This window comes from Lampetra planeri, chromosome 24 (assembly GCF_965212315.1).
Source record: "Lampetra planeri chromosome 24, kcLamPlan1.2.h2, whole genome shotgun sequence".
In the NCBI taxonomy this organism is placed as follows: Eukaryota; Metazoa; Chordata; class Hyperoartia; order Petromyzontiformes; family Petromyzontidae; genus Lampetra; species Lampetra planeri.
Window position 1 is genome coordinate 3,005,008 of NC_136130.1, and position 120,499 is coordinate 3,125,506.

The 120,499-nt window shown below is 48.9% G+C and overlaps 1 protein-coding gene across 1 annotated transcript; it reads left to right on the top strand.

Moving 5' to 3' along the window:
• The first annotated feature begins 25,153 nt into the window (after positions 1-25,153).
• On the top strand, positions 25,154-119,729 carry PRKCSH (PRKCSH beta subunit of glucosidase II). Its single transcript, XM_078605412.1, has 17 exons — positions 25,154-25,766; positions 27,301-27,417; positions 28,129-28,224; positions 29,174-29,231; positions 30,624-30,741; positions 37,865-37,994; positions 39,654-39,738; positions 41,662-41,740; positions 45,037-45,123; positions 47,452-47,673; positions 49,129-49,219; positions 85,218-85,287; positions 90,050-90,139; positions 96,391-96,465; positions 107,034-107,133; positions 115,774-115,934; positions 117,992-119,729. Exons 1-16 carry the CDS (start codon positions 25,682-25,684, stop codon positions 115,918-115,920), a joined length of 1,650 nt encoding a protein of 549 aa, XP_078461538.1. The 5' UTR covers positions 25,154-25,681; the 3' UTR covers positions 115,921-115,934; positions 117,992-119,729.
• Positions 119,730-120,499: the final 770 nt, after the last annotated feature.

Sequence of the window (120,499 nt, forward strand, 5' to 3'; positions counted from 1 at the left end):
TGCGTGTCGACAGTATATGGGGAGCGGTGGCAGTGTGGTTAGCGCGCTCCGCTACGACCTGTAACAGACTGTCGGGGCAAGGACTCTTGTTAGCGAACACTTATAAAGGCCGGGATGGCACACGTAGGGGCGGATGGCCACCACCACGCTCGGCCGCCTTTGTCTTCCCAGTGACGATGTTTACACCAGAGTTTTTATTCAAGGTTGAGTCGACCTAGGGGAGGCCAAGGACCGGTTCAAACATTCGCCACTCTTAATTGGTCGTAGGCGAGATGGAGCTCGGGTCGCCGGGTTCGTAGCGCAGAGCAGTGCTAACCACTGCGCCACCGCTCGCCACACGTACACAACATATTTGACATTCTATGTTGGGGAAAGCATACATACAAAGATAAAGATCGATAGTGTAGCCTTATAGACTGTTGGGGCAAGTGCTGTCACACCGAGCCCCGAATAATGCGAGGCACGGCGCACGAGATCGACAATGGTTTGACTCAACACTACCACCCCGGCCGCCTTTGTCTCCCCACTGCTGACGTGTAAACATCGAAGCAGCTATAGACCGAGGAGTCGGCAACGTGGGGCTCCGGATCCGAAGTGCGGCTCTTGAAGGAAGCAGCGTCTCGTACTCGCCGCGGTGCATTGCGGCTCTTGACACTTTGAGTTGGTTTGACCGAATTTGAAAAACAAAAATTGCCTCTTCTTATTTTGGTTGTCGAGCCCAGAGCTACGCAGTACTCATTTGAGGCCGAGTAAACCTAGGGGGAGCAATCGCAGCACATGTTATCCGTGACCGAGAATTGTACTCACAAGCACGCACACTGCTTTCTTTCGAACTGCAGTTCGTTGTGTTCCGTTTGTTGTCCTTTGCCCACACCTCCGATTAGCACGGTTGGCTACGTACGGTGCGAAAGAAGTTCAGCACACACACACACGCACGTGATGAGCTCTGCTACTCGTGAAGAGTCAATGACGGGTGAACAAAGAGGAGGTCGATTGGCCTCCACGAAGGGAGCTTATGCTGGGGGTGGTGTGGGAAGAACGACGCCGGGCCGCGTGTCTCCCCAGCGCTGATGTCGACGCACCAGCTACTCATTGAAGGCTGAGTCGACCTAGGGGAGAGCCCAGGAACTGATGTTGGCCGTGAGCGGGGCCTGACCCCGAGGCACACGAGCACGCGCATGCATGAAACAGCCAAAGCCGCCACTCGCCACTCGGTAGCGGTGACGTCTGCACCACGGCGCTTGTGCCAGGCTACGTGCACCTGGAGGTCACGCGAAGTGTCGAGGGCTCGCTGGTAGCAGGTCACGGAACAGACCCAGGTGCAATGGGTTGACAGAAATGACTGGCAGTTGCACCACCTGTGCCCCCGACTGTGCGCGAAAGTGATGCATTTTAGAAGCCAGCCGCTCCGCTCGTTGTTGTGAGCGTCGCTCCTCTGCTCTCCGCTGACTGCCTCCAATTACCGATCCTGACACCGCTGGTACCCAGCCATCGGCAAGTCCACTCAGCTCCACATCCCCCGTTAGCGCATCAGCTCCATCAATTCTCCAGCCAGTACCCCGCATCCCGTTTACCCCCCCCCCCTCTATCCGGCCAAACAGAAGCTGCCCGGCCACGCGGTAGCCGGGTATGCGTGCGTGCTGCGTAACCCGGCGCCTCGCCCCCCTCCAGGAGGAGCTCACACCAATGGGTGGGACACGAACAGTCTCAGACGCACGCGTACACACAATCAGTTACCACCGTACGCGCAGCGACGCAGACAAGCGCGTACGTACACAGGCTGGTGGTCGTGGCGGGCGATGTGTTGGTGTGTCCGTTGGGGGCGGGGCGGGGCGCTGTGCAATATGAAGCAAATAAACTCGAAAGAAAAAATAAACTATCCCCACATAAATAAATAAATATCCCCCCCCACCCCCACCCCATCCCCTCCCACCACTTGCGTGTGCTCCGCGCAATTAAAAGGGAATTAGCGGAGGCGAGAAGTCGTAATCTCTGGCGCGGTGTGTGCTGGGAGGTTATCTCCAATTTCCCGCAGATAAATCTTGCAATATGTATAATGTCACTCGAGCGTAAGCTCCTGCGAAGCGCTGACTTACACGAGCCCACCATCACCCGGCGGGCAGAACCCATGCGCCTGGTGAGCGCACGCGCGCTGTTCCGACCTCAAAAAAAGGGTGCTCGCTAACGGCAACACGGGGACCAACCTATACCTGTGTTTGTGCGTGTCGTGGATTGCGTGTGGGTGTGTGGGGGGAGCGGTAGTGTAGTGGTGAGCGCGCGCCGCGCTACGAACCTGGCGACCCGGGTTCAATTCCTGCTCACGGGCCAACACCGGTGGCGATTATTTGAACCGGTTCTGGGCCTCCCCTAGGTCGACTCAGCCTCAAATGAGTACAAGATGCGGTGTGTAAACATCGCCACTGGGAGACAAAGGCGGCCGGGGGAGGTGCTGGCCATCCACCCCTCGTGTGCCGTGCTGGCCTTCATAGGTGCTCGCTAACAGCACTTGCCCCAAGAGTCTGTACAGGCTATACGGGGGATCTTTGTCTTTGTGTCGGGGGGGGGGGGGGTGTGGGTGGGGAGCGCATTGCGCAACAAACCTGGCGACCCCAGTTCGATTCCCGCTCACGGCCAATAAAATATTAGTGGCGAGTTGATATCAGAACCAGCAATGGGCCTCCCCCGAGCAGTCAACTCGGCCTTACGTGATGAGCACGTGGTGCGGGGGTTTAAACATCAGACGTGGGGGAGACAAAGGCGGTCGGTTGTGGTTCTATCCACAACCGCATCCATTGTCGTGTGTGCTGCCCTTAATAGGGGCTCGCTAACAGCACTCGCCCCCTCCCCCATGGCCGGCAAGGCTAAACGGGAGACGTCTCGGATCTTCCCTGTGCATTATTTGTTCAGTCCGAGGAGTTAAAATGAAGGCGCGAGTCGCGGTGGCCCTGACGCGTGCGCGGATAAACTGGGGCTCAGCCGGCCAGCGGAGCAGGCGGGGTCATCTGAGGTTAAAGCGAAAATGCTGCCCCACACAGCCATTAGCTCCCCAGCCCCGCCTCTTGTACTCACAGCCCCCCCCCCCACCATACGAGCGGTGTGGCCAATTCTCCACCTACCAGCAGCACCGTCGCCACCACCAGTGCCGGATGAAGCGTATGCTACGAAGGGGCCCTAAATAAATAAGAACACGTAAATATTAAGACACATTTTTTTTACTTGCATAGTAAAGTCATTGTTTTTTTTCATTTTCTATACAGACAGATAATACGACAAATCGCTCACCTTAAACACCCAGTCGTTCATAATAGTTGAAGGCAGTATAGTACTATAGTAATAGAGCAAGTGCAGAATCACTGAATCGGAATTGATCGCTTGAAAGCATTTAACGCGGGGCACTTAGTTTTGCTACTCGGATAATCCGGCACTGACCACCACTACCACCTGCAGCACAACAACCACCACCACCACTACCACAAAGCAGCACAACAACCACTACCACCACCACCATTACCACCTGCAGCACAACCACCACCACCTGCAGCACAACAACCACCATCACCACCACCTGCAGCACAACAACCACCACCACCACCTGCAGCACAACAACCACCACCACCACCTGTAGCACAATCACCACCACCACCTGCAGCACAACCACCACCACCACCACCTGCAGCACAATCACCACCACCACCACCACCTGCAGCACAACAACCACCACCACCACCACCACCTGCAGCACAACCACCACCACTACCACCTGCAGCACAACCACCACCACCTGCAGCACAACAACCACCACCACCACCTGCAGCACAATCACCACCACCACCTGCAGCACAACCACCACCACCACCACCTGCAGCACAACTACCACCACCACCACCAGCAGGAAGGGGCGGCTAACGAACGCAAACGCTGGGCCGCCTTTGTCTCCCTAGAGGCAACGTTTACACATCGCACCAGCTACTCATTTGAGTCGACCTAGGGGCAGCCCCGCACCGGTTCAGATAATCACTGGTATTGGCCGTGAGCGTGGGAATTGAACTTGAATCGCCGGGTTCAGTAGCGTAGCGCGCTAACCACTGCGCCACCGCCCCCCCACCCCTTTATCACCACCACAATGACAACCACCACCACCATTATCACCACCACCACCACCATCATCACATTCACCCCCCCCCATCCTCTTCTTCCGCGCGCCCTACCTCCCACCGCGCCAGCGTCCCCACTGCGGGTGATTACTCCGCCAGATCGCTATCTCGTGCGGGCGAGAGGGACGTTAAATACCAAACAGCGCCGCGCGCGCCGCCGCGGTGTCGTCTGACACGGGCAGCCAACGCGGCGAGGGCCCCACAGATGCACGTGGCCCAGTCTCGCCGCTCACGTGGCGTGATGCGACCCAGTTTGACGAATTGGGGGCAACGGAATTCTCGATGCGTTACACTTGGTCGTCGCCCACCGTGTGTTTTCCGTGGAATTCCACGTTTTGTTATCTTGCTGTCATTATTGGCGACAAAAACACAGGCCCCGTCGAAGGGGCCCTCTCTTTTGTGTATGTCTGTGTGTTGAACTTCTTTCGCACCGTGCGTGGCCCACCGTGCTCATGGGAGGTGGGAGGCTCCGGTGCCAAATTCGACCCTCGCCCCGCCATCCTCTGGGCGACCCTGGGTGTGGAGCCAGAGCGATGATGATGATGGTGGTGGTGCTGCGGCTGATGATGTAACGACATCGGTTTGCGCGTTACTCGAGCCGCGTGACGCCGTTGCCCACGCTTATAGCGCAACGCGAGACGCTCGCGAGGTAAGGGAACTGTTTTTTGTAGACACCCGTGGCAATACGACAACACAAGACAGATTTGCAATTGTACCTCGTCCATGCGGGTGTATGGAAACAGCGGGCACATTTATTCTGCAGGAGCACTCAATTGTAAGGCAGAGGAGGAAAGGGAACGGTCTTGAAACCTGGAATCTCGCATGGGCAGGCTGCCGACACCCACGGACGACTAGGAGAGATTTAGACTATGAAGGCAGCAGAGGATAATGAGTGACCTTCAGTAGCGTAACTAGCGTAGGGGGCATGGGGTACCTTGGCTTCCACTGGTGGCCAAAGCTGCGAGTTGGGGCCTCCTTGACAACCACCATGTGACTTGAGTAAAAAGAACATTGGACATAGAACTCCGTTTCTGGGATGTTTATTTTATTAGATACGCGTCAATTATATTGCAAAGAGGTACCACGGAGCTGTAGGGGCTGTATTATGTGAAGAAGGAGCTCCCCTACACCGTTAAATCTTCGAGACCGTGAGCGTAACGGTGTGATTAGGGCAAGAGGAGCCGCGATATACGATAGCCTGGGTGCGACCGTGGGAGACAAATCAAATATTGGGCCTCACCTGACCGATTGCCGCACGCCCAGAGCTGATAATGTCGTTACTACGCCACTGGTGACCTCCCACTGAGCGAAAGGCCATCGATGGTGTGGGCAGAAAAGACGTTGATGAGGCATTGAGGACTCGGAGGTGACCGCACGGTTCAGAGGTCATAGCACCGAGCTGAAATCATTGAGTTCGAATCTTGGAAGCGGGTGGGTCAAATCCGTGGTTAAACTGGGTTCTCAAATGTAGCGAGCTGACGGTTTCAGCCCGGACTGCACGCCACACAAGTGAGTGCATTGCATATGTACTCTTAGGTTTTTTCGGTAAAGTCACGTAGGTAAAAAATTCAATAAAAATTTACTAAAAGTAATAATAGAAATAAAATTCGCAAGTTGGTGATTTATTATTTTATTTTATTTCTATTATTACTTTAAGTATTTTTAAATTGTATTTTTTACCTACGTGACTTTACCGAAAAAACCTAAGAGTATGAATCCTTGCAGTCACGAAAGCTTCAAATCTAGAATGCGTTGCATATGGTTTTGCGCGCAATCTGGATACCCTCCAACTATGATTAATAAAAAAAGGTTTGCAAATCAGAAAACAATCACCAGTGTGTGCTATGAAGAAGGGTCGCCAATTATGTAGATTTTTCCTGTTGAAGCCACACAGACAAATATTCCCCTATAGATTTTCAACTTTCGTGACTGCAGGAATTCATATTCTTGATTCTTTCGGTAAAGTCACGTAGATAGAAAACAAAAATCCAAATGAAAAGCAACAAACCCACGACGTTTCGATCGCAACACAAGCGGTCTTCTTCAGGTCTTCTTCAGGTGATGTTTCCACACGGCACCAGGTGCTCATTTGAGCCCGAGTTGACCTCGGGGAGAAGGCCCAGGACTCGTTCAGATAATCGTCAGTGGCATTGGTGGCCGTGAGCGGGCATCGAACTCAGATCGCCGGGTTCGTGTTGAGTCTTTTTGCACAGCGTGGAGTGCGATGGTGGGCGACCTCTGCCGGGTGACGGATGAACGCGACCACGAGGGGAGAGGCTTGGATGATGTCCCTTGCAACAACCATGGAACACGGGGGTCACGTGGCTCTGAGTCAGGGGGTCGGTAAGGGGCCGTCCATAAATGACGTCACGCACCTAGGGGGGGGGGGGGGTCAGACATTTGTGACGATGTGTGACGATGGGGGGGGGGGGGGGGGTTGAGAAATGTGACTTCACATCAAAATGCGCAACTTTAAATAAATATAGACAACACGTTCTACATAAATAAATAGACTTTTTAATAAATGTTTTCTCCTACAACATCAGAGTGCAGCGCCACATTAAATACGCACTACAATGGCAATAGTTTAAAGCGATTTGAAGCCTGTTTTATTTTATGGGGGGGGGGCAGAGCTTTGTGACGTCATATTTGAGGGGGGGTCTGACTTTTTGTGACGCTGTGTGACTAGGGGGGGGGGAGGGGGTCAAACATCGTCCAAAATCGCGTGACGTCATTTATGGACGGCCCCGAACCTGCGTCGCCGGATCCGTATACGGCTCTACAAGGACTGCTTCTTCTTAGGTTTTTTCGGTAAAGTCACGTAGAAAGTAAAATAAAATAAAAACAAAAATCACGACGTTTCGGAGGCAACACAAGTCTCCGTCATCAGGTGGGACCGTCACAGCCAGATTAGCTGTATCAAGTGAGGCAATGATTAAAGATGTAATCCCTTAAAAGCGAGTTGAGGGGGGAGGGAGAGGGAGGGGGGAACTCATCAGACTATGGTAGCCAATGAAAGGAACGTATCGGGAGGGAGGGGGGGCGAGGCCAAAAGGGTGGGCGATGGACGTGGAAGCGCTTGTGCGCAAGCGGCCAATTACTGCACACGCCAACACAATGGAGCGATTGTGCGCAAGCGGCCAGCCACTGCACCCGCCAACACAATGGGCAGAGAGGAGGAGGGGAGGTCTAATACACATGATAGACAAAAGAACGAAAATGATGATGAGCTCCCCCTAAGTTTGTACCCATCATCATTTTCGTTCTTTTGTCTATCATGTGTATTAGACCTCCCCTCCTCCTCTCTGCCCATTGTGTTGGCGGGTGCAGTGGCTGGCCGCTTGCGCACAATCGCTCCATTGTGTTGGCGTGTGCAGTAATTGGCCGCTTGCGCACAAGCGCTTCCACGTCCATCGCCCACCCTTTTGGCCTCGCCCCCCCTCCCTCCCGATACGTTCCTTTCATTGGCTACCATAGTCTGATGAGCTCCCCCCTCCCTCTCCCTCCCCCCTCAACTCGCTTTTAAGGGATTACATCCTGAATCATTGCCTCACTTGATACAGCTAATCTGGCTGTGACGGTCCCACCTGATGACGGAGACTTGTGTTGCCTCCGAAACGTCGTGATTTTTGTTTTCATTTTATTTTACTTTCTACGTGACTTTACCGAAAAAACCTAAGAAGATGATTCCTTGCAGTCACGAAAGCTTCAAATCTAGAATTAAGGACTGCTTCGTGACGTTACCCAGACTGCATTGCGGCTCTTGAAATTCGAAAAGATGGCGCGTCTTGTTATTGTGGTTGCCGAGATTTAGATTGGTTCACCTTCAGCAATGATGCGGTGGGCGAAATTGGAACAAGTTGAAGACGTAAAAAAGAAAGCCGCTTATAGGATTTAAACCATCCTCTGATTTAATCAGCTGATCACAGCATTCTAAATATGTACTATTTCAACAAACACAACTTCCTTATGCATACTCTTATCTTAAACACTTCCAAACTTTTTTTTACTAATTTAACTTTACTGTTTTTAGAAATCTGAACATCTCTCAAAATACGCAAATCCTAAGCTGAGCGATTTCAATAACTTCTCATTCGCAAGTTGGTGAGTGTGTTTAATGATTCGCGAGTGAAACGTATGATGGACGCAGGCAGAATACACGATGAAAACGAATAATACAAATCATGTAAATACATTTGTAAATACGATTATTTTTCCTTCTACTTATTAACGTTATAATTGCATCGACTTTCCATTAGCATGTGCAACTTTTCGAAGCAAAACACAAATTCTTGTTGGATGGATGCAAATTTAAAAAACACATTTATACCAATCACATACTTTTTGGGTCTTTCGATAAAGTCACGTAGGTAAAAAAATATAAAAAAAAAAATCACGACATTTCGATGGCAACACAAGCGGTCGTCCTCAGGCGGGAAAATATAATCCAGCAGTGGAACTGCTGAGCCAGCGACAGAGCTGTTACAACAAGAGGTTATTTATGTGGCGACAGAGTATGGAGTCCTGCGGTCACGAAAGCTTCAAATCAAGATTATACCAATCACGTTATTACAAAATTAATTGGTGGCTGTGCTGCACGTGACCTCTAATCCAGCAATGTCGAGGCGGCAGAGAGGGCTGGTGGATCACCACACACGAATGTTGCGAAAATTCCCTTCCCATTGGGAAGGCGGTCCAGTGAAGTGCGGACTAATCTCCATCTGTCCCTTCTGCTGCGATTTCCACGCACGTGAATAAGCACTAATGAATAGGCTTTAAACATCGTAACATGCAGAGGAGCCCAGAGCTTGGGCAATTGTTGGCAGTGGCTCAGCGCCTGGTTACTGCTGCCTTCGAGCTCTGTAGTTCCTCAGCGACTGCGAGATGCATTTTTTTTTCATGAATGACGCGATTTAAACTAAACGGTGGCGAGATTTTAACTACCGTGTCTGGTACGCAGGAGGTCGTAGGTTCGATCCGGACCCGGACGCCTGCTGTATATCCGGAGTTTGCATTTTTTTCCCGTGATCGCCTGGATTTTTATCCGGGTCCTCCGGTTTTTCCCTCTAAATGTATAAACACGAGAATACAGTATTTGGCTGCTGCTATAAAATTTCCTCAAGATGAGCCATCATCTTGTGCAAGTCATTTGTGGCCTGGTCACTTCTGAAAATAGCTTGAAAGCTCAGTGGCCTTTAGCTGGCCAAATAAAACAAAAATAGTAACATTACATTGCATGCGTTTTCTTGGTTATTTCGGTAAAGTCACGTAAAAGGGAAATGATAAAATAATAAAAATATAAAAATGTTACGATGTTTTTTATTGTTTTATATATTTTTAACTTTATTATTTCCCTTCTACGTGACTTTACCGAAAGAACCAAGAATATGAATCCCTGCAGTCACGAAAGTTTTAAAACGAAAAATTGCATGTGTTGTTAAAGGCGGATCGGGGGCCACATTTATTCAATCGAGGTGTCAAACGTGCGTAGGAAGGAGTTATTTTTTGTAACATATGAACTCGATTAAGTCAACATACCAACGTACCCACTGGCTAATCGCCATCGTCAGGTACGCCTGCAGAAAGCACCAATCAATGCACATCGTTCAACCAATGCATGTTAGCCGCCCTGAGGCATTGGCAATGATGAAAACAAATAACAATTGAGATCATATACAGTATAAGTGTGCAAAGGCGCACGGGAAAGGGGCACGCTTGGAATTACGCTGGGAATACGGCCTGGTCTCTTGTAGCGCTAACAGTTGCGTTCGTGAAGAACAACGCGTTATGGAAAAATCGCATCTTAATAAATAATATAGACTAAAGCACAGTCCGCGATAACACGTGAAATGCGTACGCAGGCTGAACAAAGACCGAGGCGCGTGGGTAGCATCTAGAAGCATCCAGCAGCATCCCACCGCCTCGTGTGATGCTACGCCGAGGCAGCCGTACAACCGCTTATTCCAACTCGCGCGACGTAGTTCCGTTCGCTCGATCGTGCTTTATACAATTCGTATCCCCGTTATAAAGAAAGATATTCCCTTATACATTCATCGCGTTATATCCAATGCGCGGGGGAATATATTGCATTGGAGCGTTACGGGAAGAGGGCGAACGGGCTTGGGTAGGACCAGACATGGACGAGATGGAGCGATGTGATTAATGAGATTTTAAGCAATTGTTTTTCTAATTACAAGTATATGTTATTTATCTCCTAATTGTGATTCTTGAATACGATATCGTGTAGTTTAAATGTCAGCTTATAAACTCTCAGTCTGTGCTGCTCACCAGATGTCTGGGTAAAAATCGTGCACGGTTTTTCTTCCCAATCGTGGCCAGCTGGCTTAACATCACTTCAAAAACTAAACGAACGGCAAGATCGGCTGTAGGGCAGCAGTGGCACCGTGGGGAGGGGGAGGAGGCCTTCGTCCATCAGTCGTGATGATGATGATGATCCATTGAAATGAACCGGGTCATTAATGCGAGGATTGAGATTTGACATTTTTATTGAAGGCATAGCGCCCTCTGCTGCTACCGCGCTTGTGTCGGTGCTGGTTGAGACCTCGAAGTCGCCGTTGACTCCGCTCAAACGACAACACAAACTCAACACATTCACCAATAACACAGAGGGCTTTAAAATAAATAAGTAATGGCCGGCGACGTTTCGGTCAATGGCCCTCTTTTAATAGCACATAATGAGCGTTCGGAAGTCCCGAGATAGTGCACAGCCCTTTTGTTGAAGCCACTGCTGGGTGAGGGCATCCCCACGCCGCGTGGTTCGTGGGTGCTATTTGACCATACTTCACCTCGCTGGTCCGTGCGGGCTGGTGGAGAGAGAGAGGTTGACTCGGGACCGGTTCAAAGGTCACTCGCCGGTGGCCTCAACGGCGGACATGTGGTGGTGGTGGCGACGATAGTGGTGGTCGCGATTATTACGACGATGAAGATTGCAGTGGGAATGTGGTAGTGATGATAATTGTTTGCGATGATGTTGAAATATGTGATGGTTATTATGAAGACGGTTGATAGTTGGAGTGCTGGTGGTCATGATGAATACGACAATGAATATGATGATCATTTTGGTGGTGATTTTGAAGATTGCAGAAGTGATGATGACGGATCCACGATGATGACAATGATGATGAAGCATTGATGGTATTGCTGGTGGTGATGTTTCTAGATTGCTGGCGATGCTAAACAGTGTGATAACGTTCAATCACATTTGGAGTGGCGTTCATCTTTGCTGTCGGCCTTCAGCCAGCGGTGTTGAGCGCACGCTCCCAAAGGACGCCCATCGTTGACTCTTGCACAAAGTGGTACTAATTTTATTCTCACCCCATAGGGATGATGAGGTGGATCGACACGGACGCAACCGTGCTTTGAGAGCGTAACATTCCCTCTACATCAGGGGTGGGGAAACTTTTTTTCTGCCAAGGGCTATTTGGATATTTATAACATCATTCGCGGGCCATACAAAATTATCAACTTAAAAATTAGCCCGTTATATTTGGTCAACCATTTAATTAACTCGCCCCTAATGCGATGGCTGGAACTGCTTCTCTTTGGCGAGGCGTGTGATGTTAGCTGGAATTGATGATGTTCATCTTCTTTGTTCTTTCGGTAAAGTCACGTAGAAGGGAAGTAATAAAATAATAAAAATAAAACATAATAAAACAATTCTCACGACGTTTCGGCTACAACGCAAGCAGCCGTCTTCAGGTGAAGAATGAGACACTGCCAAGCTAGGAGCTTATATATAAGCTGAGTTGGAGGTGGAAGAAGAAGAGAGCCTTAACAAAATAATGTGCATATCAAGAGGAATTTAGCATATTCATGGGAAATGCGTAGGAGGTGGGCGGGGGGGTTTTCAAAGTCATATTATGCCCATGCATTATGCAGGATCAGCAGCACCAAAGGGAGGGGGGGGTAGCATTAACAAAGGGAGGGCATGTTAATAGTATGTAGAAGCAATGACACATGTGAATGGGAAAACGGTGGCAGGAGATCCGCAGCGGAGCAAATAAAGCATTCCCTGTGGAGAACACAAGATACACAGTTAATGCCAGTGAGTGGACTGCGGTCTGAAAGGCACCATAAACGTGAACAACAATCAGTTAAGATCCGAAGTGGTTTATTACGTCCTTCCAATGATTGCTGAGCCAGAATCCATCTTCTCGGTTGAAATCGTCTCTGTGTTTGTATATGTGGATCGCCTCATGAAAGAAGATGGATTCTGGCTCAGCAATCATTGGAAGGACGTAATAAACCACTTCGGATCTTAACTGATTGTTGTTCACGTTTATGGTGACTTTCAGACCGCAGTCCACTCACTGGCATTAACTGTGTATCTTGTGTTCTCCACAGGGAATGCTTTATTTGCTCCGCTGCGGATCTCCTGCCACCGTTTTCCCATTCACATGTGTCATTGCTTCTACATACTATTAACATGCCCTCCCTTTGTTAATGCTACCCCCCCCCCTCCCTTTGGTGCTGCTGATCCTGCATAATGCATGGGCATAATATGACTTTGAAAACCCCCCCGCCCACCTTCTGCGCATTTCCCATGAATATGCTAAATTCCTCTTGATATGCACATTATTTTGTTAAGGCTCTCTTCTTCTTCCACCTCCAACTCAGCTTATATATAAGCTCCTAGCTTGGCAGTGTCTCATTCTTCGCCTGAAGACGGCTGCTTGCGTTGTAGCCGAAACGTCGTGAGAATTGTTTTATTATGTTTTATTTTTATTATTTTATTACTTCCCTTCTACGTGAATTTACCGAAAGAACAAAGAAGATGAATCCCTGCAGTCACGAAAGCTTTAAATCGAAAAATTGATGATGTTGCTACTCGCAACTGCTTTTCCAGGTTTGCTCCTAGATTTATTGAGTTTTGAGTCCCGCCTGCGGTTGCCTTGGCAGGGCCACACCAAATGATTTCGCGGGCCTTGTACGGCCCGCGGGTCGGACGTTCCCCACCCCTGCTCTACACAGAGATAGAGATCTTCCATGTAGCCTACACAGACTTTAGGACAAGTGCAGTTAGCGAGCATCTATTAAGGCCAGCGCATCTATTAAGGCCAGCACATCGCCCTTTGTCTCTGCAATGATCATGCTTAGAGCATCGCTCCCCACTTATTATGCACTCCAGACTGAGCCGACCTAGGGGTGGCCCAGGACACGTTTCAGATATCACTGGTCACTGATGATCGAAATGAGGGTCATCAGCTCGACTACAGACGCAAAGATCCCCCGTGTAGCCCTAACATACTGTTGTGGCAAGTGCTGTTAGCGAATAGAACCAATGAACGCGGGAACGGCACACGAGTGGGTGGATCGCCTGGGGCAGCACAACTCCCCACGAGGATAAAGATCCTCCCCGTAAAGCCGCCTTCAACAGCCTCTCGGCACAAGTGATGTCGGCGAGAAGCATCACTGAAGGCCGGCACAGCGCGCACACACACAGCCCTACACACACAGACACACCAACACACGGCACACGAGTGAAAACAACCGGCAAACTCCCTCCTGCAGCTACCAGTGGAGACATTACACCGGAGCGCGCGCACACACTCGACCTTATTTAAACTCATATATGCATGTGATATATGTATGTATGTGTGCTCTTCTTCCTCTCGCAGCCATTTGTCAATCCGTGTTATTTATCTCGCTTTGTGCGTCAAGGCGGGAGGCCGGGGTGGCCCCACGGCGCCCTGACCTTCATCTGGCGCGCGCGCGAGCAAACAGCGACGCGCGCGCGCGCGCACTTGAATTAGGTGCGAGCCATTGTCGAGCTCGGCATCCACCACAAACACGACGCTCAGCACGAGGCGGAGGCGGCGGTGGCGGTGTTGTCGTAGTCGTCGTCGGTGCTCAGGGTTAGCGAGGGGTGGGGGGGGGTACTGGTTCCAATAACCGTGGCGGAGACACGCCGCCGAATGTGGTCCACTCGCCGCGGTTATTATAGTCACGTGCTTATGAAGATGGCCCGTTGCCCGAAACGTCGCCTGTTATATATTTGTTTCGACTTTTAAGGACACGCACGCAGTGTTATTGACGAGTGTGTTGAGTTGTTTTTGTTGTTCTCTTACAAGCAACCCGCACGTACTTTGGCCGTGACTGTCTGTTCGTACGTCCCTCTGAACCTGACGTCCTACCAGCCAGCCAGACAGCAAAACTTGTTTTTAATGAAATATAAATGTTGTGCTTGTGCACCACTTGCCAGCGGACGGGTGGCACCACATAATTTGTGGTTGCTCATTGCGTTCGAAGCGGGCGTTGGTTCCTCAAAAGTATGAGATGAAAAAAAGTTTATTGAATAAAGCACGAGGCCACTACAGCGCCCCGCGAGACTCGATCCGACGACATCATTCGAATTGTACGGTGACGACGCAACCACACCATTTATTAGGAGGTGGCGGGGGGGGGTATGAGATTTCTTGAGTGCAATGCGAATTGCCCGGTTGGGATTTTGGATAAGGAAATTGAACAGAAACGGAAGAGGGCGCAAAGAATCGCGTGGAGGCGCGCACGCTCGGAACTGCGTTGCGAGACGGGAAGAAGAGGGACACGCGGGATAGTACAGTACAATATTTGGTGATGCCGCCGTCACTGCTGCTGTTGCTGATTTGTCAGCGGTGCACAATTAACCACTCAACACATTGCGTCAATGACACTCTGTGGCTTTAAAAAAAAAACGTAGATAACACTGTGTAACAATTATTTTTGTGTTCCTGGGTTGTAAGTGTTATTTCCTAAGTAACCTTTTGCCCGTCCAAGGACGGGTGTATTGCAGTAAATCTGAAACTTGCAAAGCGACAAGCGGACTGTGACGTGACATTCATTGCATCAATGCGTGTGCAATTTGTAAGGTCGCGGTGACACAGTACTATTTCATTTAAAGGTTATAATCCCTTGTTCATCAAGACGTCCTTTTTACTTTGATGTCTCAAAAGGGTTACAGAGATTGCGTGACGTGAGGGTTCTGCCTTTGTAGTGAGGGTTGTGAGTTGACGCCGAGGAGGGAGAGGAGGCGCCTCGCCCCCCCCCATGTGGAGTGACGTCACCCGCTAATTAATATTACTGGAGCGGGGGTGTCCATTTGGAAGACGTCACCTCTTCATGATTATTAATGAGGGGGGCTGTTCGATGTAGAGTGACGTCATGCGCGGGACACATTGACATTCTTGGCTCATTATAGTAGTAAATTGCTTATGCCTTAAAAGTACAGAAAATGGCTATTATTCCCCACAAACTTTGCTTTTGTGACCAGGAAAGTTATATTTTTTAATTTACCTATTTTCCAGAACATTCCAGATAGATTCAGTGCTGAGTAAACTTGGAGTAACTTCTAGAACATTCTACAATTTTCCAGTAATATAAATAGTAGTATAAATACAGAGGGGCCTTAAGCCCACCAGTTCAGTTTAGTGCCAGCTGCCTAAGTGGATACATTTCTGCATTTTTCTGAGATGGCATCAAGAGGCTGCAAGCATCGGGTAGACGCATTTTGCGATGTCTGTGGCCAATTTATAAAGACAAGAGCGAAAAAGTACTCTGTGGAAGCATCTGCTCAGATGTGTGAGGCCTACAAGGCATATTTCGTTATGCCTGTCGGGGATCAAGACAAACCCTGGGCACCTCATTTCACCTGCGAGCAATGCAAAAAAACTCCGATAGGTAATATGGACAATTGTTGTTCTGAATTTTATGTTGTACAATTTGTAAAAAAAATTATAAAAGTTTTTCTTTTTAAAATGTTTTTCAATTTTAAATGTTATTGAAAACATATATCACGTATGAAAACATGTTGGGAGAATCTCTTACATATTAGTCATGGGTGGAATAAATATATTCTTGGAGGATGGTACAGAGGGAAAAAAAGAGAGCCATGAAGTTCACTATTCCAAGAATTTGGCGGGAACCCACTAACCACTCAAGTTGGACCCTTCCAAACGTCGAAATGGCAAGAATGCACCTGCTGTCACGTATCCGGACCTTGCTTCATCCATCGCCCCGTTGCCACACTGCCATGAGCTCCCCGTACCCACTCCTCCGGAGAGAGAGCAGCCGTCTTTATAAGAGAACAGCAAGTCAGAGAGTGAGGAAAACGTTGTAGATCCAGATGACAATTTCGGAGGTAGAGCTGAGGAGAGAAACCCATACAACCCCAAACAAAATACCTTAGAAATCTTGATCTCACCAAGTCCAATGCCGAGCAAACAAAAAACGTACTCTGACCACAACATTCTGACCACAAGTATTGTGGTTAATGCAGACATAATTCCTTGTAAAAGGTTTAAGTTTGGTGTTTTAACATCTTATCACCTGTTTTGTTGCCAGAAAAAAGGGGAAAACCTATGATGAGTACGGTCATTGGAAACTTCAAAATGGTGGCATTCCTGATGGGTCTCCAATGCGGTTTTACCAAGTTTCCCTGCTATCTTTGCCTTTTGGATAGCAGGGACACCGAGGCGCACTACCACAGGCGGGACTGGCCACACCGGACCGAGTTCTCTGTGGGGAGGAAGAACGTCAAGTGGGAGCCACTGGTGGACCCCCAGAAGGCGATGATGCCACCACTGCACATCAAATTGGGCCTTGTGAAAAATGTGTCAGAGGTGAAGATAAGGAGTCGGAAGCCTTCAAGTACCTTCAAGACTTCTTCCCTAAGCTGTCTGAGGCAAAGGTCAAAGCCGGTGTCTTCGTCGGACCAGAGATAAAGAAGATCCTGGAGTGCAACGAATTCCCCAAGAAGCTCACTAGTAAGGAGAAAGCGGCTTGGAACAGCTTTGTCGCAGTGGTTCGTGGCTTCCTGGGCAATCACAAGGTCGAAAACTACATGGAGTTGGTTGAGACTCTGGTGAAGAACTACGGCACATTAGGCTGTAGGATGTCCCTCAAAGTCCATATCTTTGATGCTCATCTTGATCAATTCAAGAACATGGGAGCGTACTCGGAGGAGCAAGGCGAGCGCTTCCACCAGGATATACTGGACTTTGAATGCCGCTACCAAGGACAGTACAACGAAAACATGATGGGAGACTACATTTGGGGGCTGATTCGCGTCTCCTCGTACTCATTGACATGTAAATTTTGTCTCTAACCCCTCCCTCTCGCTGCCTCCGCCGCCCTCTGTCTATTTAAGGCCACCCCACAGAGACGATCACCCCTCTCTGTACCTGTGTTGCTCGCTCTATGTATCTTGGTGATATCTGTCTGCTTATATGTCTGTCTATAGTTTTCTGGTTAGATTTTATGTCGCTATTTCATTATACCTGATGATGATTGCTTGTGTTGCAATCGAAACGTCGTATGCTATTATTTAATTTATTATTTTATCTTTATACGTGACTTTACCGAAAGAACCAAAGAATAATTCCTGCAGTCACGAAAGCTCCAAAATTAAGAGTGATTTACAGTATAATCGTAAATCTCACTTCTAAATCTTTTGTAGTAATTTTGTATTACTTTAGTATAAATCCATGTTAATTTTGATTCATATGCTGTTTTTTTCTGACTTTATGTGAATGAAAAGACACAAATTCGCCCGTTTTCTCATTGAAAATAAGTACATTTCTAAATATCACTGTCCTGGTCACAAAAGCTTTGTGGGGAATAATAGCCATTTCTATACTTTTTAGGCATAAGCAATTACGAAATAACACTTACTACCCAGGAATAAAAAATTGTGTTACATAGTGTAATTATCAATGTAAAATGCTGTAAATAAGGGTCATTGCCCGAAACGTTGCCTCGTATATATATTTTTTATTTTTAAGTCCACAGTGTTGTGGACGAATCTGTTGAGTTCCCGATAAATTGATCATTATACATCTAGTTAAAATTTTCCTGTCATTAACTAATGTTGTGTGCACACACATACAAGGACAAAGCTCCCCCCGGTAGCCTTTAACATATTTTTGCGGCAAGTGATTAACAGACAAGAAACACAATGACAATCACCTAATCGGATGTTCTGTTAGCGAGCACCTATTAATTTCAGACCTCTGAGTAAGGTAGCCAGCACCACCATCGACCGGTTGGGCGCCTTTGTCTCCCCAGTGGCGAGGTTTACGACACACTGCACCAGTTACTCATTTGAGTCTGAGTCGACCTAGGGGATGCCCAGAACCGGTTTTAGATTTTGGTCACGTATTGGCAGTGAGCAGGAATCGAGCCCGGGTGGGACGGGTTCGTTGCGCAGTGCGCTAACCGCTGCTCCACCGCTCCTCACCTCTCCCCACCAACATACACACAAAGACGCTGTTGTTTTAGCCTATAGGCTGCACGGTAGCTATGAAAATCTCACATTACACGCTACCGTTAGAGTATGATGGGGTTCTTTAATTTATCTATAGGACCCACATACATGCACGGACAAAACTTGACACACACTAGACAAACATCCCCGTATAGACTTCACATACTGTTGGGGCGAGTGCTGTTAGCGAGCACCTACGAAGGCCGGCAATGATACACGAGGGGGTGGGTGGCCAGCATGATGCCCGGCCGCCTTTGTCTCCCTAGTAGCGATGTCGACTCATATACACACAAACAAAGACCCCCCCCGTATAGCATTAACAGACTGTTGGGGCAAGTTCTGTTAGCGAGCACCTATTAAGGCCAGTGTACGAGGGGGTGGGGTAGCCAGCACCACGCCCGGCTGCCTTTGTCTCCCCAGTGGAAATGCTTACACACCGCACCAGCTACTCATTTCAGGCTGAGTCGACCTAGGGGAGATCCAGGACTGGTTTAGATAATCGACACTGATTTTGGCCGTGAGCAGGAATCGAACTCGGGTCGCCAGGTTCGTAGCGCAGCGCGCTAACCACTACATTACCGCTCCCCACCCAGCACGGCACACAAAGACAAAGATCCCCCGTGTAGCCTTAATAGACTGTAGGTGCAAGTGCTGTTAGCGAGCACCTATGAAGGCCGGGCATGGCGCACGAGATCAGCGATGGTTTGCTCAACACGATACCCGCGCTCGCCTTTGTCGTCGCACTGCTGATGCTTACGCATCGACGCAGCTTTGAGACAACGTCAACCTCGTGCTGGACAGCGCAGAAGCTGTTCGGTTGTCACCGGCTGCCGATGTTATCCGTGACCGGGAATTGAACTCGCACGCTCCCACATCACTGGCATTGCAACGAACATTAGAACATCGGTGCACGTGAAGTCATTGTGATGGGCTACTCATGTCCTTTCTCGTAAAGAGTCGATGACAGGAGGGGGGGGGGGGGCAAAGATGAGTTTGAATGGCCCGCAAAGGGGAGGCCGTCGGCTTGTTATTTTATTTTAGAAAAAAAAAATGTTTTGCAATTTTTTTTTTAGCCGCGCGATGGCTACTCGATGTTTATAAAGTTCATCTTTCATTTCTGCATTCTGTAGTGTCAGGACACGGGGTCGCATTGTGTGCGTGTGCTCCTGGTGTGTTTATATTGCTTGATTGACGTCCTTTACTCGAGCAGGTGAGAGAGCCCATTGAGTTAAGAGATATATTGGGCAAAGGTGGATCCGAAAATGAATTCAGAGCAAGGAGAGAGAGATATTTGTAGGCGTGAGCAGTGTGCAGTTCAGGGAATTTTTCTGGCGCAATCTCTATCCATCTCGCCGTTATATCTTGTGATTATTATAATTGTGGCTATGCTTACTTAACTGTACTCTCGTTGTTCGTGCCGTATTCTGATTTTAAAAAAAAACATCCTCCAAGCCAGGCCTATTTCCAGCGGTCCGAGAAATATCGAGTGAGAATTTAAGTACTCGGGTTTGAGAATGAATACCAACGTGCTAAAATGACTGGAGTGTGAAGAAACGGCACACATTTTAATTCTGCTCAACTGAGATCGTTCGCAATCCTTCTCGTGCATCTGTTATTCGAATGCCCGCACGTCCATCTGACGAACATCACCGTATCGACTTAACAGACTGTTGGGGCAAGTGCTGTTAACAAGCACCTGTGAAAGCTGGCTCCTGTACACGAAAGGGGGGCTAGGCAGCACAACACCCAGCCGCCTTTGTCTCCCAAGTGACGATATGCACACATCGTCCCAGATACTCATTTGAGGCCGAGTCAACCTAGGGGAGGTCTAGGACCGGTTTAGATAATCGTCACTGGTGTTGACCGTGAGCGGGAATCGAACTCGTTTCGCTAGATTCGTAGCGCAGCGCTTTAAACGATGCACTCCGCTGACCCACACAGCAACACAGACATTAATCCGACCTCAGATGACTTGTAAAGAAAACTTGGCGTGATATGAATCGCTTGATGAAGGCGGCTCCCAAGAAGCTGTCTGGAGTGTGCATGTGCATGAGAGCATGTGTGTGTGTGTCTGTGTGGATGCGTGGTGCTGGCCACCCACCCGCTCGTGTGCCGTGCTGGCCTTCATAGGTGGTGCTCGCAAACAGCACTTGTCCCAACTGTCTGTTAAGGCTATACGGGGAATCTTTGTCTTGTGGACTTAAAGTGCACATAGCCTGGCACAAGCGCTGTTGTTGCAGTTGTTGTGTGTCTGCGGAGTGGTGGCTCAGTCGTTAGCGAGTTGCGCTACAAACTCGGCGATCCGAGTTTCATTCTCTATCATGGCCAACACCAGTGACGATAATCTGAACAGGTCGTGGGCCTCCCCGAGGTCGACTCAGCGTTAAAGGAGTACCTGGTGCGGTGTGTAAACATCGCCACTGGGGAAACGAAGGCGGTCGGGCCTTGTACTGGCCACCCACCCTCCTCGTGTACCATGCCAGACTTCATAGGTGCTCGCTAACAGCACTTGCCCTAAAAGTATGTGAAGGCTATATGGGGTATCTCTGTCTTTGTCTAAGTGTCTGTCTTCACGGACACAGTTATGATCTCGCTTCTCTTTGCTTGTGAAATGTCGGCTCCTCTATAGAGGAACATCTGCGCCGGCTTGAAAGCGTTTGGGGTGGCCCAGCCTATGATTCAACCTGGGTTCAACCAGGCCGGTTTGTGTGCGGAGTTCACAGATCCATGAAAGAACCAGACACTTCCCATCAGCGTGCTCCTCTGGCAGGTGAGGCTACGTCGGCTGGGTCATGTAGCCCACATGCCCAGCCACCGCAAAGCCAAGCAGCTTCTGTTTGCCTTAAACGTGCACGGCAGGGGCAGAGAACAGAAGAGATGGGCTGATTGCGAGGATTTGAAACTTACTGAACTCGCCGATGACTGGTACCAGCGCTGTCAAGATCGCCTCTGTGGCGCTGTGGAGGAAGCTCGTGAAGGACGCTACTGGGCGGTTGGAAGCAGCCACCCTTCAGCAACAACGGAGGGCGAAGGAGCGACGCTCACAACAACGAGCAGAGCTCTGGGTGCATAAAATGCAGCAAGTTGGCACAGGTGTTGCATCTGTCAGGAAACTCAGGGCAAGTGGTTCCGTTCCGTGGTATAAATGCTTTTGGCATTTAATCTGAACTTAACGTGCAGCTAGCCTGGCACAAATACCGCGTGGTTACATCACTTTCACTTAGAAGTGAATGGCGGTTGTGGTTTTTGTCCTTGCGCGTGTGTATTGGCGTATGCGTGCGAGGCCCTTCTAAAATAGCATTGCAATTTACATCACTCAACATAATTTAATACAAAAAGACCAATGAAGACCGGAACGGCACGCGAGGGCATGGGTGACCAGCACCATGCCCAGCCGACTTTAAATAAAAACAACTAAAACTATTTTTTATTTTACCAGGTAAGGCCCACTGAGCTATGTAGCTTTTTTTCAGAAGCGACCTGGCCACAAATGATAAATAGCTCTACCAAGTGGCTTATCACGTGGACATTTATAGTATCCAAAATACTCTAAACGGATGTTTCTAAATGTGGAGGAAAAAAAACAGAGGACCCGGAGAAAAATCCACGCGATCATTGTGAAAATTTACAAACTCCAAATATACAGCAGGCGTCAGGGGGGATCGAACGCACGACCTCCTGTATACCAAGGGAGGTAGTTAACATCTCGCCACCATGGCGCATTTTTCTCTCCAGTATCGATGATTGCACACCAGGTTATCATTTATAATGCAGCACAGGTACAACCATGTAATAAATGAGTAATATGCAGTGCATTAGAAATGGGGGAGAGGGGGGGATGATAAACAAGCAGAAGATGCGTCGAATAAAAGGAGAAACATACAGAGACGAGTACACTGAACACGATTGTATAGAGACACAGTAACGCCTCGATTCACGTCTCCCATTTAACGCCGTTTCGTACGCACGTCGTCACTGTATTGTTATTAACACCGCCACCGGATTTGTGTAGCCTCAACTTCCCCCACACTAACGTCGCTGGCAGCATCGTCCGCCTTTCTGTAAATCGCTTCGATTCACGCCGTTTCGATATTCGCCTTAATGCACCTTTCGGGAACGCATCCACGACGTGAACTACTTAAATGCGCGAAACGACGTTAATATGTTTGAACCAGATGAGAACTCTCAACGACCACGATGGCCTCGTTTGCCAGAGACATAGACCTGGGGCATTCGTCTGCCAGTAGAAGGGTCGATGATTCCCCTGTATAATCACCGAATGAGTACAACATTCATTTTCAAATGCATGTGGTACATGTGGACATTGACGCTGGCACACAAATGGCCTACTCTTGGCAAATGACGTCAGGGGGATCTTTAACGTCCACGGTCAAAAGCAGACGGCCGCGCATCGTGTACTGACCAGGGGCGTGCGGTCAGGGGAGGCAGGGGAGGCAGAGCCTCACCTATCATACTCCAATGAAAATAGCTGTTACTAAATGTAAAAAAAATAATTATAAAACAAGTATTAAGATTTTTCCACTTATCTGTGTTATAATTCATCTTCTTGGTTCTTTCGGTAAAGTCACGTAGAAGGGAAGTAATAAAATAATAAAAATAAAACATAATAAAACAATTCTCACGACGTTTCGGCCACAACGCAAGCAGCCATCCTCAGGCGAAGAATGAAACACCCCAAGCTTGGAGCGTATATTTAAGCTGGGTTAGAGGGGGGGGGAGGTGGGAAGAAGAGCGCCTAAACAAAATAATTTGCATATCAAGAGGAATTCAGCATATGGAAAATGCGTAGGAGGTGGGCGGGGGGGGTTCCAAATCAATACTATGCCCGTGCATTATGCAGGATTAGCAGCATCAAAGGGGGGGGGGGGAAGGGGGGGAGCATTAACAAAGGAAAGGAATGTTAATAGTATGTAGCTGTAGTTACTAAACAACCACGTAAAAAACTACAGTATAAACTGCATGACAAACTAAAGTATAAACTACATAGCATCATCAGTAAACTTACTATACTCTACAATAAGCTGAGTTACTAACAGTAAGTAATACATGAAAAATTCTACGTTGTAAAAAATTATATAATATGCTTCCATCTAAACTTTATTCTCTTACATCACACGCGTCTATACCGTACTATATACTTCCATAGGCAAAACCAACATTAAATTACATACTGTATTGCTATAAACCACCCTATACCTTATACATTTTTAATATAACACTATGTATTATTCTACCCACCCTAATGTGTATCAAAATGGTTTATTACGTCCTTCCAGTGATTGTTAGTGAGTGTTATAATTGTTAGTGAGTGTGTTATAATTGTCATTTCTGTACGATTCTAATCATTTTTATAGTCAAAATCGCCAAATTTGCGTAGCTCCACTGCAAATACAGGAAGAGACGAGAGGTGAGGCAGCGACGCGCTCAGCCTCCCCTCTGATTGCGCAACCCCTCAGCAACTGGATGTAGAGCGCGGGCAATAAGCGCGTGCCTGTTACTATCTCGGTATGTCACCAATGTAATGTTTGTAGACCCCTTCTTTCATTTTTTCGCCTTCCATACTCCAGGTAACTTATTTCACGTACGTGTAAAAAGATATTTAGGCTCGCTGGTCTCGTTATGAAACCGCAATGAAAAAGCACCAGGGGAGGCAGCTATCACATCTGCCTCAATGAGGGGGACGTGTCTAACACGCCCCCCTCAGTGAGGACACGCCCCTCAGTGTGTGAATCTGGCTCTGACACGAGCCAGTGCCTCCCCAGCCATTGACCTCACCCTGCACGTCACTGGTGCTACCTACGGTGAACATCTTTCGCTCCGCACGTCGCCAGCCGCTGGGAAATCGAACCGCGACACCTCTGCAAAATCAAGAAGCAGCGGTGGATGTCTCCTGCCAGGCCGCGTCACGGCCCACGGTGTGACTGACGGATGTCGAGATATTGTTGATTCAACTTTTAAATTGGTGGTATAGTCAGTTTGACACGTCGGCTTTCGCGACCAATATCATCCATAAAACAGGTTTTTGGGGGGTTATTTCTTTTGGCATGTTCTGTTTATGTGAGAAACATTACTAATTGACTGTGTCGGGTAGTGGCGGGTTTAACGACACATTTACGCGACCTAAAGGGCCGTCCATAAATGACGTCACGCGATTTTGGACGATTTTTGACTCCCCCCCCCATTGTCACACGGCGTCACAAACAGTCAGAACCCCCCTCAAATATGACGTCACAAAGCTCTGCCCCCCCCCAATATAAAACATGCTTCAAATCGCTTTAAACTATTGTCATTTTAGTGGGTATTTAATGTGGCGCTGCACTCTAATGTTGTAGGAGAAAACATGTATTAAAGAGTCTATTTAATTAAGTAGAACGTGTTGTCTATATTTATTTAAAGTTGCGCATTTTGATGTGACGTCACGTTTCTCAAACCCCCCCTTCTCGTCACACATCGTCACAAATGTCTGACCCCCCCCCCCCAGGTGCGTGACGTCATTTATGGACGGCCTCCCCTAGGTCGACTCAGCCTCAAATGAGTACCTGGTGCGGTGTGTAAACATCGTCACTAGGGAGACAAAGGCGGCCGGGCGTGGTTCTGGCCAACCCACCCCCTCGTGTGCCGTGCCGGCCTTCATAGGTGCTCGCAAGGAGCACTTGCCCCGACACTCTGTTAAGGCTTTATACAGCTAATCGGTACTTGATACAGCACGTGCTGTGACGGTTCCACCTGAAGACGGAAGCTTGTGTTGCCTCCGAAACGCCGTGATTTATTATTTAATTTCTATTATTTTATTATTATTTATCTTTTATTTTTTACCTACGTGACTTTACCGAAAAACCTAAGAGTATACTCTGTTAAGGCTATCCACTTCTGTCTGTGTGTGTGTGAGCGAGACCAGTTGTGTATAACCTCATTGATACTGGGCACAAGCTTGTGCGTCTTATAATCCGGGCGCGTCTTATAATCCGGTGCAACTCAAACACGTGGAATCCACATGGGGGAGGGGGGTAGAACGTGGGGGGTTGCGTGGACCAATCAGCGCACGGCTAACTTCGAGTTGGCGGCGTTATCAGCCAATAGGAGCTCGCCGCTTGGCACGTCCGTGTTGCAGTGCTGTCAACTCGGATTTTGGTTACTTTGAAATCTCTTCGTTTCTTTTCATGTAAAATCCCTTCCCGTGCCGTGTGTTTGTTGTTATCGTTTATTTCTTAACCGCCGACGTCGCTCGCGTGGAATTGAGAGAAAGATGCCGAGGTTCGCGCTCATCCTCGCTTTTATTTGCGCGGCGTCCGCGGCCGAAGTGAGACGACCCCGCGGCGTGTCCGTGACGAGTGAGTGGAGCAGGCCTCAACATCACCACTACCACCACCAACACAACCACCACCACCACCACTGGCTCTATCCACTGCTGGATGAAGGCCACCGCCACGCCGTGTTAGTCCTAGGGGTGTCATTCGGCGCCCCTGATGTTAGCCGCGGCCAATGTGGGCCGGTGGCGCAAACCGCGGTGCCCACCTCTAACTCGTGAAGTTAATTGAGGCTTTTGGAGTTAATTGGGGGGGGCGAGGTGGGGTGAGAGGATGGGGAAACCGGCGTCAGTGACGATACATTCGGCGCCCAGAGTTAAAATAATGTTATTGCATTTACATTCAATGAGGTTTACGTGAGTTAAATGCGGTTAAGTGTGTCCGTGGGCTAAGTGGGACCCCTCCCGCCCCCCGCGATGATCTCGAAAGCTAAGCGGGTGTTGAGCCTGGACAGGTGCTTTGTTGGGCGAACGCCATTCACAAAGCAGGTGTTATAGGCTGCGGCTACGCGTGTTTGGTGGTGGCAAGCAACGGAGTGCAGAAGAAGTTCCCATTGTTGTACTGTACGGCTATGCTCCCAATCCTCTGCTCCCTGGCTTCACCAACCCGCACTGACCGGCGTGGTGAAGTATGGTCACGTAACCCCCACCCCCCACGACCAACACGGCGTGAACGAGGTCCTCATCCACCGTGGGATTGACCCGTACAATTCTGTAATGTTGAATCCCATTACACTGATTCATTCCTTGAGTGTAGTTTTCTTCCATTACAATTAACAATGTACAGCTGTTTTGTCAAACCACTGTTAGATGAAGGCCCTCCCTATGCTGGGCCAGTCGTGATGGTTGTTGGGCCATACCTCACCTCGCTGGTCAGTGCGGGTGGGTGAAGAAGGGTGGTGAGTCCAGGACTGGTTCAGATGGCACTCGCCACTGATGTTAGACGTTGCCTTGAATCGAACTTGAGGTGCATTGTGTCGCAGCGCAATGCACGAACCACTGTGTCACCGCTCACTATTTTGTCATGTTTTAATTAGAAAAGTGAAAATGTTTCATTGCGTTGTTGTCACGCTAATAACCTCATCACGGTATTTTCGTCATTCATAAAAATCATTGTGTTTTATCGATCCGGGTGGAACTGTGACAGCGCTTGCCACAAAAAACGACAGCCGTGACTTCAGATTTTGTTTGGGGAGTCATCTCTGCTTCCGTTCCTCCATGGTGAACAAAACAACTACCATTTTGTTAGAAGTCAACATTAGTCCTGATTCATCGACTGGTCCCCGCCATAGCGATGTGGAATTTCCACCATGGTCTCAGGGCTACCAATGCTGAAGAGCATTACGACCAAGCAAACCTGAGCAGGTGGACACTTTTGGCATCCAGAGTTTTGCTCCGCTTGAATCAAACCACATTGTAGAACAATATTGTGACATACTGGCACTGATATTCATCTTTGAGTTCACGTTCTCTCACTTGATTGTGAATAATATTGGCCGCGAAAGGCTACGTTGTTAAACTGACTACTGTCACTTTACCTCCTCCTCCCTCGTTTCCAGAGCGTCCGCTTTATGATGAGACCAAGGATTTCACGTGCCTTGATGGCTCCAAGACCATGCCCTTCGACCGTGTGAACGATGACTACTGCGACTGCAAGGATGGCTCCGATGAACCAGGTGATTTGCACGGCTCGCGGTGCTGCCTAAAGCAAGGTGGGGGGAGGGGGGGGCCTAAAGCAAGGTGGGGGGAGGGGGGGGACCTTTTACTTACAAGAGCTGAGTGGAACTTTTAAATTATTTTTGACAGGCGACGTATTGGTCAATTGCCACGAAGCTTTGATCGCGCTGTTACTCCCGACTCACTGCGTGCTCAGAAATTACTTGAGAGACTGCAGGTAAACTGGGTGCACTGAAGTCACAAACACTGCTGTTGTAAGGTCTAAATTATCCCCCCCCCCCTCCGAATACTTGATTAGTGCAGCAGTTATGGATACAATGTGCTGTCTGTGTACAAGTGTAGGCCTCGCCGGGGGCTGACAAAACGCAGTTACAAGGGCGCGTGTGACCCATGGGCCTTAGGTTCTGCATCTCTGGCTTCAATGAAGATGCGACCCAACAGCTTCGGAAAAGTAGCTAGCGATCCCACACAAGGAAGGAATGGATGGACAGAACTAATTCATGAGCACTGTCAACTTTAGTTGGAGAGGCATCAAAATATATATATATAGGTGGGTCTTCAAGTTTTTCTAGGGCATCCCTCAAGTACGCTCTGTGCATGTGGTTGCTCAGAAAGGCTTACAAACAAGGATGTCTCCCTCTCTGTGCCTCCCTCTCTGTGCTGCTGTTGCGTTTCTCTGTCTCTCTGTCTCTCTCTCTGTCTCTCCACAGGGACGTCAGCGTGCCCCAATGGAAACTTCCACTGCACCAACGCGGGCTATCGTCCGCAGAACATCCCCTCCTCGCGCGTCAACGACGGCATCTGCGGTACGACGCCGCGCCAAGTGCCGGGAGGGAGACCTTTTGCGACGTGTTCCGTCCCTGAAAGTCTCATCGGCGCGTCAATTGGCAGTGTGCCGTTATTTAGGAGTCTTCTCCGTTTGTGTGGTGGGAGTCGGAGCAGGTTTTGGGTGATTGGCAGCGGATTTGTGTTTGCGTCGAGTTAAGCCAGTGCAGCGGCGATTTTGCGAATGTCCGTGATGTCACCCGTAAATGGTCGAATCGGGCAGAAGATGTGGTCCAGGGTTTGGCTGTGTTTATGATAAATGCATATTATGTAATAGTAGAATTTTACAGCCCTTTTACCAATCCACTCGTGGATGACGGGACCCTTGGCATCATACGGGTCATGGAGATGTTTTGCCCATGCTTGGTCCGTGTCGGGTTGGTGAAGGAGTAGCAGACACAGCATACACGTGCAGTACAACAGTTGATTGTGCGACTCTGCCCTCTGCTGCACACAACGTTGCCCCGCAGCCTACAGCAACTTTTACGCTTGGCAGTTGCCGGTGCATCGGGTTCATAGCGCAGTGTGCTTACCACTGCACCACCGCACCACCGCACGACCGCTCCACTCCTATAAAGGTCATTTTAGTTTACCCATGAAATATGAGCAAGTTCTGTTGGGTCAAGATTGACCGACCCTGTTGAGGCTTGGCGATAGGAAGAGGAAGTTCACTTGGGGCTTTGCTAGGAGAGACCTTCGTGGTTGGTGTGGAGGGTGAACCCATCCCAGATTTGAATTCATAATGTGGAACGTAAGCAGCCTTTGAGCACAATTGTGTGTGATCTGATTGGGAGTCCGTGGTTAACGAATTGCGGTTAATAATGATGCTACATGACGTATTTTTTTAAGTTTGACACAGCTCGTGTAAACAATAATTGTTATTTTTGCAAGGACGAGTTTATATTTCGCGTCTTTTCTGGACCCTTGCAGATTGCTGTGACACCACGGATGAATACAACAGTGGTGCTGTCTGTGAGAACACGTGCAAGTAAGGAAACTTTGTCTACTTAAGGTTACATGGGTTTGGGTTGTTTAATTAGATGGCTCAGAAGACTAATTGCCTATCGCAAAACATTGAACTTACACCACTAAGGTAACGCACGCATCTGTCCGCCTGCCCACGCCGTGCGCGTCGTGATGGTCATATGACCATGCTTCACTCTGCGGTTCGGTGGGGGGCTAGAGTTGGGAGCCTAGAAGTACAGTACTACCTGGTAGTTTCCTGCACAGCCCTTTGCTGCCCACCACGTGGCACAGCCCTGTGGACACGGATGACAACCTGGTGTGCATGTTGGTCACGTGTCTATGCACAATGCAGGCTCAACCCTATTCTTTACATGCTACGGGCCATTAACTGAATCATCGCCTTTTTAAAATATGTTTTTCTTCTAAGATCCGCTTTTATTGACGAATTTAGTTTTGTTTGTTTGTTTAGAATTGTTCTTGTGCACCACTGCTAACACGGCATCATTAAGTAATTTGTTAAACGATGAAAATTACTTATTATGGTCGGGAACGTTTTCATGGCACCCTAGTGATTTCATTGTGATGTCAAATACAGTGAAATACAATGCAACTGCATGATGTCTTTGGAATACGAAAATTGAATGCTTGATTTGTAAAGGCTTACTTAGCCATAAATGGCACTTAAGGCTGGTGTCAGACAGACCTGGGACACACAACTTGGGGTACATGTGTACAAGACAACAAATTCAATACAAAAGCATTTCAAGAAAACACTACGTTTGGGTGGAAAGCAGTCTGGGTCAGAGATCAGGCCGGAGAAGCGTGCAAGAGTAACACGGGGGAGACTGCGGCACGGTGCTGGATGAGATCCACTGGGGTTCAACAACAACAACAACACGGAAAGCCACTGAGAGCCCCAGGAGCAGCCAGCGCAGCACCAACGAGTCCCAAGTCAAGCGCTGTTTTGCAGGGTTTTGCCTTCTTATCCACCACTACCCGTGGCCTCTCAGTTGACATCAATGGTGGTGACAAGGTGATACGGTTATGTATGACATCGGTGGTGAACCTATGGCCCGCGGTCACATGGGACTCTACGCTTGCCCGTGTGCATGTTGAACTTCTTTCGCGTAGTATGTAGCCAACCCTGCTAATCGGAGGTGCTGCTAGGAGCATCTTTATCACACTACTAAAGGTATTAGAGGGGGATATCTCGATTATGTCTCTAATTCGACCATGTTTCTAATTTCAGCACGGTAAGTCACTTGCGTCACTCTCATTGCCTCCTGCAGCTGTGGAAGTGACCGCCGTGCGTGTTAACCGGCGTGGCCTCACCAAGTTGTTTGAAAGTCCTTGTGGGCCCTTAGTAAGACAAGGGGTTCCCCCCCCCTCCCCTCCTGAATTGTTCGCCCAACAGGGAGCTGGGCCAGAAGGACCGAGAGAACATGGCCAGGCAGGCGGAGGTGGCGGCCGAGGGCTTCCGCATCAAGCAGCAGCTCATGGAGGAGACGAAACGCGGCAAGGAGGAGAAGCAGGTGCGTGAGAAGTAGTGTGTGCCTGCGCCCCCCCCCCCCCCCAGTGTACAGTAACGTTCTCTTTCGTGCTTTTCGGCACTGGTTGAAAGTTTGAATGAATTATATTGGCCCGCCCATCTGTCTGTCCGTCCATCAGTAAAGGGGGAGGGGACACAGTAGCTCTTATGAAGATGATCCAGGGTGAGCGAAACTTGAGGATAAAGGGTCACCCACACCCTCCCTGGCAGAGCTGCTACAATGAGACACATTTATTCCTCGTAAATTTAATTTCTCTTCCAATATTCAACTTTTTGTTGTTGGAGTCAATGTCCTCATTTTCTTACTGGCGTTAGTATCCCACTCGTGTGGGGACTGATGCCTACTCCCTTCTCTTTCTCCATTCCCTCCTGTCCTGGGCCATCGTCTCCACAGTTCTTCATGTCGATGGTTCATCACCTGGGACCACCTCTCTGTCTAGGCCGGTGGTTCTTAACCTTCACTGCAGCCTTGCACCCCTTTGGTTCTCAATCGTTAAAACGTGTATAATATCAATATATACAGAAGTTTGAAATAAAGTAGTTGTACTTACGTGCCGTGCTTAATTTGTGTTTCGATAATTACTTTTAAAAAAATTTACTTAAAAAACAATCTGCAATGTCTCGAATCCCCAGAAAGAGCATCTCGCACCCCAAGGCGGTGTGTGCACCCCAGGTCAAGAACCACTGCTCTAGGCCCTGCCTCTCAGTCTCAGCCGTGATGCCTATCCATGGTCATTCCATGTGGTTTTTTCCTCTCTTCATACAACATGTTGCCTCGCCATCTTGGTCAAACATCCCAATCCTGAAAAAGTAACTACAAATTACTCAATTTTAATGACACGTAGCAGAATTGTCCCCCTACTGTTAAAAACTTGGCAGGAAAATAGTCTTGAGCATAATAATGATAATAATAAAATGTGCCATGCAAACATATTTGCATGCCAATAAAACCACATTGATGTAAAAAAATCTTTGTTTTAATGGTGTGCTGTATGCCTTAAAGAATTTTCCTTATCCAAATCGGTGCCCATTATATGTTTCCCTTTTTAGGCCACAGTGTTATTGACGAATGTGTTTAGTTTGTGTTACCACTGCTAACGCAGCATCATCAAATAATGTGTTTGATGATGATGGGTTTATTTTGTGCAGACATTGGTCACCTGCCTGAGACTATCCACTTGAGATGTGGTTTATTCATGGGCCTTGAGAGCCAAGACTTGAACCCAGGCCCTCAATGGTGTCAGCTCGGTGCCTGTTGGAGTGGGAATTTTGCACGAGTTAAGCACAGAACCAAATTTAACGAGATGGTTTTTGTGTGCTGCCATTGGTAAACATACTGAGACCACTGGTCCCCCGAACTTCAAATTACCAATGTATGAATAGGCACTGTAGGTCACATTACATAGATTTTGAGATTTTGTTTCTGCCATGTTAAGCATTCTAAAACCCATGAATGCTCTGCTTCCAGAAATATGTATTTATTTGCCCATTTTTTAACCCCCCCCCCCACCTCATGAATGCATTTGTCACGCGTTTTAATGTTCACTTCAATCACTTATTCACTGGTGGCTAGTCACCTCATCACTTTTTTCTTACTACGACCATGGTTACTGCTCCAGTGAGCGTCACTCATTGAATCCACCACCCATGTTGAGGATTCTGTCTACTACACAGACTGTTTCGTCTCATCCATGCTGTGTTCAACGACCACCACACTGCAGATCACAACATATAAACTCACCCGCTCACTCGCACACAAAGTCACACACTCGCTCACTTGCCCACTCTCAAACTCACCCACCAACTCACCCTCTCACTCCCTCACCCACTCAACCATTCGCCCACCTAACCACACTGGATGTCAAAAGCCTTCTTTCTGCTCCTTTCCTCACACTCTGTCCAATTTTGGAATCCCTGATCATCTCCTTTATAAACCTCTTCTAATAATAAAAATACCTCGCTCACTTCGAGCAACGTGTTAACTCTAATCTGTTACAACTTCAATTACACCGCTCTGAGCTGGCTGTTTGGCGAGTTGGCCATTCGGAGCTGTGCTCTGCAACCGTGGTGAAAAAAAGTCGTGTTTTCACATCTATTTAAATTCATTGTCATCACTACTATTATTAGACAAAAGCGGAGCTTGTAAAAAAAGAAGAAATCTAAACCAAAGAGGAGAAGTGGCCCCAGCAGAGTGGGCTGGGGCGAGGCACCGGCTACAAAGGCCTTTGTGGTGCACGTCTGCCAAGAGGGCCCGGGTGATATAGCTTGAATACAAGTGTCTCTCGGTTTTCATTTTATTTTCATTTTCTGCCAACAAAGGGGAGGGCCCCTTTCTGTGGCGGTGGTGGCGCCGTGTTGTGACATACGGCACGCGCCAGGGCAGAACTGGTCGGGAACGAAAGCAGGCCAGCCGCCGCGATGAAAAATGGCTGGATGTAAAATAATAACGGTGAACTTATTTGTGCTCGCCAGTCAGATTTTGCTCAGAGGTCAAAGCGGTTAGCTGGTGCTGCTGAGACGCTGGGCGGAGAAGGGCAGTTGCTAAATTATGCGTAATTTAAGCATGCCATTTTATTATATTTCTCGTTGGTAATTGGTAACTGATGTGAACACCTCAAAGTAATTGGTAATTTATACCTAAATTACTTGGGATGTTTATACAATTACTAGGTTAATTTGTATTTATGTTTTATTACTACAGTAATTTGCAATTGGAATGTATTTTGCCTGTCTCTGAATAATTTATTTCCAAATCCAGACATGCGCTTGTGATTAAACTGGTTTTGCAAGTGTAGTGAGGTCACGATTTCAGCCCGGTTATCACCGTACTTAATTGCTAACTTTTGAGATTTCAGATTATTTATTGACTGCCACACCACGAACATACCTCTCTGTGCCAGGATGAGTGGGAAAGTGCTGGCCCCCTACTTGTGTAGATCACAGATCAGACTTTAAAGTAGTTCAGAGGTAGTTCTGTGGTATCTGCTCCCGTAGACAATTCTCAAACGTAAACCCTTACACTGGTCTGTGAGATCTTCATTTGAAGCTTTCGTGACTTCAAAAATCCATACTCTTTGGTTCTTTCGGTAAAGTCATGTAGGTATAAAATAAAAACAGGACCCTGCGGGGTGGGCTGGTAGGAACGAATAACCAAAGAATATAAACATAATGTATTATTACACTTGTTTAGCCAGGAAATCCCCACTGAGTCTAAAGGTTTTTGTAGGGTCCTGCCAAGTGTTTGCAGTAGGGGGCGATGTTGCTACACCTAATCGGACGATCCGAAGGGAGATTTTGAGGCCTAGTTCTAGGCTTTAGGCCTAGCTGTAGGCTTTAGGGCGCTGTGAGTTAATTTTTAATTTAAATGTTTTAATTATTAATGTATAATTTAAATGTTATAATTATTAATGTAAAAGCTTTAAATGTAAATGTTTCTATTTTAAAACATCAGGGAATGTAACATTGTTAAACATTAACTCCCTTTCACACACGCGGGGGTACGATACGAAGGGATACTTTGAGGCCTAGTTCTAGGCTTTAGGCCTAGCTGTAGGCTTTAGGGCGCTGTGAGTTTTTTTATTTAATTTCAAAGTTTTAATTAAAAGCTATCTCAGGGAATTATAAGGGAAGGTTACACGTGTTTAGCCAGGAAAGCCTCATTAATTTAAATGTTTTAATTAAAAGCTATCTGAGGGAATTATAAGGGAATGTAACACTTGTTTAGCCAGGAAAGCCTCACAGAGTCTAAAGGTTTTTGTAGGGTCATGCCAAGTGTTTTCAGTAGGGGGCGATGTTGCTACACGTAATCGGACATCGGACGGACGGACGATATCATCTATTGTAGGCTGGTCCACTTCGTTCCTACCAGTATAAATCCATCACCTGATGATGGACGCTTGTGTTGCGCCCGAAACGTCGTGATTTATTTTATTTCATACCTACGTGACTTTACCGAAATAACCAAAGAGTATGGTCTGTGAGAGTTCCAAATGGATTTGTCATATCTTAACGTGAGATCCGATTGCACGATTGGGATACAATTGGGGGGAAAAGATGCGGATTGGAAAACATGGACATCTACGCTAAGGAAATGGAACAACATCTGAATAGTGCGTAAATAATCTTAGAGAGATGCTTGCTTGGCATTACACTGACAGAGGACCGCTTATCAGAGAAAACACAAGTTACAGACATCATTTTGACTGTTAAGGAATATAATTGGGCTCGGATGGGACCGGTCGCTAGAAGGCATGATGGCCGGTGGTTGAGACTAACGATGGAGTGGCAGTCAAAGGAGTGAACGCGAGTGAGAATACGTCTGCCACGGAGATGGAGCAATGAACTCACGTTCAGGAGCTTTATTTTATTACTGTGCTTGTTTGTCTATGTGAAGGCTCGGCAAGTTTCAAGGCTTTTAAAGTTTCTGCCGTCGGGTGAGATGGTTGCGACGTATAATTCCAATTGAGTCGTCCTTGCAGATGCATTGTTGCACAATGAGACTGAGAGATGCCTTCATCAAGCAGTGGATGGATCATGGTTGACGGTGATGACGATCGGATGTCTGGGGATTGTTAATGGACGGAATCGACTTATGAATCAAATCGCTACCCGGAATCGTGATAATCCATCGAACTCTGGGAGGGTGATTTCATCCTGGGATGAAGCCCAGATTCCATTCCAGTTTTTCCGCAGTGCTCCTTCAGTGGCCTGACACGGCCATCATGAGCCCACCCTGAACCACGCAGGCCACTTTCTCCCCCCAAGTAATTCGATGCTTAGTTGACACTGCAGTGCCGACCGCTTGGTTTGTAGAGTGTTCAGCAGATTTTTCTCTTCGTCACAGTACCACACGACAGTAGTACAATGCCGCTAAGACTGAACAGGTTACATTGCACGCAGCCCTTCTAAATTACAGCCTCGGCCTAGCACAACACACTTAAGGGTAGCGATGAGCTCGCGGAATTTTTTGCTTTGCGGGGGAAAAAAAATCCTCAAAGAATAATTACATTGGTTGGCCATTCTTAACTTGTTCGCTCTGCTGTATCACTCAACAAAACCACGTTTCCCCATCCGGGCTAAACTAACACAGTTTTAAATTAAAGTGTGTTGTTTTCCTGTGCGAGTTATTATTTTTTTTTACATTCAAATCGAGTTTCGCTTGAGCCACCAGTTTTGGTCGAGCGGCGCTTCTGTACGATGAGACTTGAAACCCCCCTCTGCCACAACTCCCCCCGCCCCCCCACGTGCCACCCCCCCCCCCCCTGTTGTCACCTCCTCCCAACACTCGTCTTTGTTCTATTCAGTGCCACCGGCGTTGCGGAGGTCACTTGACAAAACACGTAAAAACAAATGTCCAAAAAGTAAACTAAAAATGCGCGCACAATTGCAAAGACAGAAGTGCCTTCGACCCCATCGCTAACCCCCCAAACTCCGCCACTCTCTTACCCCCCACCACCCCCTCCCCTCATCGTTGCCACCGTGACTTTGTATCCTGATTGACTCTCACCTGTTTTCGCACAAAGCCACTGATTGATTGATTTGTAGGCTCGATGACCGATTGCCCACTCTTTGTTTTAAGCGCCGCTGCTATGCTGAAGGGAGCGAACGAACAAAACGTTTATTAAAAACTAAAGACAGAGCGGGATATGCAAGCGAGTCACCTTTTCTCTGTCCTTGCACAAGGTCAGAGGTGCTTTCCAAGCAGTCATTGGGTGCATTCGGAGTTCACACCTGCCTTGCTAGTTGTTGTGTGTGGTGTGCACGTGTGTGCGCACGTGTGTGCAAGTGCATGTTAGTGACTGCGTGGTGCTGGCCACCTACCCCCTCGTGTGCCGTGGCAGCCTTCATAGTTGCTTGCTAACAGCACTTGCCCCAACAGTCTGTTACAGCTATCAGGGGGGTCTTTGTTGTGTGTGCGCACACGTGCACCGCGCGGTGGCACAGTGGTTAGTGCACTGCGCTACGAACTGGGCAACCTCGAGTTCGATATATGCTCGTGGCCACCATTATCAGTGACGATTATTTGAACAGGCCCTGGGTTGACTCGCCCCGATATGAGTACCTGCTGCAGTGTCTAAACATCAGTTTAACACGTAAGACTTCGCGACCAATATCCATAATGCAGGTTTTTTTGGGTTGGATCATGTAAATATGAATGTGTCGTTAAACCCGCCACCACCCGACATAGCCAATTAGTAAGGTTTGTCACGTAAGCAGAACATGCCAATTCGTTACTAGTACAGCACTAACCGGTGTGTTGGAGAGTGAATCCACAAAATTTACAATCTGAGCACGACGTTTCGCCAGTAATTACAACCAACATCATCAGGTGACAGCCAGGTTTGTGGAGAAATCCTCCTGTTTCATTCCTTAAATAGAGGGATAAATGTGATGTCATCACTTGTGAGCCCTCGTGCGAAGGCCAGAGGGGGGGGGTTAATCAATGCATATAAATTACAATCTGGCTGTCGCCTGTTGATTCTGGTTGTAATTACTGGGGAAACGTCGTGCTCAGATTATAAATGGCTTTGAACAAAAATAACGTGACGGATGTGTTGCCTTGACCATTTCAGTTTTATAACAAGAAAGAATTACAGCTCTTTGTCCTTCACTCCGATTAGCACGGTTGGCCACGTACGGTGCGAAATAAGTTAAACGTACATATAGATAAATGCCTCCTGACACCGTGGTTATTTGATCATTATTTTACAACACTCATCGGTTTGGGTCGTGAAAAGGGTAGGGCTTAGGAATGGTCCCCTTACGTCACTTGCCAGTTATGTTAACTGTGGTAAATTGTGAAGATAATTGGCTGATGATGATGTTTCAGCTATTTTTTTCCATCCTTGCATATGACAATGTGTTGCCAATGTCGAGGTCTGCAAAGGCGTCACTGATGTTTGCTGTGGCCGTGAATCAAACTCGGGTGGCTGCGTTCATAGCCCAAGTGCGCTCATCGCCGCTGCTGCTGCTCCCGCCTGAGTTGGTTTAAATGGCAGCGTCCGAACTCGACTAGCCCAGATGTTAGCGCGGTGTGCGCTAACCGCTGTGCCACCGCTCTCTCCCATCTCGCACATCCATCTGCGTGCGCTGCTTGAGGAGTGCAGAAGAAGTTGGAGTCCCTGAAGGATGCGAAGCAGGCTTGGGAGGACAAAGTGCACGCCTTGCAGCAGCAGAAGGAAACCGCGGAGTCGCCGGAAAAGGAAGCCAAGGAGAGGCATCAGGCATTGTGGGAAGGTAACAAAGTGAACCAGATTATTACTTATCCATGGGACAATTTTTGCCAGCATCTAAATGATGAAACATTGAGAGTAGGTTTTACCCTCTCTGCCAATGAAAAGTGTGCATGCGAGCGTTCGAACCGCACGGCGCGTTCCGACGCCATGACAGGACGCCGCTCAAACGGACACGGCGCTGGAATTTTACTTTAATTATTGGACGTTTTTATACGTTCTGCAAACCGATGGCTTGTCCATAAATGTTCATTGCGATTGCTGATAACGCGAAATAAAAATCTAAATTCAGAGGCGTACTCAAAAGGCAAAGGGTGTTGCTGATTTTTCTCTCGCCGCGGTACCAAGCGGAGGTTCTAAATCACTCCGGAGGCTGCTGCCTTCCCGCTCTTTTGTGGCACTCAAACGACGCGTGCTCTGCTCGTGAACCAAAGCGCAGCAGGAGGCCGCTGCCACGATGGAAAAATATAAATATATATTTAAAAAGAATAACAAGAAATAAACGGACGAAAAGAAAAAATTGATTTATTTGCGCAAGGACCGCATCGAAACGCGATCCCGCCGCAATTTGTTTGTGTTCTTTGCCCGACCGTCGGTCATTACGCCGCCAATAACGCCTAAATAAACTGTGATTTCTGTGCGAGCCGTCAGCTGGCCCCCGGGGCTGGACGGTTCCAGGGTGAAGATAAAGAAAAGCGAGACAAGCCGGGGGGGGCCGTCACTCAGTGACGCTCGTTTAACCCGTGCACCCAACCGAGCCGTCGACCACACGGCCACCTCGCGGATGGCCCGACGATCGCCCATTGTGCTCGTGCGTGCGTGTGGACGGTTGGGGAGTGGGGGACGGTGGCGCAGTGGTTAGCGTACTGCGCTACGAACCCGGCGCGAATAGAATTCGGGTTCGATTCGCGCTCACGGCCAACATCAGTGACGCATATCTAAACCTGTCCTGGGCCTCCCCTATGTCATCTCGGCCTCAAATGAGTACCTGGTGCTGTGTGTAAACATCAGCACTGGGTGCTGGCCACCCATCCCCTCGTGCGCCGTGTTGGGCTACGTAGGTGCTCGCTAACATCACTTGCCCCAACAGTCTGTTTAAGGCTATGCTGGGGATCTTTGTTTCTTTATTTCTTGTACCTTGGCTGCTGTGCTTCCACGTGTGTACGTTTATAAACGCGCACGTGCGCAAGTAAACATGGAACGCGCGTGCCCCTTTGTGTCGTGTGATTGATATGTTTTAACCAACCGCGTTTGCTTTGAAGGCAGTGTTCAGACTCACAACCTTTAGCGTTTACACCCAGCACTGATGACTTTGACGACAACCATGATGATGATGATGGTGGTGGCGGTGATGACTGACACCTACGATGATGGTCGCAGTGACAACAGCAATGACGGCAATGATTATGGCCAGGGTGGTGGTGATTGTGGATAACATTTAAAGAATAAATGACACATTTTTATTCATGCTGTCATAATTTTCTGATTTTCATTGAGAGTTTTTTCGTGGACTTGATTCTCGTCTACTATGCTAACTTAAGCGATCGCGGTTACCCGGCTGTTTTTTTTGTCATCGGATCGATGCTTGTGGTTTGCAGCTGCGATCAAGTGTATTTGAATGTTGTGTGTGCGCGTGTACGTGTGTTGTGCGTTTTGTTTGCAGAGATGAAGGAATCCCGACGCAAGGAGGTGGAGAAGGAGAAGGCGGGAGCAGCGTTCTCCAAACTGGACGAAAACTCGGATGGGTTGTGAGTACCATTGCGTTTTGTTTTGAGTTTCAACAAGTGCTGTGCATTTGTCGTAGTCTTTTTCGACAGCGCGCAAGTTCATTTCGCATGGTGTGCTACTCGTGGGCAGTCTGTCCTATGGACGGAGTTGATGTGACACTCACAACCCACCATCGTCATTGGCCACTCGCGTTACACCGCTCACCGCTCGAAAACTCACCTGACCCTCGCCACTCACCGGTTTGTGCAATATAGTGGGAAGGCCATTGAGGTTCAACAGCCACCACCCCCCACCCACCTCCACTCCCCCGCACACACACACACACACCTCCCCAATGGCACAGTCCTATCCGTTAGGGTTTTGCAATGGGGATGTTTTTATCCAGGATGTTATTTTAAATGGTAGGGATACACAAGCAACACTGGGAGCCGATAAGACAAATTATCTGGTTAAACGTAATTATGGACCTCGTTTGCATAAAAATAATATGAGCTTTTAACATTTCTCAAAATCACGTAGATTCTATGTGGTCACCCCCACGCTGAATCCCTCCCCTCTCCCCCCCCCCCCTCTGTGAAAACAGACGCTGCTCCGTGCAGCTCACTTCCGATTGCTCCTTGCTCTGTTGCCTCCCCCTTTCATCATCACCCTCTCGTCTCTGACACCTTGGCCCGGTCATTGGCCCAGGGATGAAAGGCACCATTCCTCACAGATGGGTTCATCACCCGTGTAATATACGGCCATCTCCTGGCAACGTCGCTGCCTGGTCCACGAGGGGGTAGATGGCCAGCACAACACCTCACCACCGTCGTTTCCCCAGTGGCGATGTTTTTACACACCGCACCAGGTACTCATCTGAGACTGAGTCGACCTAGGGGAGGCCCAGGACTGGTTCAGATAATCGTCACTGGTGTTGGTCGTGAGTTAGAATTGAACTCGGGTCACTGGGTTTGTAGCGAAGCGTGCTAGCCGCTACACATCCCCTTACAGCATGCAGCGGATCCGGATACTTGATACGCAAATGGAAAATCCGTTGTGCTGTGACTGATCACCTAGAACAGACCTTGGAGCATATGACAACTCAGTGCCCGATTCACGAATATGAAGGAGGCAACTGCACAGCGATACACTCGGCTGCTCCTGACGTAATTATCTGGCTCCGCCACCTCAATGTATAGTTGTTGCTCTGCATGAACATCGGTGGCACGAAGATCATAAATAGCCACGAGCAATCCAATTCTGGATGAAAATATATCCTCGTGTGTGTTGCCATCTCTCACGGCTCTTACAATGCCTTAATTCATATTGGTTCTGCACGTGTGCCAGTCTGATTACTACTTATCAACGGTAGTCGTCACCGTGGGCGTGTTCCCTCTCTTTGACTGCCAATCCATCTCTGGTCTCGTCCATCGGCCATCATTCTGCCCAAGCTCGCTCGGCCTTCTTTACCCGTTCCGATACGTCTGTAAGTAGCAGAGTGGATCCCGGTCACCTCTGAATCTCGGAAGGCACAAGCAGCTCTGCGTTAATTCTATTTAGAGAGCCGTAGTGCCATTGTTTTTAAAGACATTGTACTCACCGCAGAGAACCATAGTGACACGACTGCACTCTATGATAGCTGGCACCAAACTGTGCCACACTCCCTCTCGCATGGCCTTGTGGGAGCCTCGGTACCGATCAAGTTATTTTATTTTACATTTTCTTTCAGTTACGCTTTAAGTTTTGAATGGAATCGGAAGAAAAATTTATGACGTGAAGAAAAATTTACGACGTACACGCTCGTCATCGGACGGGAAAGCGGTGAATAGTCAATACGACATATATAATCGGCATGAGTTCTCTGATCCCTGCTTTCCTCTTTGTCATCTGTCTGCGTTGACGTCACTGTCTCTCGGTGGCGAATGGCGGGTGCATTGGTTGCGGGTGTGGTCCGTGTGTTCCAGCGTGTCCGTGCAGGAGTTGCAGGCCCACAAAGAGCTGGATGCAGATGAAGACGGGGAGGTCACAGAGGTTGAGGTGCAGGTATGCTTTGGTTGAGAGAGCTAACGCAATCGTGATCCCATCTTTATCGGCGGCCGACTTCCTTAAGTCGGTTGACTATAGGGTCCATAATAGAGGTTTTTCTTGGGTCAGATCACGTACATATACATCTGTCGTTAAACCCGCCACCACACGACACAGCCAATTAGTAAGGTTTGTTACGTAAACAAAACATGTAAATTAGTTACTAGTACAGCACACCGGTATGTTGGAGATTAAGCCCACAGCATTTACAATTCAACTACGACGTTTCGCCACCAATTATAACCAGCCTCATCAGGCGACAACCAGAATTATGGAGAAATCCTCCTCCTGTTCCGGCCTTCGACAGAGGAGGGGTGAATGTGATGTCGTTACTCTGAGCCAATCAGGTGTGAGGACCAGAGGTGGGGGGGGGGGGGGTTAATGGAGTCACATAAATTACAATGGATATCTAGCATTAGTTGGGTTATTCACAGTTAATTCACATACATAATGCACATTGTGTATATACATTATGCATGTGCATTACCAGTAAAAAAACCTTATGAACTATTTGAGCATCATCGCAATTTGATGAGCACCATTTGCATGACATGAAACCACACATCTCGTGTGGATAAAGAAGCCAGTTGCAGTGACTTTTGCCAGGACCCGTTTGGCACTAAGTGAAGTTCTGTTGCAACAACAGTGAGGGGCGTCCGTATGGACACCTGGTTAGTCTGCTGACAATGCTGATAGCACAGTTGTGAGTTGTACTGGTAAAAACTCGATAACCCACAAGATCTGACTGTCTGGAAAGTAGGCTTTTTTAAAGGGGAATTAAGTTGAGTGATTTATTTATTTATTTTGCAATCCATTCATCCATGGGGAGACGATACAAAAATACAAACTAGTAGGATTATACGGTAAAGTGTTGCAATGAAGCTAAATATTGGTTATCTTTAAACTCGTATATGTGCGAGCTGTGACGTCGCTTGCAGCACCGCCCCTCGACTGGAATACGATTCGGATTTTGGCTCTACTTAAACAAAAAAGAGAAAATACCTGACTTGTGTGGCGAGCACGCTCGCCTTTCAGCGTCGCGCGGGCGTGACGCTACCGTCGTCGTCTTTTCACGCTCACCGGCGTGAGCGCCCGGCCCTGAACGTATGTTGTTCTCGTAAAGAAAATGAAAAAAAAAAGACCACCGGTTCATCTCTGGTGGCGGTGTCGGTCGTCTCAGGCAGAGGTATCTGAAGTGCCTTTTCAAATTCAGACACAATGTCGTTCCTTTATTATCCACCATACTATTTATATCTACGTTGCCCGACCTGCTTATTTACGTTCCTTGCGGAGCGCTTGGGCGTGCGCCCGCACAGCTTATGCATGTGCGCAAAGTGCCGTGACCCCCAGACCGAGCTTTGTGCCCATTGTGCGGCCTTGACGGGGCGCACGGTCGCCGGGGCAGTGGAAGGGGTCGCCACTCTTTTGATGGCAGACGCGTGCGGGGCGCGTGTTTGGCTTGCGCTGCCTCGCCCCACCCGACGTTTCTTTCGCTGAGCCATCATCATCATCGTCGAAATCCTTGATCGATCCACTGCTGGATGATAAGGTCCCTTCCCGAACCGTCACCCCAATGTGCTGGGTTGTAGCAGTCTTGCTGAGCGCTGTCAAGTGTTGCTCGATGATCGATGGAGAGGCATCCGCTGTGCGTTCTGCGCACCGTGCGCAAGGCCAGAGCCGATATTTTTTTTGAGATTGAGAGGGGGTTAGGTTACTGGGCATATTGTGGGTGGGGGACTAATACCATACACACAAAACACTCAACACATTCGTCAATAACACTGCCTTAAAATAAAAAAATATATACGAGATGTCATTTTGGGAAATGGCCCTTCACAGAACAATATAATATATTTTCATTTTAAGGCAGTGTTTTTAAAGATTGAGGTTTTTTTGTTGTTGATAATTTTGTTTGTGCACTGCCATTGCTGCCGCACCACCACTAAATAATTTGTTTAACGTAGCGTTAGCCAGCACTCCTGTGGAATTGAATTCAGATTTCAGCCAGTTGTGATGATTTAAAGCAAAAGGTGTATTCACTGAGTTATAAAAGAGGACTTTAAAAATAGATAAAAATGTAGGCCTCGAGGCAACAGTGACCATGGCCAGAGAAAACTAGTGGAAGGAGCGAGTCCAGGCTCGTTGTTTCGCTGCCACGTAATGAATGCCAGATAAGAACGAGATATTAATCAAGCTTCTCGAGTGTAGAAAGTAAAATTTGCCCAGCAACGAACCCCCGCACAAAACATTACAGTGTAAAATAAATGGGCCTTTTTTTTATGGAGCCAATCGTCTTTTTGTCCTGCGTAGCGTGAGCTCGTTGAGAACACAATGCACTTCGGGAGTGGCATTCATCTCTGTTGGCGGACCTGAGTCGTGGCTACATCTTGGGTGCCACGGTGGCGAGATGTTAACTCCCTTGCCTGGTGTGCAGGAGGTTGTGGGTTCAATCCCAACCCTGACGCCTGTATATTTGGAGTTTGCATGTTCTCCCCGTGGTTGTGTGGATTTTTTCTCCGGGTCCTCCAGTTTTCCCCTCCACATTTAGAAATATACGTTTAGCTTATTTGGCTGCTATGAATTTCGACATGATATAAGCCACTTCGTTGAGCTATCATTTGTGGCCAGGTGACTTCGGAAAACGAGCTATATAGTGCAGTGGGCCTTACCTGGTAAAATAAAGAGTTTAGTTTAATACTTTGCACATATGGATGCCATCGTCTCATTGGTCAGTTATTTAAGAACAGACATGCAGGGGTTGTCATCCAGCAATGGATCGACAGAGCTGCAGCTTTAGATTACAAACATGCACTTCACCTCGTTGCAAGCAGCTCCACCCATTTGTAAACATCGCCCAGATTTGTACAAATGCCGCTGTATCTCAGCTTCGTATTTCGGTAGATTGCACGTGTCTTTTACTCAGAGGAGAATTTTTTTTTAAACACGTCGCTTCATTGGCATGGTTGGCTACGGATGGTGCAAAACAAGTTCAACAGACATACAATCATTCATTACTAATGTGCAGTTGTGCGAGGGTTTCACCATCTTTGACCACATGATACATCTGCCATCTAGTGGCAAAATCAGTGAAAACATAGCACTTGAATACAAGGGTCAGGTCCCATTCATGATGCATTTTTGCTGAAATAGAGCTCAAAATAGGTTACTGAATTGTTAAAAAAGATTATCTATACGTGTTTAAACATCATCATGTTATTATTATTATTAATTGTAATTAATTGACTGGCTTGCAGACTTTTCTGGGAGGAGCTGAGACGGTGGACCTGCAAGGATTCGAGGAGTCGGTGTGGGACGGCATCAAGGAGAAGCTGAGACTGGAGGTGAAGGATCGACTCGCTCGACCTGGCCCCCGTTTGCCTGGGTCCCTCTTCCCATCGACACTATTTAAAGGCATTGTTTTCGTTGCGGAGTGTCTGGGTGGCTCCTGGGTCCCTCTTCCCATCGACACTATTTAAAGGCATTGTTTTCGTTGCGGAGTGTCTGGGTGGCTCATGGGTTTGCACTCTGACCTCTGAACCACTCTCGTGGGTTTATGGTCTCAGCCAGGTGACCAGCACATAAAATGTAGTTTAGCACGTAGGCTTTCACGGCTAATATAATCCATGATAAAGGTCTTTTTTGGGTTAGATCGCATTAAAATTAATGTGTCGTTAAACTCTCCAACAAACAGGTGTGCTGAACGGGTCACCAATTGTGTCGGGTGGTGGCGGCTTTAACGACACATTTATGTTTACGTGAGCTAACTCAAAAAACCTCTTGCGTTAAAACGTATTTTCACTCTTCTCTCTCCCTCTCTGTGCCATATCCCTTCTCAAAGACGTCTCCGTTCATGGTCTTCTATTTAGCCCTGTTCATGATAGTCCCAGTTGCGTCAGCTTTATCAAATTGCCTATGGACTCAATTTGCTGTCTTCCCTCGACCTTCTTGGACTTAATTTGGATCAATTCCAGCTCTGAGAATCAAACGCTTCATCGTTTCGGTGGCCGGGTGGCTGAGAGCTGGCCCCGTTGAGATTCTGGGTTCCAATCAATGCAGTTGCAGCATGTGACTAATCCCTGGTTCTGCTGTCATCGCTTGTAATAGATAACCAATCTTGGAAGCGAAGCATGACATTCAATTACAATTCTGGATATATATAAGCATCTGATTGTGACCGCTGTCCATTGGGCGGCAGTCCGTCTTAGGGCGGAGAGGAGCAAAGGATGGTTTTTGAGTCTGACATTTTTGCCGCTGGAAATGAGCGCCAACTCGCCCGTACCGCTCGCTTGAGAAAGCAAGACGCATTGGCGCTGATCGGTCCCATTCATCTCGGGATCTCCCCCCAGCATCACGGGCAATTCATTCCAACCGTGACCGCACGCTTGTGGCCACGTCGCTTCTGATAAAGAAGCTATAAGCTCAGTGGGCTCTATCTGGTAATCTAAAAAGAGTTGAGTTTTAGTTTTCTATTTTTTAAAGCGATTTGCTTACATATCTTATACTTAGCACTCCTATAATTGTTTGTGTATTTGTTGTTGTAACGTTATGATTTGCCCCTACTGGACATGAATACATATTCTGAGTTGCACACGGGGAGTGAATGACATGTCCTATCCCACCTTCTTGTGGTGAATGTGTATAGTATTTCATAGTTTTGTTCATTGAGTCCCGTACGAGTTTTGTACAGAGTGGGCCGTGGCCTCGGCTCGTTCAGCACAACTTGGTAGGTAACTGCAAATTGAGAGCTGTTTAGGTTTTTCTTGTTACATCTTTACACAAATAAAAAATAATCCATCTCTTTGAGACGATAAGAGGACGTTTGCTGTGAGCGAAGCAGCGTTGGAGGAACGAGACTGAGGTTTCTCCCAGGCAGGTATTAAAGCCTTGGGACACGGATGATAATAGTTGGTGCAGGATGAACATTTAGTGCAGGCCGTGTCTGGCTTAACGAGCGAGATACGTTCCGCCAAAACTGTCTCGTGCAGCAAAAACTCGTGAAACGATCGTCGTTTTCCCATTGACCCCCCACGCTAAAAGCTGAGTTGCCTTCCAGCTCCAAAATGTTCCACTTTTGAACAACATTTTTTTTTTTACGTGAGAAATACAACTTAGAATTTGAAAATAGAGTCATAAAACATCAAATGTAACACTTGCCACACATGAATAACCACAGTGCTTGCAGTAACCTGCCCTCGGCGTCTGCATTTAATTAGCGCCTCCACCTCCCCCACCCAGCGCTCCACCCTACCTATCCCGCCCCCCCATTAGTGCCACCACGAGGCCTCCCAGCTGGTAAACAGCCGCATGCTGCAGTGCACCCCCTGCCACCACGGAACGTGTTTGATAGATCGGTCTCCGCTCGTTACGCAAGCATTTGCTCGTTTTGTGACCAAATTTGGTCTAAATTCGAATTTTTCATGATGGCGAATTCTCCGAGGAAAAAACGCTCACGAAGCGAGATACGCCGGTATTCGTTCGCTCTGGAAGAGAGAGAACGACTTGGGGGCGCGACGAACAAGCGGGAAAGTCGGCAGCCAGGCAGTGAGTTGGCACAAAATTCTTCTCCAAGATCTGCAGTCCTCTATATATTAATGTGCTATCGGCAAATTCATCAGTGTCTGCGTGTGGAAGATTGACGCCGTCCGTCCTGCGATCTCGCTTGACCTCAGGGCGACGTGGGCGAGTCGCCGCCTCCGCCGCCTCCCGCGGAGCCCGCGACGCCCGAGGAAGGCGCCGAGCCCTTCCCGGACCTCCGCTACGACGAGGTGGACGACGAACCCAGGGAGGACGTGGACGACGACGTGGACGACGAGGTGGATGACGGGGTGGACGATGAGGCCGGCGACGAGACCGACGAGGACGACGCGCACCACGTGGAGGACGACCTCAAGGCGAGTTGACCGCTCGCAACAACAACAGCAGCAGCAGTGTCCGCAGTGTCCGCCGCCGGGTGTGGTGCGGTGACGTCACCGCGTCGGCGCTTGTGCCAGACTGGGTGCACTACCTTGAGGCTGTTGCGTGAAGTGTGGAAAGGCTCGCTGGCAGGAGGGAACGTGGTCACGGGACACCCAGGCGTTGTGGGTTGGGGTTAGTGATAGGGGTAGTGGTTGGGGTAGTGGTATGGGTGTGGGTTAGTTATCGGGGTAGTGATAGGGGTTGGGGTAATGGTTGGGGTTAGTGATAGGGGTTAAAGTTAGTGATAGGGGTTGTGATAGGGGTTGGGGTAGTTATGTTTATTGTGGTTGTGATAGTGGTAGTGATGGGGCTAGTGATAGTGGTAGTGCTAGGGGTTGGGGTAGTGATAGGGGTTGGGGTAGGCCTGGTTGTAGCTGGGGGGTGAGGGCAGGGAGTAGCAGTGGCAGAATGGGCTCAGTAGAAGAGATGGTGGTTGTTTTAAGGAAGGAGGAGGGGAAGCTGCAGGTTATCGTGGAGATGATTGTTTGATGCGGTGCAGTGGGAGTTGTTTCCAGTGGAGGGGAGCAAGAAGGGAAGAGGAACGAGAGTGGAGGGACTGGGCACAGGGCGAGGGAGGCATAGAGGGGGACAGTGGAGACTACTGGGCGTATAGAGGACGGGATGGGACAGAGTAAGATTTGAGATAAGTGAGATAGGGTGGGGCAAGACCTTGGGGGGATTTATAGACTAGAGTGAGAAATTTAAACAGACAGCTAAAGTCGACAGGGAGACAGTGTAGTTTGGAAATGGGAAAGTAGAGCAGAAGTGTGGGAATTGTGGGGGAGGTTTACTCATTAAACTATTTTTTTTTACCCGGTAAAGCCCACTGAGCTATTAGCTCTTTTTCAGAAGTGACCGGGCCACAACATGATAGCTCAATGAAGTGGCTTATCAAGTGGAATTTATTGCAGCCAAATACTCTAACCACATGTTGATTATCAAATGTGGAGGGAAAAACTGGGGGACCTGGAGAAAAATCCACACGACCACGGGGAGAGCATGCACACTCCAAATATACAGGTGTCAGAGTTGTGATCGAACCCACTATCTCCTGCATACCAGGCGAGGGAGATGACATCTCGCCACCGTTACGCCCTGTTAAAAATGATCTGGGCTTATGCATTTGGTATCTGTTGAAGAGGAACGAATGCGTAGACCTACGTATCACGGTCGCCCCCATGATACGTGGATCAATCCAATCACTCGAGACACCGTTTATGGCATCAAGAGAAGTTCATGCGAATGCTTTCGCAAGAGGTCACACGTTTGGCACAGCGGTCCTTCGCTGACGATGCTTCTCGGCCTTCTTTTCATGAACACAAGTAAACGGTGGGTGCTGTGGACGCAGACTCTCTCCTCCTGACCGTGCTGCCCTTTCTCACACCCCACAGGAGCGAGACGCTCAGGGAGACAAGCAGGACACGCTGGACGATGAAGACAGGATGCCTGCGTTCGATCCGGACACACAGGCACTCATTGACGGTACGGGTGGGGGGCAGGGGGGGAGAGTGGGGCTTCTGTTGGCCCGCGGGCTTTGTTGTTAGATGACTTTTTTTTTTTGCGTGGTGCCATGCGCAGGAGCACTCCTCCTTTCGGGGGAAGTGGTGTTGAACTTTTGGATCGAGTGAACGGCGGATCATTGACTTGGTCGGGAATAGTTTTGGCAGGCAAGGGAATTGTTGGAAGTTTGAATGCTAAGGTGATAACAAGGTTGAAATGTAATAAGGTTTAGGTCTGTCACTTTAGTCTTTCCAGCAGTGTGTGTACCGTTAAACAAATACTGCTGGCTTGCCCCAGAGTGCGTTTTATGTGTGAAGCTATTTAGTTTATTTCTGGTTGAACCTTGGGTGCAGGGGTTGGTGTACAGCACTACGAACCCAGGTTACCCGGGTTCGATTGCAGTCCATGGCTAATATCAGTGGTGTGTGATATCCTATTCGGTCCTGGGCCTCCCCCCCCCATCAGCAACCCACGCTGACCAGTGTGGTGAAGTATGATCGAGCATGCTCCGTGACTTACGTGGCTTGGGAAGACCTTTATCCCATAGTCGATTGACATATTATGCTCTTTGTACAAGCGGGCAGCCCTTCTAATGGGGATAACGCAAGTAACACTCGTCTGACCTTCAGCCACCCACCACTCGGTACACAGTGGGTGGGTGTTTGCTAATGCGCGATGTGCTGATGCTCGCTTTGGACAGCAGGGGGAAGCCCTTTACAGAGAATGCCCGCAAATGCGAGGACTTCGGATGCACCACCTGAGAGTGTAGCCTCAGAAGTGCACCGTAGTCAGATTGTTTCTGCGAGTCATATTTTTATTATTGATTAAATTTCGGCTGTTTGGTCCGACATCCTGGGACACACGGCCCAGCCGTTTGCCTCCTGTTGGGTTGTGCCGGCGCCTTTCCGTGCGCTGCCACGTCTCGTGGAGCCGAAGGAGGAGAGCTCAGGTCAGTTGATAGAATATAAAGTAAGGGCTAGCAGGTATTGTGAGCAATGAGTAATTACTGATTTTTTTTGTTTATTCTCGAAAGCCTCAGTTGTGTCTTGAGGATGTTTCCGGGAGGTTCCTGTTTACCCGCTTGGGAGGAAGTGCAGTACCTGAAGGGTGCCCATGCTCTTAGGATTTGTTTTGTGTGCAAATCTCTACACATGGGCTGATAGCTTACTTGCTGTACTGACTGACACGAGGCACCTGGTACACCTGCAGGGGGAGTGTCTCGCACACAACGATTAGTTTGCGCGATTCAGTCTCCACATTGAATGTATGTGCGTTGAACGTCTTTCGCACCATACATACCTGCTAATCGGAGGTGCGGCGGAAGGGCAACAAATAAAACAGACAAAAAAAGTGCTTGATTACTTGAGTGTAACATTACATTTGGCAAACTGGCCGATAGATACCCCACGTACATAACAGGGAGAAACTATGGATAAAGCAACGTTGCTTTTTCTAACCATCTGCATGTCGATTGGGAAAGCCGTCACTTTGACAGGAGTCCATCACCTGTTGAGATGATGGTAAGAGGATCGTCGCACATCAGTGGGCCATCTACCAATACAAGTGCTTGAAAGGACAGATTACAATAAAAAGGTGGATTGTTGGAAATGTAAACTAAACTATTTTAATTTTACCAGGTAAGTCCCACTGAGCTACGTAGCTCTTTTCCAAATGCGACCTGACCACAAATGATAGCTCAACGAAGTGGCTCTTGTGGAAATGTATAGCAGCCAAAATACTCTATAAACGCGTGATGTTGATTCTAAATGTGGAGGGAAAATCCGGAGGACACGGAGAAAAATCCACATGACCACGGGGAGATAGAGACAAGCACACTCCAAATATACGGCAGGCGTCAGGGTTGGGATCAAACCTACGACCCCCTGTATACCCGGCGAGGGAGTTAACATCTCAGCACCTTGGCGCCAAATTGAAAGCAAGGAGGAGGAATTAATAAGTTAGAGCCTCAACGGGGGTTAATAATTTTTTCGAAGGTAAGGGGGGAGGCGAGACGTGACATGGTTTTTGGCACGTGTTGAGAAGAGACCAAGGTGATACCATTTGCTGGGCTACAGAGATTCCACCGGTGCAGGGCAGCAGGAGGAGAAGGAGACCGTGGGGGAGGATGGGGTGTAACGAGGACAGTGGACGTGGCTAGAGAAGAGGTGCAGAATAGAAGCACATGGAGGGAGAAAATATGAGCAGTCAACCCCATGCAGTAACAGGGCTTCTGGGGCATCTGTGTACATCCGTGGGTTTCCATGTTAAATATCTGGCTCTCTATGTACGTTCATGGATCATGCGAATGTATGAGTCTGAGTAAGTCGATAGATCACTATGTCAATGTATGGATCGTGTAAGTGTATGTGAGCCTGTGTGTCTCTAAGTAATTCTATGGATCTCGATGTGAGGATGGTGGATGTGATTAGAGACGTGGTGCAGAATAGAAGCGCATGTTTTGAGCAAATCTGAGCAGCTAACCTCGTGCAGTAACAGGTCTTCTGGCTGGGGTCTCCTTGTACGTCTCTGGGCCTCCGTGTAATTTGCTGAACCTGTGCAATCATGAGACTTATGAATTCGAAGATGATGCAAGTCATTGGGTCTCTATATACATCTCTGGGCCTCCATGTAATTCTCTGGTTCTCTATGTAAGTGTATTAATCTTGTTCGTGTATGTGAGTCTGTGTGTTTCTGAGCAAGTCGGTGGGCCTCTTTGTGATTATCGTGGATGTGACTTGAGAAGAGGCACACGATAGAAGCAAGTGAAGAAAAAAATGCAGGCTTAGTTAGTTTATTTTGAGTTGGGTCATCAAATCAAGTTGAACTTTCTTCGCCAACCGTGCTAATCGGAGTTGCCACGTGGGCAGGCACGCCGATTAATTTGGTGTTTCGGCGATACCCTAAATGTTGAAAAGCAGCTCTCGCTTAGCTGTTGATAACCTCTGATGATGCTGCGTGTCAACTGAAATTGTCAACAATTTGATTGCTTTTCAACTTCCTGCTGGCTTTGCTGAAAAACCGAATGGGTCGGTGTATTTGCCTACGGGACAGCTCGATTTGATTGGCTGTGTTGGGTAGTGGAGGGTCATGATTAAAATCATTGACTTCATACCCACACGATCTAACCCAAAATAAACTAATTATGAATCATAATATCGGTCGTAAAAGCCTACGTATTAAAATAAAAATGCGAGCAGCTTACCCCATGCAGCATTATATCTTCTAGACTAGAAGATGAAAGATGTTTTTCCCCTTGTGAATCATTGCATAATAGCATAAAGGTCTGCCTTAACCTTTCCTTACCTTGGCAATTAACGCGTTTGCGGCGATGGTGATTATATCAGTGAAAAGGGGGCGACATTTTTACTATTCTACCCACCCCTCCGCTTATAAATAACGTCGGCCCACAGCCATGTGGAGTCCTCCGACTTTGATGTGAGCCGTTCACCTTGACTCCTGCTGGTCACGTCAAGTACGCATGCCGCACACTGTACAGCGATCAATTTTTTTGCGTGTTGTGTTTTTTTCCCCTTCTGCTTAAAGCGTCTTCTCATGTTTTTTTTTCTCCCTCCACTTCTGTCTGTTCAGTTGAAGTGTGTAATTTTTTTGCAGTGGATAACCCGTTTTTTTGGATAACATATTTTTTTAACCACTGGCAGCGTGTGCGAGATCTTAACGTAATGGCTTTGTCTGGGTGGACGCACTTCGGAATGGAGCTTGTGCTTGTAAGTTAATTTTCTAAAACGTTTCTCATCGCTGGGTTTCTGCTACGCCATGTCGTCTCGGCGTCTTCTCATATGTTGGGCTCTTTGGCGATGCAATACAATTCGTCTTTATGAAGCTTCCAAGCGTGATCACAAGATGCTGTGCACGAATGAACGTGTGTGCTTTGCTTCAGTGCGATATCGTGGGAAGGAGGAGGGATACTCATACTCTTTGGTTTTTTCGGTAAAGTCACGTAGGTAAAAAATAATAAAAATGAAAACAACTAAATTAAATCACAAATTAACTGAATAAAATAAAAAATGAAAACAACTAAATTAAATCACGATGTGTCGGAAGCAACACAAGCCTCCGTCTTCAGGTGGAACCGCCACAGCAATTCTCTACAGTAATTTTGCTGTGGCGGTTCCACCTGAAGACGGAGGCTTGTGTTGCTTCCGAAACGTCGTGATTTAATTTAGTTTTTATTTTATTTATTTAATTTGTGATTTAATTTAGTTTTCTTTTTTATTATTTTTTACCTACGTGACTTTACCGAGAAAACCAAAGAGTATGGATCCTTGCAGTCACGAAAACTTCTAATCTTAAAAGGAGGAGGGATGTTTCTGAATGAGATGTTCGTGAATGACAGAGGCGGATCTAGAAACTTCCCAAGGAGGAGGACAATCCCAATATTTCAAGCATTTTAATTAGGGCCCGACACTCCATCTTCTTCGCATGGCTGATGTTGACGTAGAGCAACAGCTATAATTTTACATAGGGTTGGTTGAGACGGATGATTTGCATCAGGAGGAGTGGAGCGCATCGCTGCTGCTGTGGTGATGCCTCCTCCTCCGTGTTTGTGAATCGAGGCGTTGAGTCGTTTTGCGTGCCGTGGTTCTGTTCTTGATGGCAGTTGTCACACACCGGAGAGATTTTAATTTCCCGATTGCGCTTCCAAGTAGCCGCAACCGCTGCTGCCATGGTGCATGTGCGGATGCGGTGCCAGGGGTTGTGGCCAAGAAGCTTCGCGGACAGTCGAGCCGCGGGTCTTCCGCGTCGGGTCGCGGCGTTTTGTCTGTGACCTCTTGTGAACTCCATTCGGCCTTCTAAGCCTCCTCATCATCAGGGCTGAAGTTACATTGTTGAAGGTTAAGCGCGCGGGTTCAAAAGGTGGTGAGGGACGTCATTCAGATCCTGGTGGATTGCTCCCTACACTACATTAATAATAAAAAGCATTCAATGTATTTTCTCTACGGGGAGGGGGTGGCTATCAGCAGACACCCCCCCCCCCCTATCGCCCCCCCCGCCCCCCACCACCCCCCACTTGGATCCCCCACTGGTGAATTATGGCTCCAGATGGAAGGAGACTTCATCACTCTGAAGGCCGTGTTTAAGGCACTACAATAGAGAGAATGGACGGAGCGTGGCGGAGCGCTGGTCGGGACACTGCACGGGCTCGGGGCACCATTGTGCCCTGGACGGTCTTCGCAGTCGGGAGCTTGAGTGCTGATTGATTGACATTGGCCCTCCCTCCTGCTTCGAACGCGCAGTGCTTTGAAAGCGTTTTCTTCATGAATGAGAGAAAAAACCCACCAGCGGGACCGCGCAGCGTCTCACGCCGGCGTCGCGACATTGAAGATGCGGGGCCCATTGGTGCTGAAATTGCGCGTCGGTGAGCCGTCCACTTCGAGAGAAACCGTTGGGCCGTGTCAAAGGCTTGCATGATGCATCGCTGACAACCCGTACGGTTTACCCCGTGTTCTTTTACAGGGAAATTGAGTTTTCCGGTCCATACGGCGTACAGCCGTTTCAATATGGGCAAAAAAAATAAAATGGTCTTTTTGTTTGTGTTTTTCCCTTGGGATGGGACTTTGTAGGATGAACGTTGTTATTTATAAGGGCACGGCGGTGATCAATAAGGTCTGAATTGGTGTGTACTAAGGTAGGCACTGATAAGGGCTTGACAGGTATGATGATGCGGAGTTCACGACAGTGGAATGGAAGAGCTTTGTTGGAACTCTGTGTTCCTAATAGCGCAGTTTCACGCCTAGAAACTACCTTGACATATACCCAAATCATATGGAACGAGTTCAGGCAATTCGAGAAGTTGGATCTACGGATATTATCTGAAGCACTCGATTAAAGAGTCGCAACCCTATCCCTGAGACTCTGAAAACCACGGCGGATGCGTGGATGTTTAGTGCGGTAATGGGGGAGCGACAGTGTCGTGGTTAGTGCACTGCAATGTACACCCGGCGACCTGAGTTTAATTACCACTCACAACCAATAACAGTGGTGAATGATTGCACCTATCCTGGTATTCTTCTTGATCGACTTTGTCTTAAATGAGTACCTGGTATGGTGTGCAGACATCAGTACTTGGGAGACAAAGGCGGCCGGGTGTGGTGCTTGCCACCCACCCACGCGTATGTTGTGCCGGCCTTCATAGGTGCTACTCGCTAACAGCACTTGACCCAACAGTCTGTTAAGGCCATACGGGGGATCTTTGTTTTTGTTTATCAGTTCATCTGCTTGGCTGAAACTGCTGTTTAGTTATAATTCTATAAAACTGGATGATGACTTTATGGACGCCATGTTATAGTAATTTGAAGAATGTTAATGAGTAATCATGTTACATTACAACTCGGAAAAATTAGAAATATGCAACTGCCTTTAATTTCATTAAATCTTTTACTCAAATTCAAGGAATTTCACGAAATTAATATACGATCATGCAGACATTCTCAGTAGTCGGTGTACAATTCCCGTGTCGGAGAACAAGCCTGGAAAATATATTTTTCACGGAACTATTTCTGAAGTCACTTCAATAGGATTCTTTTTTCCAAATTAGGGAGACACACTTATATTCCCAGTAAGGTACATCCAATGTCACTCAGCTAATTTCCTTTTTATATTCTCAGCTGGAATAGGCCACATTATGTCAAAGACCAAATTTAGAGTGATATAGCCTTTTTGCACCGTGGGTGATCAGGTTTAGGCCATTAACTCACTACTTTTGGCAGACGCGCTTTCACACATCGCCTGTTGCAGAGACCCGCGGTACGACTCCGACGGGTCACCCTGGTTAATGCTGTGGGTGTGTAACCGACAAACATGCTCCACCTGCTTCACAGAGGATGTTACAGATCCCAGGGCATCGTTCAAACCAAATAGGCTGTTGTGCGCTGGCGTCACGGTCCAAGTTTGCCCAGGTCATAAAATTACCCCCAAATTCCTCAATTAGCGGATCACACGCAGGTACAATCGACTGGCAGACATAATGCCCAGTTAGCAAGACGAATTCCCACCTGCAGGGCTGGGAGTCGCCATGTGAAGCGTAGGCACCACTGCCGCTGGGAGTGCCCTTCAAATGTTTGAGGTGTGGTAATTTTAAGTTACAAATCCACTGCTGGATGAAGGCCTCCGCGCATGTCGTGTCTATTTCACATGTTTATAAATTTGGAGGAAAAAACCGGAGGACCCGGAGAAAAATCCACGCGACCACGGGGAGAGAAAACATGCAAACTCCAAATATACAGGCGTCAGGGTTGGGATTGGACCCACGCACTCCTGCATACCAGGCGAAGGAGTTAACATCTTGCCACAGCGGGGCGCCCTTGACCTCGTGGCGCCCTTGGCCTCGGGTCACCCGAGTTCATCGTTTTGGGGGGGGGGGCACTAACCACCGTTGCACCCAGCTGCACTTGAGAAGCTGCTCGAATCGCAGGCTGTTTGAGACCCGGATTTGAACCTAGGTTCTCTGCTTTGATGACTCATTGACACCACGATACCGGCCCCCTGAGCTGTCCGCCTGCCCGCCAACCCTCCCACCCCTCCCACCCCTCTATCGCATCACGTAACTTCTAAGATCTTGAGTACACTGTAATTAGGGGCCGATAAATGTTTAATAATTCTCCATCGCAGCACTGAGACGTCAGCCAAGTATAAATGGAGCTTCGGGGAAAACTTAAGTCGGCGCCGGTAAAACATTTCTTACCATCCCTGTAATGCTTTCTGACCCAGTGAGATAATATCCGATGACTCATTACCATCCCAGCCTATTAAATATGTCCATCATTTATGTGGATATGTTTATAATAATAACTAAAACAAGAGACCCAACAAATATTCACGGCGGATGCGGAAACCAAGTCTTCGGATGTCATTTTGCGAGCCTGGCCCTCCTGTGTATAATTAAACATACGAAACCGGTGGCACGCTTGTGCACAACATCGCCGCCCCGCAAACAACGCCGTCGAGTTAAAAAGCGGCGGGTCGCCAGATGCCGCCGTATTGTTTTATTGTACGGCCATGTATAATTCACGCCGAGCATATGTACACGTGTGTGTACGTGTTACCTCCACCCTCCGTCCTGTCTCCCACGTCGCTGGCGTGGCGTTAGCGCCTTAACCTTAGAAAGCGCCGCGGGGTTAGCGTTGCTGGTTGCCGTGTTTTACGTTTTGCTCGCGGCGTTCGTTACGTCAAGCAAGAGGTGCACCCTCGTGAGAATGACGGGGAAAAACCGCGCCGTTCGAAACCTCGCTAGGCCTACCCTTCCTGCCGCGTGCGGCGAGATTGCTCGTCCCGTAGAGAGAGACGTCGATGATCGGTTATATTCGGCGTCCGTGGGTGTCGCAGGGACTATTGCGACGCTTTCGGTCGAATTCCACGTTTCGCAAAAATAAGCTGCTCGCGAAAACTAGCGGGTCCGATTGTTCAAGGCAAAATAAAGCGATTTGTAATTAGTTTATTTTCAGTTAGATCACGGGTCGTCAACCTTAGTAAGGACCGTTTCGTTTTCATATGCATTGTAGATCTTGAAATAATTTTACCGAATTCTAATAAAAATGGCTCTTGTTGTTATTTTGGTTGCCGGCCCCTGGGTTAGATCGTGCTAGTGTAATGTCATACTTTTTAAAACTATGATACTCGACATTACACCTACACGATTTAACCCGAAATAAAATAATAAAGAATCATATCGGCCGTGAAAGCCTACGTGCAAAATAACACGTTGAATAATTCAGACGTTGAATATGTATTTTAAAGGAATATGAAAACAGGTATCTCTTAAATTTCGATTTAAAGCTTTCATGACTGCAGGGATTCATCTTCTTGGTTCTTTCGGTAAAGTCACGTAGTCACGTATTATTTTATTATTTCCCTTCTACGTGGCTTTACCGAAAGAACCAAGAAGGTGTCTCTTACTGTGCCAAAAACGTGCCTAGGCTTTGGCCTAGGATGCCCAACACGCATTTCAAGCTCGGGTATTGTCACAACTACTAAATGTGTTATGTTTAATCAGTTACATTAATATGCATTGTTTCCTGTGTAATTAATGCGGCTTATCTCGCTCAGCAGCAACATTGCTAAAAAGGGGGGGAGGGGTTACACCCAGCCAGATCACATGGCAGGGGGTGGAGTCACCCAGCCATGTGACCTAAACCTCTGATATGTTGACAAGCAGAACACATAGACCCCCAAGTGCCAGTCTTAACCCAATGTCTACCCTCGATTAATAGTTCACCTTTGAAACCGTAGCAATTTATTGTGGAATTCGTGTACCTCTTAACCTTTTCACCGCTGAATCTCGGAACGCACAAGCGATATTTAAAGACATTGTACTCAGTTCAGAAAACCGTAGCGACACGACCGCACTCTATGATAGTTGGCGCCAAACTGTTCCCCACGTTCTCCTGCATGGCCTCGTGGGAGCCTCGGAACCGAAAAAGTGACTTTATAAAAATGTTGACGTGCGCCTACGTCATCGGGATGGGAAAGGGTTAACAGCACACTTGCTGCGAAAGTCAACTTCGGAAGTGCCGCCATAGCAGTTGTAACGTCACTGCTGTATGTGTAGCCCCTTTAAACCCTTCATCTAACAGTGGATTGACATAGGGGATCTTCACGCACACGTGTATTCTGTGTGGTGTGGTTGCTTTATGGCGCTACTTTTTATACGGCAGGAAAGTTTTGTAGGTGGCGGAATGTTTTGACGGGTGTGGAGGGGGTGCGAGGCAGAGTAGAGAATGTAATCTACTTCTCTTACAGACTTACAGATTAAACAGAAATTGTGCTTTACAACTGATGTATGATTATGCTATTGCTACATCTTTCATCGGCGAAGGTTACAAACGCGTTATTAATAACGGAAATCTCGCTTTGTGTGACGTGCATAAAAAGTACCGGGTCTTTTGTGCCCGTTAAGCGTCTTGGCGGTGTACAGATACAGCTCGCCACAGAAGTTAGCCATAGCCGGGAATCGAACTCGGGGGGGGGGGGGGGTCCTTCGTGTGTAACACAGTGCGCTTGCGCTAGCTGTTAGCGCTGTTAGCGCAGGAGGGGGGGGGGGACAGCTGGTGCATTTGCCAGTCATCTCAGTCAGTCAACCCGTGGTACCTGAGTTTGTCCTGTCGCCTCATGTCAGCAAGCTTTCCACACTTTCGTGTGCCCTCAAAGTGCACCTGGCCTGGCACAGGCACCGTGGTGACACCACCGTCGCTTGGTAGCGAATGGCAGGTATTGGTAGCTGCTGCCACGCTGCATCATCCCTTCCTCAATGCGTCTTCTTCAGATTTTGTGGAGTTTATTCAACCAGTCAGTCGTGCATAGAGATTCACGGCCTGGGTAGCTGGATATTTAACCTTGATCATTGCTCATTTTGATCCGGGATATGCTCCTCTCTGTTGGTGTCCCCCCACAAGGCAGCAGGTGGGAATCCCGCTGCTGACTTCCTGCAAAGTGGTACCTATTTTACCCACCCCGGAGTGATAAGAGCTTGAATCCTAGTCACCGGTTTGGTGTGACTAGGATTTGCAACTCCCTGCTTGTGAGTCTTTCACTCCTAACTAAATAATGTCACCTGGCTGTATGATACAACTAAAATAATAAACACATGTTTTTCGCTTTCATTAGGACCACCTTTAGCAGATTACCCTTAAAATACCGTATTTTTTTAATTGCACAGCAGTAATTATCATCCCTTGTTTAATCCATTGTTGGATTAAAAGGCCTCCCCATGCCCTGTCGGATAAGAAAGTTGTTTAACCAGAGGCCAGCGAACTGGACAGTGTGGCTTGATGGCGGGTGGGACCCAGGAGCGGTTCAGATATCACTCAAGCACCCGTATAACTCGTGGCTCGAAATATAACTCGGATAGCCATGATCGTAGCGCAATGCTCGATGCTTAGCGTGACCGCTCTTCTCCGTCGGAAATGATCAATCTCAAAACTCTCATGACGGAAAAAAACCCTTTCAAGCAGCACCGGGTCGCACCGAATTGTCTCCGTCAAAGAACTCGCGAAAGAAAAGAAAACAACGAACGCGAGGGGCAGAGGAAGCTACCAAGCACATCGCTCCGTGAGATGTCGCGCTCTCTTTCCTCCCAAGGCACATCGGATTTTTTTCCCCACTCTGCTGGTGGCCCCCGTCTTCCGCTGTCGCGCGTCGTCCCGGATGTGTCTCACGCTCCGCTGAATGTCAATGTCTGCACGTATGTCGAACCTCTTTCGCACCGTATGTAGCCAACCGTGCTCATCGGTGGTGCGGCGTTGCTTATGCGAGCTCGCCGGTGGGGGTGGCGCGTGGCCGCAGAGACGCTCGCTGCCGAGAGACGCAAGGGAAGCCAACGTTGCCTCTGCACAGCCCCCCCCCCTCCCCACACTTTCAGAGGTTGTGTGGGAAACAGCAGCACGTTGTGTGGCCTGTCGGCATGGCTGAGAGTCGGGTGGTACACGCAAACATTTTTGACCAGCGTCCCCCGCCCCTGACCACCGGTGCGCCAAACGCGGTCGGACAGCCCATCGGCGCTTCATCTCCAAGGTTTCCGCTCTCAGTGTCGCAACCCTGCAAAGTTAGCGGTGTGATGGTTGACTTGAAGAAGCGCTTTCCTCGGGCCGATCTTTTAAGGCGGATTGGTTGCACCACCTGTGAGATTTCCGAACGGATTCTTATTCTTCTTGGCATGGCGTGCTGACACCTTCATCTTTTTCATCTGGCGTACGGCGGGTTCTTCACACTGGTCACCAACGCGCTCCGAACGTTCATATTGGCTCTCCGCAGTTTTTCGAAGTCACCTTTGCGTGCTGGGCTCCACAGACGTAGAGGGTGACTCTCACCGTGAACTGAAAAGTGGGGGGGGGGGGGGGGGGGGTCTTCCAGCGTGGCTCTGGGTGAGGTGTAGAGGCTGTGGGGGTCAGTGGTGCATCAGCAGTGCGTTTGTGTTGAGGCTGCACGGACGCCTCAACGTGCAGCTGTGGCTTGATGCAGTAACAGCATGCCAACGAACTGTGAGCGTGGGGCGATGCGGTGACATGCACTCTGTGCCGATGTCCAATCCCACAGTGGTGAGATGTTAACTACCTCGCCTGGTATGCAGGACGTCGTGGGATTCTATTGCGACCCTGACACCTCCGGTATATATATTTGGAGTTTCCATGCTCTCCAAGTGGTAGTGTGGATTTTTCTCTGGGTCCACTGGTTTTTTTCCTCCACATTTAGAATCAACATGCCCTATAAGAGTATTGTGGCTGTTATAAACTTACACGTGATAAGCCACTTCATTGAGCTATCATTTGTGGCCGGGTCACTTCTGAAAAAGAGCTGTATAACGGAGTAGGCATTACTTGGTTAAATAACTTTCCCACCTGATGACGGGCGCTTGTGTTGCGCCCTAAACGTCGTGATTTATATTCTTGGTTCTTTCGGTAAATTCACGTAGAAGGGAAATAATATAATAATATAAACATAAAAACAATAAAAATACATTATTATTAAAACAATTTTATTATTTCCCTTCTACGTGACTTTACCGAAAGAACCAAAGAGTATAAATAACAAATAGTTTATCGTTTAATCGGAGGCTCTGCCACTTACGTGTAATACGTGACTAACGTTAACACGTCAAACTGCGTCGTATCCCAGTGCGGTCGCTAGAGGGCGATCTGTCGGCGTGGCTGAGAGTCTGTTGTTACACGCGAGCATTTTTGACCAGCGCCCCCACCTACGGGAGCGCCAAACGCCTGTCGGACAGCCCCATCGCTGCCTCATGCCCAAGGTTCCGCTTTCAGTGTCGTCGGAGTGCCACCATCTGGGTTCAGGCCTTCTCCTCGTTTGTCACCCTGTAGAAATGTCCTTGAATGGAGCCCTCGTTTACAGTCTCATCCACAGCCAATCACCTTTCCGGATTTATGTTTACTCCCTTGGGCGGCTGACCTCTGGGTGTCACTCACAATGCCCGTCTTGGGAACCTGCCCTTCCTCTGTCCTGCACGCGTGTCTCACCCATCCAGTGGCGTAGTCACGACATTATCGGCTCGGAGGCTGCGTCAATCGGGCAGGTAGGGTCCTGATATATGATTTGGCTCGCACGGTCGAACCTCGGCTATATATATATTGCGGATCCTCTTGCCTAATCCCATCGTTACACTCGTGGGCTTGAACATTTAACGCTGAAGGGGCGCTCCGTTTTAAATACTTCTACACCCATCGTTAATTTCTCGTTCTCATTAAGTCTGCCGAGTGCTTGTCGACAATGCCCGTTCTATTCCAAACTTGCAAGTTGCTTTCCGTATTCTCCCCATGAAATTTCCTAACATCGTTGCCTGCACCTGGACTCAAATTCAAAATTCTTCTTTTCTAGTTTCTTTGCTAAACGTTAACCCCCACTGGCCCTTGTATATGCTGTGCACGCGCCCCACTCGTCACAACTTCCGCAGAAGTTATCGCACGGCTTTGAACGGGAATCGAACCTGCGAAAGTTGCACTCGGGTGGCGACACAAATCCGTGCTGTCCTCCACGCAACCCAGCCAGACCCATGAGCGTGCGGGGAAATCAAATAGTAAAGGAATTACGGGCCAGCTTCCCGATCAATGATTATAACATCAGTGCCATATAGTCTTTCCAGATTGTCCCTGTAATTCTGTTACCTCGGCATTATTATAGATGTGTGCTGCTCAGTAATGCGTGCGCATGAGCATTACCGTCCACGCGATGACAAAGCAGAGGACGTGTTGCCAAGCCCCTTCCCATATGGCTAACGCGAACAGCTGCAAGGCAGATGTGCCTCTTTGACCTTTTGACCCCATGGTGATCATGATGATGGTCCCAAAATACTGATGGTCTTTTTGTTCATACAAGAAATCCTGTTTGTCATGTTTGGCCGCTCCGTGTGTTGGATGTTAGATTTTTTTTTGCGCTCCGAGTAACGCGCAAACCACAATACCCAGAGAATATTGGCACAATACGAGGGGACAGCACTGAGAAATTCACGGTTTAGCCAGCATTCGACCTTGCCATGTTGCCTCCTGCAAGTAAAACTTGGCTGCAATTGAGGTAGTCGTCTTATTCACAAACAACATTCATAGCCATGCAGGCCGTTGAGGCTATTGGTGAGCGTCTGTGAAGGCCGGCACGGTGCAGAAGGGGGGGCTAGCACCACGCCCGACCGTCTTTGTCTCTCCCCTGTGCTTATGTCTTGCACACGCACACGATGGTTCCAACTCTGTGATTCTTAAACCCTCACCACCTCATTTGCTTCAGGCTAACACCCAGAACTTGCTCTAGGCAATCGGTTATCTCCCCCTAACGAAAGGAGCAACGGGGTCTGGTTTTCCACATTCCCATGGCGGGAGCCAGCCTCTTGGCGCCTGGTTCTCACTCGCTGTTGGCTTCCGACAACGTGGTCCGTCTTTCATTTTACTAAACGCCCCCCCCCACCCCCCGAAGGGAAGATGGAATGAGCCGACAGCCCGACGGGGATGTGAACTACCGATCGAGAGGTTTCGCGCTCTCTAACCCTTTCTCGTTCTGATGATGATGTACTATTTCCCGTTCCGTACGTGTACGTCGTCATCGGAACGTTAGAACATAAAATCACCTTATCGGTATATCTTCAGGTCGAAAGACGTGCCGAGGTTCCCACAAGGCCATGCGGGAGGGCGTGTGACACAGTTTGGCGCCAGCTGTCGTAGAGCGCGGTCGTGTCACTACGGTTCTCTGCGATGAGGTCAACGTCTTTAAAAACAACGGCGCTACGCCTCTCCATATCAAATTAACGCCGAGATTCAGCGGTGAACGGGACCCCACCCTGCATCTTGCGGACGTCTCGGAACGGGAAAGGTTTAACTAACCCTGCGGCGACGTGCAGCCCTGACAGTGACGAGCATCGTCGTCGCGCTTTCCCTTGCCGTCGCTTTCTCGCGGAGCTCCCTGCTACGGACGTCGCTGCGCGGGAGCGTACGAAACGTGGCCACGTGCTTTCCGCTTGCCCAGGCCACGTCCGTTAAATCTTCTTTTTCTCCTCACAAGCCTCACACTTCTCACAATTACATTGCAGTTGCGTTGTCGTGGTCGCGTCACGGGACGAAAGACGCTTCCGTTCGGGCAACGATCGTCAGTGAGCGGCATGTTTGTGTGTGCGTGAGATGACGGACCCTGGAAGCTGAATTGCAAAACTGCTTCTCAAATCCCTTAATTAGGATTCCTTATCCGGACGACAAGAGCCTGCCAAGCGTGTTCATCGCTTGTCAATCAAACAAAGGAAAAACATTCTTGGCGCGGGAATTATCCGAATTAAGAGACGTACGAAATGTAATATGCTCTGGACCTTCTGTGTGCGCTGTCATTCATTGGCGGTTGGGACTGACACCACCGACGTGGTGCAATTGAGCGCCCGGTTTCATCGCAGGTGGCCGATTCTAACAAAGGAGCTCAGTGGTGCCGGCTTGGCGCTGGTTGTTCTCGCGCGATAGTGGCCCCCCCCACCCCCCACTGCACGACGCGTGACCCATACAACCTTGGCGTCTCGGTGATTGGTGATCGGGCTGAGATATTCACGCCACCCCTACTTGTGGTTACCCGGACTCCAACCCAGGGGGTCCACGGTGCAGGCTGCTCGGTGTCTCTGGCGAGAGAGTAGGGGGGGGGGGCACTGAGTACCCCGTGCCGCCCGGCCACCGCTTGCTCTTAGCTGGGTTTTATTTCCCCCCCCCCGCCCGCGAGCTCGCGCTGGGATTTTTTTGCTTTTTGTTGCGAAATCGGCTCCAACTCGAACCGCTCGCCGTCTTTTTGTTTCTCGCCAGCGGTCGCCTTTATTCTCCAGTGGGCTTCTCAACCCTCCTCCTCCCACCCAGCCTTCCCACCCCCCCCCATTGAACCCATCCTCATCCCCCCACCCTCTCTCCACTCTCCACAGCCTCCGCCTCCTCCGCCACCGCCCTTCCATCTCTCGTGCTCCCACAATTCTCCCTCCCGCCAGCCCAACCACATCGCCACTGTGTTCTCCGTGATAGCTTATTGTTCTCAATCTGTCTTCTCGCACAGAGACACACGCGTGCGTGCGTGCGTATGCGCACGCGCGCGTGCGTGCGTGCGTATGCGCACGCGCGCGTGCGTGCTGGCACGTTTTTAAAAAGCGCTCGCGTTCGTTTTACCGTTACGCTCGTCCCGTATAGCAACTGGCCCTTGCCACGGTCACGTGGCATTTGCACATTACGAGCAGCGGTACGTTCCGCTTGCTGCGTTTGCCACGTGTGATAACGATGATGCCCATGACCAAATAACCTGGAGAACATGCCCCATCTTGTCAGATTTTGGGAGCTAAGCAGAGTGGAGACTTGCTGGTCTTTGGTTGGGTGACTGCCATGCAGGTGCTATAGGCTGTAGCGCTGCTTGGTGGGCAGCAGAGGGCAGTGCAGCTAAACCCATTGTCGTACTGTATGTCTGTGCTCCCAGCAACCAATCACCACCGCGGTGAAGTAGGGTCAAATAACCCCCCACGATGCGGGTGGTGCGGGGAGACCCTCGTCAAGGGGGCTGTGCGTGTACAACGATAGCTTCTGAAAATCGATCGACCGTGCGCCCGCCATAGGAACGAGGAATTTCCGTCCTGCGGCCGCTTGCTCTGGAATGCCCACGGATGGCCGCTGCGGGTGGCACCTCACGATGGGGGAGGGGGTGCGGGGAGGGGGGGATACCTTTGCACTCGGCTCGAGTAATTATAGCGGCATTATTTATAAAATGCTCGAGCTCCTCGCCTGTTTGTACATTACACTTCATTATATTACGATAACGCCTCTTAATTTATGTTTGTGCCGATCTTAATTGGTTGTTATTTTTGGCTCCATTGTGCACAGCACGCAATTTGTGGGCTTTTTGTTGCGTCAATGTTTGCCGCCTCGTGCGTGCGTGCGTGTGTGTGCGCATGTTGTGCCGTACATATCCGACTAGATTGTTTTTCTGATTTCATGCCTGCAGGTTTCTCCCGTCTCACGTTTAAAAGCGACATGTTTTCTCAGCGAGCACTCAACCCTGGCCTCTTAAAGAAAGGATTTTGAATGATTGGTTAAATACAAAGACAACGACCCCTTCGTGTAGCCCCCAGACTTTTGGGGTTCGTTGCTGTTAGCGAGCACCTTTGAAGGCCGGCACGGCGCACGAAGGGGTGGGTGGCCAGCACAACGTCCGGCCGCCTTTGTCTCTCTGGTGCTGATGTTTGTACACACCGAACCAGGCACTCGTTGGAGGTAGAGTCAACCTCAGAGAGGCACAGTCCCGGTTCAGATAATCTTCACTGGTGTTGGCCATCAACGGGAATTTAACTCGGGTTGCCAGGTTCATAGCACATCACGTAAACCACTGCGCCACACACACACTCACGGAAACAAAGATTCCCTCTCTATATAGCCTTAACAGATTTTTGGGACAAGTGCTGTTAGCGAGCACCTATGAAGGCCGGCACGGCACACGAGCCAAGACCACGCCCGACTGCCTTAGTCTCCCTAGTGGTGATGTTTTGCACATCGCACCAGGTACTCATTTGACGCCGAGTCGACCTAGGGGAGGCCCAGATCCATTTCACATAATTGTCATTGATGTTAGCCATGAGCGGGAATCGAACTCGGGTCGCCGGGTTCGTAGTGCAGCGTTGCTACCTGCTCCACTACTGCTCCAACACACACACACAAAGACAAATGTGTTCTGTTGAGGCTTCAAAGACTTTTGGGGATCGGTGGTGATGGGTGCTGGTATTGATGTTGGTAATGCAGATTGAATTTGGTGGTGGCGTTGGCGACGGTTGTGCCCGATGGTTGTGTGGTAAGGTTGTTGGTGTTCGTGGTGGTATTTTTTCGTAATGTTGATGATAATGATGGTGAATGTGGTAGTAATGGTGGAGATGATGGTGGTTATCTTGAGAGCGATGATGGGTGGCGATGGTAACGATATCGGCGGTTGTTGGCATTATTGATTGTAATCACAACCATTAGGATGTTAATTTTAAGTAGTGCCAGTGGCGATTGTTTTCTCCGTGTTGTTGGTGCGAGCGCTGGTCGTGATGATGGTGACAGCCGAGCCGACGGTAGTGGCGATGATCGGCGGCGGCGATTACGAACGTGGTAACAATTGCGCTGATTGAACTTGTTTGTTGTGCCGCAGCTGGCCGCTTTCTCGGTGTGGGGCGGCGATTGCGGCCCTTGGCGACGGCAATGCCTGCGGTGTCGGTCGTCGGTTGCGGAGCGAGTCGCGCTCGCGGCAGCGCAGCTGTGACCCGAAGCCGCGTGCTCCGCTCCCTTGAGCGACGCTGGCACGGCGATAGCGCTTTCCGCTTAGTGTCTGGTGGCATCGGTGGCGACGGTGGTGATGGTGGCGACGGCGGCAGCCGTGACACGGCATGGGGTGGCGCAACCGGTCTGTCCCAAGCCGCATCGCTCTTGTCTGGCGTTTGCAGATTAAGGGAGGGATGGGAGTGTTGGAAGTGTGTGGGGGGGGGTAGGGGGCGGGGATAGTTGTGGTGATGGTGATTGTAATGGGGGTGGGGGGCAGCATTTGTGAGTCTTGCCGTGCGGCACTTCGTTCATACATTATGCATGGCGACTGGCTGTAGGCCTGCAGCCCTCCCCCCCCTTGCACTGCCCCTCTTCCTGCCCCCCCTCCGCCCTCCTGCTCCACCACCACCTCTTCCCCCTTGGGGGTTGCCATGCACAGCTGCTGCCCAATTGATGAAGCCAATCAAAAGGAGAATCTCGCACCAGTTCGGCCCGCCGTTTATCTCGACGGCAGCGCTCCGCACTCGCCGCCCTGACCACTCCTCACCGTCGTCGCCCTTAGCTCTCACCCCCCCCCCACCTCTCACCCACGTCACTCGCTCACCCGATGGCCGGCGAGTCTCTTTATTTTCTCTGTCGCCTCTAGCAAAGGCGGCAGGCGTAACGCCGCATCTTTTATTCTGTCCACGCTTGTTTTCTGTGTGTGTGTGTGTATTGTGTGAGAGTGTTTTTATATATAAAAAAAAAACACTACACTTGTTTCTCCCCATCCCTTTGTGACCAGAATCTTGTTAGACTGCTTAAGCCTCGAGTATTATCTCGATCATGTTTGGATCACGCTCAGACTGTTTATTATTAAGCGTGTGCGCGTGTGTGCGCGCGCGTGTGCGTTCACGTTATGGTGGAGCGGTGGTGATGTGGTGGGAGCTTTGCTCGACAATTCTATCTACACTGGTTCAATTCCTGGTCACGGTCGTTCTTTAACCCCCCAACCCCATTCCTCCTATCCAATTATGGACTGACTCTCGTACGTAATCGCCACTGCCTGTCGCCTACCTCTCCCCACTCTTTTCACTCTCCCCGTGCACCCCATTCCATTCACTAAGGCCTACCGCAAACCTCCGCTGAGCGCGAGGCCGCTCCTTTTCTTCTGCTGCCCCACTCTCTGGATTTCCTCCCTCCCGATTGTTCTCATTGATTGACTGCCTCCCCATCCATTGTCGTCTATGCTGTTCTTACTGCTTCGCTTTGATACGCAGCTACCCATCCTTTCAGTTAACATTTTTTTCCCACAAATTTTGCAACCTTTTAGATGTCGTTGCGTGAAACTGGTACAATTCACAAGATGTTTTTGTCAATATACACAGAAAGAGGCGGGGTACCCGTTGCATCGATCAATAGGTTACAATTTATTTGGAAAAATCTGGGAGAATTGATAATGATCTCCGGTTTATAGAGGTGGTGTGTGTATGGCATGCTGATGTTACCTTTCGGCCAATGGGAGTGATCGAGACGAGGATGCAGGCGAGGCTGCTGTGCAGGAAAAGGAATCGGCTCTTGAATCGCATCATCCCATTGACTCCAGGGTGTGGGGGTCGATTCACTAGGTTACAGTATGTGTCTAATGGGCCCTAGCCTGGTTAACCAGAGGCTCCTGTACACAGGTATATATCGGAACCAGTTTTTTTAATATATAAAGGATGATTTCTTGCTTGAGTGGTTTGTCCTTCACCCCCGAGCCCATGTGAGTGGAATGGTCAAGTGGGGTGATCGGGCGTCAAAGCTTCTTGGTTTTAAATCTTTTGGAATTTACATTATCGAGCAAACCCTGCCCGGGTACGAGCACTGTGCTTCGAGCAGTGGTCTCACAAGCAGGAGGCTGCTCGTTAACTCTCTGGGTCAAGGCCAACTTTGCCCATCATCCCTCCCCAGGTTAAGTCAAAATAAATAGTACTTTGTAATAATAATATTATTAATTTAAACATGTAACGCGCCGCTGCTCGGCCTCGTAGCGAGAGGACGACTGGGAGGCACGGGAAGGAACCACTCCCAGAAGGAAGGAAGGCAGCAGCAGCCACGCGATGAGCCGGCGCCAACAATCCATCCAAGTTCTGCGGTCCTCTATATATTAAGGTGTTCTTGGCCAATTAATGCATGGCTACGCGTGGAAGGAAACCAGAGCACCCGGAGAAAACCCACGTCGTGTGCGAGGGTGGGCAACACCCTATCCCAATACAGATGGAAACGGAGATTCGTCCACTCGCTGTACCGTCTTCTCCTGGCAAGAAGGCAAGTGGTAGTAAAGAAATAACTTTTTTTATTCAGCAAGTAAGGCCCACTCGGCGATATAGCTCTTTTTTCAGAAGTGACGTGGCCAACACGAAGTGGCTTATCGTCACATGGAAATGTATAGCAGCCAAATGCTCTAAAGGCATGTTTCTAAATGTGGAGGAAAAAAGTCGAGGACCCAGAGAAAAATCCACGCGGCCACGAGGAGATCATGGTTGGGATTGAACCCACGACCTCCTGTATACCAAGCGAGGTAGTTAACATCTCACTGACCGTGGCGCTCAAAATGACATGGAGAGCCTCGCGTAGACCTCGTGTTTAGATGTCGACGTTCAGCCGCTAGCTGTGCGCCACCGCTGGAGATGAGCACCGCTTGCTCGTCGGGTTAAGGAGCCGCTTTGACTCTCCCAAGGAGAGAGCAGCATCACGTTCTGCAGAGTGGACATTCAAGATCTCGTGATATCGAGTTTCGCCAGAGTCTGCTATCGCGAACCTGTAAAAATAATAATTATACCAACAATAGTAACGTAAGAACTGTTTGTCAATCCATTGCTGGATAAATGTCCCCCTCCCCTCCCGCACTGTGCTGGCCATGGGGGTTAAAATTTGGCCGCACCTCGACACGCCGGTTGATGCGGGTGGAGGTGAAATTGGAGGTTGCAGGACCAGTTCAGATAATCGCTCGCCCACCTTGTAGATGTCGGCTGTGGCCCGGGAATCGAACGTGTAGATCAGGAAATTGCCCTCGACAAACCAGCGAAACATCCGCACACAAACACAGTGACTCACGATTGTTTTGTTAAATTGATAATGCAATTTAAATGCACTCTCTCTCTTCACGTTACGGGACGCGTAATTGCCACTAGCAGGAAGTCGGTTTGGCGATTGGGAAAAGTCACCAAGAACGTAATGAAGGCGCGGTTATCTGTTGATTACGATTGCGCCTTCTAAGGGAAGTGCGGTGAGCTTTTGACATAATCCATGAAGTTGATTAACCACACGTATTTTCATCAACACTTCCATTCCTCGAAGCTCGAATGTGGATCAACCAAGAAAGCCTTTGCCTCTACCACCAACCTGTAATTTAGCTCCTGCCATCGAGATTACATTAGTTTAACACGTAGGCTTTCGCGACCAATATATCCATAATAGAGTTTTTTTTGGGTTACAGCGCGTTAATATAAATGTGTTAAACCCGCCACCGCCCGACACAGCCAATTAGTAAGGTTTGCCACTAGTTCAGCACACTGGTGTGTTCGAGAGTAAACCCACAACATTTACAAGTCGTGAAAGCGTGTATGTTAAACTCTACAATTCCATCTATATGGGTTCAAGCCCTGGTCATGGTTGTTCTCTAACTCCCCAGATCTCTTATCCAACCCCATTCTCCCTGTCGAATTATGGACTGACTAGCAGAAGTATACGCCACTGCCTCCTCCCCGTGCACCCCATTCCATTCACTAAGGCCTACCGCAAACCTCCGCTCAGTGGGAGGTCGCTCCTTTTCCTCTGTTGCCCCACTTCCTGGATTTCCCCCCCCCTCCCCCTATTCTTTTCATTGATTGACTGCCTCACCGGCATGCTGGAGAGTAAGCCCACAACATTTACAACTTCTCAATATTCACCCGGTTCCCTCCATGCGGTTATCTTGCGCACAGCCCCAACGCTGCATGACGCTCAAGGCAGGGTGTGTCGTTTACAGACTAATACCGTCAACATCGACGACAATTCGTTTCCGTCGGAGCTCCGCAATTGGCTGAACCGTTTCGTATGTGCGTCATTGTGTTTTGGCCCCCGAGAAATTAGAAAAATATACGCACGTACATTAATACGCACACATATACTTTTCCGGTCGCCTCTTTGTGCATAATGGTTCGGAAAATATAAAGAGCATAAGTAATTGGCACGAAACAGCTGGCGGAATTTAACACTGGCAGCAAACGCAATCAACAACTTTAATTACCGTCTGCCGATTTCGTCTGTAGCTGCGGCGCTTAACGGTTCCCCCCCCCCCCCACTTTCCTGTCGGCGCCTACGTTGATTTGTCTGAATCGCAATCAACTCCAGCATCTGGGCAAGGGTCCTTTTTTTCGGGCGTTCGCCAAAGTGGGGCCACTTGGGGGTCAGCCAAGAGGTCAGGAGCAGGGCTTAAATTAGAGTGATTTTTTTTTTAGGGTGGTGGTGCTGGTGGCTGGTGGAGGCGGCGTAAAGCCATGTTTGGCGTGATGTACGGCGGTGTTCGCAAAAAGCGTGCGATGCGTCCGTGATTACACGTTCGGCCGGCCGCCCATCTGTGTTGGTGCGGCAAGGTTATGGAGGGGCAGGGGGAGGCAGAGGTCAGAAGCCTGGTCCTCGCGCGCCGCGTCAAATGGGCTAAAGTGGTGCTCATATATTGACCCAGCAGTGGAGAGTGATTGCTGATACGTACGCTGTGGGGCCGGGCTTGGTGGGTGTGCGTGAGCGAGGTGAGTGGGCGAACGGGCGTGTCGGTGAACGAGCGAGCCATTTTACCAAGCGATGCGGTGGTGTCGCATCCATGCACCTCCGTGTTTCAGTTTTTATTTTGTGCTTTTTGTTTGAGGTGTGAAACGGCGACAGAACATTTCTAGCACTGCGAGGTGTTGTTTTACTCGAGACGTTTAAACTTTTTGACGCAGCCCCGATTGTTTGTGTTTGGATTTAGCACAAACAAGTGCGAATTTTTTTCTATTTCAATATATTTATATTTTCTTGTAATTGTTTTGAGGTTATTGTGCAGGTTCTGTCTCGCGATCACTGTGGAGCTATGTCACCAGCTGAAAAATATGCCTTCTCGTACACTCTTAGTTATAGGAGCGTCACATTATAATAAGAATATATTTAGATGTATTACATCACGTCGATGTTGATGCAAATTGCCTCTCACAATCGCTGAGGAACCACAGAAAAGCAGGAAGGGTGCCTGGCAGTGATCCAGGTACCATCAATTGCCCAAGTTCTGCAGTCCTTTATTAATGGAGATGTTATCCAGAAATTCATGAGCGTTTGTACATGTGGCAAGAAACCGTAGCACCCAAAGAGAACCCAGATGTGCGTGGGGGAAACACTCTATCCCGTACAGAGACGGTCAGATGATATTCGTCTACACTTTCATTGTCCCAACTTTTTCTGGCAAGCGCGCAGGGTATGATGCCTCAACACCCACGGGGAAGGGAAATTCGTGATCTTTGTGCCATCCGCCAACCCTCGCTGCCTCGACAGTGCTGGATTACATGCGTGCGTAGCTACCGCTGCCCTGCATTATCTGAGAGCTGCTCCAGTCGATGTATGTTGAACTTATTTTGCACCGTGCGTCGCCAACCGTGCTAATCAGAGATTCCACAAAAGTATAAATCAGTGGGCCACTATGCCGTGCAAAGAATAATATTGCCCCACGTCAGCCATCCGATGCCTTCGAATATTTTAGCCAAAGTCACGGAGATAGAAAAATATTAATAAAAATAAAGTGAATGAAAAAAATGATGAAAAAAAAAAATAATAAAAACAAAAGAATATTAATATAGACTGTAGCCTGGTTCTTAATCGGAGTGAGTGTACTGGCAGTCTATGATGTAGACTGTAGCCTGGTTATTAAGTTTAATAACCATTGCTACAGTTTACATTATAGAATGCCAATACGCTCACCAAGCTTTGTAACCCGGCTACAGTCTACATTATAGACTGCGAGTATACTCTCTCCGATTAAGAACCATTACTACAGTCTACATTATAAACTGCCAATACACTCCGATTAAGAGCCAGGCTACAGTCTACACGGATGTTTTTTTATGCACTTTATTTTTAGTATTCTCTTTCTATCTACGTGACTTTACCGAAAGAACCAAAGAATATGAATTCCTGGCAGTCGCGAAAGTTTTAAGTCAAAATGAACTGTGTATGTATGATGGATCGGTGGTGGGGGAGGTGACCCGCATGGATGGCTGGAGGAACGGAGTTCTTCCAGACGATAGGGTCAGCAGATGACAATGAGGGACCGGTCATTATTTTGTTGTCCTTCGAGGCACAATTGGTGACCGGGCTGAAATCATCAGACCTTAAGTTGTTACACTCGTCGAGAAGCTGCGGTAAATCACAGCGGTGTGCTGCCTGGAATTGAACTCGGCAGCTCAAGTGGTGATCGGTCATTCCTCTCGACGCTGGGTATTATAAACCCCAACCGAGCTATCTGGCCCACTACCTCCTCCTGGCTATAAATGTCCAAGTGATAAGGCCACTTTGTTGAGCTGTCGTTTGTGGCCAGGTCGCTTCAACAAGAAAGTTATTACCTCCGTGGGCTTTGCCTGGTAGGATGGGGATGGTTTATTTTCATGTGTTGGGTGATTTGTTTACCTTTCGTGTACTTTGCACTGCTGTTATGTTTTTGTATTGTTTGTTGTTGTAACGCCCCTGCTGGACATCTGTGAAAAAGAGCTTGACAGCTCATCGGATTCCTCCAGTGTAAATAAATAATTCTGATTTTGACATTCTTGGATATGTGGCGGGAACAAACGGGGGGGGGGGGGTGGGGGGCTTTTGCTCACTGTCCCTCAGGGGGGAATCAAAATCGAGGCGCTTTCTTTCGTCATTAAAATAGTCAATTTCTTTTGTCGCAGACGCATTAGATAACGCGCGTGCGTGTGCAGCTGCGGCGGCTGCCTGTTCACACCGCCGATAAGGCGGTGGGCGCAGACGTCGCACACACGCACGGCCTCCTACGTCAACCGGCGCGTGTGCAGCTTTCAAATGGGGGACGGTCTAAGCCCGGATCGTGTGGCGCGTGCACGCACGCATGCGTGTATGCACATACGCATGGAGCATGCGCGCGCATAAAAGAAAGTAAAATATCCCCACCCCCCCCTCCCTCCCTCGTGTAGCTTTTAACAGACTGTTGGGGGCAAGTGCTGTTAGCGAGCAGCACCTGCGAAGGCCGGCACGGCCCTCGATGGGATGGGTGGCCAGCACCAAGCCCGGCCGCCTTTGGCCTTTGTTTCTCCAGCGGCGATGATTACGCATCACACCGGATACTCATTTTAAAGCCGAGTTGACCTAGGGGAGGCCCAGTATCGGTTCAGATAATTGTCACAGGTGTTGGCCGTGAGCGGGAATCGAACTGGGGTCGTCAGGTTCGTCGCGCAGCGCACCGACCGACACACGACCACCCCCCCTACACGACCGCACGCAGACACGCACAGACACAAAGACAAAGGTTCCCCATGTAGCTTCACAGCCCGAGAGGCAGGTGCTTTAGTGAGCACCAGCAGGTTGTGTGCTGACAACATGCCCAACCACCTTTGTCACACACATCCCTAAACACTACACGTGTATACACATGCACACACATAGACAAATATCTGCCGTGTAGCCTAAGCAGTCTGTTAGGGCAAGTGCTATAAGCAGGCGCCAGCACCACGCCCGGGTAGCCTTTGTCTGCCTGGTGGCGTGATGTCTTTTACACAACGCACCAGGTGTACTCACTGAAGGCGAAGTCGACCTAGTGGAGGCCCAGATATTCACGGTCACTGCCATTGGCCGTGGCCGGGAATCGAACTCCGTTCGCCAGGGTTTGCAGCGCAACGCGCTAACCGCTGCCTCGTCTTTGTCGCCACACGACACTCGTGTAAGGTGGGGGGAATCCAATTAGGTGGGAGTTGAGAGTCTAACTGAAAGCAGAGGGGGAGTGTGCTTTTGAAATTGCTGCTGCTGCTGTTGTGCGCTCGTACCGCCGCGCGCGCACGCCACTTTCGCTCGCGACTCGTGCGACCTGTCGCGTGAACTTTAAGGGAGCTTGCGCGATGGGTGGTTTAGCGGGACGCGGCCGCTGCTGCCGCTTCATTCGTGGCGAAGCCAGAGATAGAACTTGGTGGCGGAGGGAGAGCCGGGGGTGGATTGTTGTGTTGATCTCAACGTTTTTTCCGTTTAGTCCCACGAGGGCTCCACATCAGCCCAGGCGTCACCCCCCCCGCCCCCTCCCCCCCCCCGACCCCTCCCTTTAACCCCCCCCCCCCCCCTAGACGTCATCCGTAATGACGGCGCCACTCGTCTGGTCTGTGTGCCGCCGCCGCTGTCTCGCCAATGATTTCAATGACCTCCACGGCAATATTCCCTCCTGAGACCTGAGCTGAAATAATAATAAATATAATACCAATGAAAAAAAAAACCCTAACGCGTTTGGGCCGCAATGCCATCTGCTATGCAGTCACACCTAGGTTTTTTCGTGCATTTCATTATTATTCTTATTATTATTAATATTTTATTTGCACGGTTTTTAAATATTGTAGATATTTTTTAATTCGCATTATTGTCATGATAAGTACACGCGTGTGCAGTGTTGGTGTCAATCCATTACTGGATTCGGTGCCTCGTCGTCGGCGTTGCATTTGAGAAGTTTGCGTGTTGCGAAGTAATCGCGTCCGACCCGGTTGGTGCCGTAGGGTTAGGAGGAGGGCTGGACTCGTAGGACTGCCCCGACCCACGCTGCTGTGAGCGGGGAGAGGACCTTCTAAGTGTCGATGAAAGTTTAGGCATCTCTGGCCGAGCTGATGTTACAACGCGCCGCGTGATGCCGAATATTGGGACGGTTTGCCGAATCGTTTTTCTGCATGTGGTTGGAGTGGCATCGAGAAAAACATACGAGTGGACAACTTTAGATGATGACAACAAATGTGTACAGGGTCGGCGGACAGTCCACTTGCTGCACTGCCACCGACCGTTTGTGCGGCAGACCGGCAGGTCGGTAGTCTCCTGCCCACGAGAAAGAACTTCTGCGGCACAGACCAACCCAACGCCGCTTCCCAACCCCTACCGGCTTTCAGGCCACGCGCCACCAATAATATCTTGCCTTTCCATTAAATGATACGTGCGTACGCACACTAAACCGTGTTTTGTGTGCGCGTGTGGGTGGGCGCACGACTCAAAAACCCACCGGTGTTTACCAGTCACCCGCCGCGTCGCAGCGTGAGCGGCGCGCCGCTTCGTTGCATAATCCGCCCGCGCTCGTGTGCACGACCTTGTTCTCCTCGTGATATCGCGGCCCGGCTGCCGGACAGCAGGGGATGCGAGAGTGTGGTGGGAGGAAGAAGGGGGGGCGGGAGGGAAGGGGTTGGGGCAACACAAGTATTGCGGCAGGGGGCGGTACAGCAAGTGGGTTCCTGTGTCCGCCCGGTCGTCCGTCCGTTCGTCCGTGTGGCTGCCGGAGCGTGCGAGCCAGCCAGCAGGCGAGCATAACAAATGGCGCCGGGTGCGAGTGGATGTCACTGCTGGACTGGCTCACCCCCCCCCACCCCCAGCACCCTCATCGCGAGCCGATTCGTCAAGCACGTCGGTTGCAATCTTCTCCATCGCTGGGTTTTAGCCGGTGGATCTGAAAAATAATAACGTGTTTAATTCACATTCCCGCTGTTCTCTGTCCATTGGAGCTGTCCAACGCCTTGGTGCTGAAAAGAAAAACGCCACGCTTCGCAACACGGAGAGAAAAAAATACAGCATTTTTTCCAACGTCTGCATTTCACCTTGTCGCTGTAACCTTGCGTACAATTTCTCCGCACGCCCCCACGCCTCCCTCTTTCTCCGTTCCCCCCCATCAATCCCGCTCCCCCTCCCCGTCTACTTCCCCCCCCCCCACATCTCCCCTCTCCCGCCATCTCTCCCCGCTCCCTCCCCGTCTCTCCCCCTGATCGCCACTCCCCCCCCCACTTCTCCCTCCACGTTCCTCCCCGTCTCTCTCCACGGATGCGTTTTTCCACTCGGTACGCCGCCGCGTGTCCTTTCCCGTCCGCTTCTCCCGCGCCACGCGGAAGGAGGACGAATGGGGAAGCGCGCCTCCGAGCTTTTGTCTTCGTTTAGAACCCTTCCACGGCCCCCCATGATCCCATCGGCAGTCTCCGTGGGGGTCTCCCCGTGGACTGGGGCCACTCACCGGAAAAGTCGGTCCCCCCCCCCCACCCCCGCGGTGCCCGGCTGTTTCTCAGCCGAGACCGCTAGCGTCCGTGCGTTCAGCGGGGGTGCTGGGTCCGTGCGTTCAGCGGGGGTGCTGGGTCCGTGCGTTCAGCGGGGGTGCTGGGTCCGTGCGTTCAGCGGGGGTGCTGGGTCCGTGCGTTCAGCGGGGGTGCTGGGTCCGTAACAATGTGTGTGTGTGCTGTGCGGCAAGGCGCTGCCAAAGTATGGCTGGAAAGGCAATTAGTTTAACGAATGTCCTCTAAATATATATGTTCCAGTGTATATCTGTATATATGTTGTATCCCGTGGTTTAATGGTTTGCACGCTGGACGTACAGTCCAGAGGTCGCCTGTTTGATTTCATCTTGAGGCGTGGTAGTTGATGGGACATGTTTTGTGCATTGTCCTCTCTGCCTGTCCACCCAGCAGTGTTCATGGTTTCGCCACGGTTAAGTCAATCGGTAGGATCGCGTGTGTGGTAAAGTGAAGTGTATGGTTACTCCCACCTCTTGGAAGACGTCTGGCTAATTTGAAAGAGGAGACTTCTGCCAGCCGTGGCGTGAACAAGTCATTTCACGGCTGCACCTTTAGTTACAGACCTTTCGGCCGATGGTGGTGAGAGCTAGCAATACATTTTTCCATTATATATATCGATATAGGGGGCACCACGGTGGCGAGATTTTAACTCCATCGCCTGGTATACAGGAGCTCTTGGGTTCGATCCCGACCCTGACTCCTGAATATTTGGAGTTGGCGTGTCTCTTTCGCGGTGGTCGTGTGGATTCCCCCCCCCCCCCCCCGAGTCCTCCGGTTATTCCCTCCACATTTAGAATCGACACGCGTTTAGAGTATTTGGCTGCTGTAAATTTCCACACGATAAGCCACTTGAGCTATCGTTTGTCGGCAGCTCGCTTCTGATAAAGAGCTATTGGATAGCTCAGTGGGCCTGAACTGGTTAAAAAAAATCAGTAGCAATATGTGTGTGTGTGTACATAAAACTACTCACCAACCCACACTGATCAGTGTCGTGAAGCATTGCCAAACAGCTCCCGTGACTGGAATTCATGGAGAGGTCTTCATTCGGCATGTATTACTTCTTTCTCTTCACCACAGGTTTTCCAATAACCTTTTTTTTACTTACTAATTTAACTCGTGGTGACGCTCCTCTAATTGGGCGACTTAAATCACCCTCGCCCGGTCTCCGTGTGCGGCGAGACCGCTCGCCCTGTCCACGTTGGTTATCACGGCTGTCTAAAAATATACACGTGAACGCAGGCCCTAGATCCTCACTTAACAGCTTCGGGGGGTCGACGGGAACTAGGCACGTGTCCAGCAGCCACAGCGAGAGGGGGGGGTGGGGTGTAGACTGGGCGTGGTGTGCCGGGGCGCGGAAATATTTTCTGGATTGCTGACCCGAGACGGACGCAGCTTAAATTTAGCGCTGCGCGCGCATTCACTGCGTGCGTGTGTGCGATTGTAATTGCGTTGGATAATATACGATTGTCATTGCGTATAATCTACCGAACACAATTAAACGTGGCAGTTGCCCCCCGCTCCGCATCCTTAATTGAGTGCTTTTCATTTTCTGTAAGCGGTCCCAGTAGAAGTTACTCCTTCTCGTGGCAAGGACAAGAACGACATACACATAGCGTGGCATGCAATTGTTGACTGTCCCATGCCAAGTAGATGTGGATGATGATGGTCTACCAGCTGACCCATGTTGTGGTCTCACCATTGACACCACTGCGTGCACGCGCGCATGCACGCGCGCGCATGTATGTAACACGTGTCCATCTGCACGCGTACGTTTGTCTTGTGTGTGTGTGCACATGCAATATGTATAGAAGACGAGGCAGCTGGGAAGCATGGTAGATTGCACAACAGCCATTAAGCCAGTTTGCACGGTAATTTCTTTGGTAATTTCTACTGGGAATTAGCAGAGCGCGCCGTCTGCTCCGGAGTGGACTTTAAACACCCCGTGACATAATTCACGAACACACCGTCCGTCGTTGCCCGTCTTCCGTGCATGTACCGCAAAACTTGGACAAAACGTGACCCCCTGACAAGATAGCAGTTACAGCCGTGGTCGTTCCATTGATTTACCGGCCCCGGGCCATATGAATAGGGGCACCGTAGTAGCGAGATGTTAACTCCCTCACCTGCTGTGCACGAGGACGTCGGTTCGATCCCAACCTTGGTGAATCCTGCTTCATTATTTGGAGTTTGCATGTTTTCTCTCTTCCTGTGGTTGCGTGGATTTTTCTCCGGGTCCTCCGGTTGTTTTTTCTCCACATTTAGAATCGACATGTGTTGTTACATTTCCACGTGATAAGTCACTTCGTTGAGCTATCATGCGTGGCCAGGTCTCTGCTGAAAAAGAGTTATCTCACTCAGCGGGCCTTACCTGGTAAAATAAAAAATTGTTGAAATAGTAAACTTCCCCCACAATTCCCACACTTGTGCTCTACTTTCCCATTTCTAAACTACGCTGTCTCCCTATCGACTTTCGCTGTGCGTTTACAATGTCTCGCTCTGGTCTATAAATCCCTCCCAAGGATTGAGCAATTATAATATGATCAGAATGTACAATGCACCTGTTTACATTGTACTGCTGCTACTGTTTATATGCCGTTTATGATTTACAGCCATATGTTAATCCACTGCTGGATAAAGGCCTACCCACAGTTCCCATGGTCTCTGGGGTCATGGGAGATATTTTGGCTTCACCGCGCATGGCGGTTGCAAATTGGTGAACGTGGACCCCCGGGACCCTTTGGGATACCAACCTCTGCCAATGTTAGCGGTGACCGGGAGTCGAACCCGGGTTGCCTGATTTGTAGCACCATGCGATAACCACTGCACCACCACTCTACCCACTCTCTTTTAAGTCTTCCTCACTATAATAAATGAATAACCTTATCAAGTTCTTATCTTGATATTGAGGAGTGCTACTAATCAATTCACTTGTATTACATGGACAGTATATCCTGAGCATCAGGAGTAGTAGTCGTACAATTTTGGTTAATTGTTGCGAAATTCTGATAAGGATCTCGGTCTAAAGAAGATGCACTTTGTGGTGGTGTCTTTAACATTAGCAGCATGGGGATGAAGGTCGCCTGGCAAGTGTTGTGATCACCACTTCGTCCGCCGTCTTGGCTGCCACACTTTGCCTTCATCGGCGCTCGCCAACAGCACCTTCCAACATAGAGCCTTGCTGGGATAAAACGTAGCGGGTTCCGGAAACATGACTAAAACGTCAAAGTGTTTAAGCACTCGGTTTTTCCGTGAGCAAACACGTCTTCCACCGGTGACCCACGCAACCAGTGGTGGACATTCCCCATTGACATGGCAAGCACCAAGTATGTCCATTGGCCACGCTCGCTGTTTGACGCTACGAGCACAAATGGTGTGAAAAGTTATCGTCCTTAACGTTTACGCGAAATTAGCTATTGTCTGCAGCACTCCTCCTCCTGGTGCAGCTGGGATGTGGATTTTGGATTTTGGTGCTTCACAACTTCACCCCCCCCCCCCATCTCCCGCCCCCCCATAGTGCTTACGACTCGTGTCTCTCCCCAGCCCCCCACAACCATCACACTCAATGGTCCCCGACCCCCATCTCACCCCCTACATTGTCCCAGCGTCTCTGGAGACGCCTCCACTCTGTTTTGTGTGTGTGTGTGGTTTTTTTTTCCCCGCACGACATGGTGGAGATGAGTAATGCTGCTGTTCGGAGAGCAGCTGACGCGCGGGCACTCACGCGCGCACACACGCGTGAAACCCACGGACGCGCACACTCGGCACACATGCGTCTGGTGTAGCGGTTGGCGTGCTGCGCTACGAACCTGTCAACCCGAGTTCGCTTTCTGCTCCCGGCCAATGGTCAACACCAAGTGACCTTTTTCTGCACCGATTTCGAGCTTCCCCTAGGGCAGGGGTCGGCAACCTACGGCTCCGGAGCCGCATGCGGCTCTTTACGGACTGCTTCTTGACGATATGTACGTATGTACAGTATGTACTCAGATGCATTGCGGCTCTTGAAATACTGAATTTTGTACCGAATTGGAAAGAAATGGCTCTTCTTGTTATTTTGGTTGCCGACCCCTGCCCTAGGCCAACTCGGCCTTAAATTAGTGCGAGGTGTAAATATTGCCATTGGGAAGACAAAGGCGGCCAGGCGTGCTGCCAGCCTTTATTGGTGCTCGCTAATAGCACTTCAGCAGTCTGTTAATGTCTGTCTGGGGGAACTTTGTCTTTTCATGTATGGACCAGAACATGTGCACATCTATGCATGCATGTACATATATATTCGCACAACGGATGTATGGTCATGTATGCAACGATTATACATATACGGACAGGCATGTGTGTATGCAGCCGTGCTTGATTTGTATCCAAGTACACGCACACGTGTGTTAAAGGACACACATGTGTACGTGTGCGGTGACTTGAATACATGCACACAAGAACCATGCATTCATGTTATGCGAACAGAGATATACACGTGTCCATATTCCCACTTGTACACACACACGTTGACTAGGGTGCATTTCTATTAACACACGGTTAACACTGCTATGTGTACACACCGCACCAGGTTCTCATTTGAGGCTGAGTCGACTTAGGGGGAGCCCAGGACCAGTTCACATCATCGTCACTGGTGTTGACCGTGAGCAGAAATTGAACCCCGGCCGCCGGGTTTGGAGTGCAGCGTGCTAACCGCTGAACTACCGCTCCCCACCTTTTGCCATGAGCACACGCGCTCCAATTGTGTGGGCATACACAAATGCCACTAGTCCTTTACCCAGAAAAATCTCACTGAATCTCTTAGCTCCTCTCAGCACAGTCCTGCATGGAAATAATAAAGAAATGTCATATGATCCTGTGTTAGTGTGAAAAGTGTACTTTAATTCCATGATAAACAAATCTCATTCGACGTATGTATCTATGTTTTTACGAATATAGACGCCCATCTCGATCGTGCCAGCAAGAAAGCCACGCTATTAATTATTGAGACCACGCGATGGCAGGGGCAGCTGCCTGCCCGCCACCGCCTCTAACGCTGCCGCCGCCACCTCCACGCTCTGACGCCGTTCAGCCGGGCTGCGGGGCTTGTGCGCTCGCTCGCTCGCACGCTCGCTCGCTCGTACACGCTCGCTCGCTCGCACGCTTGCTCGCTCGCTCGCACGCTTGCTCGCTCGTACACGCTCGCGCACATACGCTTCCCCTTGGGAATGGCAGACGCACGCCCACCATTTTGTATTTTCCGCACCGCACGGAGCCATTTTGTGACAGGTGCTCTCTCTCCCTGCATGTGTGTCGGGCCTGCTTGCTTTTTTTTCTTTCCAGGATTACGCATGCATTATTCATGTGTCCGCATCCCGCGTGGGTATTGTGCGTGTGGTGGCATAGTAGTTAATGCTGACACTGCGCCGCGCATCTGCTGATACGGGGGTGCGGTCAGCGAGCGTGTCAGACGTTGGCAGCACGTGGCTTCTGAACTTGTCGCTTGTCCCCTCGCTCGTTATGCAGCCCCGGTGCCTTCAATGAGTACCTGGTGCAGTGTCAGTATTACCATTTGGTGTAAATAACAACCACGATCGTTGGGTCGCAGCTCGGACGAACGGTGATGAGACGCTCATCTCCGTTGGAGATGTTGAGTCAGTGGTGGAAATTCCACGGTTCCAGGGGCAGTAGCCGATTTCTCCAAGATAGGAGGACCGACCACTTTTGACCTCCGAGAAAGTGGTGCTCTTTTTATTTTGTTATTAACGCGGAAGGGATGATGGGCTGAAACTTTCCAATTTTTGTGGGTCATGTTCTTACCGCAGCATCACTTAGCCGTTAGTCGATGAGCAGTAATGCAATACAACCGTAATTACTTAAAAATAATGTTCTTGATGGTCAGTTGTGGTGGTGGTGATGATGATGAAATTGATGTTCTAAAATGTACATTTGGCCGAGCTGAATTTTATTGATCGTGATCCAGAGATCGTCACAGCTGGTGCAGTTAATACCCCAACACCATACCATGGCTTCCTTCTGCTACATCTTGCACAGTTGATTCCTAGCCTCCAGGTTCTGCCCTTGTGCTCGCAAAGCCGCGAGCCGAACTCAATTCTTCTTTAAAACTTGGTGAAGGAATAAAAAAATGCATTTGCTTCCATAGCAGCCACTGGCCTTTTGGTCCATGCTGTAGATCGTCCAGCCGGTGCATTTGTGAATTCAAATCCATGTACCCTGAAGCCACCATTACGAAAGTGACCGCACACTTGCAGGAGCTCATTATTGCAGCAGGGAAAAGGGTGCCAAAAAACAACAGATGCATGCTACGGTGATAACTCAGATGCTGTAGCAAGCAGAGAGCCAGAAATAAGCTTTTTAGTGTTTGCGTGTGTGTAGGTTTTGGGCAGAGGTAACATTGTGGGTAGTAAGGCCAACATTACGCCAGCAAACCTCCGCCGGGATGCAGCGACAGCAAACCAATTGGACAAAATCTGAGGCAGTGGACATTTACCATTACCAAAGAGACCTGCTTAACCCTCCACGAACTCGTTTGAAATCCCGGAAACCAATCCGGGTATCGTGCGAGACAATTGGATGTAGCGGGGTCAATTGAAGACCGCTGGCGAACATTTGTGGAGTTCTGTGAACATTACAAATAAAAGCCACTATTGCTATGCACGGCGTTGATCTGCCAAAGGAACTACGGTGCTCCATCAACCGTTTCAGAACAGCGACAGTTCGCTGCGCACACCTCCTCCACAAGTGGAGAATTAAAGACAACCCACAGTGTGACTGCGGCCACCCGAACCAGACAATGGACCATATTGCGAACAACTGCATCCTACGCCCGCTGTCCGGCGGACTGAGCAGTATTAGTCGCGCTACTCCTGAAGCTATCGCATGGCTTACAGACTTCAACTTGGACGTGTGATTTGCACAGAACCCGGCGACCCGAGTTGGATTCACGCTCGCCGGTCAATATCGGTGACGAATATCTGAACCGGTCGTGGGGCCCTCCCCTAAGTTGGCCTGGCCTTAAATGAGTACCTGGTGTAATGTGTAAACAACACCATTAGGGAGGCAAGGGTGGCGGAGCGTGGTGCTGACCACCCACCCCCCCATGAGCCTTACCAGCCTTCATTGGTGCTCAGTAACAGCACTTGCCCCAACAGTTTGTTAATTGCTCTACGGGGTCTTTGTCTTTGTAGGTTGAGTAGTGGTGGAGTAAATATTGCACTTTGAGTCCACCACCATGGCTAACATTGGTGACGAGTGATATCTGCATGGTTTCTGGGCCTCTCTTAGGTCAGCGCAGCCTTAAATGAGTGTATATAGCACTGCTGGGGGGAGAAAGGTGGCTGCATTGGTTGTGATGACCTATTGGTATTGATGTCCTTTGTATCCCACGATCTCTATTATACATGCATGTTCTTACATAGGCTTTGTGTCTGTGTGTGTGTGCGTGCACATTCTTCTATGTATTCCCAGCTGCGGACAGGGCACGGGAAGAACTACGGATAGCAGAGAAGTCACTCCGAGAAGTGGAAGACGACATCAGGTGAGCGAGAGCGGGGAGAGCAGCAGCAGCACACTGTTTGTCATTCTACTCATTCTGCTCATCCTACTCTTGCGCGTGGTGACGGCAGTGGCAATGTGATCAGGGGCTCGATGCCAATGTCGAGGTCTGCTGCTGGCCACGATGAGAGGGCTTCATGAGACAGAGAGAGAGAGAGTGTTGGTGTAGTTCTGCTGTTTCTCCTCCGTTGAAAGAGCGCAGACTACCGTGGGTTTCCATGGTGTGGGTTGCATGGCCACACAGTCGCACTCCTGTGGCTTGTGTCTTTAATTGTCCGTTGACAAAGGAGATATGCTCGTCAGATTGCTGCTGGTCTGACGCGGTTGATGGTGACAGACCAGTGTCTTCGAGGAGGAGGAGAAATGCCAAAGCCAGGAGGTGCGATGATGTTTGGGTCTCGTCCGAGGTGTTTATTTAATCTGGACGTTCCTCGTTGTTGCACTGTCTAATTCCTTGATGCCAGCAATGTGTCAATAGGAAGGGCCTAATTGAGTCAACACTCCCTTGAGGAGGGTCCTACACTGAGATGTTTAGCCAGCACTGTCGATGAATGTTTGGCTTGTGGGCTGACGCCAGAGTGCCCGGAGAAAACCCACACATGCGAGGAGGCATCACTCGGCACCGAGATCCCCCTCCTGGCCTTCTCATAGCTCCACGCCTGTGTTCCTCTATTTAGAGAGAAGATGTTAATTCCCTCGCCTGACACTTGCATATTTGGAGTTTGCTTGTGTCTCTGTCTCCCCGTGGTCTCGTGGAGTTATCTCTGGGTCCTCCGGGTTTTCCCTCCACATTTAGAAACGTGCTTTTTACAATATTTGGTTGCTATAAATTTCCACGTGATGAGCCACTTCGTTGAGCTGTCATTTGTGGCCAGGTCGCTTCTGCAAAAGAGCTACGTAGCTCAGTGGGCCTTTCGTAAAAAAATTAAAAAAAGTTTTTTTTGTTTACTTGTCTCTCAGGGTAATTCCATGCCCTGGTGGTCACCGATGCAAAAACGAACTCATGCTGAACCCGGTTTGGCTTTCCGAGATCCGATGAGTTTGAATCCCTTTTAGGATCATGTGGCCCACGGCCTTGTCAGGGTACAAAACGCAGTATTGTCAAAGCGACCTCCCAGAAATCCCGTGTGTCGGCATTTGTGTTTGCGTCTCAGAACCTTGCAGTAAAAATGTCACACGCATGTGTGCACACGTGTATATTGATTCCGGGGGGGGAAACAGGATTGGAGTGTCCCAAAACACCGGGGGTGTCAGTGGAGGGTAGAGGTCACAAAGGTACAATCGCTGCGACTCTCCAGGGAGTGTCCTCTGCGTGCGTGCGTGCTCTCATTTGTGGAGTGGTTGCGTAGTGGTTAGGCCAATGTGTAATGAACCCGGCAAACCTTAGTTCAATTCCTGGCCACGGCCAACATTAGTAGAGATCATCTGAGTTGGCGCCAGGCCTCCCCTAGGTTGGCTTGTCCTTAAATGAGTACCTGGTGCGTTGTGTAAACACGGGCACTGCGGCAGCCTTAATTGGTGCTTACGCCACTTGTCCCAGCAGTCAAGGGGGATCGTTTTTCTTTGTGTGCGTTTGTGGCTGGATTTGCCTGCGAGTGTCGGTGCGGCGTTTGCCGCGCGGTGCAACAGTCCCGGCCATCTTGGGTTCGATTCCCAGCCATGCGCCACATTATTGACACGTGGTGTCTGAACTTGCCCTCCTCGGTCTCGCCTATGTTGACTCGGCCGCAACTGGTACGGTGTGTACATATTGTCACTAGGAAGACAAAGGTGGCCAGGGCGTGGGGCTATCCACACCGCCTCTTCACGGGCAGTGCTGACCTTGGAAGGTGCTCGCTAACAGCACTGCCTCTATGGTCTGCAAGCCAGCATTTGGGATGTCTTTGTGTGAATAATTGGGGATTGCTTTTATGAGTTCACCAATTGTGGAGGCATTTGCATTGACCTTTCGGGCACATTACTCCAATTTATGGGCAAGTGTGCACCGTTCAACCAACATATTAGCCGTTTCATTGCCGACAATTTCAATTCCTAACACTCGGTACCGTGACCCAGGGTATTTGACCCTCTGCTTCGGTGAACTCGGACAAAAAGGGTTACCTGGTATGCTACGTGAACCTCGGCACTGGTGAGACAGGCAGGTGGCCGTGAGTGTTGCCGTCCACCGCCGTCCTGTCGTATGCCACGGCAGCCCTCATTATTTCACTCTTCCTCATCGTCATCATCAGCCATCATTTATCCACTTCTGGATTTAAGGCATTCGCATGCCTTTGCCGTCTCTCAAGATCCTGTGTTTAGAATCCATCTCACTCCTGCACGTCAGCTGATCGCATCGCTCCATCTCCGCGACGGTCGTGGTCCCAGGCGCGTTCTCTCGTTTGGCTGCCGTTCCATCACCATTCCCTTCTGCCGGTGTCCAGCACAAGCCCACTTGCTTTCCTCAACTCGCAATCGGATGTTTCTGATCCATGTGTTCCTCTTTCCTCTCTAACAGTGAAACACAAAGCGTTGCATCAGGCCCATGTTCCTTTGCTCACTGTGCAGACACTTGTTACATTTTCTTTGTCAGTGTTCATAGCTCTGATCTATGAGTCATATTTGTTAATCTGCATTGATTTCTTCTGCAGGAAGATTGGTCTGCTGCTACTTCATAATTTTCATCTCCATTAAGCTTTCGGTATTCCGTCGGTAGACATTTTCTGCTCTGCTTTTCAGTTGTGTCCTCCAACAAATTTGATTTTGCTCGACAAACCTGTTGTGCATGTCCTTAAGAGTTTCTCAATTCGAATAAAAAGGGGGCACGCAATCTGACACAGTAATGTTAACAGCACCCACCCAAAACATGAATATAAAACGCAACGTCTTTATCGAATACACCCCATCGCTCCTGAACGCCACACGGCAGCCACACCCCCCACCAGCACTCCGCTGACACCACGGAGCGTGTTCGGCATTGTCCGGGCGATTTCCCTCCCCCGGTGGTAAGTCCGCGTTCGTCCCGTCCACTTGTAGCAGCGGCAGCAGCTGCAGCCACATCAGCCGGGAGTGAGACGAACGTCTGCCCCTGAATGGCGCAGGGTTTCCATGCGATTGCCATGTTGCCCGTGCCTTCTGGATGCCCCAGCAGTGGTTCCCATGTGGCAGTGCGTCAAAGTTGAGGTGTTGCTGTCGGAGCTGGCATGCCCGGTGGGCGGGCGGATGGGCGGGCGGGCAGGCAGATGATAGGGGAATGCTCGCCGGCCAATGTGCCGCTGTGAAATGGAAAAATAAACAAAAGATGAGCAAAAACACCGAGAATCCTTGTTGGTTTGAACATTTAGATTGTGCCACGTGTAGGGGCCGTGTTATCTGATTTGCATATTTAATCTGGCTGAAGGCCCGGGAATGTGTCTGCGTGAGTTTTCTTTGGACAAATGCACTCAAGTCGAAGTGTGCCTCTGCTCGAGTGAATATGTGGGTTGAGCTCATCCTCGTTTCGCAGCCTTTAGCCAGCAGTGGAAATCCCACATTCCAGTGGTGGCAATGGCCATCCTCCTCAAACGATGGGCCCTGTTCACTTCTCAGAGACTGAAAGGGCTCAGTCAATCCCCAAACAAAGTTTGAACTTGAAACCTATGGTTTGTGAAGTTGAATACTGTTGACTGGAGCACCGCCTGGCTGGATTTGGTCAAGTGAGTGGCGCAAAAGGGAATAAAGTGGGACAGAGAGTAGCGAGAAGATGTGCAGTGGCCGCCTGAGGTTCAGGAGTCGGTCGTGACTTGCAGCATGTGATGCCAGCGCTGTGGCTATACCACCCGGACTTGCCTTGTACGGGCTTAAATTCTGGTTGGAAATCAACTCAGCCCATCATTCTGCTGGGTGGTCCCATCGAAGCTAATAGCGGTGGTCCTATCGAAAGAATAGGCCCTCCCCTCGTGGATGTTGAATTGTCACTATTCTTAACTCAAAGTCACGCACTGAGATGGCCTGTTGGGCTGAAAATATAAAATGAGTTGGGGTGGAGCGGCGTTGTAATGGTGAGCGCACGGCAAAATTAACCCGGACTACCTGAGTTTGATTCCCGGCTTACGGACAACGTGATGACTGAACCAGACATGGGCGCTCACTTCATCAACGTGCACTGGCCGGCGTGGTAAAGTATGGTCAGAACTAATCTTCATGACCGACTCGATGTGGGGGCGGAAGGGGTTAGTTAGAGCAGGGGTCCCCAACCCCCGGGCCGCGGACCGGTACCGGTCCATGGCCTGTTAGGAACCGGGCCGCACAGCAGCAGGAGGTGAGAGTGGTGAGTCCGCGCGTGGCCCGCCCCCATTGTTTTATTATTGACCACTTCCATCTGCGCCTCTTTCCCGCACTGCGCACTCGTCTCAGTCACAGTGTTGGTAAGCCCGCAAGCTGCTAACTCCTAGTAGCCACAATGAGTACAAAACAAACGTCGCTGGAGAGCTTCTTTGAAAAGGGGGAAAGACCCAATGATGACCCCCCCCCCCACCCCCGGTCTGTGAAAAAATTGTCTTCCACGAAACCGGTCCCTGTGGCCTTACTCCAGCAGGAGATTGTCCATTGGGCTGTACATAAAACAGAATTACTCTTTTGGTCTGTTATGTATGTTGAATGTCTTTCGCACCGTACGTAGCCCATCGTGCTGCTCGGAGGTGTGTGGGACACGTTCCCGTGTTGTTATGTGTGGGGCTTCGACACTTCGACCCGTGGCCTGATGCGTGTTGCTGCCCGTCGCTTTGCAGGAGCTTGGAGAAGGAACTGGGTTTGGACCTCGGGCCGAATGGCGAGTTTGCGTACATGTACGGCAAGTGCTTCGACATGACCACCACCGAGTGAGTATAGTCGCCCTTCGCCGCGCCTTCTCGCACCGTTGCTTGCCAGCATCGTTCCGCGACACTGAACATCGTAACCGCAGTCTTCCTCCTCTCGTCTTGGATGATGGTCAGCCGGAACAGTCCGGAGACGCTGTTGCGGGAATGATATTTAGGCATGCCACATCCTGACGGTCACCGCATCGCGCGCTTTCAGATACGCTTCTGCGGCCGTCTGGAACGCTCTTCCTTCCGATATTATGAAGCCACTGGAGCTAAGCATTTTTTTAAATCTAAAGTTAAAACTCATTTATCTCGAACTGCTTTTTGTGTTTAGTTTGTTGTCCTTCCCCCTCACCTCCGATTCGCACGGTTGGTTACGTACAGTACAAAAGAAGTTCAGCATACACACATCCGTCTCACCTTATTTCGTCCTCATTGCATCCAAATGTAACTAATATGTTCTTAGAGTTCTAGGTATTTTGGGTACGGTATTGTACAATTGTTATTTATAGGCATACCTTGTGGTGGTAGTGCCTATGCCAAGCCATCTAGCCGATCGTTGTTCCGGAAGATATCGAGTGAGAAATCAAGTTCTGGTCATAGCAGGCAGTCGATAGTGTGCTACCTGCTATGACATATGGATCAGATGCATGGACATTAACAAAGAAAATGGGAATGCAACAAATACATCTGAAAGGTTCGCATGCTTGGGGAATACTTTTGAGAGACAGAAATGGGAGCGCATGGGATGAGAGACCATGCAGGTTAAAGACATAATTCTACCTGTTAAGTAAAGTAAGTGGGCTTGGGCAGGTTACATCAATTGAAGGGATAATAGCCTATCATCATCATCAATCGTCACGGCGCGCGAACCCCTCTCTGCGTAGCGGTCCCCACGAGACGCTGCGCTCGCCGGCACGCAGAGCGCAGGCCGAGTAGGTGGTGGTGAAGATCGGACTCCATCGTGCGCACGGTGCACGTTGGCTGTTGCCTGGCTCCGGGATCGTCTCCAATCCCGTAGCGAACTGCCCGTCGGTGATCGCGCGCGCAGGGCCCCGGCACGATGTACCGAGGCGCCCGGCCCGGGCATTGTGTCTGAAGTACTGAAGTTTAAACTCAAAGTTAACTATTTGCATTTTAGCAGGTAAGGCCCACTGAGCTATGTAGCTCTTTTTCAAATGCGACCTAGCCACAAATGATAGCTCAACGAAGTGGCTTACGTGGCAATGTATAGCAGCCAAATACTCTAAACGCGTGATGTTGATTCTAAAAGTTGACCACGGGGAGAGAGAGACACGCCAACTCCAAATATACAGGTGTCAGGGTCGGGATTGAACCCACGACCTCCTGTATGTGGGGCGAGGTAGTTCACGTCTCGTGAATTCTTCTGGCTCCGAGCGTGTCAGACATTGATTGGGTACCCTGTGCGATGGCGGTCCTCGGTGTTGTGGTAGCCTCTGGTTAAGAATCCTGATGGAGGGACGACCGTTTGGAGGCAATGTGCCCGAGAGGACGTCGGCTGACTGCACGGAGCGTTTTAAATCGGCTCGTGTCCCAAGTGCGTCGTCGAGATGGCGGCAGCTTGAGGAGCTCTCTTCGTCAGGCAGTGGATGTTGGACAAAGGGATTCGTAGACACGTGATCCTTCACAGACAGTCCATGGCAAATTACATACGAAAAATATTTTTTAAAAATTACTCATGTCGTCCATGGGGACCAGCTTGGGACCGTCAAATTTGGCATGTCTACGATCCCAGTTTAATCACCGTTTAGTGGGGTTGGGGGTGGGGGGCTAACTGATTCTTAGCACGCACGTCTCCCGTCTGAAATACGACCGCGGCTTCGCGTGACGCCAGAGCCGAGTGGTGCTGTCTGCCGAGCAATCGTCGCATCTGCCCAGCCAGCAGGAGGGTGGTGGCTGGGGGGTTGGAGGGGGGGGTGGGGCACGACGGGGGGTGGGCAGGGCGTTGGCATCGCGCTGGGATTTTCCGCGCCTCCTCCCCATGTGCAGCAGGTTTGCTGCAAAGGCCCAAAAACGCCATCGGCCAGCGACAAACCACCAGTAGAGTTGTAGTAGAAAATATATAATGCGTTTCTTCATTTGAGCAAGGTTGTTGGGGCGCCACGGTGGCAAGATGGTTATCTACCTCGCCTCATGCAGGAGGCCATGGGTTCGATCCCGACCCTAACGCCTGCTGTATATTTGGAGTTTGCGTGTCTCTCTCCCCGTGATTGCGTGGATTTTTCTCCGGGTCCTCCGGTTTTTCCCTCCACATTTAGAATCAACATCACGTGTTTAGAGTATTTGGCTGCGATACATTTCCACTTGATAAGCCACTTTTGTTGGGCTATGATTTGTGGCCAGGTCGCTTTAGAAAAAGAGCTACGTAGCTGGTAAAATAAAAAAAATTGTTTGAATTGTTTTAGTTATAAGATCTTGTGAAACGAGACAATGTGGAAGGAATTTTTTTAAGCGGAGCAGTGCAAGGGATGAAGCGGAAAGAGAAATGTTGTGACCTGCAAAGGCGGTTGTCGTTGAACACAGAATGGAGAGAGAAAAAAATGGGTACATTTAACAAATGTGCTTGGCGCACACTGTGCTGTGAATCCGGCGGAATCAACGAGTGCGACGTTCAGCACGGTGTGTGGAGCCCTCGACGAGCAATCACAACGACACGAGTCTGAAATGTGGCTGACGAGTCAAACTCAGGTCCCTCATCCCCCCTCCCTCCCCATGCGCTTGGTAAAAGTGGCGGTTTGTGACAAGTTCCCAGTGGCCCTTTAACGGATGTGCTTTTGTCCCGAGCGTAGAAATGTGGAGCGTCCGCCGGGCCGGGCCGGGCCGGTCTGCACTTGAGCTGGAAAACACTTTCTATGTTGAAATTCCCCCTTTGGCTTCCCTTGTTGAGTATTCGACACACGCGGCAAACACGGTCGACGCATGAGCAGTTTTCCTTTCACAGGTTTTTGGGGGTTACAAACTGGCCATGACAAAAAAATGCGGACGTAGATTTCATCAATTTTTTTTGTTTACGTAATATTTTCCACATTGTGCTTTGGGTGTCATGTCGATCGCAGAGCAGTGTGTAACCCTTCTTCCCCTGACGTGAGAGAACGAGCCACAGAGAGTCATGTTCCTCACGCGACAAATCAACCCGCGCTCTGGCAGAGGGCTTAACTCGCTTACGAATTGACGACGGGAATAGTTTTGGCGATCACAAAAAAGGGCCGACCGATTTGTATTGTGCCAAAAAACCTCCCTCGCCAAAGCAGTGCGTCTCTCTATCCTCCTGAGCACATGCACATCACTAACCAAACACGCAATGTCCTCCACCCACCTTCACATTGTCACCGGCTACCCTCGTCGGGGCTAATTTCATGGTGGACACGGCGAGCGAGCGCTAATTTGTGCCGGCGCAGCACTGTCAGCCACTCTCGCTCGTTTCCAGGGGTGGTGGGGGTGGGGTGGAAATCCTGCCGCCCCCCTGCTGCCCCCCCTGCCGCCCCCCTGCCGTGCCCCCACCCCCTTGTTTCCCCCCCCCCCTTGTACCGGAATGGAACGACTGGACGACTCGAAACAGTTTAATCGGCGGCACTCGCGGGAGACGGATCGGCGCGCGGCCGGCGAGACGAGCGCCGCGCTTGCTGACTAATGGGGGCGACAGAGCGATGCCTGCGTAATATCCATCATGTCAGAGCGTCTCCTCCCCATTTCTCACGCTCCCGCCGTGCACCCCACCCACTCACCCACCCACCATCTTCCCCCCTCCATCCCATCCCCACCATACCATTCATCCCCTGCTAAATGTTTAATTCTTATTTGCCCTTGGCGAAGGAGAGACCGGGAGGAGGAGCCCCACGATAAGAGGCCACTTTGCAGCGACAAGCGGCCGGGGCCTGTGCTAATAATGCGCTTAACGAATTGCAGCCAGTGGCGGAATTGAACGCCGCGCACTCCGAATAAGTGAGATGTGAGCAGACGTCAGGGCCGTAATCGGTACCTGCAGCTGTGAATATTATTGTATCTATTGTCGAGGATGCGAGGACTGTTGACTTGTGGCGGGCCTCTTTGCGTATGGCTGGATGAATTGGCGACCAGTAAGTGAATGCCAATATTTATTTATTTTTGTAGCCAGGAAACGGCGCCGTTTTTTTTTTCCTACGTGCGATGGATTGCTTCGACTTGGTTGCGCGGTCGATGGCCCGGCGGGCCCCGCTGTTGCACGTCGGGGAATTTTTCCGTGAATTTGCGCTTTCTGCGAGGGCGGTGGGCGGATCCGCTCGCGAGACGTACGGATTCCATTGAACATCGTCCACGGAGCATGAACGGGGGTGGCGTTGGTGCTTTTTTCTGTTTGATACGCGCGGCTTGGCTCCTGCCGTGAGAATGTGGAATTTCCAGCACCGGCTCGGGACTTGCCCGCCGCCGCTTGTTTTGTGCACGGACACGTTTCGACTTGACCTTGGAATCTGAATTTGCAGTCGCAATAAGTGCTGTTATTGTTAAAAGAAGTCAATCTCGACCCATCCAATATAATAATAAAAATAATTTCATTTATTCGACCATGAAATCCTCACAGAGTGTCAAGACTCATTCTTAGCAGGGTCATGCATTAGGAGCCTATGATCATATCACCCGAAATGAACCCGATTTCATCGGATCTCATAAGCAGAGTGGGGTTGAGCCTGTGTGGTGCTTGTGTGGGTGGCAATCTGCATCGCATGTGTTATAGGCAATGTAGCTGTTGTGGGCAGTGCAGCACATGATATCGTTGTACTCTACTTTTCCTCCACTTGCATCCTCCCATCACCTTCATCGGCCTGCGCTGACCAACGTGCTGCAGTCTGGTCAAATGGGTAGCAACAACCCACCACGGTATGGGGAGGCACTCATCCAGCAGTGGATATGAACATAATTTGTCTGTACGTTTATATTCGTATTAGAATACTCAACCAGTTCTCTAACAAGTGTTTGGCATGTGGAAGTAAACTGGAGTGCCTGGGGAAATTCACACATAGGAGGGAGGATAGGGGCTAGACATCTGTGTGGTCAATTAAGCAACCCACTTGTTGTACTGCCTTCCCAGTTTAGAATCCCACATGCATTCAGCTATCTCTGTACGTGATCCACAGAGCCATCCTCCCAAGCACGGGATGACAGCAGCGCAACGTCGATACAAATATCAGGTCTCTCTTGCGAAGGAGATGTTCATCTTAATGGGCTCTTGCCTGGTTAAATAAAGATCTGTATCTGTGCGTTAGTATTGGCTGCCGATTCGTGGGCCGTGATGTGTTGAAATTGGCTGTATCACACTCTGTTGGTGAATATCTTGGCCGAAGGCTGCAAGGCCATTTGTTGTCCCACTTTAATGAATAGCGATACCGATCCAACGGTTGCGTGATGGCTATTCATTTCAATATCCGGCCTCGGAAATCTGCTTCGAGCGCTTGACCTCCCGCGGGTCCAAAGGTCGCGAGTTCGAGTTGAAGTCGGGACGGCGACAGCGGCGGCATCGGCAGCTGGGGGGGGGGGTCGGGGGTTGGAGTCGATTCTCACTCGGCCCATCGTCATCCCTCTGGACGCGGTGCTCGTCAATGCCTACGCGTACCGCACCGTGGGGGAAGTCGACCGTTGCCGTCGTCCTTGGGAGCAGCTGTCTCCATCCACCGTTCATTGCCACGCGTGGATGGCTGAGCAATGGCCATAATCTATCCACCGCTAGTTGTGAAGGGCCCCTCCCTGTGCCATCGTCATCCATCCCATCGTGGTCCTGCGATGCTGCGCTCCATCTCACTGCCGCACTCGAGTCGATCCCATCGCTCCGTCTCCCTTGTTGTCGTCCCGCCGGGCACGCTCTTCATTTTAGCTGTCGTCACGTCCCCGTACGTGACGCTGTGTCCTACCGAAGACCATTTATATTTTTAACAATACATTATTTGATTTTGTTCCCCGGTTCGTACGTTCCTCTTGTTCCCCCGTATATCATTGGTTTTGTTGACTGTGCGAAAAGCTTTGGCATTACCACAAAAAAATGCAGCGCTATATATGTGTATATTTTACGCTGTTTGTTTTTAAACATTTTTCAGTTTAACAGCCCGCATAGAGCAAGGCTTAGGGGTGTTAATCCCAAAACAGCTGCATGTGCAAAGTGCTCTATGCAGGATTTTTCATACATAACAAGATTTTTTTAATATATATATATTTGTGCACGCGGGGAAAGTGCCCTCTGCGTGTTTTTTGTGTGCTGCAATTCCTCCTTGTGTTTGCAGATATGTCTACAAGCTGTGCCCGTTTGACAGAGTCACACAGAAGCCCAAGAATGGAGGCAGCGACACCAGCCTTGGGTGAGTGACACTCCCTCCATTAGGCACATCGGAATGTATCTTACAATGGCATTTAAAGATAATGTTGCTCAGAGGATATGGGTCTATGAAGCCCATTAGGGGCTCAGTCTATCACTGCTGCCTAAAGACCCCATCAAACTGGCTTGTGTTTGCATCCTAAAGATCCCATCAGAGGCTGGTCAAGGCAGTCTTTTGCCCAAAGGGTTAAAGAAAGCGCAGTCTTGTCAGTTTATATTCTTAGGTTTTTTTCGGTGAAGTCACGTAGGTAAAAACATTAAAAAGTAAAATAAAATAAAAAATAAAAATCACGACGTTTCGGAGGCAACACAAGCTTCCGTCTTCAGGTGGTACCGTCACAGCCACGACAGCTGTATCAAGTAAATGAGAGATTGCAGGAGTTACCACTGCGTTTATATAATGGTTGGAGAAGGTGGTGGGGCAAGGGCCGCATACTTATTATTAATATGGTAAGGTGAGGCTTGAGACTAAGAATAGACTGCATAACAAAGGCTGAGCCTTTGTTATGGAGAGGTGCGGTTTGTGACTCAACCTGTAACAAGAAGACCACCACTAAACATGGTAAAACAGTAATGGTTGTCTGTCAAATAAGATTGGCAAATAAGTGTAGTTAAATCTTTTTTGCATGGTTAATCACATCTTTCCAATGATTACTCAGTTTGTAACCGTCATCACGGTTGAAATTATGTCTGTGTTTGTATATTTGTATGGCTTCGTGTACAAACCTTTGATGGTAGCCAGGAGGTTTGCAGAGAACCTTGGTCTCGGAAAATACAATTTCATGAGAGCCCACCGAGTTGTAGCAATGATCGGCAACGGCCGAAGAATCAGTTCTGCCGTGTTTCAGATCTGACTTGTGCTCGCGGACACGATCAGAAACATGACGTTTCGTTTCTCCAATGTAGCAATCACCACAAATGCAACTCAATTTGTAGACTCCAGGATACTGTAAGTCAGGAACGACATCCTTCACAGATGGAATCAGATCACGGATTTTATGCACTGTACTGAATCGGACTTGGATCTTATGTTTGTTTAGAATTTTGGAGATCTTTTTGGTCACGCCTGCTATGTATGGCAACGTGATAGTTTTGGTCGGAGTTTCATGTGGTTGTTTCTGTATGGTGGGAGAGACAGCGTGGCGGATAGTGCGGTCAGAGTATCCGTTCATCCTGAGGGCCCGATGTACATGTCTTAATTCACCGGCCAGGTGGTGTTGGTCAGCAATGCCATGGGCTCTGTGGTATAGCATTTTGATGAGAGAATTCTTTTGAAATGGGTGGTGGTGGGAATTCGGTTTCAAGTAGGAATCTGTGTGGGTGGCTAAGAATATGAATCATTGCAGTCACGAAAGCTTCAAATCTAGAATTCTTGTCAGTTTGTTGTTTAAAAGCTAAGTCAGAGACCAGTCTGTCTGAACTTACATTCGAAACTGCTCTGCGCTGATTTTCCGCAAACCCCATCAGAGGATGCTATTTTAATCTTTGTTCTAAAGGCTCTTTTGGAGCCTGGTTTAAGGGTCTTTTATCTAAGACTGTATCAGAGATACCAGTCTGCCATCAGAGGCCAGTAAGTCGGTGTGTTGTGCAAAGCAGCGAAGGCAATCACTCTTGTCAGTTTGTCATCGAAAGTCACCCAGCAATCTCCTTACTGAAGGTAAGCGTACAGATACGAGTACATAGATAGGCCTTTTGTCGTTTGTTTTACTCGGCGAATATAATGGTCTCCTCCTGGTCAATGATGGGCATTAAATAAAACAAGGCAGCTGAGTAGGGCTGCAGAGAACAGTTCTCTTATTTTGGCTTGTCGAATTCTAGGGGGCTGCCGATGAAAACTGGGATTCCTAAGTAATACAAATAAAAAGTGTTACGGCAATATCGTGAATGTACGTAAAACACCGTCAGCGTTCATCCATGGCACACCACCACGGGAAGGATGCGATGCGTGGAATAAAAGGAACAGACAACAGATGAGAGAAGAGGAAGTATGGGAAGTAAGGAGAAAGGCATGGAAAAGAAATGTGAAAATTGTTCCAAATGTATTATTTGTTTCTTTCGGTTAAGTCACGTCTAAAGATAAAATAATAAATTAAATTAAATAATAGAATACGACGTTTCGATTGCAACACAAGCAATCATCATCAGGTATAATGAAATAGCGACATAAAATCTAACCAGAAAACTATAGACAGACATATCAGCAGACAGATATCACCAAGATACATAGCGAGAGCAACACAGGTAACAGAGAGGGGTGATCGTCTCTGTGGGGTGGCCTTAAATAGACAGAGGGGGGGGGGGGCGGAGGCAGAGAGAGGGAGGAGGGTTAGAGAAAAAAATTAGCATATCAATGAGTGGTCATCAGACGTGGTGCTGCGAATGCGATGGCACGGCAAGCAAGCCTGAAAATCAGGAGAAGGACACACTAAAATTAAATAACCTAGTAAAATATCGAAATGTAATGTAATACAACACAGAGGGTCGGTCAACACACAATTAACGCATAGCCTGGTTGATTACGTATTTCAAAGATTGCTAAGTTAGAATTTAAGTGTGAACAATCTAAAGAGAGGACACAGGCAGAGAAAACAAGTCGCCAGAGAGAGAGAAAAAAGATAAGCTTGAAACTTCCCCGTAGAAGTGGTTCAATCTTAATTTTAGAACTTTCGTGACTGCAGGAATTATTATTTGTTTCTTTCGGTTAAGTCACGTCTAAAGATAAAATAATAAATTAAATTAAATAATAGAATACGACGTTTCGATTGCAACACAAGCAATCATCATCAGGTATAATGAAATAGCGACATAAAATCTAACCAGAAAACTATAGACAGACATATCAGCAGACAGATATCACCAAGATACATAGCGAGAGCAACACAGGTAACATAGAGGGGTGATCGTCTCTGTGGGGTGGCCTTAAATAGACAGAGGGGGGGGGGCGGAGGCAGAGAGAGGGAGGAGGGTTAGATAAAAAAAATTAGCATATCAATGAGTGGTCAACAGACGTGGTGCTGCGAATGCGATGGCACGGCAAGCAAGCCTGAAAATCAGGAGAAGGACACACTAAAATTAAATAACCTTGTAAAATATCGAAATGTAATGTAATACAACACAGAGGGTCGGTCAACACGCAATTAACGCATAGCCTGGTTGATTACGTATTTCAAAGATTGCTAAGTTAGAATTTAAGTGTGAACAATCTCTGTGTTGTATTGCATTACATTTCGATATTTTACTAGGTTATTTAATTTTAGTGTGTCCTTCTCCTGATTTTCAGGCTTGCTTGCCGTGCCATCGCATTCGCAGCACCACGTCTGTTGACCACTCATTGATATGCTAATTTTTTCTCTAACCCTCCTCCCTCTCTCTGCCTCCGCCCCCCCTCTGTCTATTTAAGGCCACCCCACAGAGACGATCACCCCTCTCTGTTACCTGTGTTGCTCTCGCTATGTATCTTGGTGATATCTGTCTGCTGATATGTCTGTCTATAGTTTTCTGGTTAGATTTTATGTCGCTATTTCATTATACCTGATGATGATTGCTTGTGTTGCAATCGAAACGTCGTATTCTATTATTTAATTTAATTTATTATTTTATCTTTAGACGTGACTTAACCGAAAGAAACAAATAATAATTCCTGCAGTCACGAAAGTTCTAAAATTAAGATTGTTCCAAATGATTAGGAAAGTTGTGGAGACGGAGGAAGCGCTGCTGCTACACGGAGTGGCATCTGTTCGCACAGGGGGCTAAGGGAGGGGAGGGACTCGAGAGTGGGGGTGGCCTCGCAGAAGTCACGTGATTGACGTAATGCTTGAGAGCTGATTCAGAGACGTACATTGTGTCCGTGACGTCGCGTCGTCATTATTGACGCTCGTTCCGCGCGTCACGTCGCTGTGCCACTGTGCCGTTCGGCGAGGCAGGTTGCACGACATTTCGTTATTCTCGCAACTTTGCCTGAGACCCTCGTTTATTGAACCCCTGGGACATGATTGACAATTCATGTTTTTTTCCTTTTCAATACAAAAGTACTAGATTTGTCATTTTAGTAGGTCTCAGAAGATGTGCTTAGGTTTCGCTTGAGATAAAGATCATTCATAGCTGTAAGCCATCTGGAAGCGAAGCCTCGCGATGTACAGATGTACAGATACACGCTATCCAGATATACAAACATAGACACAACTTCAACCGAGAGGATGGTTTCAAATTGAGCAATCATTGGAAAGATGTTATCAACCAAGTCAAATCTTTAGCTGCCTTATAATTGTACAGCCATTCGTATTTCTTCCAGTTTTCTATTCCCAGCTTGATTAGCCCCATTTTTTAACCACGTTAAACCCAAGTTAAACTTTAGCAGCCTTATAGTTTACTGCAGTACACTGCAAGGCAACCCGTTTGTCAGCTTAAATACTGCCTCTTGTTTAGATGTCCCCCCTTTTTTGACCACTCACCATCGCCTGCACACGGCGCCCTCCCATAACCCCCTGCAGCATAACAAAAGGAGGCTTAACTTAACCCTCCCCACGGCCCATCCTGGCTCCTCCCCCCCCCCTTAACCTGTTTATAGTCTCGTGTCTCTTAGAGTTCTCTCCACTTGATACAGTAATTTTGCTGTGACGGTGCCACCTGAAGACGGAAGCTTGTGTTGCCTCCGAAACGTCGTGATTTAATTTATTTTATTTTCCTACCTATGTGACTTTACCGAAAAAACCAAAGAGTAATACAACTGAACCTCGTGGTACCTGGAGCAGTGGTGCAGCGTGGTCGGCATGGGCTCCGGTGCAAGGAGTGAAATGGGTGGGGGGGGGGCCCTCTATACGAAATCCACACCCTCTTGCGTAGTCCGGCGCTTGGGCTTTTCCAGCCCCGTTAGCACCTGGTGCAGTTGCACTGCTTGCGCGCACTCGCTACTCCATAGCTCTGTGTCTCGGTGTGGGAGAATCTGAAAATTAAATTGGACTCCCCCCTCCCACACCCCCCCATCGGTCAGGAAGAGACTGTGTTTTGTTTTTCCGTATGCCAGTAAGTTGCATAATGGAATGAATCATGGGCTCTTAATTGCTGGTGAAGTTGCATGGTGTAGCCAACATTTTTATTGCCATCTGAATAATAATGAATATTAAAATTTAAGTACGAATTTTCGTGGAATTTGTGATTTATAATGAAACAGGTTAGCTGCGTTAAATACATTTATTTATTAAATGGCTTGAGGTTGTTTGGTGACTCGAGGATTATTAATGGCTGTGTCAGAGTGCTACATCGGCATAGTTAGAGAAAAGGTTGAAATATTCTTTGGTTTTTTCGGTAAAGTCATGTAGGTATAAAAATAATAGATCACGACGTTTCGATCCCAACCCAAGCAATCGTCATCAGGTGGGACAACCACAGCAAGAAAAACTGCTGTGGTTGTCCCACCTGATAACGATGGATTCCTGCAGTCACGAAAGCTTCAAATCAATATTAAAAGGTTGAAACTTGGGTTGCTTGTATCTGTGATCAAACCAGGTGTCATCTCAACCTGGTCACCAACGATTTATATATAGAACCACAGACTCCCCTAGAGACCCAAATACTCCCTTAGACACGCAGAGACTCACATTGAACCACAGATATATGAACCTTATGGCAGGACCCTGGGGTCCCGAATAAATGGAAGTCAAAATAGCAATTTATTTTATTTATTTTGGCGACTCCGTCCCGTCGCGCACATAAACGCCGCGACCCACCTGTCGCGGATGGTTCTGTTGTCGTGTCGTCCAAGCGCAGCGAGGACGAATGCCGTAGTCATAAACAAAACTTTGATGAGCGCATCGTGTAGAGCTCGTCGAGAGGAATCGATTGCCATATCGTTCGCCTTCAACAGACACAAAATGACGTCGCAACGCAGTTTATGCGAGAGCCGGGGGCTTATGGGACCCTGGGGTCCCGCTATAAGGTTCATATGTCGAACCACAAACTCACATAGAGACCCATACACTCACAAAGACAACATAGACACCCACAGACTCCCATAGAGACCCACAGACTCCCATAGAGACCCACAGACTCACATAGAGACCAACAGACTCACATATAGAACCACAGACTCACATTATGATGCATAGTCTCTCATATAGAACCAGATTTACATAGAAACCCACAGACTCGTATATAAGACCACAGACTCGCATAGAGACTCACAGCCTTTCAGACTTGTGTACACTGACTGAATTGTGATTAAAAGGGCTTCTTCAAGTGTGACGAGTTGGTGGTCTCAGCGGGATCACCAATGATAGCACAAAGAACACGTAATTCTCCTTTTTTGTTTTGCACTTAATTTGGTTCAAGGCCAGGGCTACGATTTAAAAAATACAGGCCCTGTTGCTTAACCAATTAGCGGCGCATGTGCAAATTCTACCCCGTAGACTTTGCATAAAACGATGACTTGAATGATTCTCAGATGAGTTTCTTTGATATTTACTTTCATGGGCCAATCTCCAACATTGGGACATGCACTTCTCACGGTGAGGTTTTCCAACATTGACATATTTTTTTTTATCTCATGGACTGACGGCATAATTGTAAATAAAACCATGGAAGACAACACGAGGAACTGTGACTTGCATGCGTTTCTTGGTCCACGTATTTCCTCTCGCCATCTCTCAATGGAAGTCCAAAATTGCTTCAACTCTGTTGTTTGTTTTCACACTTTTCAGCATTTGTTTAATTTTGTTTTGTCAAGCGTCCATGCTTACTCATCCATGTATCATAACAGATAATAGGCACTGATTAAAATGCTTTCTTGTTTAGGCACGTGTGTGTGTGTGTTGCGTGTGTGCCTGTGTCAGGATTGTTGTAGGGCAGAATGCTCGTGCGATTGCGTGACATACCCGCATCGAGGTTTAATTTGCCGCGTTTCGCCAGTGGCCAAGGTCGAATGCTTTTACCTGTGTGTTTGAGAATGCGTGCGTGCTCGTGCGTGTGGGGAGTCGTGGCGCAGTGGTGTTAGCGCTGCGCTACGAATCCGACAGCTGGAGTTCGATTCCCACTTACGGCCAACGCCAGGTGACAGTTATCTTAGCGGGTCATGGGGCTTCCCCAGGTCGACTCGGCCTCAAATGAGTACCTGGTGCCACGTCTAAACATCGCCTCTAGGGGGAGACAAAGGCGGCTGGGCGTGGTGCCGGCCACCCGCTCCCTCGTGCTTCATTCCGGTCTTCATAGGTGCTCGCCAACAGCACTTGCCCCAGAAGTCTGTTGAAAGCGAAACGGGGATCTTTGTTTTCTTGTTTTTTGCGTGTGCACTTGCGCTTGTGTGTGCGCACAAAGGTCTCCTAACGAACCCTAGACTGTACCGTACAAGCAAGTGCTGTTTGTGAGCACCTATTAAGGCCAGCACAGCATTTAGCGGGGTAGATGTGACCGGCACCATCCCTGGCCGCCTCTGTCCCTCTGGTGCTGTTTGCACACTGCCCTAGGTCCTCAGTAAGGCTGAGCTCACCTAAAGATGTGCCGAGACAGGTTGGTAATCCACGAGTCGGGAAGCAGTGGTGCGAGCAATGTGTTACAATCCTGATCCATATTTGTTCTAGTTCTGATCAACCGGGTTCAATTTCTGATGGAATGACATCAGTTAGCATTGAATTTATATATCCGAAGCGGTCCCGATCTTCCCGTAAGCTGACCCAGCCTTCGATTAGTGTCCGGCGCGGTGGGTAAGCGTTGGCATTGGGGAGACGAAGGCAGCCAAGAACCGTGGTGCTTGGGTCCTGTCAGCCTTCATAGTTGCTCTCTAACAGCACCGTCTTGTGCGGCTAAACAGGGATCTTTTGTGTTTTTTTCTTTCTTTTGGGATGTCTGCGTGTGCGCACGCACACGATTATGCATTGTTGTTATTTTATCGAGACTGCGCAATCCGCATCGTGCACGACACGAAGGATGCGCCCGGGTCTCTCGCAGAGCCGTGCATCACCCCACGGTCGACGGTGTCAGGGCAGCTTTTGAAATCGGTTAAAGTGCTCTTTTGTCCACGCTAGGGGGCAGCGCATTCCCAACCAGCCCCGCTACGCGAGCACGGTCTTTGCATGGCGGTCAAATTCAGCCAAATAAAATGAAAACGCCAAACCTCATGTGTTGGTCTCTTTGTGCGGTCCCCTGGCGTTCTGGCTTCGCACATCTTAAGAACACGGTTTCATTACAGGTAGCTTCCCGGAATCAAACCTACGTCTCAGACATTTCTGTTGAGCACCTGAGATAATTCCCTTTTCACATGCGGGCAAATGTGCCCGTTTGTTAAGGGGAGTTGGGCAGCAGTGACACCGTGGTTAGCATAACACTGACCAACAGTCCCAACATCCCTTTGTGACATTCCTGGTCATAGTTTTCTTCACCAGTGGCAATTGGCATCAGAGCCTCGCCCGAATGTTCCCTCGATATTGACTCGGCCTGAAATGAACATCCTGGTGTACTGTGGTGTCATCGGCAACAACATTGGGAAGACAAAGGTGGCCGAGCGCGTGTGGGCTCCTCGCCCCAAGTAGGTGATCACTATCTTCTTGGTTCTTTCGGTGAAGTCACGTAGAATGGAAATAATACAATAATACAAATAAAACATAATAAAATTATTCTCACGACGTTTCGGCCACAACGCAAGCAGCCGTCCTCAGGTGAAGAACAGGTCTGTCGATAAGAACCAAGAAGATGAATCCCTGCAGTCACGAAAGCTTTAAATCGAGGTGATCACCACTTAATGTAATTTGTCTCTGAAGCTAAAGGGAGATGTGTGTTTTGATTGTCATGTTTGCACTTCGTTTAATGGTTATAATGAGTTTCCCTTTATTCAACAGGGCTAGTGTCTCTTGAGATTCATTGTTTGCAATGGTTCGTTGAGCTTGTGCAACATAATTTCATTTCACGACATATTATATGCACCCCTAACACAGGCACACACGCAAAAAAAAAATCACAATTGAAAGTAGTGTCTCTCTGTACTATAGCCAATGGAGCAGTACTCTTTTCCATTGGCTACCTACAGCTGCGGTTGAAGTTCCACGGAACGATGGTGGGAGCCGGTCTCTCCGTATAACGGACGTGCAAAATGAAACCGTACCATCTGAAGCATTTTATTATTGTACCGTAGCTCTGAAAACTGATACTTTGAACAACCGATGACGTTTCTGGATTTATTTTTTATGCTACAGTGAGGGTGTAATTTTCAAAGATAAAACATATAAATATTTTACCTCCCCAATATTGATTTCCCTAAAAGAGACAGGACCAACCCAAAACGTGTTTATTGCTCAATGTTTATATTGTGTTTAAGTGTCACAATGTGTCTTGTATATTTGCGTGGCTGTACACAAAGTTGTTTACTGGCAGATTTCTTTGGGTTATGTTTTATTTATGCTTTTGAAACATCTTGAAATGCTGTCAGCGGCATTTTCGAGAATTCTTCCTCTAATTTATAAGTTGCTCATGGGTTTGTCCATCCGTCCATGCAATCCGTCTATGTGTTCGGTGAGAGGTCAAAATGAGGTCGGCAGGTGATTGGCTGCTATCACTACATTGTCAATGGCAGTACCCATGCAATGAAAACAATGGAAGTAAGAACTGCGGAAATACTTGGCAGGGATTTTACATCTATATGTATAAATGTGTGACGTGCATCTGTGGAATTTTACATTGCCTGTGGCCAATCCAAGCTAGATAGAGGCATTGAGTAATGTTAATAGTTACGCTAATGGAATAGCGTTGGTGTGGATACGATTAAAACCATGAAATTTGATTTCGCTGTTTACATTGTGAGCGAGAGCAGTGGTGCAGTGGTTAGCGCACTTCACTATGAACCCAGCAACCTGAGTTTCATTTCCGGCCCATGGCTAATAGCAATGTCGAGTTATGTCTGAACCGGTCCTGAACACACCCCCCCCCTCCACCACCTTCACCAGTGTGGTGAAGTATGGTCAAACAACCACCATGACTGACACAGCATGCGGAAGGCCTTAATTCAGCAGGCGATTATCCAAGAACTGTAGCTTATTATAACTTTTATTGTAATAGTATATCCAGCCTAATACATTTATATGTATTAGGCTGCAGAGTTGACGATCACGAGTTTAAATTCCCATCGTGGCGGATCGACTCAAACCCATCATCCCACCGGACTGGAATGTGGAATTGATGTAGTTCCCTGGCCACTGAACAAAGTTCACAATCTTCCTGGTCTTCGTTGGACCATGGACACATTTTAAGAACTAACCCAGTGACTTGTGCTCTCAGTGGGGTTCAATTCCAGCCGAGTGTGGCTGGATCGGCAGCCCAGAAGTTAATTTCCACAACCGGCATGCCGCATCCAGTAAACCTCTGGCCATTGCTGTGTCTACCAGCAGCGTATGCCTCATCCTAAGTCTACCAGCAAACCAGAAAATATTCATCGATATGCCCTGCCTGTAGATTGTACGTCCGCACCTTGCGGCTCTGTTTTGATTAGATTTGTTATTCCTCCTCTTCCCCCATCCCCCTGCCCCCCCCCCACCACCCGCCCCCCTCCCCACTCCTCCTCGCCGTTCGCAGGACGTGGGGCTCGTGGGTGGAGAGCGATGGGAATAAGTACGGCTCCATGAAGTACGAGCACGGCATGTCGTGCTGGCAGGGGCCGAACCGCTCCACCAAGGTTAGTGGCGGAGTGTTCTTGTGCTGCCGCCCCCACCCCTCACTCCCCGCCCTCAATGTAAACTGCTACGAACTTAATCTTTTTTTTTGTTTACCAGGTAAGGCCCACCAAGCTGTTATAGCTCTCAGAAGCGACCTGGCCACAAATGATAATAGCTCAGCGTGTAGTGGCTTATCACGTGGATATTTATAGCAGCCAAATACTCTTGAACGCGTGTTTCTAAATGTGGAGGGAAAAAACCGGAGGACCCGGAGACAAATCCACACGAGCATGGGAAGAAACATGCAAACTCCAAAATACAGGCGTCATGGTCGAGATCGAATCCACGAACTCTGTATATCAGGCGAAGTAGTTAACATTTCGCCTCGGTGGCGCCATACATTCAATGTATGTATATATGTTGAACTTCTATGCACCGTACGTAGCCAATAATGCTTATCGGAGGTGCGGGGGGAAGGACAACAACACTAAACATGAAAAGCAGTTCTAAAGAAATGAAACTACCTTTGTTAATTGTACAGTATTCCTCGAGGACCCTGTACTCGTACTCTGCAATGTTCTTGTCTTTTGTTCATGTTGTTCCTCTGCTCACGGTACCACGGATCTCCCGTGCACAATCGCCGGGCAACTGGCTAACTGGGATCATCATCCCTGTCTCAAATATAAATACTCAAATGATAGCCAACTGGGAAATTGAATGAGTGGCCTTCAGAGTTTGCATTGCTAAAAGGATTGTATCTTGTGCTCAGCAACAACAATCCTTTCCACAATGCAATGTGCCAGTAACATTTTATAATTGTACTTGTAGTATAGATTCGTTTGTTTCATAATATTTTAGTTTTTTTGAAGGGGTTGTTTGTGACCCAAGAGCTTTCTAATAGGTAACTACTCATCAATTTAAGAACCGGTGATCAGAAAATATTTGTAAAAATGCCATTTTTATGAGGCCCCATAATGTAAATAAGTGCAGGCTCCAACTCTTATCCACTCTGCCTCTCTACTGGCCTCTCTGTATTTTTTGCTGTGAAGGGCCATTGCGCAAAACGTCACCTGCTATATATTTTTACTTTCAAGACCACACGCAGTGTTATTGACAAATGTGTTTGGATTTTTTTTGTATTTTGTTTTGCTTGTGCACCACTGGCAATGTGTAGCAGCACCAAATAATTTGTTGGGTTTTTCCAAGTTGGGTGGCGTAGCCATGAGTTTGGGAAAGGTTTCTCTACCATTGACCACGTACTATCAATCGCACCGTGGAAGAGACAAACGATGCCTCCGCTAACGACACGCTCCAGAGGGTCCCTAAATAATGATGGCGCGGTGGGATGAGCTTTTATCCATCATTCCCTTTTCCACAAATATCTGCTGTTGATGCAGCTGCACAGATAATGTTCATGATGGATGAGACACACTTCACGGCTACGGAACGATAGCGTTCGAGAGAAGGTTCAGCTCAGTTCATTTGCCTTTTGCCAATACGGTTGAGAAGACTATATTGCGTTTGTAACGCCGCTCCCTGCGACAGTTCCGAAAATGGTGTGTTTCCTCCCCCCCCCTCTTTTCTTCTTGACTGTGACATGATTAGAATTTAATTGGGATTAAATAGAGGATCATATAACAAACTGTGAAAGAGTGAGATGGCACATTATTGCAAAACATTAACAAGCATCAGCAAAACACTAACGGCAGCAGTAGACAAAGTGCAGAAGTTAACTGATTACGCACATTGAATACACATTGGAAAAGTGAGAAATACCAGAAATTTTATTGCAAAACTTAACGACTACTCACAATGACTACACATCGGAAAAGTGAGAAATACTGTTATACAAGAGTATCTTTTCTCGCCATTATTTTAATCCATTGCAGAACGAGGGTCCCTCCCCCATACACCATGTCGCTAGTTGGTGTTTGATTGATCATACTTCACCACTGGTGAGTATTGGTTGGTGAGATGCCGGTGCCAGCACCGGTCCAGGTAGTACTTGGCAATGAAGCTATCCATGGCCAGGAATCAAACCCGGATCACTGGGTTCATGTCGCGGAACTTTCACCACTGCGACACCACTGCCAAATATTTATACACATGTAACATGTTACGTGTGTGCACGCCATTGCTGAAATAAGCGCCATTAACTTAAGATAATACGTGTTGCTAAATACATTGAACGAATAAAATAAATACGATTTTATTTTTTTAAACCCACTTTAAACTAAGACATTCCTAAGCCTCTTTTTATTTTGAGCAAATGTGGTTAGGACAGAGTGCATGAGAGAGCAAGAATACATTTTTGCATTCACATAAGTGGCGTACTATCTCCCACTTGTAATTGAAAACCCAGTGATTGATAGCGCGAGTTATGGACGGGTAATTCAAATAAAAATTAAGGGACCCAATTAATTAACGGAGACGCTCGAAGGCGAGAGAGGCAATCGTTGAGATGGACGACAGAAAAGTGAACGAAGGTGAACGGTTGAAGAGATGGAGAGGAGGGAGCGGGAGGGAGGGAGGGAGATGCAAGGACATAAAACAGACAGACGGAGGGAGATGGGGAACGACAGAGGCAGCCCTGCAGGGAGCTGCCCTTGCGTTTAGGGGGAGAGTGGCAGCTAGAGAGGCCTTCCTGCCTTCCTGCGCTCAGCGAGACGAGGCAGCGTGCTTCGTTTTGACGCGTGTCTCGGCGAACGTGACCCCCGGTGGCGGGCGGGCGGGTCCGTAGAAATAGAATGGCCTGAATATGCCGAACAATAACGCGCGGTAAATAACCAAAAAAATGCTCTCGTTTTCTCTCAATAGCCGCCGTCCCCATTGCTCGGCGGTTTGGGGATGAACCCTGCCGCCAGGCGACGTGACCCCCCGCAAACCCAAATGAGGTGTTCCCGTGGAGACGGCGTGATTTCTTATTTTTAGCCGTGTCTTTTATTTAAGTTTACTTATTTGGTGGTGCGCGTGGCAGGAGGCGCCGTGGCTCTCGTAGGCTCGCAAAAACCCCCTTCAGACTCCCTAAACCCCCCCGAGACGCTGAACCCCCACCCCCCCCAAGACCCTTGCACCGCCACTCAGCGCCTTCGTGCCCTCCGGCAAGGCACGCTGCGGGTACGATCGCGGAAAACTGTCGTCAAGGAGCGCGACCCCAGTCTGCGTGCCCCCCCCCCCCCCCCCCAAGAGGTTTTGTATCGATGGGAAGGCCGGATTGAAACGTGTAGGGGGCTTTCCGTGGCATCTCTGTCACTCACTGTGGTAGCTTCCCCAGCTCTCTGCTTTTCCGTGTAGCCACACCACCGGTCCGGTCGGTGGAAGCCCGTGTGTGACTCCTCGGCAGCAGAGATTCACAGGCGCTCCGGTTGATCCAGCGGTTGCCAGGGTAGGCCGGAGGTCCGACACTCCGCTGGCCTTAACCGGCCTGCCGGGTCTGGACGCAGACTCCCCGCGGGCATGTGTGCGTGCGTGGCGTGCGTGGCGTGCGTGTCGTGCGTGGCGTGCGTCGCACGTTCCCGAGGCCAGGAACCTAGCGTCCGTCAGGGAACGAGAGGCGGCCTTCGGAGGGAGGCTTCAATTCGCTGTGCCGGGCCGCCTTTGCGGAGAGCTGTACGGCGCCGTGCATGCGCCGATTTACCACGGTTGGCTATGTATGGTGCGAAAAAAGTTCAATTGACATGCACGCTTGGGGCCTACCTCATAGTTCCCTCGCTGCCCACACTCGAGCGTGGTTACCCCCCGATCTTGTCCTGCCCATGTGCCCGCTTTCCCACCTCCCTCTAGGGTAGGAGCAGTCAGGAAAGAATGATGCCTGATGGCGAAGTAGGCTTCAAAACCCATGGACTAGCGCAGGGACACACAAAGCGTCGATCAGGGACCCATGGACTCGCGTAGAGGCACACAGAATTGACACAGAGACGCAGCCTCACACTGAGACTTTGCCGACCTGGCCCTGCTGGACATCTGTGAAAACGAGCTGCATATCTCATCGTATTCCACTCGTCTGAATAAAGACTCTGAAAAATAACAATCGCATGTCAGGCCCGAGATCTAGCATGGAGCTCTAGTATTGAGCTCCAGTACTGATATTGCCAGTCGCCCCTTCTCCCTACAACCAACTACTCAGCTTTCATCCATTCAAAGTGTTTCTAACACTGATGTGTTTCTACTTTAAAAATTTGATCGGTTTACTTGTTTAAACCCATTCGTTTTACGCTATTTACGTGGCAAGTGTTGTTTCCATGACTATATATGAACAAGCTTTTTATGCAAAAGTAAAAAAAAAAGTATTTTGCATTTGGCCATCCTTACTCATTGAGTTCGTTGAATTCATCTGGAGACCACTCCTCACCAATATAAATACATTAAATATGAATCCCTTTGGCTTGTATCAGTCGAGATGCAACTATTTCTTTATGAGCCACCTCTAATGCAATATTGATCCTTTAGCAAGTCTCTCGGAATTGAACACAGCCATTTTGTTCAACCAATCGGGACCCGTCGTACCCCAAATCACATCTTGCTCCTACTCACGAATGGAATAGACAACAATAACACAAAAAAAATACATTAAAGTGCGACCATTTCTGTCAGTGCACGGATGGCAAAGGGCTCGGCATATTGCATCTAAATGTAAGAAGTCTGAGATCTCGAGTTAACTTGCTTAGAGATGATATTTCTACTCCTACCACCGACTTCAAAGGCATCTCTGAAACCTGATTCTCAAAGATCCCCACGACGCTGAAACGTCAATCGGTTGGTGCATTTCCCATTCCGAGACTTCTGCAAGTTGCGGGGTGGGGTCCCGTTCACCGCTGAATCTCGATCGAGCGAGCGGCCCGGCAGTAGTTTTATTTAGAGGGGCGAAGCGCCGTTGTTTTTAAAGACATCGCGCTCACCGCAGAGAACCGTAGTGGCACGACCACACTCTACGATAGCTGGCGCCACACAGTGCCATACACTCTTCCACGTAGCCTTTTAATTCCGATTCCATTCAGAATCGATTCCGTTCTGATGACATACACACATACGTCATCGAAATGGAATCGGAAGACAAACAGATGATGTACACATACATCATCGGAATGGGAAAGGGCTAATGATAATGGATTTATGAAGATGATGACGAGGACGATCATGATGGTAAAAGACGTCACTCTACGCGACTATTGTATTAGTCTTATTTATTGCCGTTTATTGATGAATGTGAGTTGGAGGAAATCTGTGCAGATAGCTGAAAGAAATTAACATACTCAATTTGTTTGAAGCAGTTCATTTGTCACGTGGATAGGGGTGATCATTCGTACGTCAGACCTAAAGAGGTATGACCGCTCCAATTCGCAGTGTGAAAAAGAGCAAACGCTCACAGGCCGCCTCCGATGAGCCCAGGTGTGAGAGAAATTCAACACACGTGCATACACAGCAGGTGGGAGCATCATCGGAGAAGCGGGACCAACCGGTGGACCAACACTGGCAGAGCATCTCCTTAATGTTTACGCTTGAAATTGAAATGGCGCTATCGTAGGCTGACGGCTTCATTCACTCCTTCCTTCCAGAAGGGAGAGAGAGAATTGGTTTGAAGGATTAGCCCCATTAGCCCCTTATCTCGGCTCGATAAACCGTCGGTGAATATCACGGGGAACTGAATAATGGTCCATTTGGAGAGCCAACTAACCTCACGAGCTGGATTTCTACTGTCGACCACGTGCATGCCATCAGTCAATCAGATTGTAGGGGAGACGAATGGGTATCAAGTTCTGTTATGTCAGTGCCGTTTTGACTGATGGACCATTTGATTCGGTGGATGGTCGAGCGTTCATCGGGGCTCTCGCAAAGCAAAGTCTTAAACACAAATTGTTACAACCATTTACAAAGGTGAATCGACTATGCTGAGACCGCACATACAATCAATACGAATCGAAATGCATGCGTGACTTATTTCACCGTCAAGATGGACTGATGTTAATAAAAAACGAATAAATAAAATACATTGACCAGAATCTGTGATAATTTCAAAATATTCAACAAAATCGCCTCCTAAAAGGATTTTCAGTCAACATTCTCCCAAACGATTGTTTTCTACCAGCAGGTGTTGAAGCAGTTGACAGGTTAAATGGATTCCTGCATCGCAAGACGGTGAGAGATGGTGATGGCTTGGGGAGGCCTTCTTCCAGCAGTGGATAGACCATGTGCCTCATCAGCAGGGTGTTCTTAGATCCTGCTGGGCTGCTGTCTGACCTGAAAGGGAAGATAGCTTTCATCATCACCGAGTCCCGTTGAGCGTGAAGTGTCATCTTCACCGTCCTCGTCGTCGTCGTCGTCGTCATAATAACTAGCGAGCAATTCAAAACGTAGGGTGAAATCTGGCAAAATCATTAAGCGCCGTCGTTTCACCAATCCTAGCGGCACAATCGGCTGAGGCGGTGTGAGTAAGAAAACATTTTGTGGATAACGCCCAAGATTCTTGAAGGTTCAATAGAATTGCCCAGGCAGGACTGGAAGAGCCAAACTAAAAGGCAACCTACTGAGGATTATAATATTGGTAGTTCCAAGGTGCTTGCTCACGTCCGTCCGTCCGTGTGTGTGTGTGGCTGAGCTGGTGCTTTATTTTTATTTATTCTTTCGGCTTGCTTATTTTCTTTCCCTTCAAAACCCAATTTCGCCAAACGTCGAACGGTTGTCTTGGCAGGCCGTGAAGCGTGACGCTTGTCTCAACTGTCAGCGAGCAGAACGTGTGCCGCCTGACATTCTAACATTTACAAGTTCACATACATGCACAAGTTCAAGCAACACTTTTGTGTGTGTGCATGTGTGGAAAGTGAGTGTGGTGTTTGCGTTTACAGTAATCCCTCAGTTAATGGTGACATCGGTTAACGGTTTTTCGGTTAACGTAAACATTTTTTTTTATCAACGGGGTACATTTTTGTACGTCGTGCACGCGGGGTGCCAATTACGGCCAATCCGAGCGCTCGTAATTGGAGCTCAACCATACCCTGAGCCAATCGGCATGGCCCATTTATGAGCGTCTTGACCTCGACTGGCTTTGTTAATGTTTTGTTTTCTGTTGAGGCGGTGGAAACGGCTCTCTCCTCGATTTACATTTATTTCGGCCAACGGTCGTTTTCGTGGAACGGATTAAAAACGTTAAACGAGGGAATACTGTACATATATCTGTGACTTTTATGATGTGTGTTGCCTCCTTCTGATATCTCATGATAATGTCAAACATGTATTTGCCCATGAAAGCCTCACAAGGTAGATAATATGCCATTGGTATTGAGCGGATATTAAAATATAAAAATATAATGAATGTTTTTTCCCGCAGCTATAACGCTCTTACTCGTACATCTCTGAGTTTTGGGAGTTTGCATTTGTTCCTAAAGAGCCCTAAAGTTGCTCTAATCTGTCACTGTGAGCCTCGAGCTCCTGAATAATCCGCAAGGGGCCTTTGTGAGAATAAGTCGGAAGTTTTTCCTCGCCCCCCCCCCCCAAGACCATCGAGCTCTGTCGCTCTTATTTCCAAGAGTGACCCGGCCAGCCGACTCGTTACGTGCGGACGCGTGCACGTTCAAATGCATCAGACGTTCAAATCGCTCGAATATTCCATGACAAAGCGTCACGCATGCAATCATGTGTAGTGAGTCACTTCAGAGACACTAACAGTAGGAGGCATACACGTTTATTCTACACTTTCCACAGTATAGGGGATAACTAGATAAGGGTCAGGACAGCCGGCACGCTGCCTGACCCAACACTGACGAGGAGGTGAAGACGGGGACGACGGCTTGTGAAGACGACGGGTTCCATTCCCAAACTGCAGCAGCCCTGACCCAGCGTTGGGGCCTCCCTTTTATCCTCCCCAGCGTGGCCTGGCTCCGCCCTCGGCCACGCCCCCTTGTGGAGCCTACCAGAAGGTTCTGGGCTCTGCCCCACGTGTCCCCTCTGTCACATTTCCCCGACATTCGTGCCTATCACGTGCCCTACTGGCAGACCGGCCGCTGTATCCTCAAATTACCTCCAGGGCACACTTCAATTTCCCTGCTGGTAGACCAGGCTATTACATACTCTTAGGTTTTTTGTATGAAAAACTAACGGTATGAATCCTTGCAGTCACGAAAGCTTCAAATCTAGACCAGGCTATTACACCCATGATGCTGCTCTCTACCAGTAACCAGCGCTACGCGCCATAGTGACCCATGTCACCACATGTACACAATCGATACAACTCACGATATGTTATTCTTGCACTTTGAAGCAACTGTACAGCATGGTGACTGCTCATGTCCATATAATCGTGTACGTATGAAATCTAAATATGAAACAATACAAATAAGTAAATAATCCAGCTCAAGCCTCCTGGCATTCACGTGACTTCCGTGTTGTCACCTCCACTCTGAATCCCTCTCCTCTCCCCCCCGCCCCCCGTGAAAACAGACGCTGCTCCTGCATGCAGCTCACTTCTGCTCGCTCCGTCGGTCTCTCTTCTCCCTCTCTCCCCTCTCCTCTCACCATCATCACCCTCTCATCCCCAACACGAGTTAAAATTAATTTCTTTAAAGGTGTTTTTTTGTTTAGTTGTCGGGATGGAGGGGAGGTGGTCACCGGTTTTGTTGCACGGCGTGCTAACCGTTTGCCCCATCGTTCATTCCCGCGCCTCCCAGGTGAAGCTGTCTTGTGGAAAGGAGACGGTGGTGGTGTCCACGTCGGAGCCGTCGCGCTGCGAGTACCTGATGGAGGTGCAGACGCCAGCGCTGTGCCAGGAGATGGCGGGAGGAGACAAGTGGGCTGACAAGCACACGGAGCTGTGATTACTTCTCTTCAGGTGTTCAAAAGCCCCCCCCCCCTCGTGCCCCTGCCCCACCCTGGCCCCTCCTTCCCCTCCCCTACCCCGTCGTAACCATCATATTGGTAAATGGTGCTTCTCGGTCTGGCTTGTTTTGTTGAAGTTCGTGAAAATCATCAGTCAATTTGGCCAGTTTTTTTTGTTTTTATTAGGTAGGTGCTGAAAAGAAACACGGCAGAGGACCAAAGTTTAGTGTTTTTGTTGGATCATCTTTACAGGAGTTGTGCAGTGCCGCGCGCAGGTTTTTCACGGCCAAGTTTTAAATACATTTTTGGGTGAGATTGCTGCATGTGTAAATTGGGGACATGGCACCGCCGACTTGAGGCCCAAGACGGGAGAGGACATTTTCAGATTTTGGCAACTGCCTGATGATGCCGGTTGTAACGACCAGCAAAACGTCCGTGAGCAATCGTTCAATGTGTGTCGATCGCCCCCCCCAACATAACCGGGCGGTGCCGCCGGGCGGGTAAACAAATTGGCACGTTTGTTTTGTGACATCTTCATTCATTGCCTGCGAGAGGGGTGCAGGAGGGTTTTACGACACACTTTTTCTTCGAGCGACCGATCCGACCCGAAAAAAATCAATTATGAGTCACAGACTGCAGAACGGTGATCACTCGCTGCACCAGCCACCCACGTTTAGCCGAGTCCAACTTTTGTGGTTTGAGCCCAGGAGAGGTTCACGTCTTCACCGCTGGCGTTATGCGGGTACGTTATGTATGTTGAACCCCACCGCACGTGGGGGGGGGAGGAGGCTGTTGGTACGATCCTGACGCCTGTCTATTTTGAGTTTGCGTGTCTCTCTCCCCCTGTTCCTGTGGAATTCACGTTGAAAAAAATATTCAATCTCCTCCAACCACCGTAACGAGAGCAACGACAACAACTACTGCCGGCGAGAGAGACCTCTTCATTGCTTCTCAACGCTGGATGCCGTCCCCGTAGCGAGAGAGAGTTTCTGCGGCAGCTCTATTAGAAGGGAGTTCGTGCTGAGATGGCGGCACCGAGGGTCTTGACGTTTACCGACGAACGCGTCGAAACGAACGACGTCGTTTCGCCCTCGTTCCCTCCGCCCCGCGACCGCCGAGGTGCGGGAGGCTTCCGTGACCTTTGGGTCCGCGTGCAAATTTTATGATGGAACAGCAACAACAACAGGTCGCGTCTCCCGCAGCGACGGAATGGAACGCAGAAACAATTACGCTAATGATTCCGAGTTGGCGAAAATACTCGCGAATTTCCCCGTGCCCTGCCGAGGCAACCTGGGCTGCTGGGGTTGGGGGTAGGGGGGGGAGGGTCATGTCACGTCACCCAGTGACTAAGGCAATTGCTCCCAACGCGCGGTGCAATTTACGCCGCGTCTCGCTTGTGCCGCGTGTACGTTCCGGCTTGGGGGGTGTGGGGGGGCGGCGTGGCGGTCAGAGCGTTCCACTCACAGTTGGAAAGAGTTGCGCGTTCACACTCCACCTCTTGGTGGGAGGGGGGTGGTTTGAGGGGGGGAGGGTTGACGCCACCCCCCCCCCGCCGCACCTCCGATCCGCACGGTTGGCTGCGCACGGTGTGAAATAATTTCAACATCATCTCTCTGCGGTTCATAAAATAGGTACCAACTTGTGAGGATTTGAGCTGAGGTTTTGTCGTATTGAAAGAATGACACCCCCTGCCTCCTTGCAAACATCATCGTTTTCTTTGGCTGTGATCCACTGCTGGTTGAAGGCCCCCACAAGCTGCCTCTCGCAGTTATTTGTTGTTGGTAATCATCCAGCCAGCACCGACTCACGAGTTGCTTGCTCAGCTCCCTCTCGGCAGCCGGCGTTCCTCTCGGCGTTCCCTCCTTGCTCTGGCCCCCGCCATAGGAATGGTGAATTTCCAGAGACTGGCAGCGGGTGCACCTGCCCCCAACCCCCCCCCCCCCCTCGCTTGTCTGCCAGCTCGTTTCAACAGTGAGATGTTTTAAGAAAAACATTCAAAACATACATTTGCATTGGACATTAATCATATTCAGTCGATTAACTTCATACTTCTCTTCCGTGTGTTTGTAGGTCGCTGGAAGAGTCCGCACGCGGGAAAGGTGTCGGTCGTTTTTCTTTTCCAAGGCAACAAAATTGTCCCTCATTCCACTCAGATTCATGTTTCCTCATGATACAATTCTACATCTCGAGTGACTGGTCGCAAACATAGTCAAGTCCATTGCACTGAATCGAGCTGCTATGCTCCGCACGACAAGTCAGCAGACCCAAGTTAACATTTTCCAAGTGTTTTTTGTTTGTTTGTTTTTTTGCATACAGGCATGTTTATTTGGTCAAAATATGCCCATACCGCTTTGCTGACTTAATTGTGAAGTAAGACAAGAAATTAAAATAAATTGTGTTTTAGTCCATTCGCCTGGCGCACTTGTGTAAGTAATCGAGACCAAAATGACAGTGGTTTTGACTTTCACCGAGTCGCAGACTACCACCGTACCACCGTAAGCCATTGGTTGCCCGTATGCTTTGGCGGGGGAGGCCACGGACACGCACGCACACAACACACACACAATGTGGATTGCAGCGGTGTTGAGTAATAAATGTTCATGAAGATGCCTTAGCGTTGCCTAAGATGGTGGAATTTTTTTTTATGGTACCAAGTCAAAACATTTTGCGCCTCTGTTCTCTCCAGTAAGCACTTGGGGGGGGGGGGGCGGTGCTGATGCTCGTCTTCATTGGTAGCCTCCAGCAACTGGTGGAAATCCCACATCACAATGTTGGGGTTCAGTCTCAACCATGGGGTGCCCACGATTGGCTTTCCACAGAGCGGGACTTTGTTTTATGGATCACTGAATGGATGATGGGTTGTTATCGATGCTCGCTGAGGATTTGAACTTGTGACCTGAGGATTCTTGGTTGAATTCTGGAACCCCCACAGTGCCAATCCATTGGCCACATATTTCAAAAGCTTCCTAAAGTGCATGAATGACTTACGGCTTCAAATCATGGTGAGAGTTTACACATTTACCATCAGGATAATTTTACATTTAATTCTTACCTCGTCAGCATCATCACCATCATCTTCCACCCTTCACATCCCGTCAGCATCTTAGATCCATCCATCCCATCTTCATCAGCGTCATCTTCCGATGTCATTAATGTTAGCACCACTTTTGTGAGCCTCTACCACTTGTCGGGATAAATACAAATTGGATGGCTTACGGAGGATCTCGTCACCCTGTCATTGGAATATGGAATTTCCACCACTGGCTCGAGACCGCGAACTCGCCGCTACGCTTTGCCCCAGAGCTCGTTGAAAATCGCCAGCGAGACCAGATGGCCCCAACGTCCGATCTTCCCCCGTCGGTGAATACAAACTATTTTTGTTCATTTAGTGAAGTTGTAATCAGCCTGCGTGCAGTCTACCCAGAGCGCTGACTATTCAAATTTGTCACGGCGTAATGAAGACGCGTTGGGGCAGGTGTGGGTTTTTTTTCCTTTTAAAGATAATGATTGGACCTGCAATCCTAAACTTGCATTCCTTAAATTTTGTGGTTAATGTCGCACATCTGTTGACGAAAAAAAAATCAAATTTCAGACCACTTTGCAGTTTTACCACCCCCTTGAATATCCTGTGAACTCTTCGGTGTGTGGGACTGTGTTTTGCGAATGCTTTTGCTGGCGTGCGTGTTCTGTTCACGGGAAATCCAATTGTTTTGTCGAGTCCGGGTATCGATCTGGCACTGGTGTAGCTCTGTCGTCCGTTGATTTGTGGAATAAATGTCGATGCTGGTGGGGTAATTGCTCCAGTGAATGTTTGCAACTGTGATTTAAAGTAATTTCAGGTTTGTGTGTGTATATATGCATGTTGGCCCAAAAGTCAGAACACAGGGTTATTTCCCTTATTTCAACACTGGCATTAAAACATTTTATTGTTTATTATTTAAGTTAATATTTAATCTATTGTCATCGCTGTATTAATGTCTATTTCCCTTCTGCCTGTGGGGGATCGCCTCGGATCCATTATTTACAAAACTCGACCAAGCACACTGAATGAGTTGAGGCAAAGCATAATTGACGAATATTCAAAGACTGAAACCTGTAATGTTAAACATAAAAGTCCAAGATTCATTTCAAGAGAGTATTTGTGCATTAACGTGAATGGAAGTCGGTTTGAATATTTGCTAAAATCGGTGAACTCGCCCGACGTGTCATGCCGTTTGGGCCAGCCTCTACATCTATATCTGTACGCGAGGCATGACACTATGTAACACAATTTTGTTCCTGAGTAGTAAGTGTTATTTCGCAATTGCTTATGCCGAAAAAGTATAGAAAATGGCTATAATTCTCCACAAGCTTTGCTTTTGTGACCAGGACAGTGATATTTAGAATTTTACCTATTTTCAAAGAGAAAACGAGCGAATTTGTGTGTTTTCGTTCACATAAAGTCATAAAAAAAACACAAGAATCAAAATTAACATGTATTTATACTAAAGTAATACAAAAAATACTACAAAAGATTTAGAAGCGAGTAGTTTTTCGAGATTTACGATTATACTGTAAATCAAATTCACGAATCGGTCC

What these genes read in the sequence shown, in the direction of transcription:
- PRKCSH (XM_078605412.1), top strand. Translation starts at nt 25,682, where the DNA reads ATGCCGAGGTTCGCGCTCATCCTCGCTTTTATTTGCGCGGCGTCCGCG. An exon ending in GCGGCAAGGAGGAGAAGCAG is followed by an intron (nt 30,742 to 37,864) that starts GTGCGTGAGAAG and finishes TGAGGAGTGCAG; the next exon opens with AAGAAGTTGGAGTCCCTGAA. An exon ending in GAAGTGGAAGACGACATCAG is followed by an intron (nt 85,288 to 90,049) that starts GTGAGCGAGAGC and finishes GTCGCTTTGCAG; the next exon opens with GAGCTTGGAGAAGGAACTGG.